Source organism: Heterodontus francisci, chromosome 43 (genome assembly GCF_036365525.1).
Source record: "Heterodontus francisci isolate sHetFra1 chromosome 43, sHetFra1.hap1, whole genome shotgun sequence".
NCBI lineage: Eukaryota > Metazoa > Chordata > Chondrichthyes > Heterodontiformes > Heterodontidae > Heterodontus > Heterodontus francisci.
In genome coordinates, this window is record NC_090413.1 from 20,372,754 (window position 1) to 20,516,932 (window position 144,179).

General features: G+C 42.3%; 2 protein-coding genes across 2 annotated transcripts; both read right to left on the reverse strand.

Moving 5' to 3' along the window:
• Positions 1-20,821: 20,821 nt before the first annotated feature.
• Positions 20,822-80,283, reverse strand: stxbp2 (syntaxin binding protein 2). The gene is made up of 19 exons (XM_068021116.1): positions 80,197-80,283; positions 63,581-63,630; positions 60,653-60,734; positions 59,558-59,634; positions 54,480-54,558; positions 53,165-53,268; positions 52,224-52,372; positions 48,335-48,419; positions 39,157-39,287; positions 38,525-38,632; positions 34,722-34,779; positions 31,747-31,812; positions 31,129-31,209; positions 30,691-30,829; positions 28,915-29,021; positions 27,139-27,237; positions 26,584-26,669; positions 25,773-25,930; positions 20,822-24,773 (listed from the first exon to the last, which is right to left on the reverse strand). Exons 1-19 carry the CDS (start codon positions 80,231-80,233, stop codon positions 24,694-24,696), a joined length of 1,776 nt encoding a protein of 591 aa, XP_067877217.1. The 5' UTR covers positions 80,234-80,283; the 3' UTR covers positions 20,822-24,693.
• Positions 80,284-121,256: 40,973 nt separating this feature from the next.
• On the reverse strand, positions 121,257-134,953 carry pet100 (PET100 cytochrome c oxidase chaperone). Its single transcript, XM_068021117.1, has 4 exons — positions 134,867-134,953; positions 129,647-129,733; positions 126,372-126,404; positions 121,257-121,496 (listed from the first exon to the last, which is right to left on the reverse strand). The coding sequence occupies exons 1-4, from the start codon at positions 134,894-134,896 to the stop codon at positions 121,401-121,403; spliced, it is 246 nt and encodes an 81-aa protein (XP_067877218.1). The 5' UTR covers positions 134,897-134,953; the 3' UTR covers positions 121,257-121,400.
• Between the last annotated feature and the right edge of the window lie 9,226 nt (positions 134,954-144,179).

Sequence of the window (144,179 nt, forward strand, 5' to 3'; positions counted from 1 at the left end):
AATTTGACCTCTTTAGAGTTAGAATTCATTTTTGTTCTCAGAATGTGGGCAGTGCTGACAGGCTGCATTTCTTGCCCCTCCCTAGGTGCCGGTGGGCCTTCTCTTTAAATCACCACAATCCTCATACTGGTGGAGCTCCCACAAAGGCGTTAGGTAGAGAATCTCAGGATCTCTGTAACCTCCTCCAGCCCTGCAAACGATGGTCCCTTCAATTTCTCTGCTGTGTGCGGCTAGCTTTTTGCACTGCGTGGTCCCTTTAAGATCGCTCCGCGGTCGCGCATGCATGCATCTTAAAGGGAATGGTTGGTTGTTCCCTGCACAATATGCCCTGGATTTCTGCGCAGCCGGACACCCGGATAGCTTAGAGGGAACATTGCCTACATCCCTCTGTGATAATCGTTTATCCAATTCAGGCCTTTTGCACATCCCTATGTTTAATAGTTCCACTGTTGATGGCCACACCTTTAGCTGCCAAAGTTTCGAGCTCTGGAGTTCCCTCCCTAAACATCTCCGCCTCTCTATCTCCAATATCATCTTATGTGACTTTGTGTCTAATTTTGTTTGATAGGGGGCATTTTGCTGCGTGAAAGGTGATATGTAAATGCAAGTTGTTGTTGACCCAATGAGGATGAAGGAATGGCGATATACGTCCAAATCAGGATAATGGGAGACCGGGAAGGAAACTCGGAAGTGATGTTGCTCCTGCGATATAGCTGTTCTTGTTCTTCTCAGTAGGGGTGGCTAGGAAGGCAGGAATTACATTGGCTTTAGGGAGCATAGCACCTGTTCATCAGGTAATGGAGAACTGAGACATTCAGTTGGTGTCAGAATAGTCATCACTATGGTAACTATCTTGCTAAACATTCGTGCTTGTTAAAATGTCTACGGCAGCACAACCAAATTTAATTCACAATGTTAGGATCAGAACTTGGAAACTGCAACTATACAACTGGAAAAATCTGCCCTAAATCCGGGTAGTAATGAAATGGAAAAGTATTGAACAAATCTGTAAGGAAATTACAGGCCTTTGGCTGGAAAGGGAACTCAGTTCCAGTAAAACATCTGAAAAATCAAATGAGTCAGACACAAATTGTTTAAATGTCAACATTTTTAAAATACCAGGTTTGAAAATTATTCCCGAACTTTGGAACTTTTCTTCTTTCTGATCTCCTGGATTCTCAACCCCATCCTGACACTAAACACGGAATTCTCTGATACAAAATCAAAATAATGCGGATGCTGGAAATCTGAAATAAAAACAGAAAGTGCTGGAAATAATCTGCAGGTCAGGCAGCGTCTGTGGAGAGAGAAGCAGAGTTAAGGTTTCAGAAAGGTCACAGACATGAAACATTAACTCTATTTCTCTCTACACAGATGCTGCCAGACCTGCTGTGAATTTCCAGCACTTTCTGTTTTTATTTCAGAATTCTCTGACTTTCTCCAAACCCCATTTTTAAAATCGGCCATCTCAGGTGGACAGTTTGTACTTATTTTGCCTTCTTCAGTTTCGTCCACTCCTTCACTGAATCACAGTACAGTGCAGTTCCACAAGCACCGTCCACTCTCAGTACCTGAGCTTAGGTTTCCACAGACACTTCCCACTCTCCAATACCTCACTGTTAGGGGAGGCTGGCGTATGGGGATCATGGGATTCTTGATGTAACTTAGGTCCCTGTAACTTTAGGAAGCTTGCCTGCTAGATACCCGAATTATATGAATATCTAATCAGAAGGTAACAAGCTCAGGAGGGAGACACCCGAATCCTATGAATAGCCTAAGAATCCTATGAATAGGGTAATCAAGATGTTGACCAGGTGAATAATATAACCAAGGCAGGATGAGATCAGGGAAGGCAATAGATGGGAGATGATGTAATTAGGAAACAGTTTATCAAGAAAACCTCCTGTAAAATTGTATAAAATGACTACCGGAACAATGTACTAGCAGAACCCCGACAATCATTCGTGGGAGTAGGACTTCTCCTTGCATGCTCGTAAATAAAGATTGCTTGTTTGTACGAGACATCCGATTCTCGAGGCGTTTTTGGGTACCGGGGCAAGCCCTCACCCTTACACTCACCCTATAGTTAAAAAAAGTTTCATTAATGTGATGTGACTATGACGAGGAATTTTATACTGTAATTTAGGAAATTCTCTTTGATCTTAGAGTAGGTTAAAGGTTCGGCACAACATCGTGGGCTGAAGGGCCTGTACTGTGCTGTACTGTTCTATGTTCTATGTTCTAATTGACTTTCAGTCTGCTTTAGTGCTCTGGATGTTTTCCCCATTCTAAGTCTAAAAAAGTAGGTCACTTACGTTTCACTGAAAATTTATACATTTAGCATCATATTTGCAAGCAGTACCAATAATTAAATCCGTAATGACTAATTCATGAAAATAACCAAACTTCTGTGAAGCAAATAACAAGGGGATTAAAGGCTCAATTCCCTCATGTGCCCCGAGACACTGGAGTTTAGGTTACAGCCTAATGAGTCTATTCCGCCATCTGGGAGGTAATTATTGCAAAGTGCTCCTGAAACATGACATGGTTAGTTAACGGGGAGGATCTCTGGCTTAAAAGGGACATAGGTCATTGAGCTCTTTAACGTTCATTCATAAAATGATTGAAATAACCCAAATTATAGCCGCCACATAATAATGTTTCCATAAATCCAATGGCATTATTTGAAGAAAAGCAGGGAAGCTCTCTCCGGTGTCCTGGCCAATAATCATCCTTCAAGCAACATCACTGAAACCTATGATCTGGTCATTATCATACTGCTGTTTGTGGGATCTTCCTACATCACAGCAGTGCCTACACTTGATATGTACTTCATTAGATGTGATGCACTATGGAATGTTCTGAGGTCGTGAAAGGCACTATATAAATGCAATTTCTTTCTTTCTTCTTTTATAGTATCTTCAGTTTGAAGCATATTGAAACACTGACTATTATGTGGGTCAATCCAGTCCATTCACCACCAGAAGATGGGAAACAAGGCTGCTTGACTGACAGTCACGAATAATCCAATCAGGTAATGACTGGCTTTTTAATTGACGTGGGAAGGCGGGGTGCTATGAGGATGGACAGCCAATGGTGGGAGAGTAGGGGTGGGGCAGTTAGTGGTCATGCGATGAAGTCTCCTGGAATATGTCCAACCAGCTTTGGGAGCCCTAAGGACCTGTCACAACCAGCGAGGGGATAAAAGGCCAGTTAAGATGTTTTCTGTGCTAAAGGTTAAGGGAGGAACCTTAGCCAGTGTTCCGGGAGAACACCCCACCCTGCTTTTTTTTCTTTCCAAGTGGTTCCTTGGGATATTTAGTGCCCGCCTGAACCACGGAAAGGGGCAGACGCGACCTGCACTTTATCGTCTCGTCTGAAGGACTTACTGAAGATGCACAGTTATATTTCTCATTGATAGATTTCCTTAAAATAAATGGAATAAAATAGGAAGGAGGAGATTGTTATGAAGTTGTACTCTGAAGTAAATTTCTCAACAACCATTAAAAAAGTAACTTTTAGCAGTGGGGTTTATGGAATTGCCTTGGACTTGCCATTAAAAAAAATGTTTTCAGGTCATACATAGTTATGCTGAAGCAAACACAACTATTAGAATAAAAACAAAACTACTGTCTGGATTACTGTAATATTAACTCCCTATAACTAAAATAAAGTTATTCAAAAAAAAAAATCATTTTAAACACTTCCCTCAGCTTACTCAGCCTTCCCCTTCTCCATATTTTTAAATTTTGTTATAACCCAATCTATTGTTGACACCTTTTTTCTTATAAAGTACCTTTCTTGTCTGTTTTCATTTTCTTTCTGTTCATTTTTCAGGTGGGGAACAATTTCTGCAGAAATCCGAGCCGATTTTATCAGTTTATGAAATGGCACAAAGGTTGAACAGGATTCTGTCCAACAGATTATCCCACTGTTGTCCCCTGAGATCAGACCATGCCAAACAAGATAACTACTCTATGGTGCAGTCAGGGTACAACCGGCTGCTCCTTCATTTTTACATTCTCTCACTCACAACCTTCCTGACTGTATCGTCAAAGGTATGCTGGCTGTACCTCAGTTAGAAGAGCAGGGAAATTCTCCCCAGTGTCCTGCCCAATATTTCTTCCTCAACCAACATCACAAAAACAGATTAGCTGGTCATTATTGCACTGCTGTTTGTGGGAGCTTGCTGTGCACAAATTGGCTGCTGCATTCCCTACATTACGACTGTGACTACACTTCAAAGCTATTCTATTGGCTGTAAAGTGCTTTAGGACATCCTGAAAGACGCATTATAAATGCAAGTTCTTCCTTTTCTTTCAAGGCAATCCAGGGAGGAAACCCTCCAACTCCCTTTCATTTCTGCATTAGCCATCTTCCTGCCCTCTTTGAACGAGATTGCCTAATTAAAGTCAAATTTTCGGCATTATTCATGCGGTGAATTCAAATCCCTGGGACGTTGAGCTGGGTGGCTGCCCAAATATATTTCACTTGGGACACTTAACAATCATCAAAGACTACACTTCATTTCACTTAGTCTTCTGTAATTATAAACTATTAATGTGCAGTTACATGTTTACTTGTTAACTACAACCTTGATTTATTCCTCAATCATCAAGAATGAGTTTCAAACATATCTTTTTTTCTCCTTGTATAAATCATCCAGAGCACCACATCTTGTGTACTCACATATAGTAATACCTGTACAATCACTTCCCTCCCCAAAGACTCCACTCGAAGATTCTTGACCTCTGTTACCACCAGGTGAGAAGGGGTCTAGGGGTTCCCTCTCAGCCTTTGCCTGGTCTAACCGGAACAGGGTTTAATTTTAAAAACACCGTGTCTTTTGCTCCCCCTCAGTGAATCTTTGTTCACCGCTTTCCAATTGTAAGGCAAAGAAATCAAACAGGTTTTCTTAGATTTAGACAAGAAAGGTGGAAGTTTATTAATCTTAAACTCTAATTCCGTTAACAACTGCGAGTACACGACGCAACCATGCTAGCATGCATACGCGATAAACACGCACGCAGATAGAGACAGAAAAAGTAGAAGGAGTAAAGGGGAAAAGCTTGAGGCAATATCTGGATTTCTATTTACTGTCCTTTGAGTTTGATGTGGAGTTTTTGGTTGCCGGTAAGACTTGCTGTTCGTTGGGGCCCAGTGCATGCTTTAACTTGTTTCGATGTAGGAGTCTTTTCTCTCTTGAGGTTTATGTGTCTTCAGTGGGTCCAAAGGCTTGTGAGAAAGCAAGAGAGAGAGCCAGCCAGGAGAGAGGCTGTCTTGTTCCAGTCTGTGTCTTTAAACTGTCCTGTATCTAATTCAAAAAGCCTGGTTAGTCATGTGACCAGCTGGTTTAACCACTTCTGCATTTGTGGATTCTGTCATCTCAACAGACCCTGAAATGCTGACTTCCTTACACCTTCAATGTCTGGTAATCAAAATCCATTTGGGTTAATTGGACCAGGGAGTAGTTCTTTGTCTCTCCAAGCACTGTCTCTTAGTATGCAAATGTCCTTCCAGCTAAGTGTCTGGTGCTGTCTTGTAAAACAAGTCATTTCTTCACTCCAGCAACAGTTTAAAATTAATGCTCATATGTCAAAATTAATGTGCCTCATTCTTGGCAGGTGGGGGTCTTCATGACACCTTCACACACAGCGGAATGAAATGTGTTTTTTTTTAAGAGAGCACTTCATTAAAAGGGACTAGACAGAAGATAAGTACAGGAAAAACACACATGCATCTCTCTCATTCATTCATAAATCCTAACCAATGTTACAGCCTGTCTTTTCTTAGTAGCAGTGCTGCTTTAAACGGCCCTTTTTGGCATCCCAATAGACATGTGGTTTCTGGGGAAGGTTTTCAGTTTGCACTTTTCCATGACTGCCTAGGGTCTCTTTGTTCTTGCTGTGGTCTGCAGGGGAGAGTTAGATTTAATTAGCCCTTAATGGGAGTTCTGCTCATGGGCATCAGCAGTGGGCGGTTCTACTCTTAACTCTCTTTCAGTGCTTTGATGAGTCATGCAAGGGCTTTTCAGTTTATGGGATAGAGATTCCCTTTTTTCATGACTGTGGGGGGTGGAGGCGGGGGAAGAATTCTTTGTTAATCTTCCCTTTGTCCTCTGGGACACTCCTGCTTGTGGTATTTGTCTAGATTCTACTGCACTCCCCTGCGGCACTTCGACTAGGTGAGGCATCACCCTCACGGTTTCTCTGCCCACGTGAGGACTTTCTTTGTCTCTGCAGGTTCCTGTAAATGCTGTTAGCAACACTGGTGTGGTGCTTCCAGTGTCTGCATTTACATAGGACAATGTGGGGTCTAACTTTGCAAATATTTGGAGTTGGCTGACCGGACAGTAGGGGTTTCCATTTGGGATTCCTCCCAGACTCCCTTTAACCTGTCTTCTTTGTCCATTTTTCCCTCTTTCTTTCTAACCTTTTGCCAGCCTTGTGCCTGCCTGTCCCCTTTAGTTCTCGGCAGGCGTCCCTTACAGTTCACCGGCCCTCTGCTGGAGAGTCCTCCAAACACTGATACTGGACTTAGGGGTGCAGATTTCACTGTAGGTTGGGGTTTCCCCTCAACCTGACACATGTGACAACCCCTGCTGTACTCCACCACATCTTTGTGGAGTTTTGGCCAGTCAAACTGCTGTCTTATGCAGGCTTTGGTTTCTCGTATACCGACATGTACAGCCACTGTAATCTCTTGGGCCATTCTTGATATTTCTCTCCAGTACCTCTGCTGCATCATTAACTGGTGAACCACTGTCCACTCTTTGCTCTCAGGTCTGTGAGGAGAACTCCATTTCCTAATCAGTACCTCACTCTTTAAATAGTAGCAGTCAGAGACTCACCCTGCTTCACTTTCAGACTGGGCAGCCTGTGCTAACTCTCGCAATACTGGGTCGGCTCGCTGAGCCTCAGCTAGGGAAGATTTATTTAATTCATTCCCTGGGTCTTCTAACTTTCCAAAGAAAGTTTCAGACAGGCAGACCTGGTCATCTTCCTGCAGTGTTAATGCAGTCTCCTCTGGGGGAGCTGTTTTGATCATGGCCTGATCCACTACACATTCAGGGAAACTGCAGGGGACCGTCTCCTGCCACTGCCCTGTTTCTCTGACCTCCTGCGGTCTCTCTTTCACTACTGGGGAAGCTCCCACCTTCACCCCTGCCAGATCATTAACCAGGAGCAGGTCAACCCCGTCCACAGGCAAACTAAGGACAATCCCTACAGTCACTGGTCCCGAAACTAGGTCGCACTCCAGTGGACCTGGTGTACAGGTACAGGCATACACTGCCCTCCAATACCATTAGCCACCATTCTGTTGTTTACTGCACTTTCTGGGGGAAAGGTCAGGCCTTTTCCCAGTAGGGATCTTGTGGCCCCTGTGTCCCTGAGAATTACTATGGGCTTGCTTGCTCCACTCAAGGGGTTACTCTCCCTTCAGACACAAAACCCTGATAACCTTCAGGAATCCTATTACATTTTCCTGCACTTGCAGCCATAAGCTTCCTGGGTCTCACTCTTACTGCAGTTATAGCCACAGCTTGTTCTGCTGTACTTTCCATCAGGGTTCCTTCTCCATCACTGAGAGGGTGTACTCTGATTAACCCTACAGATTTTCCCTTTAGTTTCCAGTCAGCTCTTAAATGCCCTGCTCTATTACAATGGAAGCACACAGGTCTGTGGGTCTCATTCCTACTTACAGAACCATCCTTTTTGGCTGGAGGAGGGCCCCCTGTGTCTCCTGCTTTTCTTTCTCTCCCTGGACTGCTTGGGCTCCTATCACCTTCCCACCCTTTGTCCTTTTCAGATTTACGGGGGTGATTTGGAAAGGTTTTCTCCTGGAGAACCGGCTTATAAAATGAGAGCAAACTCATCAGCCACACTGTGGCTTGCCGGGCTCTATGAACCTTCTGTTCCTCTACATGTGTCTTTATGGAGAGTGGGAGAGAGTGTTTAAATTCCTCTAACAGAATTATTTCTCTGAGATTCTCATAGCTGAGCTGTACTTTAAGAGCCTTCAGCCACTGGTCAAAAGCCAGCTGCTTATTTCCCTCGAACTCCAGATAAGTTTGATTAGCTTGCTTCTTGAGGGTTCTAAACTTTTGGCGATTGGCTTCCGGTACTAACTCATATGCCCCTGAGGATAGCATTGTTTGTCAGTTCATAATTGGATGAACTCTCATCTGGCAACACGGAATAAACCTCATGGGCTTTTCTGGTTAGCTTAATTTATGGCAGGAGAGTCCAAGTTTCAACTGGCCACTTTAACTGCTTTGCCAGTTTTTCAAAAGACACAATTTTGGGATCAGTTGAGAGAGTTTGAACAATTCTGTACCCATCCCTGAATACACTCCTCCATATTGGCCATGCTTTCACTGGGGTTACTCTATCGCACCCCAGTTATCTCAAGCCACCTTAGCTCTCTCTCTTCGCATTCTTTCTGGAAGGTTCTTTCTCTTTCTCTCTCCTCCCTCTCTTTGTCTTCACGTTCCTTCTGGAAGGCTCTTTCTTTCTCTCTCTCCTGTCTCTTTCTTTCTCCTGTCTCTCCCTCTCTTTCTGTCTTTCCTCAAATTCAAGTGTCCTCTGTTCCAATTGTATCTTTACTAACAATGCCCTGTCTGGGTCTACTTCTAACCCTGTTTCTGCTTCTTCAGATTCAAGGGATAAATGGTTGGCTTAGGAGTTCAGGCCTCCTAGCCTTGCCACATACAGTGATCCCACACTGCTCAGCCATCCTCAACTCCTCCATAGACAGTGCTTTTAACTTATCCCAAGTTACTTCACCCTGGCTTGGGGAGTTACTGGCTTCAGTCGCAGACATGTTAGTATTCTAGCTCAGACAATCACAAGAAAACCTGTATTGAAATCTTTTCTTTTTTTTGATTGGGATCAATTTTACTTCCCAGTTCCAATTTCCTCATTTGTCTGCGGGTCAAATCCAGGACGCTAGCCCCCAAATTTCTGTTACGGCCAGGTGTAAAGGGGTCTAGGGGTTCCCTCTCAGCCTTTGCCTGGTCTAACCGTAACAGGGTTTAATTTTAAAAACACCGTGTTTTTTGCTCCCCCCTCAGTGAATCTTTGTTCACCGCTTTCCAATTGTAAGGCAAAGAAATTAGACAGGTTTACATAGATTTAAACAAGAAAGGTGGAAGTTTATTAATCTTAAACTCTAATTCGGTTAACGACTACGAGTACGGGACGCGACCACGCTAGCATGCGTACGCGATAAACACAAACGCAGATAGAGACAGAAAAAGTAGAAAGAATAAAAGGGAAAATTTTGAGGCAATATCTGGTAGTTATTTACGGTCCTTTGAGTTCAATGTGGTGTCTTTGGTTGCCGGTAAGTCTTACTGTTCATTGGGGCTCAGTGGATGCTTTCACTTGTTTTGATATAGGATCCTTTTCTCTCTTGAGGTTTACGTGTCTTCAGTGGGTCCAAAGAGAGCAAGAGAGAGCCAGCCAGCCGTGCTGTCTTGTTCCGGGTTTAGTTACACTCTGCAGTCTGTGTCTTTAAACTGTCCTGTGTCTAATTCAAAAAGCCTGGACCAGCCGGTTAGTCATGTGACCAGCTGGTTTAACCACTTCTGCGTTTGTAGATTCTATCACCTCAGCAGACCCTGGAATGTGAGCTTCCTTACACCTTCAATGTCTAGTGATCAAAATCCATTCGGGTTAATTGGGCCAGGGAGTAGTTCTTTGTCTCTCCAAGCACTGTCTCTTAGTACGCAAATGTCCTTCCAGCCACGTGTCTGGTGGTCTCTTGTAAAACAAGTCATTTCTTCACTCCAGTAACAGTTTAAAAGTAATGTTCATATGACGAAATTAATATGCCTCATTCCTGGCAGGTGAGGGTCTTCATGACAACCTCACTTTCAAATGCTTCTACGGTCTCACTCCTCCCAGCCTCAGCTACCTCCTCCAGCCATACGACCCTGCATGCACCCTCCAATCCTGACACTGCCTTGCTCCTTCGGCCCCACAAGTGGAAGGTGTTTTGTTGTGGCTCAATAGCTAACACTCTCACCGCTAAGTCAGAAGGCTGTGGGTTTGAGACTTACTCCAGAGACTTGAGCACATAATCAAGGCCGAAACTTCTACAAATCATGAGATTTATTGAATTCAGTTCAAAACTTGCCATGATGGGATCTGGGCTCAAAACAACTGGACTCTTTGCCCAGTACTATAACAAAATAATTACTCAGTGCAACATTTTAGTGTTCAATAACCTTTGTTTCATTGCAACTTTCAGTTTAGTTTCCTGAGTATCAGCAGTTGTACAAGGCAGATAACCCCATTAAGGGCTTGCCATGGATCCCACTGCGCATTTGATGAGTTGCTTCCAAAAATGACCTTGTGAGGCCGTTTCTTTTTCCATTTCCGTCTTCGTTCCCACTTCCTCGCTGATTTCTTTCTTGAGCTCCTGTCAACCGAATGCCTAATTTTCTGGCAAGATACAGTGGGTTTAGGGGGAAGTCCAATAGGAAAGAACGGCCTCCCTGCCAAGATGGTGTTGCTTTCCACCCAGTTCAGGTAGTGCGAGTACCTGGTGAAAAGGGCAGTATAGTTGCACGACCGTTTGCAGAAGCTCGCAGCCCCAGCTATAATCCAAATTTTTGTGCGCTTGTCTTGACATTCAAGTGGGGGTCCGTAACCGCCCTAGGTAAAAAGAGGAGCTAAAACCAATATTACTGCGAGAGATAACAGAAAAAAAATGGATGTGATTACAGTGGAGACCTCTCCAATGTTGACCCTATTGAGTATGATTCAACAATAACCTTTAATACCCCACACCTAATGGTCATCCGGCACATGAGTCTACACAGCGACACCAGCAAGATATGCAACTGTGTGGGGCAATACAAGTCAAATCTCATCCTTGCCCAACATTCACATGTAGGGATGTGTGAATGCTCTTGAATTATCTTTAGAATCAGGGAATACCTATGTGAAACATCCCCCTCAGAAGATCAATGATAAGACATAGTGCACATGGTGTGTGGAAGGAATGGGCTGAATGACCTTTCTTGTTCTGTGCTTTTTTCTTTTACGTTCTATACCTAAGCTGTTGACAAGTTCCTTTAAACCCAACATTTCTTGATCTGGGCCGTAGTGACAGGATGAGTGCTACAATCAGTCTCAGTGCCTCTGAGGTAGGAAAGAAAATCAGATCAAGAGGCTATTGACTCCTGATGGCTTTCCCCTGCGAGAGGTACATGTGAATATTAAGTACAGACAAGATTAGCCTCAGACATCCCCAATGTCCCCAACCCCCTTTCTCAAATACCCTGCCAAAACTCCCCATCCTAGGTTCACACATTAAAAAAAAAATGTCACTTAGATAAAATGCTGGTCTACTGGGAACTGATAATGATAATGAGGATGAAGATAAGAACATAAGAAACAGGACCATTTGGCCCCTCAAGTCTGCTTCACCATTCAACAAGGCCTTCTACCTCAGCTACACCTTCCCACACTATCCCCATGTCCCTTCGTACCCAAAAATCTATCAATCTCTGACTTCTCAGTGTCTGAGCGTTCACAGCCCTCTGGGGTAGAGAATTCCAAAGATTCACAATTGAGTAAAGAAATGTCTCCTTGTCTTAGTCCGAACTGGATGAACACTTATTGTGAGACTGTGACGCCTAGATCTAGACTCTCAGCCGGGTGAAACATCCTCCCAACATCTACCCTGTCAAGCCCCTCAAGAACCTTATGGGCAGAATTTTGGGAGCCTGCCGGAGGCAGGAATGGAGGTGGACGGGGACATGAATTTCCCACCATCGGTTGGCGTGCTGGTTTGCTGGCAAGGTCCTGCCTCTGGTTTAAAGAGAACGGGTTGGAAGGCGCGATGGCCATTGAAAGGAGGAGGCCTCCCGGAGACAGACTGGGGGGGCCAGCACTCACGAGGCCTACCTTGGGTTCCCCTGCTGCTGATGCAGGAAAATGGTCACAGGCCCCCCTGTGGAGGGGTGGAGGGGAAGGCAGTCTGACAGCTGCCACAGTTATTATTCACAAAGATTATAAAAGTGCTGAGAGGGTGCTTCCATCTTGAGGCTCCCTCTCTCCCGTAGCTGCATTGGCAGGCTCCAGCATTCTCACTGTTGGAAGGCTTCCTATTGGACCTCCGGAGTCTGGAGCCCCCCACCCATCATCCTTTATTGGACAGCAAGCGCACTCTGGCCATTAATTGACCAATCCAAGAAAAAATGTGCGGGGTCGGGAAGTGGAAATGATCCTGATGTTGAGGTCCTGACTCCAAAGGAAAATCCTGCCCTATGTTTCAATGAGATCACCCCTCACTCTTCTAAATGTAGAAAAGCTGCTTATCTTGTCTGAAACAAAACACGGAATGTGCTCAGGGTCATGATTATATGGAGTAGTTCACCTTCAGCTCTCAGTTAATAGAATGACCTGCACTGAAAAAAAAAATTACCATGCAGAGAGACTGTTTCTTGTCCCAGTTGGTCACACAAATCACGCTTTTCCTCAGGTTTTCAGGGTAGAATTTCTCACAAGTCGCAAGCTTCTGATGCCCTACGTTCTGCTTTACCATGTGGTAAATTGGAGGCATGGGACCTCGAGCTGCACACACAAAACAAACAGTGTCAAAATGGCAAGAAAATCAGCTGCATTTAACACCAGAGCCTGACTTTCTGCAACTGATGAGTTCAAACGAGTGAGAAGAAGTCATGTTATAATAAATACATTCTTAAGAACGAAGGATATCCTTGTACAGATTTACACAGATACATGGCTTCCGTTCTCGCTGTTGTTCTCTTTCCATACCCTTTCATAACTTTCTTTTTCAGGTTATTATCTCCTGCCTTTTGAATGCTGTAATCAATTTAGCATCAATTACCACTCATGGCAAAGCATTGCGCATTCTGATAATGAGTTAAAAACTGATTAGCCATGCTGTGTTGGAGCATTAACCTATATCTGCACACGATCAGCTTCAGGTTTGATTCCCCCATTCTACCCAATCTGAGCTGTATTGTAGGCAGGCGGTGTCTCCGTATGTGCTGGGGTGAGGGAAATACAGAAATGGAGGGCGCCTAATCAAATCACTGTTTCACTTGCCTGTCAAAGACAGCACCAATAGTAACACTTGTCTAGAAAGATTCAGCAATGGCATAATGTAGTCAGCGTGACTATAAACCCAACAAAAAAAAAATCAGGAGCCCCATTTGGAGTGTTAGTTGTGGGTCGGTGGTAACCCACTTGCCTGTCAGAAGGTTCAAATCCCACTCCAGAGGCTTGAGCGTGTAATCCAGGCTGACATTCCCGGTGGAATACAGAGGGAGTGCAGCACTGTTGGAGCTGCCACCTTTCGGATGAGAGGTTAAACTGAGGCCCCGTCTTCCTAGTCCAGTAGGTTAAAATGTTGTAATAAGATGCTGGTTTGGTATTCTGGAAGAATGAGATCAAGTGGCCGAAAGGGCATCTTTTATCCAGATCTGCCAGGTTTGAAATTGCTGTCATCATGTTTCAAGTGCACTAAATACTTTCCCCAAAAATATAAGAACAAGAGTAGGCTATTCAGCTCTTCAAGTCAAATAGATCACGGCTGATCTGTATATTAACTCGACCTCTCCAACCAGATTCCATATCCCTCAATGCTTTTGCCTCACAAAAATCTATCAAACGCAGTTTCGAAATTTCCAATTGACTCCCAGCCTCAGCAGCTTTTTGGGGGAGAGAGTTCCAGATCTCCACGACACATTGTGTGACGATGTGCTTCCTGACCACACCCCTGAATGGCCTCGCTCTAATTTTAAGGTTACATCCCATGGTATTAGAGGAAGTATATCCATATCTCCCCATCAAATCCTCTTGCACTGACACCAGCATTAGTATTTCCTATATATGATACAGCCTATCAGGCATGAGGAGACAGGATGTTCGACTGTTATAGGAGGGAGGGATGTTCGGAAGGAACACTATTCCACACCACCATTGTGAATTTCCTAAGATACCAATGATGAATGGGACTAAAGGAGGGAAACAAACACATACATCATTGAAATAAAAGTCAAATTAATTACCTACACTTTTCAGTTGCCATCCAGTAACCCAGCAATTTTCCACAGTGTCCATATCAAAGTATCGGTCATCTGGTAGACAGATTGGTGACACCAGGTTGTTGAACATAAATGGTTCTCTCACCATAACAAGAGCAATATCGTTTTCTGGGATTTTAATCCCTAACAGATCGTACAGAAAATACTTGTGCAAAATGATTTTGTGAACATTATAAATAATTTGTATGTCGTCCAGCTGAAGTGTCCCAGCAATGATGACCAAGTTTGTATAGAGTTCCTCGGAGCTGTTGAATAATGTAAAACGCAAGTAATGAAATAGGATTTCAGTAAAGAATAAAAATGAACAAACTGCAGGTACTGGAAATCTGAAATAAAAAGTAACGTGCTAGAAACCACAGCAGGTCCATCAGTATTTCTCTGTCTGCCTCCCCTATCCATCATCCACTTAATTCCCTACGATTTGGGACAGATTTTACATCTTTTACCTTTCTAATGCATTTTCACTATCCGTCTAAGATGATATTATTTAGCACTTTGAAACCTCTTTAAAAATCCATTAATTGCCTCTTTGTGACAAGGGCTAGTACACATGATTCTTGTCTGTTCTTACCCACTTTTGTTCAGTAGTACAAAGGGACTTTCTTATCTCTGAACCCAGTTCTGAATGTAGGGCCTACACCCAAACCATTAATCTGACCTTTAGATGTAGCTGGTGTATTTTCAATATTTTACATTTTTATCTTTAATAATACGTCCAAAAACCCAACTGTAGTTATTCACTTATGAAGATAGATTGGAGAAATTAGGGCTGTTTTCCTTGGAGAAGAGAAGGCTGAGAGGTGATTTGATTGAGGTATTCAAAATCATGAGGGGTCTGGACAGAGTAGATAGAGAGAAACTGTTCCCACTTGTAAAAGGATCGAGAACGAGAGGGCACAGATTTAAAGTATTTGGTAAGAGAAGCAAAAGTGACATGAGGAAAAACCTTTTCATACAGAGAGTAGTTAAGGTCTGGACTGCACTGCCTGAGAGTGTGGTGGAGGCAGATTCAACTGAAGCATTCAAAAGAGAATTAGACTGTTCTATGAAAAGGAAGAATGTGCAGGGTTACAGGGAGAAGGCGGGGGAATGGAACTGAGTGAATTGCTCTTTCGGAGATCCGGTGCGGACACGATGGGCCGAATGGCCTCCTTCTGCACTGTAACAATTCTGTGATTCTGTGTGATTCCATTACCAAAAAGCATATGGTAGGTGATGCAGTCATCACTGCTTCCTACCCTCCTCTATATAGTTCCTTAAAAGAAAGCATTTTCCCCATTGGAACTTAATGAAACCATCTCCCTCTCGGTCATGTTTTCATTGACCAAAATGAGGAAATAGTTGCTGACTAAAAGTATTGTCAACCAGGCGAAAATTTTAAATAGATTTCTAAAACCAAGATGTCAACTTCTGATGAAAGGTCCGATCTGAAGTGCTGACTCTTGTTTCTTTCTCCGCTGATGCTGCCCGACCTGCTGAGTATTTCCAGCAGTTTCTGTTTTTATGTCAAATTCATGCTAAAATGTAATTCCTTTTAGGGCTGAAACAGCACCTCTTGCCATTTTTTGGGTCCCCCCCCCTTGCTGTGTGTCATTTCCTGACTGTCTGTACAACCCAAGCAACTTCCAGGACTCGGAGCATGCCACTTCTGCACCAGCTGCCAGGAGGTTATTCAAAGAATACATAAGAACATAAGAACTAGGAGCAGGAGTAGGCAATTCAGCCCCTCGAGCCTGCTCCGCCATTCAATATGATCATGGCTGATCTCATCTCGGCCTCAACTCCACTTTCCTGCCCATTCTCCATAACCCTTCAACCCTTTACTAATTAAAAATCTGTCTCCTCCTTAAATTTACTCAATGGCACATATTGACTTCATGGCTGAGGAAATCACTATAATCCCTCTTAATGAACCTCTTCTCTCAGAAGTGGAACTACCTCTAGTGACAATACAGTAATATAATTACATCATAACTTTAATTGTTTTACGTAGGGGTTGCCAAGATATACAGCTCAGGTGATAGCACTCTTTGCCTCTGAACCAGAAGGTTGTACATTCAAGTTTACTTCAGAGATGTGCGCACAACAATCCGGGCTGACACCTCAGTGCAGTACTGAGGGAATGCTGCACTAGCGGAGGCGCTGCCTTTCAGATGTGATGTTAAGCCAAGGCCCTCTCTGGTATCCCTCAAACAATACATGAAAAAACGGATTATCCAGTCATTTATTTAATTGCTATTTTGGGACCTTAACTGTGTGCAAATTGGCTGCCATGTTTCCGTTACAACAGTGACTACACGTCAGTAGTATTGCATTGACTGTGAAATGCTTTGGGACATCTTGAGGTCATGAAAGTCACAATATAATGCAAGTTCTTTCTTTTTAGGTTGAGAGGGACGCTGTCAGGTCCTTAGACATGGCAAGTCAGAATACATGTTAAATGGTGTATTTTACCTGATAACACATTGCATTATTATATAATGAGGGGAATGTTTACACCTTGAGAGCTCTTTCCCAATAAATGCGTGAAGGGACATCCTGGAGGAAAGCAGTCGGCTGTTGAAGTGATATTGTGTTCGAATTACCTGAATTGCTAAGGCCACAACTACAGCAGATCAGAAATATGATCTTCTACCTGCTCGACTACACCCTTTGGGGGTCATCCTACAATCAATTAGAAGCTAGTTGCTCAGGGAGGCTCGCCTCGTAAATCCCCAACTCCTCTCCTTGGGTGTAGAGGAGGTTAGGTCAACACACTCGGCAGAAACCATCAGGAAATTACCACTGGATTGTCTTTTTTATAAAAGAGATTGCCAGTTATGAATATCGAATTTCAATTTTGCAATTGTGACATAGAATTCTCAAGCAGGAACCTTCCGTCAGGTGTGACGTAGACATTGCTAGACGATAAAAGAGCAAGATCCATCTAGTTCGCCTTCTAGCATCCTAGTAGCCACAATGATAATGGAGTTCATGCTAATCAGTCTCTATCAATTAATCTACAACTGATCCATACAGGATCTGAGGAAAACCCTGGTAGTGGACAGCTTTGGGATGCATACAGGAAAACAAGACTTTTCATACGTGACAATTTTTGGAAGCGGAGGCCACGCATCTGGAAAAACATGAAGGTTTCCATTCAAGCTGCAAGAACGTTGACTGCATTGAGTGAAGAGGAGGAGCTTGAAAAGCAACAGAGAGATTGGTATTGTTCCAAGTTACACATTTATAGCAGTCAGTGGGATGTTTCTACCTGAATAGTCATTTGGCAACAAATGAATCATGAGACAAACTATGAAAGTTTCAAAATGCAACTGTACTTACAACATGAAAACACAATGTGCTGTCGTCAAGACCCACCATCTGTCCAGAATAACACCACCACACAAGTACTTCCAGTTGAACTGCAATTGAACTTGCCATGGGAACTCTCCAGGACGCATCTCTCTTGCATAGTTGTTTTCATATTTTATATTTGGCACACCACATCCTGTAAAGTTTAGTAGAGGTTTGATAGGTTCGGGATCCGTGAGGTTGGATCTTGTTAGCTTGTGTCCTCTTTATACGCTTACTTCTCAAGCCTAAACAGTCACAACTACCCCAGCTGAATTATCATGTACACTGCCTAGTGTGCAACTAAGCCATGCAGACTTAAGGCCCCAGTATCACTAGTTAATCTCAGCCAGGATAGGAGGGTTTCCTAAAACCAGCACAAACCCCCGTGCCTCTCGGCAGGGAGGATGGGGCTGGGTTGGGCGGGAACAAGCAACTTGGATGTCTTCTCCTACTTGAAAGTCTCTGTGAACGTTAGTTGGGAATTGAATCGGGCTTGGCTGTGATATCTAGTGTTTGTGATGGAGATATTTGCATCGAAGTACCATAGACCCAAGACTTGGTCATTCTAATGAGGAAACTGTTGTTCATGGGGAAAATATTTTCTTAAAAAAAAATGGGTTGCTTCCCTTTTCCCAGCAAACCTGGCTAATGAGCATATGTGTGCAGCAAGGTAATCTCACCAAAAGTTTGAATCTTGAAACACACTGCAGCCACTTTTATGGATTTTATTCTGTTTTTGGCATGCTTGGGTGGGAGGAGGGGTGGCTGGTTGATAGTGACGGATGACCTGTCTCCCAATATCGAGCTGTATTTTGCTGCAAGTTGTAAAGAAACAGTATACCCGAGGCAATTAATAGGGGAACAGCAAAGGTTCAGGCCATAGACTGCTGCTGCTGTACTGATCTATAGCTCCACTACACATTCTATATGTTAACCTGAAACAATCAGAGCTCGTACGTACCAGGGTAACACCAACAATCCAGTAGGTCCCAAAAAAATATGTAAATATAAGCTAATTTCATTTTTTCACATTAGTAACAAAAATATAGTAACAATCATTTTGAAAAACACTGCATTATCTCCAGTGGTATCTCAATTGCATTCTGATGTAACTGCTTATCCTATTATGACATCAGCACTTTCCTCCACATGGGGGGTGATTAGCTCATTTGGATAGAGTGAGATACGGAAAGACGCGAACAGCACAGGCTCAAAGCCCTTACTGGCTGTGGTAGTTCATGGAGTCCTGCCTCCTTGCCTTACCCCTGCTTGAGGACTAGTGCTCCTCAAGCTATACATTACCAATTGTCTATTCTAAATGGAGAGAGATGCCTTTGGGACTAGATAGAACAGCAACTTTCTTTCATATCATGTAGTCATTGTTTCTAAATTAAATAGTGAGACATTATTATTCTCTGCTGCATTGTGTTTGGACTATTGCTCATTTTTGCACAACAGTTTTATGCAAAAGAAAAGCCAATTAAATGGTGCAGACAATGTGAATCCCAGATGATCAAAGCTCATGATGCTAGCCATGGCTCCGTTGGTAGCACTCCCAACTGTAACTCACAACAGTGTGAGTTGATAGTACACACACACACACACACACCCCATTTCCTAGCCTGTAAACAACCAAATGTAAAAAGTATATTTATTCAATAAAACTGATGATATCACACATCATTGGTCAAATTCTGCGCAATTTTGGGCATCTCATTATATAATGGATATCACTGAAAATGTGAAGTGTTTATTAAATGATGAAATAGCGCTGAAGGAGTTTCTCAGGGCCGTGTCCAAGGCCCAGCCATCTTCAGCTGCCTCATCAATGACCTTCCTTCCATCAAAAGGGTCAGAACTGGAGATGTTTGCTGATGATTAGTGTTGAGTTCCATTCACAATTCCTCAGCCAATGATGCTGTCTATACCCACGTGCAGCAAGACTTGTACAACATCCAGGTTTGGGCAAGTGACATTTGCACTACTTGTCAGCCAATGATCATTTCCCCTTAACAGTAGCTGTCACTAACATTGTCAAATTGCCCACCATCAACATCCTGGGGGTCACCATTGATTAGAAACTTAACTGGACCAGTCATATAAACAGAGTGGCTACAAGAGGTCAGAGGCCGGGTAGTCTGTAGCGAGTGACTCACCTCCTGACCACAAACTTTTCCACCACTGATGAGGCAGAAATCAGGAGTGTAACATCTCCACCTGCCTAGATGAGCAAAGCTCCCAACACATTCAAGACGTTTGTCACAATCCAGAACAAAAGTATGGTACCCCATCCACCACCACAAACATTCACTCCCTGCATCACTGATGCACCATGGTTGCAGCATGCACCAACTACAACATGCACTGCAGCAACTCACCAAGGCTTCAACAGTATCTCCTAAATGAGGGGCCTAGATAAACAGGAAGGACCAGTCTCCCCTAATGGAGAGGTTAATTACTAGGGGGCACAGATTTAAGGTGGTTAGTAGAAAGATTAGAGCAGACAAGAGGAAAAACTTTTTCACCCATTGGGGGGGGGGGGGGGGGGGGGGCGCGGCAGTGGTGGTGTCTGGAATTCACTGCCAGGAATGGTGGTGGAGGCAGAAACTCTCAACTCATTTTAAAAGGTACCTGAACATGCACCGGAGGTGCTGTAACCTGCGAGGCTATGGACCAGGTGCTGGAAGGTGAGATTGGACAGGGTGGCTCGTTTTCTCGGCCAGCACGGACATGATGGGCTGAATGGCCTCCTTCCGTGCCGTGATTTTTCTATGGTTCTAAACCAGTGACTTCCACCACCCAAAAGGATAAGGGCGGCAGGAGGATCAGACACCGCCACCTCCAAGCCACACACCATTCTGACTTCGAACTAGACCACTGTTCCTTCATTGTCAATGGGTGAAAATCATGTAATTCCCCCCCTCACAGGCCTGTGGGAGTACAGACACCACACTGACTGCAGTTCAAGGCAGCTGCTCACCTCTACCTTCACAAGAGCAACTTCCAGCAATGGCCTCAGAGATGTATCTGGTCACTTTACATTATAGTAGCCAACAAATAGACAAAAGACAGCAGAGATAAAGGAAAACAATGAGTGGCAGGAAGATCTTTCAAAGCAGGGGAGGTGGTGCTGAGGAAGGGAGTCACATTATCTCGTCATTTTTCTGAGGTGTGTGTGCAGATTGGGTCCTGCATTTCCACACATTATAACAGTGACTACACTTTAGTTAGATATGAAATGCTTTGGGGTTGTGGAAGCAATACATAAAAGATAAAAGATACAAAAATACATAAATTTAAGAAATTATAAATACATATACAAAAGATAGAATCAAACAAGTAAATACAAAAAAGTACTTATTACTTATACACAGATTACACACATACAACAAACTCAGTTTATAGGACTTTAATTATTAAATGAATATACATACAAAAGTCATTCTGGCTACTACTACTACTAAAGAGGAAATATTTACATCAACTTTTGCCATCTAGATAAATCATGAACACAATGCAATTAAACCCACTGAATGATCATCTATAGACAGATTACATGGTGGGGAACAAGATTAAAATAGGTCAGAGAATAGAGTAAATTAGCCCCCTCCCGAATCAACATGTGATTAACTGCTCCAAGGCAAGAGAGTAAACATGTGATTATATACCCCCACTTCAAAAAGAATAAGAGACCTTAGCCTAATTGGTGAAGATGGTCAGGTCTGACAGAAACCCTGGCTAATATCAAGGTTGTAGTTATACCACGTACACCAGCATTAAGTGGTAGCAGGACCACGAAGAGTGAAGTACTAATTGGATTCGGGGATGTGATGGCCTCCTTGGGGAGGGGGGAGTGGGGAGGGGGGGGGGGAAAAGGAGGGGGGAGTGGGGGGGGGGGGGGGAGGGAGGGGAGGGGGGGTGGCAGGGGTTTGGTGGTTTAAGCACTGCAGGGCATGGCACCATGTGCAATACAGCAGTGCATTGTGAAGCTGGGCTTAAAAAGCTAATAGGAGTCCTGATAAAAACTTATAAACTCGCTGCAGAACTCATTTAATATATGAGAAAGTGGACCTTCCTGTCTATGCTTTAAGCATTCCCCCAGACAAGGGATCTATGTAAGCACAGATGCGGAGGAACTTCCTCCTGGCAGGCAGAGTGTGACTGACAACCAGGCACAGCCCACAATACAAAAAAAAAATCCCTAAAAAAAAAAATTATCCTGCATTTGTCCAGGCATGACAGATCTGTAAGTGTGACTTGAGCTGTAAATGGCATGTAAACCACATAGGGTGCTTACCACTAGCTTCTTAAATACACCAATGTAAAACACATGTTAAAAATCATGTTTCAGAAATTTCCTTTGCTGAAATCTGAACAATCGTTTAAGAGCCCAGAGTGCACGCATCACCAGTGTCCAATATTCCTTTCAAAACTGGTGCTGGGGTGGGTTTGGGGAAGTTTTGTAGTTCAAAAAGTACATTTTAACTATACTAAACACAAATCAAACAAACAGATCAATGCACAAATATTAAATCGTAACACACAAGATAGTCTGTGATACTTGAAACAAAGATTGTATTATATTATCCATGACCAGAAGGATCCATCCATACTATCGCGATATCATTTAAAAAAAAATCGTAATGTAGACTGATGAATTTGCTTATGGCCTTCATTTAAACCAAATTTACAAACATATAATGCATGGAAAAAAATTCCCATATACAGTTTGGTGATAGGAACTTGTGCAGAGTGGCTGCATTTAGTTAGTGCAATAAAGCTTCAAAAAAGTGAACTCATGCAATCTACACCGACACTCTCAGAATTTGGCCTAGCCTTGACCAAAGGGTGTTGACACTCTCCTGAGGAGGCGGAGTTGTTGAAAACACTTTGCCAGATTAATTTTGTGCTGCGACAGTTGCAATATCTCTTTTAGGGAGAAGTTCGGCAATGTGATCTTTGCAACGAATCGTCTTCATGCCAGGCGAAAGAAACAAAATTGTGCAACCCCCGGGACCACTATGGCTGGATTGAGAACATAAGACAGTATATATCTCAGAAAACTGGATTTGACTTTGAGGATAGGGGAGAAGAGAGAATTCTCCTGGCATCATTCTCTGGTGAGATTAACAAATTCAAATTAAAATACTCCTTAAAGGCAAGCCTTCGTTCTAGCAATAGAATTTCCTCTTATTTCTCCACTAATAGTTTGTCTTGAGGTAATAAGTGTTCAGATGTAAATACAAAAGCTATAAAATATCTTTGGATCTACTAGTGAGCTTTACTAGGTTATATGATCTAGAAACTAATTCAACATCTTATATTTTACATTGACGGCATACTGTGCTGTGCCAGCTGATGCAATGCATGGTGCCATCCAGTGGGAGGATGTAGGTTTATGCCATGATTCCACATACAGCAAGCTCCTGAGTTTGGCAGTGCTAATGAGGTGGGGTGGGGGGTGTGAGGAGAAGGACCCTTCCCCATGGGGGAGGGAGAGAAGGAAAAGCTAGAGCGCAAGTCAGTCTGGTCCCCCTCACTTATTTCCTTCAATCAGCCTCAAGAGCAGAAGTAGTAGCAGATGCCTTGCTCACTATAAAATGGTAGGGAAATGGAGAGAACCTGTTCTAAAAGGAGGGGGAAGACAACACACAAAAACTCCTGAATAGGCCAGAGGGACCCCAACACTGTAATGCGCTATCAACACCATCGTAAATCACCATAATCAACAGGCTGTCAATTTAAGGAGGATTACTGGTGATGGAAAATATTACGGATATGAAAAGTGTTACATATAATCTGCAATGTTTTTTGGCCTCAGATTAACATCTGCTTATTGTGATTGTGATGTTCAAACTCAACATCTGTCCCATCAAGGCTTGATCTTAAAACATAATTTTGTCCTAAATTTGATTTTTCATTATTTAATTTTAAAGTATGTCGTTCAGAAAATGTTAAACCGAGGTCACGTGTGCCTATAAAAAGCAATAATGGGAACGCTATAGCGTTGGTATTCTGCAAGGATCAGATCAAATGGATCTGAAGGGCCTTCTTCATCTCAACCTATCAAATCTAAATATTTAAAAGCACAAATTTAATTGTTCAGATTGCAGAACTGCAAGCAAAGAGGTAAAGTGAAAGATTATGCAACACACCACAAATATACAATCCTTTATGATTTGGTCCTTGCTTCCAGTTTACAAACAATGCAAAGTGCATTAAAATGTACAATGTAAAAATAACATGGGGGCTTCCATTGGTCAAGAGGCACGATATGCAACTAAACATCAATAGAAACTTCATTTGTAACAGAAATAAAACAACGAACCAGGAGGCAAGTTGTTTACCTGCTTTGGTTGAGCTTGAAATCAAAGCAATTCACAAGCAAGGTAGCATCACTGCACCTTATCTTTCCACCTTCAATTGTTTACTGCAATCTGGCTATTTGCAACCATTATAACTTACCCCCTGCCCAATGAACCAGGTCCTCGTCTATACCAGAGGTGCACTTCTGAGGACTAATTTCTGCTGGTTAAAGGTTTTACTGACAATGGGAGGAGTTAACTTCAATGGGTTTGTTCTGATATGAAGGGTACACAGACCAGGAAAAGATGAGGTACAATCCCTAGTGTGTGCTGAATCTGCTGACCTCAGCTTGAGAAGGAGGAAACAACAAGGCTGGGTCCTCGCTCCTAGCCCACATGTTAAGGTCAATTGTAGCACCTCCCATGTGTTACCCAGGATGAAGTCAGCAAATTCGATATAGGCAGGGAACTGAACTGAGGACCTCCCTAACCTGTTTGCCTCAGTATGACAACCATCTTGTCAAAGTTAACTTGTCACTTGTTTAGAAAGAAATGAAATGATCTTTATTGGAAAGTTGTGTGTAGACATAAACACACACATTAGATGAGGGCAGGATTGAAGTACCGGGGGGAGGGCGGGAGGCTGACAGCATTTTATGAACCTTGGCCAAGAAATAGTATGCATTTTCAAGAGGGAAAAAATGGGTTGGGAGTGCAGAAGAGAAAGAGATCAAATGTCCAACCTACTAAGTGGCAAGTAAATTAGCAAAGATGGTACACCCACTCGGCAATTAAAAAAGGGATACAACTGTAAACAATTTAAAGATAAATAAATAATTACATCTAATTCTGTGAGCTTAACATAAAACCAGTTGATTGAGAATCACTATTTCACTTTTCTGTGGGTTTAATCACAGTTGGAAAGTTACAGGTTGTCGGCAGGGTTGGGAACATCCAACAGTGGTTTCAGCTTTGCGTTTCCAGAGGCTTGTCTAAATTCTTCAAACTATCCAGGAATCTTTCAGGAGTCAGGACATGAGTAGAGCCTATGGAGGAGACAAAAGGCAGAACTGTTGCTCTGGTATTGATCAAATATAGAATGTCTTGCCCTTCTGTCGAAGAGTTCCCCTACAGAAAATTTTTTAGGCAAAGGGAAAAGCCATTAGCTCCACAAACCAGACCCTTTTCACAGATCAGTATCCCCTAACAAGGTTTGCATTGTATCCCTCAATCCCTTCTCTCCTAAATGAATCCAATTTTTGTTGCCCATTTCTAGCACCAACTACAGTGGGGTTCCCAAGTCATTTACTTCACAACTCAATTACCACTTGGTGAATAAGCTCTGCCCAACTTCCTTTCTTGCTCCCAATGTCTTAAGTGTTAAGATTGTCAGTTAGGAATGCTGCTTTCAAATTCTAAAATGATCCAGGTTATTCCAAGTTCTCTCTAGATAAAATTAACACCGTCTAGAATCTACACCAGTTATTCTACACACTTAGCCCTGCCAATGTTAAACCTTTCATGGTCATACTTCATACTTACAAGTAAAATCAAGTGTTAAATGAACCAAAGCAGTAATATAATTAGAAGAGAAACATTGGGCGGGCTTGCGGGGCGGGGGGGGGGGGGGGAGGTTACCATTCTAAACAGGCCACAGATTCCAGCCGCAATGGAGTCAATCAAGCCTGGAGCAATCACTGCTGTAGGTCACAAGAATTGATATTAAGCATGTAATTTGTGTTGTTTAACTATCCTCTACTCACTGCATTTTGCTGGAGAAATAATCCTGCTATCCTCAGGGAGGTTCTGTTTGCTATAGTTTTGGTCACGAGTTCGAAGACCATTTGCTGTAGTTTATAATTAAAACCATAACTCCCACCCTGCCTCCAATTCATTGGCTAATAATGCCACTCGGTTTTAAACATGGCCTGATAGATTAGTTCAGAAGTCAAAAAAGATTTTGCAGAGAGGATTAATGCATTTCCAATGGGGCCCCATGATAGTTGGAACTTGGTACAGAAAAGCAACAGAGCTGCCAGACTTACCAATCAACACCTCCCATTTGTTGTCGGTGGCCTTTGTTACTTCATACGCACAGCGCATCTCAGACATGGAGACACCTCCAATAACAAAAACAATCAGCCGGGGCCCAGTGCGGTACTCTGTTGGAGTCTTGTTTTTGTGCCAATGACCAAAGCGGGCGCTTGAGAAAATAACAAAAGTTCACTTTATTAAAGTTTTCCATGTGCTAACAAAAGGGCTCTCTCAGGGTTTAGCAACTCAGCACTGGGATAACAACTTGCAAACAATCTAATCTTCATAAATGCATGAATAAACTTTGGACTGTTGGCGATGCTGGCAAGGTCACCATTTATTGATCATCCTTAGCTACCCAGACTAATGGTTTGATACAGCTGTAGCTTGCTAGGCTACTTCAGAAAGTAGTTAAAAAATAAAAAATCAACCACATTGGTGTGGTACCGGAGTTACATAGGCCAGGTCAGGTAAGGACAGCAGGTTACCTCCCTCTAAAGGACATTAGCAAACCAACTGGATTTTTATGCCAATCCCACAGCTTCATGTTCACTTTGTGGTATCAGCTTTTTAATTTACAGATTTTTAATATTTCAAATTAAATTCTCAGATTGCCAGGGTGGGATTTGAACTCGTGGTCTGAATTAAGAGTCCAGTAACAATCTCTACACTATCCGTACCCTTTAATATGTACAATGACTTTACTGGCATCACTGCAGAAAGAAAGTGACCCACTTTCTTGCCTTCAAACAATATAAGAAATCCCACAATTGACTCTAGAGTTTTCAGTCCCAGCAGACTCGGAGCTAGTCACTCACATACCTCACCGCAGTCTGAGCAGTTGTACTTGGGGCAGGGTCCGACACAAATGGCCACTGCTTTTTGCAAAGCTTTTCTTCTGTAGCTTCCTATAAGAATTACAAGTTGTTGGATGAAAAATACATGTTATTGCTAAACATAGGTCAGAATGGATGCAAATTTGCAACACGGAATAATTCATCTTTCAGATGCAATGTTAAATATGTAAACTACATACAGTAACGTGCAATATCCAACATGCAGTGACATTATGAACTGTCGTATCACTTTTTCCATCACGCATACCAATTGAGAGTTTTACAGCTGCAACATTCCCAAGAATTGTTTATTCTCTATTCCAGATTACACACAAGTTCACTCTGTATTCTCTACTTTTAATCTTGCTAGTCAAAAGAAATATATCCCATGCTTATGAAACTCTTGAGCTATCAGCAAGGAATAAGATGGAGAAACACTGCTCACTTGCTATGATCCGCGAATTTGCAGCAGACATAATGCAGCAAACAGCTGCCCGTGTAGGCTGGAGGCCCACATTTATTCACACTACAACCATCATACCTCCATAATATCTTTGATGACTGGAGTCCACCTAGAGAGCTGGTAAGTTGATTCTGTTCGTAATTTTCTTTCTGGTTTAGACTTTGAAGATGATCCGCTCTTAAAATGAAGCCCAAAAAAAAAGTACATGTTAACTTCTCTAATTGCAGATATCCAACAGTAGCTGCCTTACTCCATTTTCAAAATCTACCATCTTGGTGATTGAATTTGTCATCTGCACTTCAAAAGGGAAACATCAAAAATGCTGTCACACTTGCATTCCCCCAGTCTAACTTTCTTTGCCACTTCCAAATCAATTCTGGTCATGATCATCTTTTCTAGTCTTCTACTAGACCGTACTAATCCTTGGTGCCCCAAGACCAGAGTTCCAAATCCCATATAGAGTCATAGAGACAGTTATACAGCACAGAAACAGGCCCTTCAGCCCATTGTGTCTGTGCCAGCCATCAAGCACCTAATTATTCTAGTCCCATTTTCCAGCACTTGGCCTGTAGCCTTGTATGCTATGGTGTTTCAAGTGCTCATCTAAACACTTCTTAAATGTTGAGGGTTCCTGCCTCTACCACCCCTTCGGGCAGTGCGTTCTAGATTCCAACCACCCTCTGGGTGAAATTTTTTTTCCTCAAATCCCCTCTAAAACCTCCTGCCTCTTACCTTAAGTCTATGCCTCCTGGTTATTGACCCCTCCACTAAGGCAAAAAGTTTCTTCCTATCTAACCGGTCAATGCCCCTCATAATTTTGCATACCTCAATCAAGTCCCCCCTCAGCCTTCTCTGCTCTAAGGAAAACAACCCTACCCTCTTCAGTCTCTCTTCATAGCTGAAACGCTCCAGCCCAGGCAATATCCTGGTGAATCTCCTCTGCAACCTCTCCAGTGCAATCACATCCTTCCTATAGTGTGGTGCCCAGAAGTGTACACAGTGCTCCAGGAATGACCTAACTAGCGTTTTATACAGCTATTATCCCATTATCCATCACCAAATGCGACGCTCGCCTTTGTAACATCCTCCATTTGTACCTCAAACTCAAGTCAACAGGGGATCTTATTCGTGTTTTTGTCACCTCCAAACATCAAACTTTCCAATGCCTCACTCACTGATTTGCCAACTTTCACATTAACTGATGCACTGCAAGTTAACACTGCCTCAGTGAAGTAACAATAGAAATGTTCCTGAACGATAGCACAAGTTAATCACATTTTAAAATATCTACAATGTGGCTGAACTTTGGGACGGAGACAAGTAGGAAAATCAAACCTATTGTTACCAATTTAACATATTTCTAGACCCATCTTTTGTTTGTTTACTTGTCTAATTACCATTCCCTTTCACCTTGCAGCATCATCCCTTTTGTCATTTAATCGCTTTGCTTTCCACCCTTCACAGATCTTCCCTTCTGTTATCCCACCATCCCCCATCCTCCCTTCTTGCTTAAAACCTGTTATATCTCTGAACATTTCCCAGTTCTGATGGAAGGTCATTGACCTGAAACATTAACTCGTTTCTCTCTCCACAGATGTTGCCTGATCTGCTGAGTATTCACAGTATTTTCCGTTTTTCAGATAATCTTAGTAAGAAGGCTCACCATACAATTTGGGAACTCACTTGTTACAGCTAGACCTGGACAGTAATTATTTACAGTGCATTACAGTCAGACATATGTTAAACTAAATTCTTGTTTTTGTTCAAGAAAATTGAATATTACTCACTAGGTTGCTATACACATTTAAAGTGAAAACTGAAAACAAAATTTAGTTAATTCAGGTGATGGAATACCCCAGGTATGATAGTCACGCCCAAGTTCTGATAGTTTCGGATGATATTGCTGTCTTCCTGGATGTTTGCATGCTGTATAAGCTTGGTGAGGTTCTCCTCTGTGATCCCTGAAATAACCAAGCACAGCAGGTTCAACTATAAGGAATGAGACAATATAAATATCTTATAATAAAGAGAATATTTCTTCTAACTTTCTCCCTTCTTAGCTTGCAAAAGGATTCCACAAGAACCAATAGCCTTATATGTTGCTCAACTAGCCATTCTTTACATTGGTCCCACGACAGTAGATCTGAACATAAGAAATGGGAGGAGTATGGTCCCTTGAGCCTGATCTGCCATTCACTAAGGTCATGGCTGATCGTCTACCTCAACTCCACTTTCCCACCCTATCCCCAAATCCCTTGATTTCCATACAGCCCAAAAATCTAATCCATCGCAGCCTTGAATATACTCATCAACAGAGCATTCACAGCTATCCAGGGTAGAGAATTCCAAAGATTCACAACCCTGAGTGAAAAAATGTCTCCCATCTCAGTCCGAAATGGCCGACCCCTTATCCTGAGACTATGCCCCCTAGTTCTAGATTCTCCAGCCCGGGGAAGCAGCTTCTCAGCAACAACCCTGTCAAGCCCTCTCAGAATCTCATATGTTTCAATGAGAAACATCTACAGGCTGTTTGCATGGGGAAAACACCCCAGCTGAGCCTGCACTTGTCCTTATCCAACACCCACACAATGACACTATCCAGAAGAGCTAATTGGATAGTGATCAGCAGCTAATGTTGCTGTTTTCTCAAGTCTAAAGGCTCCAAGTCTGACTGCAACCCTGGCTGAGGCAGTTAACTCAGAACAGAGAACGAACTTGATAACTCTTCTTTGTATGTGGCTTAGCTCAAGTTTAAAAGAGATTTCAAGTAGTCAGATTTTTACCGAGACTTTCTATTCAAAGCTCCAAGAACCACTTTAATCAAGGTACCAAAAATTTGTCAAATCGCATCAGTTCATCTTTTATTTAAAAATGCTATAATAATAAAGACACATTTTTTGTGCTCAAGGCAAAGGGATGTGCATACTATGGAAAGGAATGCATTCCCTTTCAGGCAGCCAGTGTCAACAGCAAGTACTCCCAGATTAGGCATGACTCAGTAGATTACAGTTCCAACTATTTTGCCCCAATGTGCCTCACCCCCAACCTCAAAAGAGCACCCATAATATATCAATATAGCCCTTTTTCCCATTTCCTACATAAACATTCCACTGGAAAGAAACTGACAATTAGCAGAGAATTGGGGCCAAGTTTTAGTGCAGGCTCGTGTCCACCACAGAATTTCAGCTGCCCAAAGCCATTTCACACTGGACCAGTGCAATCATAAAAGATTTTTACCCAGTCAATTTGGCTGGATTTAAGCTCATGTTGCAGAGCTAAGAGGCCAATTCTAAGCTACCCAGTCACCCAGTTCCCCGCCCCACTTCTTAAATAGTGTTGCGATTACACAGCAATTGGCAAAAAGCCAAACTACCTCACTGAGGTGGTCTCAACCTTTGCCAAAATGCTGCATGTTGTCAACTCAATTACTTCAAAATTATTGTGCAGTTTTACACTGAGGCAACATGAAAAGTTTGTCACGTCAATCCTAGAGCTATTGTGTGACTGGACCACATGTCCTGGTCTGTTGTGTGCAAGGGGTGGAAACTGGTGACCAAAGCTCCAAGGTGAGCACTGGGCAATTGTTTGAATTGAATATGAAAATAGCGTTTTCCGCAAGTTATACTGCACCGTGTTTGAGGAAGATGTACAGAAGGATAATCCTGATCTTGTCATAGGATTTGATATTAGTATCCAGTAAGATCGGCACAATTATTTTCATGGGATCTTTGACCTTCTCGCCCTCCGAATCAGTCCCCATGGCAAGGTCCTGTTTATAGACCAGAAGTTTATTTTATTAATCTGATCTACAAATATTAGAGTCGTTACAGCACAGGAGGAGGCCATTCAGCCTATATTCCACATAATCACAGGTTTCTACACAAAGATTTCAAATTTTATAGCAGTTTGTCATATATCCCAGAAATGTCATAATAAAATGAGACACACTCTGAATGGCACTGACTAAAAAGACTTGATATCAGTTATTGTCACGGTGAATCAGTGACCAAAGCTATTGCCTGCCACTAAAATTGATCTCAGACAGGCACAAACTCTCAATGCACTGACCTGCTCCACTTTACACATCTTTTCAACGGAGCCCTTGAAGTGCTTCATACAGTCTTCAACCAAATGCAAATGTGTGGAGTACTGGATGGAAAAACAAAGGAAGGATTATTACCGCAAGGAAAACTGCACTTGTGTCACAGGGGTGCAAATAACTGAGAAATCAGAATAGCAGGACGATTGTGCACAAAACAGGGATACATCAATCTGCACCCTTAATTTAAGGTCAAGTGATTTAGAGGGAAGTAGCTCTTGAAGTTAAACAGTAAAGAATTATAAGCTCTCAAGTTGCATTATGTTCCTTCCTCCCCATCCACTGTTGGTTTCACTCAGATTCTATAACATAGCCCCTAATCATAACTTATTTATGCTGCCTCTTGGAGAGTCTGGTGTACCTTTATCAAATTTAAATAGGGCTGTTTGCGTGATTCAGAACTTGTCCTTTTAACTATCAAAAATGCCAAGCTAGCTGGTACAGTTTATTCAGTAGGGTACAGCTTATTAAGTATTTTGAACTTTTCATCTAATACTTTAGCTCTGCATTGACATGTTGCACTAAAATACATGTGCCCATTTGTTCTCCACCCCACCATAGAGAAAGTAAACTATAGTGGTACTCACTTTGCTGAGCTCCTTCTGATACTGAGGCATTTTCTTCAGTATTTGAGAAAGATCCCGCAGATTCGCCTGAAAGAAAAAGACAAGTTTTTTTGACATTATTTTTACTTCAATTCTCAAGACACTTGACAACTCTTTCTGGGATGCACCAATATCTTATGGGTTAAGTAGCAATTATTCATGGGATCGTAAGTACTTGACCATTTGTCAGTCATAAGGTTAGGTGGGTTTCCCGTCCACATCTGGCAACCACCTTCCAGCTGGGATCATGCAATAGTGGTCAAGAGTTGCAGCTGTGGGCAATTTCTCTCCCTTCCCCGAGCCCCATGGGTCCTGAGGCCAATGGAACCCCCCCCGGCTGCCCCAGCTGAAGTCAGCTAGCTAAGTAGAGATTGGGATACTGAAACCATGACTTTCTGCTTTGACTATCACACTGGGTGGTGTGTACTCACTCAGTGATCCATCATCTTACTATAATTATACACAAATGTTCAAGGTCAGCAGAAGGAAATATGCATCGATACTCAAGTGACTCAACTCAAGCCCAATGCAATTACTCCAGTAACTGCCCCACTATTGAAAGAAATCTAAAATGTTTTTCATTGTAATGCTGGAATTTACAGTCTGATATCCATAAAACAATTGGGCATGAAAGCAAATTCAATAATTAAAATGCAAAAATAGTTAGAAGTACAATTGCAATTTCAAAATTAATTTTGTGACGTAAAAGTATTTGCATGTCTGATTGCATGCATGCCCACATGCTGCAGAGGTTTATACTGGACACAAGTGCATTTAGCATTCATTTACAACCAAGTCCAAGTCCCACAGAGGGGCATATTCAGACTCTGCACAGTCCGTTCTCAGCTCCTCAAATGGGAAATCCTAACGACCATAGACAGAAGCGGCTGAGCAATGAAGAGTCATCGCCCTTTATGCTTGCTTATTGATTTTCCCCAATTTCAATGTTGAAAAGCCTGAGTGAATGGCCAAGACTAACCGAGTAAGATATCAGCAAGTGAGAAGAGGAAGAAGTAAATAGTGTGTGTTTAGGTGATGCCAAGCTTGACCTAAAGCCTGCGTATTGTAGGAGGCAGGGAACAAATTCCATAATTTTGAGGTCTCGGTAGAGAATGTTAGAGAATGAGATAAAAACAGAAAGTGCTAGAAATACTCAGCAGCAGGCCTGGCAGCATCTGTGGAGAGAAAAACAGAGTTAACGTTTCAGGTCTGCGATCATTCATCAGATCTGAAATGTTAACTTTGTTTCTCTCTCCACAGATGCTGCCAGACTTGATTATTTCCAGCACTTGCTCTTTTTATTTCAGTTTTTTTGCAGCATCCACAGTATTTTGCTTTTAGTTAGCGCAATGATCTTGATTTCAACATAAAGATGAAAGGTCCCAGTTATGTGGAAAATCAGGAGAAATTTGGATTTCCATTTGGAAAGGAAGCCTCAGGGATGACTCTGTAGCTATACAAGATAATTATGAAAATGGAAGAGGTCACTCCCCCCAGAATATTGTTTTAAAACAACTACAAGAGCAAGAGAAGCAGACACTGGTTAAAATTAATGCACGGTAGGTGTACAATATTTGCAACGGACTGGAGGATAAAGTTTAGTTTAGTTTAGAGATACAGCACTGAAACAGGCCCTTCGGCCCACCGAGTCTGTGCCGACCATCAACCACCCATTTATACTAATCCTACACTAATCCCATATTCCTACCACATCCCCACCTATCCCTATATTTCCCCACCACCCACCTATACTAGGGGCAATTTACAATGGCCAATTTACCTACCAACCTGCAAGTCTTTTGGCTTGTGGGAGGAAACTGGAGCACCCGGAGGAAACCCATGCAGACACAGGGAGAACTTGCAAACTCCACACAGGCAGTACCCAGAATTGAACCCGGGTTGCTGGAGCGGTGAGGCTGCAGTGCTAACCACTGCGCCACTGTGCCACACTAAAGTAGTGGAAGCAAAAAAAAAAACCCTGAATAACTTAAGAAACTAACAGATGCTGCAATGGGGGTGGGGGAGGCAGAGTAAATGTAGGATCTGAGTAAATGAAAAATGGGCTGAATGGCCTTCCACTTCAATAATTAGCTTATGATCTTCTGTAACGAGGAGGAATTTTATAACTTAATACTAAATCTGCAAATACTATAACTTTCCATCTAGTGACGTTGTGTTGATCAAGCAGAGAAATGCACACAGGTCTGGCAGCAGTGTCACTTTGGCGGTGGGTAGAATGTCACAGGACAAATTTCCTGGGACGTGCTGTCAGAACACTGAAGTTTCAGCACCTGTTGGCCAGCACTGCTGCCTCCAATATGCTGGTAACAAACAAACATCAAACCACGTTATGTTTTTTTTGAATGGTGAAAACAAGAAACCCAAAGGCATTTTGATGTGGCTGACTGTTTCATGGCATCACTACATTCAGTAACGTATTGACTGCATGTCAGCAGGTTCAATACTGCAGTGTGAATAATCTGTCTTTACAAAAATGTAGAGTCATATTGAGACAGTAAAGAATCAAGTTTAAAATGAGATACTCTTCTGCACGGCTTACATAAGAAACATTAAGGGTTTGAGATACACAAAAAGAAATCCAGTCTAAAAAGGAACTGTAGCTTATATTCTATCAGCCCAACTCGTCAGTGTTGCTGTTCACACCCCACACGATTCTCCTCCCTTCTATCCACCTCATCTCAGCCTTTCAGCATATCTTTCTATTCCCTCTACTTTCACGTACAGATTCAACTGTTTTCACTTAACAGGTTGCTCCTTTCCTTCGCTGGCTGCTGTTCCCTACTTTGTATGTTGTACCTTAAAACCTAAATGCCCTGACCCGCCCGACCAGTCCTCTCAATAAAAAAGGGGGGGGATTTTAAAATTGCATTATATTTATGAAAATGTTTGTAGAGGTATGGGAACTTGCATGAACATTCAAGAAAATGGCTTCTCACCTTATCAGTTGTCATCCTTTTGCTTTCACAGAATGTCTTCAATAACTCTGTTACTTTCCTGTACGTTATGAGGAAAAAAAAAATACAAGGCAGATATAAGTGTGCAGGCTCTTGCTCAGAAATAGGCAATCTACTTAACAGGCCAACAGACTATGGATAAATGCTAATGGCCCAGGCTTGCAGAACCTGGCTACAAATCAAACTCTCAGGAGAGGGGTTTGCACATGTCCATTTATATGATGCATTGAGCTGAAACATTTTTAATTTAATCAGCGTATCAGAGTAGCGACACTCAGAACAGTATAAATTTCCGCAGTTTCAGGAGTGCAGAGTGGATGCAGTTTACGCAGTCTGTAATGAGAAGCTGTACCAAATTGTATACAAAGTCTTTTAGTCCTCTAACTGAACCTTCTGAACCTTCCATCTTGCTCTTTCCCTCAGCACCAGTGGCAGAGCCTATTCTCTGAGTGTTCTTCTCGAAATCCGTGTGGCTCTCTACTTCAATCCCTGCCTTTCAAAGCCTTCTTGCAGCCTAGCTATCACCTAATTCTCCCATTATGGATTTGAAAAAGAAAAAATAGCTCTGGAATAAAAACAAAAAGTGGTGGAAATGTCATGCTAGGTTTCTCTACATTAGAGGTGCTTTACAAGTATAAGTTGTTGTCGTTGAGGTTAATTTATGCACAATTGGCACCACCTCAGAATAATCAGGAGTCCTCAAATTTTAACCTTTCAAATATTAGGGGCTGAATTTTACGCCGTCCCAGAGGGTCGGATGGTGGTGTGGGGGCCGCGTAAAATTGAACGGGAGGCTCCGGGAGGCCTACCCACCCCGCTTCCACCTCTGGCGGAGTTTAAGGCGTCGGGCGGTGGTAGGTAATGGGTCGCCCGCCCAAGTCCAATCAAGGGCCTTAAGTGGCCACTTAAGGGCCCTCGCCTGTGTCCACGGGTATTTTACTTGTGGCAAGCAGGCGTGCTGGGGACGTGAAAGGCCGCCCAGCGATAGCTGCCGGCCTTTCCGCGCCCCGGGCCGGGGAGGGGGGGGCGGTCATGGCAATCAGGCACAGGGTGCCCGATTGAGGGCTGCCCCTGCCTCCCAACCCACCCATGGGACCCAACACACATCCCCCCCTCCTCCCCCCAAACGACCACTCCAGCCTCACCAAGGAAGGACCGATCCCCCTGGTGAGGCAATCCCTACTTACCTTCCCTCCAGGGTTCCTGGAGTTGGCTGGGCTGCAGTCCCAGCAGTGGCCACCGCTCCAGGTGGCGCTGCTGGGGCTAAGAGCTGGCAGCCCGATGATTGGCCGGCAACTCACCGAGGCGGGACCTCCTCCCTCAAGTGGGTGGAAGTCCCGCCTCGGGGCAATTAAAGCCCGGGGACTCGTATAATACGGGACAGATCCCCAGGCTAGGTGGAAGCAGGTTCGCCACCAACTTTCACGTCGGTGGCGAATTCGCATCCACCCAAGGTACAATCCAGCCCTAGATATGGGGAATACAACAAGTGCAATACAAATTGGAAAAGAAACATTTTGTAGTTATATTCACCAAAGGTGATGATATACAAACAAAAGTAGTTGTACAACAAAATGTCCTGCACAAGGCTTTATCCTGGAAAAACTCTACTGATCAAAATAAGGGATAAACTGTGGTTACACTGCAATTGTAGACTGAACGTTCCATGGAACAATGTGAATTTTTGCATGACCGATCTACTCAGATTAAAAAAATGTTAAGTTATACAAACTGGAATGGTATTTGAAGCAGACTTGAGAATCTGAATTAAGGATTCAATGACAACCTTTTGTACTTCCCAACTTAATAAACTATTCCTCCCCCATCCCTGAATTCCTCCATGTCAGATAATGATGTGAGTGTTTCAGTGAACACCAGGGGGCACATGAAGGAGACCTGGCTTTCAGTGTATTCATGTGTAAAATTAATTAATTGTATGCTAATTCTTTTGCCATTGGAATATTGCAACCTCTACAGGGAAAGCAACTCAAAACGGGGGCATAGGAGGGTCTGTTAGAATTAGGCTCCAGTTTTACTGTTAGCGGTATGAGCCTACACATGTAGAATTACTACAGTACAACAGTGACTGTATTTCAAAAGGCCTTCATTGGCTGTAAAATGCTTTGAGATGTTTGGTGGTTGTGAAAGGTATAAACTCAAGTCTTTGTTCTTTTTTAAAAAAAAACCTCTATTATACTGACTTCTTACACTGTAGATGTTGAGAGGAAAACCACACTTGCCAAGAATGAGGCATATTAATTTTAAACTCTTACTGGACTATAAACATGGCTGCACCTGCATTCTAAAAGGACATGGGCTGGAAACATTTGCATTCTAAAAGACAGTTGCCTGGAGAGGACAATGGAACTGCTCCCTGATTCAATTAACCAAATAGATTTTGATCAAAAGACATTGAAGGTCTGAAAGTCAGCATTCTAGCCCCCCACTGAGGATGTCTGCTAAGATTGAAAGAATCCACAAAACCTCGCAGGGCAGGTTGTTCCAAAAAAGCAGCTAATCACATGACTGGCCTGTTGGCCCAGATTTGGTTTCAATTGTGTTCACAGAACAGTTTGAAGACAGACTGCAACTGAACTTGAAGACAGCGCATCTCTCTCTGTCTCTCTCTCGGACACGAAAAGAGACCGCAACTGGATTTCAAGATGATGCCATCTCCTAGTCTCTCTCTCACCCTCTCACGCAAAGGGACCGAAGGAAGAGATTAAGCCTCAAGACAGAAAACCATTGAAACAAATTTGAAAGTATGCACTTGGCAAGATTTAACTGCAACCAAAGACTTTACATCGAACTCAAAAGACAGTAAATGAACTCCAGCTACTGCTTCAACCCTTTCTCCTTGATTCTTTCTCCTTTTCTGTCTCTATCTGCATGAGTGTTTAGCGTGGTCGCGTCATGTATTTTTTAGTAGTTTTAAGGTTAATAAACTTGCACCTTTCTTGTTTAAATCTAAGAAAACCTGTCAGGTTGATTTCTTTGCCATTACAATTGGAGGGCAGTGATCAAGGATTCACTGAGGGGTAGCTAAAAACAGTGTTTTAAAAATTAAACCCGGTTACGGGCCAAACCAGAAAAAGGCTGAGAGGGAACCTTTAGACACTTTTCTCACCTGTTCGTAACACTGTGTGCTAATTATGTGGGTATAATTACTACTTGTTGCTCAGGGTTACATTCTTTAGAGCCTAAAAGAGATGGTTGCTGTGTATTGAAAATATGATTGGTAGAAGTCAAAGTCAAATATTGACAGGACTAGGCTGGAAACAATGATACTGCTTCCAAATCTGCTCATACTTTGTTTCAAACTGGTATTTAAGTAGCATCTTTCATGACCTCAATGTCTCAAAGCGATTTACAGCAAACAAAGTACTTTTGAAGTATAGTCACGGTTGCAATACATGGAACACGGCAGCCAATTTGTGCACAGCAAAGTTCCACAAACAGCAACACAATAATGACCAGATAATCTGTTTTAGTGATATGGCCACAACAATGGGGAGAACTCCCCTCCTCTTCTTCAAAATAATGGCATGGGATCTTTAAAGTCCATCCAAGAGGACAGACAGGGCCTCAGTTTAAGAAAAACAGCGCCTACAGCAGTGCAAAGCTCCCTCAGTATTGCACTGGACTGCCAGCCTGGATTTTGTGCTGGGAGTATCTTGAGTGGACCTCGAACTGACAACTTTCTAACTCAGAGGCGAGGGAGACATCACTGAGCCATGTCTAACACCAAGAAATAAATGTTAAATTGCTAATTAATACACACATACTTGGAGACGTCAGCAATGTGCATGTGACGCAGCTGCAGCCAGAGCTCATCATCCTCATCAAGAAGAGTATCTTTTACCCGTGACTCTGCAACTCCTGCAGTTTCATACCTGAAAAGCAAAGCAACAAGGTCTCCAAAAGGGTCTCCTTGAATATGCATTTCGTTCTCCCGTTTTCCCTCCTCACACATAACAAAATCTCTCCATTGACATTTACATTACTCTCATGGATATCAAAGCACCCTAGAAAATTTTACAATGAAATACCAAAATCAGTAACTAAAACCAAAAGAAACTTATAATTTTAGTTTACTATGGAGCCCTGAAAAACTAATCAACACCACTGACAAAAGCAATGCCCTCTGAAACACAATGAATTGGGAACAAATTGTCTCCAAGATCTTGAGTGGAATTCCTGAATACTGTGGAAAGATTTCACTTTTAGTTGCCTAGTTTTATAAGTTTTAAACGTTCTGTTCAAATTGGCTGTTACTGTACATACCATTACCCTCAATTTTAACAAAACCCCTTTATACCACCAACTCTTAACATAACGTACCACAGACTAATGGAAAGTATTTGACGAAACATCAATACAACTTTTTCTTGGAGTGGTTTTTAAAAAAAAAACTTACGAGTAAATATCTTGATCAATTGGTAGCAAATCATAGGCCATTGCCTGGAGGGTCAGCTCATGCAGGATTGGTGACACAGGGTCATAGCCCCGCTCGACTATCAGCAATTGAGAACGTGACTTTTCAGGACCCTAGGCAGAAAATCAGAGGTTTGAGTAAAAAGATATAACAGATACAAGATTAAGGCCATTCGGCCCATCTTGATTCATCTATCCAAAACAGGATTCCATTCTATACAATGAAATGAGGCCACAATATATTACATAAATCCTACTTACTGTCCTTATGGCTTAGAGACGTGGCATTAGGCTCAGAGTTATTGGTGTCAGTGTGGTAAAGGAAGAATGGCATGCAAATCTGCAACTTAATTTAGGATTTCAAATATTTCCCCCCACCATAAACCACTAGTACTCCATCCTTGTGCTAGAGAGCTCCAGACGCTGACCAAATTTGGATGCAGGAAGTTTTGGCTTTTATAATTGAAGTGCTGGGAGTTTTGAAAGTTTGAGCGAGCTCAGTTTCGTTGTTATACCAGATTAAAACCCTGTTGGCAGCATTATTTATGAGGGCAACTGGGACTCATAATTCCTATAAACCAAGGCTCTACTTCAAATAGAACTGAATACACAAGAATTGCTTTGAACTAGGGAACGCCATTATATGAAACGGAAAAACAAAGGAAAATGAAGTCACTTTACAAAGAGAGCTGTATAGAATATAAATAGACATTCAAGCATTGATCAAGATGTGTATCAGTTTTTAAAAAACTCAGTCCAGATTATATTTTTTTGCAGAGTCAATATTACTACAGCAGAGGGACATTTGTGCTAGAATACTGCCCTTATAGGTTGGAGAAGCGACTGTGTTTTGTAATGCTCAAAACTTGCAGGTGGAGGGTGCTATTGCACAGTAAGTCATCTTTGTAATCGTAGATGGAAAACTTCGATCACTAGCTAATACTTGGCATATTTATTTACTCACCTTTACTCCCGTTTAAGCTAAACAGAACATTGCTTTGGTCAGTGCTCCTATAGGTTATGAATTGTGCTTTGTGACCTCAGCAGGCAGTAGCCTGCTTTACTGAAATCCAAAAGTATTTTCTTTTAAAACAGAAGCATAGGAAAATAGAAAGGACCAAATACAATGATATTAGTCACAGTTCCCGAAAGCACCAAAGCGTGACTTTTATCCTATGGTAGAGTGGCAATAAATGTAAAGCAGTGTTTGAAAATGTTTCATGAACATTTCTACCATAAATGTTTTTACTAGATTTCAAACACCAAATTGAAGGAATATTTTTTTGGAAATACCAGAATCTGAAAAAGGAGACAATATCAGAATTTACAGTGTGCATAAATTGGATGTTAAATTTAGCAGAGACTGGGCTGTGGAAGCAACTTAAACAGGATGATAGCTGGTTTAGAAAATACTTTAAAAATGTGTAAACAGAAACAGAAGCAATCTCCTATAATGCTGCACCCTTATATATTAATGAGAGTTCTGCATAGGTATACAAGTATTTTTTTTTTTTTTGGCAAGATCAGGTCAGGGTGATTTGAGCTTAACATGTGTGCAGCCTGCCCCATGGCCTATTCCAGTTAGGAACATTATATTTCCAGCCTAGGCGTCACATACGCAAATTGAAGATTTAAGTCAGCCATCTCCCCTAGTCTGAACTGACTTCTGCTTAATATTGCAACTCAAATCCGCCTCCCTCGGGTGGAATCCTACGCTCTGAACCAAGATCGATGTGAAATTCTCGGTACTAGTCAGATTTAGAAATTTTCAGTAAAACCAAAAACTGGAATCAGTTTTGTGGGTATTGCCTTCTCTTATAGAGGAACTGTAGTTCCCTGCTATGGCCAAGCTGCAATTTGTTGTGTAGACAATCTCACATTAAAGCCCAAGTCCTGTCCAGCTACATCAGAATGGGTGGGAGCAGCAGGGAGCTGGAGAGGAGAGTATAGGCCAGTAATAAAAAGCCAAACAGCTGGCCTGTATGGTTGAATGCAGCCATAGTCAGAATGAAGTGGCACTCATAACTGCCGTTTAAATTTGCTTTCAGCATTTGCCTCCAGAAGGCTGCTGAAGCCCTTGGTAATGGAATATAGACTTAATTAGGTAGAATTTAGATATAGTTAATATATTATACCTTTAGAATTAAAGACTGATTAAATGGTCAGTTTTCAAGACTCACTGACATTCCCCTTTAAGAAGTTAGAATTAAAAAATTTCAAGAACTTTCAAGGTCCCTGTTAACAATAGAATATGAACCAAAATTATTTAAATGCATACAAAAAAATTCCCTCCATTCCAGCTGCTATTTGAGGGATTTGTTAGAACACCAGATGGTGCTAAGTGCACTTTATCGTTTTACACATACAACTGTACAAGTTTTAATAAAGAGCTTTGTAAAGCTGGGGGCTTCCTCGATAAATGTTTCTTTTAAACAAAGTACAACTACATTAACAATATGCACTTGTAATTAAACTAATATGGGAATACTCACCCCTCCCCCACCATTTTACTCTACTCTCCTGAAGATGTTGATTTCCTCACTGGGAATAGTCTACAAACATTCTCCTGTACCACAATCATGACATCATTATTCGTTTGGGAGCCTCAAACAGTAAATGCCACCAGGCATTTAAGAAAGTAACATTTGCACTGATAAAGTGCCTTCACAACCTTAGGATGCTCCAAAGCGCTTTGTAGTCATTAATGTATTTTTGAAGTGTGGTCATTGTTCTACTACTGAAAACATTTTAGCCTATTTGCACATAGCAAGCTCCCACAAACAGCTATGAGTTACTAGATAACCTGGTTGGTTTTGGAAATGTTGGCTGAGGGATAAATTTCAGCCAGGACACCAAGGGGATCTCCCCTGCTCAGCTGCATATAGTGACAACACTATTCCTGGCCAGGCTGGAGATGATTGGGTAATACCACCACCTCCCCCAACCCCAATAATCTCACCTTGCTGTTTAAACAGACTGAACAGACAGACAGTTTGCTGCATATTACTGTACATAGTTAGCCGTGCATGCTGCCTCAGGTCCCGCCTCCTATCCACTGGCTGACATCATGGTTTACCCCCTTACAGCTTCTCACTATACTTGCATGGTACCTTCATTCACATTAACAGAGGTACCTGGTTTCAAAAGCACTCAAGAGTTTCAGGCACTTATTATTCTGTAATGATACCAAACCTGAACAGCATTTTGAGCAGTTTGATGGACAGTGCTAAGAATCAGAGCAAGAGAACAAAACAGAAACAACTCACCAGGCCAAGTGAGCTATATTTTGTCAACCATTACTGACTAGACACTCAAAATATATGTTTCAATTCTTTAGAAAATGGCAATGGAAATAAATAAAAAGGGTCTGATGTAGGTGGACAGGACTTGGGCTTTAATGGGAGATTGTCTACACAACAAATTGCAGCTTGGCCACAGCGGGGAACTACAGTTCCTCTATAAGAGAAGGCAATACGCCGCAAAACTGATGCCAGCATGAGGGTTAATTCAGAACACTGACAGCAACATACAGACTTAAAAGTCACACTGATGACTAAGTTTCTGTCTGTATCTTTCTGAATAGGTGGGAGCAGCAGGGAGCTGGAGAGGAGAGTATAGGCCAGCAATACAAAGCCAAACAGCTGGCCTGTATGGTTGTATGCAGCCATAGTCAGAATGAAGTGGCACTCAGATAACAGCTGTTTAAATTTGCTTTCAGCATTTACCTCCAGAAGGCTGCTGAAGCCCTTGGTAATGGGATGTAGGTATAATAGGCATAATTAGGTAGAATTTAGATATAGTTAATATATTATACCTTTAGAATTAAAGACTGAATAAATGGTCAGTTTTCAAGACTCACTGACATTCCCCTTTAAGAAGTTAGAATTAAAACATTTCAAGGTCTTTCAGGGTCCCTGTTAACAATAAAATATGAACCAGAAACAAGTTGGAAAATTCATTTCAGCATCTCTGTTGCCAGGGACCTGGAGGATAAACACACACATTGAAATATCCTGTGTGTCTTCAGTAAAAGGTAGCAATAAATTTAATTAATTGATGGTGTTGGTAAATGTAGGTAGATTGAGGGTTCAACTTACCATAAAAACACAATTATAGATAATAAACCAATAACATGGAATAGTACTTACAGGAAGAGGTCAAGTAAACACCATTATAAATATTTTGACCAGATAAATGCTCAACTTCAAAAGCAGGGGGAATTCCAGTAAAACATTAAGTGGAGATGTTAGTTAATGATGCTTTCAAGATCCATATTTGGTAGTAAGAAAAACACAGACAGGTAACACCTATATGCCAGAAGGTCATATGACACCTTAGAATCAGTATAAACATGAGAGTATTTTAAGCAAAAATCAGAAGTGTTGAATTCCTCAAACAAAACTTCTCACCCCATGGTTTACTCAGGGAATTTAAGGTAAAAGTTTACTTTAAATTTTGATGGATATTCTAAAGATATTTTGCTGTAACATTAGCAAGGTTAAACTTTTGGATTCTATGTTAGAAATAAGGTTATGTGTTACATCTCTTAGTAATATATGATATTGTGATATACTTATCCACTTAAAAGTGTATTGCATGTTAAATTCTTTAATAAATACATAAAAGTCAATAAATCTCATGTAGCATTCTCAGGTGGCAGGACCGTATCTCCAACACAGAAGTCTTCGAGGCGGCCAACATCCCCAGCATATACACCCTACTGAGCCAGCGGTGCTTGAGATGGCTTGGCCATGTGAGCCACATGGAAGATGGCAGCATCCCCAAGGACACATTGTACAGCAAGCTCATCACTGGTATCAGACCCACCGGCCATCCATGTCTCCGCTTTAAAGACGTCTGCAAACGCGACATGAAGTCCTGTGACATTGATCACAAGTTGTGGGAGTCAGCTGCCAGTGATCGCCAGAGCTGGTGGACAGCCATAAAGGCGGGGCTTTATGTGGTGAGTCCAAGAGACTTAGCAGTTGGCAAGAAAAAAAGACAGAAGCGTAAGGGGAGAGCCAACTGTGTAACAGCCCTGACAACCAATTTTATCTGCAGCACCTGTGTAAGAGTCTGTCACTCTAGAATTGGCCTTTATAGCCACTCCAGGCGCTGCTTCACAAACCACTGACCACCTCTAGGCGCTTATCCATTGTCTCTCGAGACAAGGAGGCCAAAGACGAGAAGCATTCTGTATACAACTACAAGAATCCCCCCTCTGTCTCTTTGGGTGGAGAGATACATATTGAAAAGAGTTTCCCAGACCCTTATAATATCTGGGATATTTACGACTTAGACATAATTATTAAGAATAGGCTATCCGAAGGATGGTAATATTGTAGGTAGGTCTTGCTTTTTGTTGAGGTCCAGTATTCTTCTTAAACCTGGTTTGATGTAGGAGACTTTTCTCCCGAAGTTCATGTGTCCTCAGTGGGTCTGGAGGCTTGAGAGAAAGATGGGAGCATAGAGGAGAGGTCTTTTCACTCCAGGAGCAAACAGTTTGAACTGGAGGAAAGACTCTTTGTATAATTCAGAAAAACCCAGGTTGCCAAGTAGGTTAGTCATGTGACTAGCTGGTCTGACCACGTCTGTTTGTGGATTCTCTTGTCTTAGCCAGCCCTGGAATCTCTCTTCTTACACATAAAACCTGGTGCTCAAAGTCCATTGTGGGTTAAATTGGAGCAGGGAATAGCCCCTTTGTCCCTCCAAGCACTGTCCGTTAGTATGCAAAATATTTTTTCCAGTCATGGCTGATCCATTTAACAAGTCATTTCCTTGCTCCAGCAACAGTTTAAAATCAATGTTCATGACAAAATTAATATGCCTCATTCTTGGCAGGTGGGGGCCTGCATGACAACACTATCAGCTAGGAGTACAGACTGTAATAAAGTAATGAACCCAGTTAATTAACTAGCCACACCTTCTCCAACTCTTCCATTTACCCAATACATTGAACTAAATACATAAACATTCAAGCAACAGCCCCATACATGGCAATTTATTAGGCACTCTCTTGGTAGGCTTGGGTATGGAATAAATTACAACCAACCAGTGTTGTGAAGGCACTCAGCGGCTGGTTCTGGTCCGAGTTGCTCAATAGTGTGTTCTGACCTGGGGAGCAGTTTTAGTTGAGCCCAGTCTTCGCTTCAGGTGCTTTCGATCTCTGAACCCTGCATGCTTCAGAATGATTTAGTGTCTTTAAATCTCATTTAACTGTCATCACACAAGCGTGCACTTGGCTCAGTCAGAAGCTTCAATCTAAGACTTGAGCACATAGCCTAGGGTGGCAGTTCAGTGTATTGATGAGGGGAGTACTACATTGTTAGAGGTACTGTCTTTCAGATGAGATGTTAAACAGAGGTCTCTTTTGCCTACGTAGGTGGATGTAATATATCCAATGTCACTACTTGACAAAGAGCAAGAAGCTCTCCTGGGTCCTGGCCGACATTTATCCCTAAACTATCAGCAATGCAGATTAACTGGTCATTTATTTCATTGTGGCTTATGGGACCAAATGGCCCGCGAAACAGCTGTGACTATTCTTCAGTAATAGTTCATTGGCCTTGAAACTCTTTGGGATATTGTAAGGATTCAAAAGGCGGCATATAAATTCTGATTCATATCCCAATTCCATATTGACTCCAATAATAAAAATGTGCAATGTCCCCTGTTAGGACGGTCATCTTGTCACTGTTCTCACCCCTCCCATTTATTGATCCCTCTCTCTACGTCTTAACTTTTACTTTGAATCTTTCAAATAAGTTGAAAAAATAAATTACATTCAAGCCTCCAGAAATATTTAAATGGCACAGTACATTTAAATAAATGCTTTTCTCCTATTCTGCCGACACTTCACAATTTCATGCATAGAGTGCACAATTTGAAAGTCCTGAAGGAGTACAGTGCACACCTGTCAGTTTTACAATAGAGAGGAGGCTTTGCAAAATGTATAAGTCAATGCCACTTTCATTTAAAATACCACCGAATGTAGAAAGCTATTACTAAGAACTGGCCCTGTATCTGCTGGAAGAGAGACACAGAGTAACATCCAGAAATAAACGCATGGTTATTTACCCTTGGCTGAAATGTAATGATTGCTCGTACATATTCTGGAAGAAAAGAACAGGAAACTGGAGGTGGACAAGGAAGGGACAGAAGGAAAGAGAAAAGAAAACAGTTTAAAAAGAGAGTTAGGAAGTAAGAAACACTGTAATGCAGACCGATAAATTGAGACCCAACCCCATCATGTTCACTTCATACAATCTTTCCAGAGAGCTCTGATCTTCACACACATTTATACATAACTTTTAACACAGTCGACAAGATGAAGTCTATTTTTTTTTAAATTACTAGTTGATCTCCTGTGGTGTTGTTCACAGGTAGGCTGCAGCATGCTTGCAGCATTTAGATGTTAACATGCACTGTCATTGCTTAAGCACTCTCTCTGGGGAAACCTGGGTAATTGAGACAGACCTGTAATCATAATCGCTTGCACCTTTCAGGTCAATGCCCTGGTTTTATTTTGAGAAAAGATTATTGTCTAGCTGAAAAGCAGCTCTTAATGTTCACCTTTCCTTATCATTTCAGTTTATGTAAAAGAAAATACTTAAGTGTTCTCAGAAAGATGGGGGTCAAGTCTAACTGGTTCATTATCAAAATGGCCATTATTTGTCACATTAAGATTTTGCAGCAACAGTTGGAAATGGAAGAAAACCCAGAATCAGAAGTCAACTAAATTTTCAGGAAGAGGGGAAGAGTACAAAAAGAATTACTCGCGCCTACTTGAGGGTACGGACTCCTGTTGGGGTTACATTTCCCAGGTGATAGACCTCTGCTAAGTGGGCATTCTTCATCTGGGAGCCAAGGCAAGTGAGTACTGACAGACTATTCAACTTCAGAGGGCATCATGTCAGAATCCAGTACTGTTGGCACCTAATGTCCATAAATTTCGAACAGGTATTTCTGGAAAGCAGTCATTAGCGGGAGCCCTGACTGATTTTCCTCCTCCTTAGTCTTTACCCACTAGGCCACATGGTAGCGACCTGTGTTGGGAGAGCAGCAGAAGGTAAGGAGGAGGAGGTATACACTTTGAGGTACGAGATATTTCAATTTTTATTCTGCTTCACCCTTCTTTATCTAAATATTTAATTTCATGGAATTGTTTGACTGAAACCTTCACAGTGCCTGCAGGTCAAATCTCACTGGCACTGTCCATGGCGACAAACAAAGAGCCAGCCGAGCCAGCAAAATGCAGCACTACTAATGCAGCCAAAGGCTGTAGAACTTAACGCTACAGAACGTTACAAAGCTAAATAGTAATTCCAACCAGAGCTCATTTAAAAAATGTTTATAAAAACATTGAAAGCTGCAGTCTCAGGGAATCAAGGGATATGGCGAGCAGGCAGGAAAGTGGAGTTGAATCCCAAGATCAGCCATGATTGTTTTGAATGGCGGAGCAGGCTCGATGGGCCATATGGTCCACTCCTGCTCCTATTTCTTGTGGCCTTGTATTCTAGTAACACGAGGGCAAAAACTCTGACTCAGAGCAGCTGCTAAATCCGTGTAGGTGACAAGAGTATTGAGTTTAGAAACAGAGCTAAAAGCAGAAAATATAATTGCCGTGACATTCTGAGTCAGTGGCTTTATACTACTAGTTCAGCGTCTGTACACTTCAGGCAGTGTAATGCCCTGTCAGCAAGCTGTTCCATGAGGTTATTGAGAATACCCTCGAGAGGTGACTCTTCAATGCCTCTTTGTCCCTTAACACCACCCTGGCTACTCAATGGCAGTAATGAGGCACCTCCCAACCACAGAGACATGCTTCAACATGCACAGATTTTAAAGCAGTTTTAAAAAATACTTCAAAAAGAAAATTATACCAAAATATTCCAAGAGGATTTAATTTATAACCAATGATTTTATAAGTGATTACGTTTGACATTTTAGCATAAGGACTACCAAGTATAAAGCCATGCTTTTAAAGACCAATTTTAATGTATTCCTTTAAACCCGACATTCTCACTGCTGTCTGTCAGCGGGAATTACACTTGCCCCCAGTGTTGTTGACTTTATACATACTTTCAGCAAAAGGCAGAAAGTGAAAATTAAAACGACAGAGTGGATAATCAGTTGAATAAATCAGTGATGACATTACTCACCTCCCCCATGCTGGGATTATCAGCTTTGTATGCATTCAGTTTGTCGTGAATTAGATTTGCAAGTGTTGAATTGATTTCTGGGCCCCTAGAAACAAGACAAAAAGGTAAAATTCACACCTCAAGCAACGTGCTTTATCACGTTTTAGAAGTCACTGGCTGTGTGGCAAGGGGTAGGCAAAGGGGCTAACATTAGGCTCAAGCCCTTCATTCAGCCAGTTAAAGATCAAGAGTAAACTGGAGTAGAATTGAGTAGGCTACAGTACTTTGGTCACACAAAATTGTTAAGATGTCAATATTCCATCCCCAGAATTTAATTTGTCAAGCAACTGTTCCAATTTCTGGCACACACCAAAGGAATACCATTCCTGAGAAATAGCTTTAGCTGGCTATATCAGCAAACACACCCAAGCCAAAAAATGCAAGATTCAACTGTAAAGTTTCCACTCCTCTTCCAATCTTTAGACAGCAACCCTTCCCCATTTACTGCATCAGTGCACATTTTCAATTTCCTACACAGGGCATCTTCCTGTGCATGATATATTACCAACATATAAGGAAAGCTTTTGCGCTGTGGGCATGCAGCCACTAGAAGCTAGCTAATGACTATCCAAGCTCAATTCACAACAGACTTTTGAGGAGACTTTTACTGCATCGGTCTGCTGAATGGCCTTTTTCTGTGCTGTACGATTTCATGATTCTACAAAGGGACGTTGTATAATCCACTGAACTGAGAAGTCCCTCAAATTGCAGTTTTTAAAATATAGGAACATAGGAAAATAGGACAGGAGTAGGCTATTCAGCCCCTCAAGCCTGTCCCACCATTCAATGAAATCATGGCTGATCCGCGGCCTAACTCCATATCCCTGCCTTTGGCCCATATCCCTTAATATCTTTGCTTAACAAAAATCACACACTCTCAGATTTAAAATTAACAACTGTTCTAGCTTCAACTGCTGGTTGTGGGAGAGTGTTCCAAACCTCTACCACCCTTTGCATGAAGAAGTGCTTCCTAACATCTCTCCTGAATGGTCTGACTAATTTTTGGGCTATACCCCCTAGTTTTAGAATCTCCAACCAGTGGAAATAGTTTATCTTTATCTAGCCTGTCTTTTCCTGTTAATATCTTGAAGACTTCAAATCAGATCACCCCTTAACCTTCTAAATTCTAGCGAAAACAGGCCTAATTTGTGTAATCTCTCCTCGTAACTTAACCTCTGTAGTCCAGGTATCATTCCTGTAAACCTATGTTGCATTCCCTCCAAGGCTAATATATCCTTCCTAAGGTGTGGTGCCCAGAACTGCTCACAGTACTCCAAGTGGGGTCTAACCAGGGTTTTGTACACCTGCAGCATAACCTCTGTCTTTATACTCCATTCCATTAGCCTTTTTGATTATTTTCTGCACTTGCTCGTGGCATTTTAAAGATTTATGCACCTGAACCCACAAGTCTCTTTGGACATCCACTGTACTTAACCTCTTCCCATTTAGAAAGTACCCTGCTCTATCCTTTTTTGGTCCAAAATGGATAATCTCTCACTTGCCCGCATTGAAATCCATCTGCCACAGTTTTGCCCATTCACCTAGTCTGTCAATATCTCTTTGCAATTTTATGCTATCTAGACTGTCTACAATGCCGCCTGACTTTGTATCAGCAAATTTGGATATATGACTTACTATGGCATCATCTAAGTCGTTAATGAATAAGTGAATAATTGAGGCCCCAACACAAATCCCTGTGGGACACCACTAGTCACATTCTGCCAATCAGGGTACTTATCCATTATCCCCACTCTCTGTCGCCTACCACTCAACCAACTTCCTAACCATGTCAATAATTTGCCCTCAACTCCATGGGCTTCTACCTTCGTTAACAGTCTCTTATGCGAGACTTTATCAAATGCCTTCTGGAAGTCCATATAAATAACATCCATGGACACTCCCCAGTCACCTCTTCAGAAAATTCAATGAGATTTGTCAGGCATGACCTTCCAGTCATGAATCCATGCTGGCTGTCCCTGATTAACTGAAATTTTTCTAGGTGTTCAGTCATCCTATCCTTGATTATAAGACTCCAGCAACTTGCCAACCACAGATGTCAGGCTAACTGGTCTGTAATTTCCTTGGTTCCCCCTTTCACCCTTCTTAAAAAGTGCAGTGACATGTGCAACTTTCCAATCCAGAGCGACCACTCCTGAATCTAGGGAACTCTGAAAGACTATAGTTAGGGCATTTACAATGTGCTCCCCTACTTCCTTTAACATCCTCAGATGGAAACAGTCAGGTTCTGGGAATTTCTCACTCTTTAGTTCCATTAATTTCCTTGTTACTGATGATTTACTTAGGTTAATTGTATTAAGTCCCTGTCCCCTATCAGCTATTAATTTTTTTGGGACTTCCAGCAAGTTATCCTCCTTTTCAACTGTAAATACTGAGGCAAAGTAATTGTTCAACATGTCTGCCATTTCCCCATTATCAATGACAATATCTCCATTTTCAGCTTTTAGTGGGCCTACATTGCTCTTGACCACCCACTTTCTCTTTATGTAACTATAAAATTTCTTCTTATTGATTTTGATGTCCCTTGCAAGTTTCCTTTCATAATCCCTTTTAGTAGCTCTTATAAGCTGCTTTGTGACCCTTGGCTGGTCTTTGTATTGATCCCATTCGGCCGGATCTGTGCTGCGTTTCGCATTTTTGTAAGGCTTTTCTTTTTGTTTTATGCTATCCCTAATCTCTTTAGTTGTCCATGGCTGTTTTTTCTCTCAGGGGTTTCTTTAAATATTCTCCACTGTTCTTCAGTCGTTTGACCCATTAACAGATCTACCCAGTTTACCGTGGACAGTCTCTGTCTCATCCCAGTAGTCAGCTTTACCCAAGTCTAAAATTCTAGTAGCTGATTCGTGCTTTTCACTTTCAAATGCTACCTTGAATTCGATCATGTTGTGATCATTATTTGATAAATGTTCACGCACAGTTAGGCTACTCATTAAATTTGGCTCATTGCTCATAACTAAATCTAATATTGCCTGTCCTCTTGTTACATCTAGGGCCTATTGCTGTAGGAAACTATCCTGGGCACATTCCAGAAATTCACTACCTTTCTGACAGGTGCTAGTCTGCCTCTCCCAATCTATGTGCAAGTTAAAATCCCCATTAATACCACCCTGCCTTTGTTACACACTTGCCTAATTTGTGCATTTATACAATCTAACACCTCAGAACTGCTACCAGGGGGTCTATACACAACACCTATTAGTTTTAGATTGAAAAAATACATTTTGAATTAATTGTAGGGAGAAAATGGAAACCCGCTATATTTGTATTCCATGTCACCTGCTTTTTTAGGTTGGGAAGCTTGACAGGAGAGCGACTACAAGTACTAAAATGCTATTTTGCATTTATGTACCAGCTATAACCTAGAAAAATATTCCAAAGTGCTTCAAAGAAGCATGAAGAAAATGGATAGAGCCAAAAGGAGGAAAGATTAGGTGGGGTGACCAAAGGCATGATCAAAGTACCGGGTTTTAAGGAGCAATTTAAAAGGAGGAAGGTAGTGGAGGGTAGTGGAGAGGCTGAGGGAATTTCAGAGTGGCTGAAAGCATAGTCACCAATTGTGGGGCAAGGGAGTGGGGGTTGAATGGTTAGAGGCAGGAAGGCCAAGGCTATTAGAGGATTTAAAGACAAGAAGAATTTTTAATTGGAAGACCAGAAGCCAATATAGGTCAGCAAGAATGGTGTGGGCGAAGTTATATTGAGGGGGAAAGGGAGGGTGAAGGGGAAAGTAGATTCAGATTTCCAAATCCTTTTGATGTCCAGAACTATGGACCTTAGGTATGTCAATAAGGAGAAACTGTACATTGACCTTAAAGTGACTTGTGAACAGACTTACTTTCTATATCTCACAGCTGGATATTCCTTCAGTGTTTCGCATAACGTTGCTATCTGTTCAGCCAGATCCTCCAGCAAGGTACTATTGCCATTTGTTGTGTGAGAGCTGAAGAAGTGATGGAATGAAGGCGTAGAATCCAGCGAGAACACCTTATGGAAATCACACAGGGAACAAGGACCCATCACTGCATGTTAGCAACGAACACAAACACACTAAACTGCAGGCAAGTATGCTCCAATGAAGTTTTATTCAAGAAAAATGTGAAATACGAAGATGTACTTTTGACTGAACACAAGTTAAAACTTCTTTCAAGTTGAAACTAAAACAAAAAACCCTGTATTTATGCAGAACTTTGCAAAAACAGATTAATTTTCATAGTTTATTTTAATAATGTATTATTACAGTAGTAAAGGCATTCAATGAAGGAGATTTATTCTGTCAAAGGGCACATTAACAACTTTAATAAGTGGGTTGTTCGAGAAGGCAGCAATATCAGTGGAGCTGCCACGAATCTATAAACTATTCAATCAGGAAACACTGGAGTTTTAGTTTAGTTTATATGTATTTGAAAGTGTTGTATTTTGGACAAGAACAAAGGCAAAACAAATAAAGTTAAATGTAAAGTCAAGAAACAAGTCAAAAATCAAAATTTTTTGCATTAAAAAAGGTTTATATTTTAAATATGCCATCTCCCAAATGGATTTTACAATTTTTTTTTTTTAATAAAGTTAATTAGCACAATTTTGACTGTTGTTTTTAAACTGTGTTACAGAAGAAACTGTAAAGACATGCTAGTTTTTTTTTTATTTACCATGAATTGAAAGGGCATTATTAGTCTGGTAGAATGTGAGTGCCACTCATCCAAATTTACTGCAGCATCAGAAATGTTGTACAAGATTAAAACGATGCATTATTAAAGCAGGCATCCTGCAATTACTCACCTGGGATTCAAGAGGAAGGAAAGATGCGTGGATTTCTTTGAGGGTTTTGACAACTTTTGTGCACCGTGATCTTCCAAGCTCTGTAAACAGTGACTCTGGGCAGGCTGAGGAGAGCAAGAATTGGGATTGAAACCAAATCAAATATAATGATCAATGCCCAGCATAATTTTTTTTTTAGATAAATTATTTGTCTTTGCAATAGCTAATTTACAAGCAAGGATAATGGCCAGTTATGGAGAGTTCACAAAGATGGTACACCCTCTACTGAGCTATTAAAAATATTAAAAGTAAAATGCCCATTTTTGTTTTTAGTTTTTTTTTTAAAAAAAGATTACATTTTGTTACACTTTGAAATAAATTCGGCTTTCTTTAGGTTTTTATCCTATCTTCTCTCTGCAACCCACTCCACCCCACAGACAGAGCCTCTTTGGGCTATGTATAAACACAGGATAAAACTTTAAGTAGCAGTCTAAGTCTAGGTCATTGCCTGTTCCACCTTTATGTCAGGAGTTAAGAAAATGTTTCGACAAATCAGTCCTGGATTTTTCCTCGCGTGGGTGAAAATCTGTAGGAAAAGTAGCACCTTAAATACCGTGCAGTATAGCCTAGAGAGCCAAAATGTGCTAGCACCTCAATTTTTTCCAATTTCCAATCTCCCAATGCAAAATATTCAAGCAGGATGAAGATTGTATTTGCAATCTTTGGCAAGGGCGGAAAACAAAGGACAGCGTGAAATTTTCACAGTGTGCACAGATGTAACACAAGTTAATCTAACTGGAGAATTTTATACCTTAATAAAGTCCTGGAGAGGGGCAAGCTGGCCCAAACAGGTACTATATAATGGGAAAATATCAAAGCGACATCACACTGAATACTATACATGAAGCTGACTATATCTCAATTACAAGGGGTACAAAGGATATATTTTCTCTCAGAAGTCAGTGCAGAAAGAGGTTGTCAAGCTAACCCCAACTTGACAGGTAGCATTTCAACTGTAGCCATCTACTTTAATCCCATATCCCTACCTTGGCCCCCATATCTTTTTCAAATACGGCCACTTGCGGCAAGCATCCCAATTTCTAATAACCCGATAACAAATTAAACCATACAGCATACGTTTCCTGGATCTCATGCTGAAATATGGAAAATATACATATTCTTCTGACTGCTCCGTGAAAAAGGATCCAATGGTGTAAAATAAAAAAGGGGCATTTGGAATGGCGCAGGTTGTTGCAGTACTCCAGCATCAATTTCTAGGTTGCTACATGCTCATGTTGAGATTAGGAAAGGAGCAAAACTGGAAATTAACACTTACTATCAATGAAGAATATGTGGGCTGCTTTGTACATAAATGTTGGTGTGTCTTTGAAGTCGTTAATCAGGGCTCGCACAGACTGGGGAAAAAAAGCACAGAAAAAATAGCACCCAGGACAAACAAAAACAGAAATACACATGTTTTGTTCACATTGTAACTATATTTTAATGGTTATTGTACTAGACCAGCAACCCAGAGGTTGAGAGTTCAAATCCCATTAGGTCATGAAATTGAATTCAATAACTCTGGTAATCTGTGGGTTAGGGGCTAATATGAAGACGGTTAAATTGTCAAAATCCAACAGATTTACTAGATTACAACATTTGGGCAAGTATTTTTCATCAGAACTATTCTGAACACCTGAAGTGTCATAATTCATCCTCTTCTTACAGATGCTGACTGACGTTACTTCCAAAATTTTATGTTTTAGTTCCAATTATCTTTCAGTGCTTAACTCAAAATATCAAACTTATCTTTTCCCTAAACAGATGTAGACTGACCTGCAGCATATTTCCAATATTTTTGGATTTTATTTCAAATTGCCACCATTTGCAGTTTGCTTTTTTAAAAAAAAAATCTGTATTGTAAGATAGATAATTTGCTAAATGGTACCGAAATAAAATGAAGCAGGCGGTTGGGGGAGGGGTGGAAAGGAAAGGGAACAACAGGATCACGAATCAGGAATGCCAACTCCTCAGAGAGCAAACGGGCTCGCAACAACCCCAAACCCAAAGCTGGAAGCAGCCATGAATCACCAGTAAATCTGCCTATACCTCGAACTCCATACAATTGGCTGAGACGTCATCCTCTCATTAAAACAAAATCTGTTGTAGGGCTTGCTGTAGAAGTGTGGAGGCTTCCAGTCAGGCGATCATGAATTAAACCCAGTCAGGTTAATCATTTACATGGTTTTTTTACATTGTGCCCTGGTAGGGATGGGTCCTAGGAGCACAATGCCACCCCACCCCCATTTATACATTTCATCTGAGAACTGGGCTCCTTCATTCCAACTAGATCAATGGATGAGACAGCTCTACTGGAGGCAAATCCAGAGACAAGGGAAAGGTGGACCTCCACTGCAACCAGAACAAGGTAGGAGGAGTAATTTACACTGGGAATTGCAAATGAAGGCGCAAGACCCACCACCAGAAGTTGACAACACCATAGTGCAAAATAAACTCACTCGCCAGGTTTTGTCAGTTCCCAGTTAGGATCACAAAGCAAGGTTACAGGGTACACAGTGCAAAAATGAAAAGTTAGCAGAAAGGGTACATTCCCAGCAAAACTGTACCTTTGGTCAGTTAATCTGGATTGTACCATTAAAGGGAGTGTAAAATGAATAAAGACCACCCAGGCTTTCAATCTTGGCCCCTCCAGAAAAATGTGTACAATTTGCATTGTGATTTGTTCCACCCCAATTTATTTAAACACTTGCGGGTATTGAAGAACTCATAACAACACTATTTTTTGCTGCCGATGGCAATCACGAACAAAAAGCAGGAGACATCTGGAGACCAGATGATGTTGAAGACCCACATTTGAGGACCCCACAAGTTGCAGGGAGACAGATTTTTATTGCCTTCTACCTATGAATAGCAAGTTTCAAAGACTTGGAGCTGAAACAAAGGAGAATATGGGAACACATAGCACAGGCTTACTGCTGAACACCATTTACAGGCGAGATGCAACCAAAATGTAGAAACTTCTGAAAACTTTCAAGAATGCAAGCCATCAAGTTCCTTTGAGACCTATCAAGTGAAATCTCCAAGATATCAAATATTGCAACCTACATTATTCAGCCATGACTAGCTGCATTCCTAAAATCCCAACTGGTCTGTAAACCATGCAGCTCCGTTCAGTATTTGATCCTGTACAACTACACTTAACCTTCAAGCTGCTCATAACCAGATATTTGACCATTGCTTTTTTTGAGAAATAAAGCTGACATTTCATTAACTACTTTTGATACACGCTTGTATATGGATGTTTAAAAATTCTTTCACAGGATGAAGGCGTCGCTGTTAGACCAGCATTCGGTGCCCATTCCCAACTGTCCTTGAACTGAATGGCCATTTTAGAGGGAAGTTCAGAGTCAACCACATTGCTGTGGGTCTGGAGTCACATGTAGGCTAGACCAGGTAAGGACAGCAGACTTCCTTCCCTATAGAACACTAATGAACTAGATGGGTTTTTACAACAACCTATGATAGTTTCATGGCACTACTACTGAGACTAGGGGCTGGATATTACCTTAGACAGACAGGAATTCGCCACAGACGTAAAAGTCAGTGGCGAACCCGCTTCCGCCTAGCCTGGGGATCCGCCCCGTACTTTACGGGTCCCGGGCTTTAATTGTCCTGAGGTGGGACTTCCACCCACTTGAGGGAGGAGGTCCCGCCTCAGTGAGTTGCCGGCCAGTGGGCCAGGAGCGGTGGCCACTGCTGTGACAGCAGCCCAGTCAACGCCATGGAGCCTGGAGACAAGGTAAGTTGAGTTTTCCTCACCAGGGGGATCGGTCCTTCCCTGGTGAGGCGGGAGTCTTAGGAGGCCATGGTGGGATTTGAACCCATGTCCCCAGGCTATTAGCCTGGGCCCTTGGATTACTAGTCCAGTGGCATTACCACTATGCCACCATCTCCCCCCCCCCTAAATTTGCAAAATGACAAATTTTTAAGCCAGTTACAGTGCACTAAAGACCCGTGATAATGGAGTTGGCTCCTCAGATGCAGGTCCTACAAAGCCAGCGGCAACCCAAGAGCAAACATGCTAGAATTTGCTATTAAAAAACTAGACACCTATCTTTATGGGTTTCTCCAAAAATGTTAAAGCAGATTTACTACTACATTAAATAAATACATTTATATAGTGCCTTTAATATAGGAAAACATAATGCTCTTTGCAGAAGCATAATCAGACAAAAACGGACATCAAACCATAGGAAATATGAGGAGGGATGACTAAAAGATTGGTCAAAGAGGATCTTAAAAAGGAGAGAGGGTTAGAGAGGGATGAGATATAGGGAGGGAATTTCATCGCATGGGACAAGTGTCGCTTGTAGAGTGCCAAATTTCTAATCCTGGGATTACCAGTTTAATAACCTGGTTACAGCTACCAACTGCAGTCCAGGTGGTCTGTCCTCTGCTTGTAACAGAAGTTACTCACATGCAACACATCATTTATAACCTGGACTAGCATTTTATAGTGTCAAGTTTATAATTACATAAAATTCAGACAGAGTCTCTGGCATTCTGCGACTGCATTTGAAGATTCTGTCTACTTTCCAATATGCTGTGCCTTGTTTATAAGACAGCCAGAATTTGATGCGACAATGCCAAGTTTTTAAAAGAAAAGAATACCAGAGGGGTTGGATTACTCTGGATGTTTGAATGCTATCCTTTTACTTCTGAAACTTGGGTTTAAGTCCAACACAGAAAAAAGGGGTTTAAGGGATGATGTTCTTATAGACACTGCATGTTTATATAGTTGGGCAGCAACGCAAAATAAACTTCTGTCCTTTATTTTCCTACACTTGTAGTGCCATTTACTTCCATTTTTTATAGTTTTACTTTGAGATCCGATGTAAAGTTTTGATGGTGGTGATTTCATTCTAAGCATTGGAGGGGTGAGTGTAACAACCCAAAAGAACACAAAAAAGTAAGAGTCATAGAGTTACACAGCACAGAAACAGGCCCATCGTTTGAATATGCTGAATGTGGTTATGAAGGCAGGCTGTGATATAGTCTTCTCAAACCATATCCTTGAGCACATGCATGTTCTGTGCAGACAATTGTCAGAATCAATGACACACCCAGAGGGCTGGGAATTGACAGTGAACTGGTTAAATGGACCAACATGCTTATATTATTGTGCCGCTTTGCACTGCAATATTGAAGTGGGTTTCCCAATTAGTGGAAGAGAAAAAATGGCAATTTAACGGAAAATGGCAAGACTTGCGAAAATCTCAGATTTGCACCAACATCAGTTCAATAGATACCAGGTTTTTTAAGTTTGGGACTGCTGCAGAAGGGGACAGAACTGGATTTTAATAGTTCTTCATCAAATCTGTCAGTCTGCCTGCCCATGACCAACAATAGTGTCACAATGCTATCTTTTAGAGCTATATCCCTCCTTCTCATGGCTCATTTTATCCACTGCTGGAACATTCATTCATGCCTTCGTTACTTCTAAACTTGACTATTCCAATGCTGTCTTGGTCAGCTTCCCACCTTGCATCCTCTGTAAACGAGCTCATCCAACTCAGCTCCCCGTATCCTAACTCCTGGTTCAACCATCACCCCTGTGCTCGCTGACCTACACTGGCTCCTGGTCCAACATCTAGATTTAAAAATTCTCTCATTTTCAGATCGTTACAAGGCCTTGCCCCTCCCAATATCTAACCTCCTCCAGTCCCACAACCCTCCGAGGTTGCTGTGCTCCAATTCTTGCCTTTTACACTTCCTTGATTTTCTTCATTCCACCACTGGTGGCAGTGGCTTCAGCTGCCTAGGCCTCAAACTCTTAACTCTCTCCCTAAATCTCGTCTCTCCACATCTTTAAGAGGCTCCTTAAAATCAACCTATCTTTTTCACTAAACTGTCCCAATATCTCCTTATGTGGCTATGTCGAATTTTGTTTGATAGTCACTCCTGTGGAATGCCTTGGGACGTTTTACGACTTTAAAGGCGTTATGTAAATGCAAGTTGTAGTTGTGCATGCATAGTTAGTTACCAGCGTTGCTGGTGGCGATATGGAATTCTCCCCACATTGTAAATGGGGTAGGCTCCACAACAGCAGCCGCCAATACAAACAGAACCTCTTGTATTTGAATAGTTGCGATACAAATTGAATCTAGTATTAGATACCCTCAAAATCTGGTTATGAGGAGACCAGGGTAGTTTTTCTTCAATTGGGGTGGAGATGCATTCCTTGACACTGTAGGAGGTATGCACTGCAATAGATCTGTGTCACACCCAGTATCAAAATGGAAGATTACCCAACACATTGACAAGCGCACAACCATAATGGGCTCCGTGGTGATCTGAACAGCGTTTATACTTGCAGCTTTAGTCAGCACATGCCTTTTCTGATGGTGTAATCAAATAGATGGCTTCCAAACTAGGAATTGGCTCCCGCCGCTTGTTGATATCTTCAACAACTGGAACAAAAAAAAAAAATCAATGTCGTAACAGGGTTTCGAGTATCACCGTATGCTAATTAGCACTGCAGTTCACAGGAGAGAAATATTAATCTGCTATACAAAAATTTCAAGTTGTGAATGCACTGTACAACCTAGACCCTAGGCAAGGGGGGGGGGGGGAAAGTGGGGTGTGAAATCACTATCACTCTCTCCAACTAGTGATAGAATTTTAAAATCTATCACTAGATTTACAGCAACATAATTTCACAGCAACATAAATTATTTTTTGCAAGAGCGTATCCTGATGTTTTTCTCTGCACACTGGCTTTAATAAATACACTTGCAGCTTTGTTTAAAAAAAAAATGCAGAGGAAGATATCAGAATTACACCTTCCCAAAGTTTTTGATCCTCATACAAGATCCTAAATTGAAAACTGCAGTCACCTAAATTGATATTTTCATCAAACTTAACAAAATTCTACTCTTTTTAAACACAAGCTCTTACATTGCACTCTTAAAACTGCAGAAACCCTGCTTTCACTCTCCAATTTTATTTCCCACCCCAATTGCTTTCTCACTACAATTATTGCCAGTACCACTGGGACTGTCTCTATAAAATGAGATTTTAAAAATATATTTTTCAGGTTTGCAGAAAACAGTGGCCTTGTATACAACACACAAAGGAGTTCCTTTCCCTATACTCAGGACCACTGGCTTATGGTGACTGAGTAAGCAACTAGATTATTATATGGGATTCTAATTTTTACTAGTGTTTGAGACCATGCTCCATGATTCCTTGACACGGTGGCTTTACTACTTATCACATTGTGTAGTGAAGCACATTATTAGCAACAAAAATATTCTGCAGAAGGAGAGATTAGCTTTGGATTGATAGTAGAAGCATCCCAAGCAGGCTGCTTTATTTACTTCAACTATGTCTTAATGTTTACCTTGCAATGTAAGAGATGAATAATGAAATGCATGAGTTTCCCTTGCTGGTTAATGCTACCCCCACCCTAATCTCCGCTCTACTTACTGGTTATGCCTTCTGCCATTATGTCCGACATCTTGCAGCAGGAAGACAAGATTTTCATGCTCAGGTGATCCACAAGCAGCACCTAGTAAAGGTTTCAACAAAGTTACAGCTAAATGAATTTTTATACTGTTTGAAAAATCTGAGCGAAAGACTAAGACTGATATAGTGTGGAGTTGGAGAAATAAAAAGTCAAACAGTGCCAAAATTGAGTGTTAAAACGCAAGGGCTGGGCAATGGGATATGGGTACAAACTGCCAAAGGATAGAACATATATCATGAAGCAGTTTATACAGTGGTTAATAATGGAAATGGTCTTCTGTGTGGGGTAATAATGGAAAATCCCCAACGTTTCCAGGATGCTGCCTTAGTCCAAACATTTATTATTCTCAGTAAAGCAGTTCTTCCTAAAATCAGTATTAAAAATACTTGCAACTAATTTTTTTTATTTGTTTGTGGGATGTGTCGCTGGCTAGGCCAGCATTTAGTCCCCATCCTTAATTGCCCTTGAACTGAGTGGCTTGTTCGGCTATTTCAGAGAGCATTTTAAGAGTCAAAAACATTGCTGTGGGTCTGGAGACACATGTAGACCAGACCAGGTAAGGATGGCAGATTTCCTTCCCTAAAGGACATTAATGAACCAGATGCGTTTTTACGACAATCGACAATGGTTTCATGGTCATCATTAGACTAATTTTTTTAATTCCAGATTTATTACTTGAATTCAAATTTCACCATCTGCCGTGGTGGGATTTGAACCCATGTCCCCAGAGCAATAAATTACAAGTCCAATGACATTACCACAATGCCACCTTGTCCCCGAGTTTGACATTCTTTATCCTGCTAGCCCAACTCAACTTTGAAGTGATATCCAATGGTTACCTTGCCTAAATCATTTAATATTTTACATGTTTCAGTAATTTCCCTCCTCCCCCAATAACTCTTTCGCCTCTCTGGAATACAGAGCTTCAACTTCTCTAATTTTTCCAAACAAGTTACGGATCACTTTCAAAAACTGCAACATCACCAGCTTGCACGTGAGGAATCGCCAGAGTTAACTCTAAATACCAAGATTGAGAATAAGGCAGGTCATTTGGTCCATCTACTTTATTCTTTCTGCAGTTCTTATCACATCAGGGTTTTTCCCTTTCCACGCTATACAGAAATTAATCATAGTATAAACTGCTTTACAATACTTACTTTGTTCTTTATCAGTTTGCCCCCATGTTCCATTTTTCTGCACTTAAAAGTTCAATGGATTTATCTTTTCTTTTCTAATTGGTATTTAATGAATCTTTACAGTCACTTCTCATTTAGCTCCTTGTAAGATTGACAGTCTGAGGTTTTCTTGCCTATTTTCATTATTTAGTCTGTTGGCAGTCAGGTTTTGGGTGGGTGGGTACGTAGGTGGATCTTCGGTGCAAGTCCTCCTGAACTTGACAGCTTCCTTTGTAGCATGCTGATCAGAACACCCTACAATTTCAGCAGCACTGCCTCAGACATAGAATACCAGTGACCTAGCAATATAACTCAGCATGTATTGCCTTGCTGAGTACTGTCTGCATTGATTGAGCAAGCTAAGTGCACACTCATTTGCAGATCTTTCAGCTCACCTGCCTAGTTCAAAACAATTCAGTGAAAGAGAATGGGTAACGCACATTGAATGCGTAATTCATAGATTCATAGAATGGTTACAACACAGAGGGAGGCCATTCAGCCCATCATGCCCATGCTGTCTCTCTGCAAGAACTCACTGAATCCCACGCCCTGCCTTTTCCCCATGTACCTGCAAGTTTTTTCCCCTTCTGTTAATTCTACAATTCCCTTTTGAAGGCGTCAATTGAATCTGCCTCCACCACACTCTCAGGCAGTGCATTCCAGATCCTAACCATTCGCTACATTAAAAACTTTTTCCTCATGTCGCCGTTGCTTCTTTTGTCAATCACCTTAAATCAGCACACTCTGGTTCTTGACCCTTCCATCAGTGGGATGAGTTTCTCCTATCTACTGTGTCCAGACCCCTCATGATTTTGAATACCTCTTTCAAATCTTCTCTTAATCTTCTATTCTCTAAGGAAAACAGCCCCAGCTTCTCTATCCATGTAACTGATGTTCCCCACCCTGGAACCATTCTCAAATCTTTTCTGCACCAACTCTAATGCTGTCACATCCTTCCTAAAGTGTAACCTAGCACTTGCCCATATTGAATTTTATCTACTTCAATTCAGCCTGCCTGCAACTTTGCCTGGTCCCTCTGGGGTTCCAGGGCTCCCTAATTGGACCTGATCCCCTCTCTCTTCTAAGAGATGACTTCTACATCCATTTTTAAGTCACAGATGCCTTAAGCTTATGTAGAGCATGATCATAAGCTTTTTGGAAGTGTAAGTACCATAAATCATTAAGGTTCACCACTCTGCCTACTCATTAATTATTGTAAAAGATTTATCACTGTCCTGCCACCTGTATATGCAAGCCAAGGGTGCATACATTTTATTTAACTTCAAACACTAGCATTTATCAGATTAGAAAGTCATCTTCTGAGATTAACTCAAACTTGGTCTCCAGAAGAAAAATAGAGGGACTAGCCACAGCTTGCACTCTGGCCAGTTTGGCCACCAAGAATCACTTGGAAGTTCTGCATTTAAAAAAAAAAAACAGTTCTGTTTCATGTAATCCCAGTAGAAATGTTACTGTAACTCAAGGACCTAATTTCCCAAAGGATGGCACTGCAGGGCTGCTACAGGAAAGGGTAAGTGCCTGGCTTCACCCGCAAGGTTCAAACCATTACTGCACCAGCTCCAAAATCTGACATTTGATCCACTGGAGAAGCCCAAGTACACAACAAAAGCTGCTGCTTGAGAATAACCATTTCTCCTTCCTTTTCTATGCTGAACTATTCACATTATTCAGATCCAAACGGCTGTCACGTGCCTTCCATTCTCCGTCCTTCTTCAGATTCTTGATTACTCCAGTTAAAATTTCTATGAGAGAAGAAAAACTCCAGTTAAGGTTTTGAAAAATTGAAGTTTATTTTGCTGTCTTTACATTGCAACGCAACAAGGACATGTGTGATATAAAACAGAAGGAAACAAGGCAGGGCCCTAGACCAATTAAATTCTTCAATCAAAATATAAATAAGTTACACAAACAGATGAAACAAGAGAGGACCAGACAAGAACTACTGACCCAAAGAAACTAATGGACAAAAAAAAATTGTAAACCAGGTGCTCTTAAATTTATCTTAAAAACTAAAAATTTCTCTATAAGTCACTATTTAAAACTCAATAATTGGTAAGAATGTATTGCCGGACTCGTGTAGCATTTGTGCGCACTAGAATCCATATTACACATATGGCGAAACCTCTGAAAGTTTTTGCTAGCTTCAGTACATTGATCTGTCATTTACTTATAACTGGAATGCTACTTAAAATCATAGAAACTGTCCCATTTTGTTCGCATTTGTAAGATTATGTAAAGGTTCATTTAATTTCCAGCATTTTATCAACTAAAAAGGGTAATGGAGGAAGAAGCATTTCAACTACATGGTCAACTGGAGGGGAATTTTCAAATGTTATTTTCAATACTCAGGCCACATTTGTCTCCCTTTTCAATATGATGAGATACACTGACCTAACATGCCCCCTGAAATAATCTATGACTACTACTCCCATTCAGCATTTCCACTTTCCATATCAGTTTTTTTGGTAATTTGAATTCAGGCTAATTTTACGCAAATTGTGAATTATACTGGTTTGCCAACTGTTTGGGAGACTGTCTAAGCCTATTATGCTTTTGTGGTTTTATTCCAAGTATTTTTCTTGTGTTCAGTATCACTGACTGCTTTCACAAATGGGTTTTCCATCCCTTATGACTCCAAGTGCACCTTTACCTGCCCAATGCCTAAAGTAAGTGTAGTGGAGTAGAGAAGCTTGCACACTGCATCTGGCTCACTGCAATATCTCATGTGCCATGTGGTCTTTTTTGGTCATTAGGATATATACACCACCAGAACAACTTATTGAACGTTAACAAAAAAACAAACCAAATAGTTACATTTACAAACTTTAATAATCCTCTTGAAAAACAAACGCACACTGTTCCTGTGCTAACCCATAATATTAAAGTGACTCTTCAAATTTAATGATTTACTTCTTATGTGGCAATTGCCACCATGGAGACTTCTGAATTGCCATGTAGCTCTGTCTTCTTTCTTTGAGCAATACTGCCCAAAACAAAGCTCCAAGTTCTTTCAAAGATATCCCAGAAGAGAAAGGACACTAAAATTGTACTGACATTTTTTTTTTTGACGGCCAGATATCGGCAAGATTCAAAACTGTATTTGTCCACTCAAAAACCAGCGTCAAACACCTATGTTATACAAGCATCTTGAGGTTGTATTTGAATTAAACAGCTTGACCCATTAGTGCCAAGCACTTTGGGTTAAAATAAGTTGCCAGGCACAGAAACATATGACTATCAAAACCTTGCTAAACTAGGCCACGCCTCTGCCTTCTCCAGAGACGTGTAGTCAGTCTGGGTTGTGTATTCTATGTCGCCTACAGAAACAGCTAGCAGTAACCAATTGCACCTCGATGCACCGTGCCCCATAACATAATCAAATAAATAATCTACCATAGATAATCACACACAAAGAACACTGTCAAGGGCAATCGCAAATGACTCCATGCTAATTGAAGGTAGCAAAACCCTGTTTAGGAGGTCGGCTCCTCAGCGGATGCCTCCAACTGGAAATAAGCAATGGCAGAAAAACTAATGGACTGCCATCAGCAGCACTTGCACAGTGTCTGCCATTTTGATTCAGGCCACGAGCAGGCAGAGCTTTAGCAATTTCATACAAGCCATCAATGGCCTATAGGGACCTTCCTCTCCCCAAATCAGGATAGGGGTAGGGCTAGAGTTCCACTTACAGTTGTTCCACACTTCAGTATAAATGTAAGAATTGACTTGCATTTCTATAGTGCCTTTCACGACCGTAGGACATCCCAAAGCGATTTCCAGCCAAATGAAGTACTTTTGAAGCGTAATCATTGTTGTAATATAGGAAGCGCGGCAGCAAATTTGCATCCACGAGGTCCCACTAACAGCAATGTGATAATCACCAGATAATATGTTTTAGTGATGTTGACTGAGGTATGAATATTGGTCAGGATATCGCCAGTGAAAAAAAAACGCAAATGCTCTTTTCGTGTTTCAAGTTCTCAATCCTGGTATTATTTTGGTAATAGAGGGGAAGCTAGATAAGTACATGAATGTGAAAGGAATAGGACATGTAGAGAGGGTTAGATAAAAGTAGGGTAGGAAGACATTTATGTGGGTTAGAAACCTGTGGAGACCAGCTGAGCTGAATGGCCTGTTTCACTGCTGTAAAATTCCATGTAATTTTAGGAGTTTTCACCATATCCATTCCAAGGATCTGCTATATCCTTCTTGTAACAGGGATAGCTTTTGCAATATTGACAACAACCTGTCTCCTCTGGGGTAGCTCAATATTTCAACAGTTCCATTAAAAGCTGATGCTGTCACACTGTTTTAAATACAGTCAGATTATAAGTAATAAGATGCCATTACCCACATGCATACTGAAAATGGCTCTGACATTTTAAAGCTGGTGTTCATACATGAGCAATCTTCAGCAATCAAAGAAACATTTAGAAGCGATTCAGATAATTGTGCCAGTTGCAACAGAAATGGAACCATAGTATACAGCAGCAACACTGAACTGACGATATCTCACACTATCAGTAGAGCGAGAACTATAAATTCCATTGGAAGCCTGGAGAGCTCAATTTATACACCCAACTATTTCAGTTTCGTACCACATTAGGAACTTGCTAAGTGCCGATCAGAGGAAAATGATTTGGCTGAGCATAAATTAGGGAAGCATATTGGCGGCACAGTGGTTAGCACCACAGCCTCACAGCTCCAGCGACCTGGGTTCGGTTCTGGGTACTGCCTGTACGGAGTTTGCAAGTTCTCCCTGTGACCGCATGGGTTTCCGTCGGGTGCTCCGGTTTCCTCCCACAGCCAAAGACTTGCAGGTTGAAGGGTTAAATTGGACATTGTAAATTACCCCTAGCGTAGGTAGGTGGTAGGAGAATTGCGGGAAGGTGGGGATATGGTAGGGAATATGGGATTAATGTAGGATTAGTATAAATGGGTGGTTGATGGTTGGCACAGACTCGGTGGGCCGAAGGGCCTGTTTCAGTGCTGTATCTCTCTATGACTCTATTCCTTGAGCTGCCTTTCTACTGTCTGACCGGTGCTAGTGGCACTGACTTCCAAAGCACAGATCTCTCGCAGCTAGCTAAATCACAAAAGTAAACTTGCTGGGATTTGCTGAGCAGAAACATCCAGTTAAAAAATTCCAATTCATCAAGGCTGGTGGCTGGGAAGTTTCTCAGGTTGCAGAGGGCTGCACAAGACCCATATGTTGTGAACCAGCACCACAAGCACAGGTCCTGGCAGCAGGCCATAGAGTTTATAGAGTTTTACAGCACAGAAACAGGCTCTGTGGCCCAACGCGCCTGCGCCAACCATCAAGCACCCATCCAATCTAATCCCACTTTCCCGCACTTGGCCCGTAGCCTTGTATTCTATGGCGTTTCAAGTGCTCATCAGGCAAGAACAACTTTTTGGTGAGGCTACGTCTCACTTTGTGTTGAGTTAGTCAACTTCAGCAGGGAGTGCAGTTTGAGCACTACAATTGGCTTCAACACCCAAGTGGGGAATTAAGTCAGTTTGGGTTCCAAATCCTGACAGCTATCCAATGTTCCTGGTTGAAAAACGCAAGCACATATGTATTGTTTCCAAGGAAATGAAGAATCGCAGTTGCAACACCTTCCAAATAGCCTACTAATGGCAGATACCTCAACCTTTAGCGTTTTCAAAGACTGCTCAGGTAAATAACCATGTACATGCAGGCCACATTTAAAAGTTAAATCAAATCAATGCACCCATTAATTTTCACATTTATTAACTATAGGTATCTACAAATCTAGGTATTCTGATTTAGAACTTGTCCACAAATGAAGCAATAGTGCTAAGACCAACTTTTTCAGACATCCAGGCCCACAAAATTCAATCTAGCTGGACAAACAGGCTGGGAAGAAACTGAAGACCAGAGTTGCTTGGGTTTCATGGGTTGGACAGGCCTGGCCTACTGAAGCTCACTTGCTAGGTCCATATAGGATGAATGGCCAATTGGAGGGGTACTAGCAAGTGAGGGGGGGGGGGAGGGGGGTGGTGTTGTGTTCTCCTGGTGTCCATGGAATTTCACCTTCCAGGATCAACATATTCAGAACAGGGGAAACAGGAAAACAAAAGGTTGTCCACTCTGCAATATAGGTTTGCTTACTACCTTTGGTTAGTATGCTGTGCTGCAGGTTTTTTTTTATTCTTTCACGGGATGTGTGCATTATTGCCCAAGAGGAGGTGGTGGTGGTGCGCTGCCTTCTTGAACTGCCGCAGTCCTTGTGGTGTAGGTAGATCAACAGTGCTGTTAGGAGGGGACTTCCAGGATTTTGACCCAAAGACGGTGAATGAACGGCCATATAGTTCCAAGTCAGGATGGTGTGTGACTTGGAGGGGAACTTTCAGGTGATGGTGTTCCCATGCATCTGCTGTCCTTGTCCTTCCAGATGGTGGAGGTCACAGGTTTGGAAGGTGCTATCCAAGGAGCTTCGGTGAGTTGCCGCAGTGCATCTTGTAGGTGGTACACACTGCTGCCACTATACATTAGTGGTGGAGGGAGTGAAATTTGAAGGTGGTGAATGGGGTGCCAATCAGATAGACTGCTTTGGCCTGAATGGTGTTGAGCTTCTGGTGTGCTGTTGCAGCTGCGCTCATCCAGGCAAGTGGAGAGTATTCCATCACACTCCTGACTTGTGCCTTGTAGATGGTGGACAGGCTTTGGGGAGTCAGGAGGTGAGTTACTCGCTGCAGAATTCCCAGCCTCTGACCTGCTCTTGTAGCCAAAGTATTTATACGGCTGGTCCAGTTCAGTTTCTGGTAAACGGTAACCTCCAGGATGCTAGTGGGGATTCAGCGATGGCAATGCCATTGAATGTCAAGGGGAGATGGTTAGATTCTCTCTTGTTGGAGATGGTCATTGCCTGGTACAAATGTATGTTTCCATATCAGGCCATTTTATTTAGTTTAGCTTTAGTTTAGAGATACAGCACTGAAACAGGCCCTTCGGCCCACCGAGTCTGTGCTGACCATCAACCACCCATTTATACTAATCCTACACTAATCCCATATTCCTACCACATCCCCACCTGTCCCTATATTTCCCTACCACCTACCTACACTAGGGACAATTGCTAATGGCCAATTTACCTATCAACCTGCAAGTCTTTGGCATGTGGGAGGAAACCGGAGCACCCGGAGGAAACTCACTCAAACATGGAGAACTTGCAAACTCCACACAGGCAGTAGCCAGAATTGAACCCGAGTCACTGGAGCTGTGAGGCTGCGGTGCTAACCACTGCACCACTGTGCCGCCAACATGAAAACAAAAGCCTTGCCAAAATGGAAAAAAATTGCTTTGGAAATTAACATGGATATATCCAGGAAGTATTACAATCCAGATTTTTAAAAAGGGATTGAAAGCCGTCCTCAATGGCTTTCCAATCTGTACCCTACATAAACTCCAATAATCATCTGTAGCCAATCCTGCACAAAATGACAGTTACCTATCACTGTTTCTTGCTAACCTGTGGCTGCCTCAACCACACATATTGCAAAAACCTCACCCCCATCTCCATGGCATTGCTCCTCACTACCTTTGCAACTACCTCCAGCCCCAATTCCCTGCCTCTCTTCAAATTCTAGTCTTTTGCCTATTGCCCTCCTTTCCAGTACAACTGGTGGTTGAGCCCCACACTCTTACCCTCACATTTTGAAACTCTGCCCCTCAATCCCTTCATCTTGCTACCTCTCCAACCACCTTCAAAAGTATCCTTGAAAGACTATATTTCTGACAGTGACTAACTACCTGCCCTACTTTCCCTTCTACTTGAGCTCTGACCTCCAACAGGGAAGCATCTCAGGATGTTCAACTGCTAATATAAATGCAAGCTGTTGCAAAATGCTTCAACTAATGTGCTGCTACGCACAATGTTCCTGTTCAAATGCTGCAAAATAAAAAATCTTGGTTTAGTAAATAAGATGTCACTGCATAAGACCATGTTTTTGTAGCTTTTGTTGGTACAAAAAAAGTTTTGGGAAAAAAGAACACATTAAAATAGTTTCAACCATATAAACTTACTACAGCTACTAATATGGCAGTGGCTATTGTGCTGCGTGCTTTAATACAACATTCTTATTAAGTTTTAACATCCTCTTGAAGGTTCTGGATACTGATCTAAACCCACCAGCCCAAAAATGTTTAAAAAATTATTTTTCTCCCAAAACTGTAACCCCACTACTTCAGAAATGAAAACTATATATCTTTCAGTGATCTCCTGTCCTTAAAAACACATTAGTAGATTAATTAGTAAGGCAGAGAAATAAGGAAAACAATCAGCAGGACAGTAGTATTAAGCCCCGAATACTAGCAAAAGGCTTTAAAAATGCCAGATCATTAGTGTTACAAAAACAGCTTTAGCAGCACACACCCTAGATACGTGGCACGTAGCCACTTTAGAACCTGCTGATGCAGACTCATCTTTACTCTTGCAATTTTCTGTGTCATGTGACCACAGTCCAAGAGGTTACAATACTCAAGACATTAACTGCAGACCCGTGGAAGCATACAATTCCTTTCATTTAGGCTAAACTATTTTTAATTATCAGTATCCTACGGAGTCCAACTGACCCTTGGTTTCTCAATTAAGTCAAGAGTCCTGCGTATCCCAGGTACTGTATGTCATTAGCAATCCCAAATAAACCTTACACATTTAGACACATGGGCTACAGTCCTGTTTCTTTCACATCTATGTTCCTGAACACATTTCAGATCACCTGGATTCAACTGTTTGTGAACTTGTTTCCCCCCCCCCCCAAGGCTTATTGTTTAAAAAAAAACCTAATTACACTGCCTGGCCTAGCTCCAAGGTGTACAGACCAAAAGATACCAGGTTTATTTTCAGAGCAGCATTAGTGGATCACAGCTGGGCAGCAGAGAGGCAACTATAATTGGTCATAGCACACTTGGGTAGAATCAGTAGAGGAAATAAAGCCTGCCACTGTCCCCATTCTTCAGTGCAGAAGTGACCACTGAGTAGCAACGTGTATGACACTTGTCAGATGAGAATAGGATAAGATTTGGTTAAAATGTCCTCTAAGGGCGAGTAACACATTGACACCCATCGTTTGGGCTCACAAATGAAGATTAATTGATTGGACAAGGCACTGAAGGGTGGCTAGCTAACTAGCACTCAAGGAACTGGACTCCACTTTTTCAGGGGGAATCAGGAGGGACCAAAGTTCAATGTAAGGGGTACAGTCAGAAAGTGTAACAATGTAATACCAAAGATGCAGTGTTACTTGAAAACCTGTGGTCTGACATTAAAGGGGCATCCAAATTTAATATTTAATTAAATGCAACAGTCAATAGATTAAAATAAAGTCTCACCATGCAAAATATAAAACAAAGCCCACAGCAGAAATCAAAATTGATGTCAAAATTGGAGGCCAGATTGCAAGGGGGGTGGGGTAAGTGGTAACAACGTGGTTTAGATGAGCACTACAGAGAGAGCCGAGTTCGGTATCAGTAGACACACTGGTCACTAAGATGCTTCAATTACTTTCAATTATATCAAGGGCATTAACTGGGTTCTGCAATATTCCTAAGCCAGTATCCTTAATAAAATGAAGAACAATAACCAAGCAAACAGAAAAATAGCTGTAAACCACATTAGATTCATTGCTCCTGTTATAACAGTTGCATGGCTTGAAACGCAGGACATTCCAACAGTTCCAGAGAATGGATTGCAGAAGCCAATTGTTTTTAATGGGAAGCCAGGGTGGCAACTCTTTTTGTATCCCATCTGCATTTAATCTGGTGAACAGCAACTCCTCAATTGAAAGAATAGGTAGGATAAGGTTTAACAGTGATATGAGGGGTATAGAAGCACACCCCCTCCCTGCAGAAACTGACCAACCCACTCATACAATTCCACTCATACCCTGTTATACTATATCCTTCAGTCTCATTCAAGTTGACATGAATAGAGTGCGATCTCCTGCCCAGATACGAGCAGGAATTAGACCATCTGGTTTCAATAGAAATGACAGGAAATTATACCAGCTCAATTCAAACCTCCTGAACTCCTGTTCATCAGCAAAATAATTTTTGACTTTGAATTACAACCATCCGTAACAGTAACCCTAATGACAGAATCCAGTTTTTGCAAACTCCAATGGGGTATGAGTGTGGGAAAAACAACACAAAAGCAACTACTCAGCAAGCATTCTTCATTTGCAAGCCCAGACAAGATATGTAGGTGGGCTATTCAGTCACAGGGTCATCACAGCAAAGCATAACCCTGTCCTCACCTGATATCCAGGGGCCAATTTTCCTGACCTTGCCCCCGCACCCCCATTCTGCAGCTGCAAAGGCCAGGGGGAGGGAGAACAGAGATTGCTTTTAATGCCGCCTTTATGCTTCTACTTCTGGGCTTCCCTGGTGGAGGCGGAGCTGGGTCTGTAGGTCTGAAGTTTGAGGGGGAATTCTCCTGGTCTCCTACCTCTTCCTGATGCTGTTGTGACAATGGGGTCCCCCCACAAAACTATTGTTGAGCTATTCCTGGAACACCCAGTAAGCTCTCGTGACAGGTTTTTGCAAAAAATTAGATTCTATGGGGTGGGTATGGAAAGCACAAAAGCAACCATTTTGGATATGCAAGCCATACTGGAGGATGTAAAGAGCAGCCCAAAAGTAAGTTTTACAATTTTTATCTATTCACCAAACAAATCTTCAGGCATTGGGGCTGTCTTGCTGCTGCTCCCTACCGAGGAGTATCAAGGCCAACTGCAGCCCCTCGGCCAAGTCAAACTTACACCAGTTAACTCAGGTCAGATTAGGAGCCTTCTGATTTGTACAATGTAGTCACACACTTTCTATTATTATATAAGCTACAATCAGTAGCTTTAGTGCTGGTGCACAGAAATAAACATTATGCTGGTAAAACACCCTGTAACATACTCAGTTATTTTTAGGCCCTTTTTTTAAAAAACAAAATCCTCACCCAGATTCTGTAATACTTTTCAAAAGGAAAGCTTCATAAAAAGGAAAGCAAAGGGAAATCACAACAGATTGAGGACCTGTTGATGATTTATATTTTTTTATATTTAGAGATGCAGCACTGAAACAGGCCCTTCGGCCCACCGAGTCTGTGCCAACCAACCACCCATTTATACTAATCCTACATTAACCCCATATTCTCTACCACATCCCCACCATTCTCCTACCACCTACCTACACTAGGGGCAATTTACAATGGCCAATTTACCTATTAACCTGCAAGTCTTTGGCTGTGGGAGGAAACCGGAGCACCCGGCGAAAACCCACGCAGACACAGAGAGAACTTGCAAACTCCACACAGGCAGTACCCAGAACTGAACCCGGGTCGCTGGAGCTGTGAGGCTGCGGTGCTAACCACTGCGCCACTGTGATAGTATATATCTGAAAACAATATTCCTCTATTTTTACATGCTTGTGCACACCTAGTCCAACTCTAAGCTCTAAAATTAGGAGTGACTTATAATATAAAGCTTCATGTCCATCATGGTTGTGGTCCTGGAGACATAGGGAGAGGCAAACAAGTGGCAGGAATGCACACAATGCAGATCATCCACATTCAAGAATGCAGGTCTTGGCAAGGTAGGAGATTGTGTCAAAAAAAATTTCAACCAGCAAAAATGTCAATTAAAGCACAGTAGTCTTCAAAAGTACTTTACCACCAAAAGTTGGACTTGAGTGCTTTAAGCATACCCTCTTTACGCCGAGTGCTCTGAGCACACCCCTCTCCATGGGAAAGATAATCAAATTGGGGGGAAAAAAGTTACCAAGTGCAAGGAGGCATTAAAATTCCCCACTAAATAAGGACTTATGGTACTCAACACAAGAATGTTTCCAGCTATAAGGCAAAGGTATTGTGTTGTAGAGCAGTTGAATACAGATACCAATGCCCTTGTGAAATGCAAAACAGTTGGCATTGATTAATATGTAGATTGCAAAATGCTTACTTCAGTAATACCCTGTACTGCTTTACTGCACATTTTAAGATAACTTATCAAAGCTGGCAATCGTTAACCAATAGATAATGTAATAGTAACGCTGTAACAATGTTGTAATTATGCCGGAGAGAAAAGCTGATGATTACTCCTGCTCAACTTCTAGACCCCATAAACCACTGCAGCCACTCAATCCACCTGCTGACAGTTTGAATTGTTTTATGTTGTACTCATCAGATGAAGGAGTGAAACATTTCAGGTGAGATGAAAAGTAGAATTTCCTCTATTCAGCCCAACTGCAGAAGGACATATTAAGTTTGTGCTCTCTCTTAACTTGTGTTTACTGCAAAAATTTGTAGGCAAATACATGCTTCCCATGAACCAAAACTTGTGCACAAGGTATCTAGAGTAGCAGGCCTCACCGTGCATAATAAATCCTTTTTATTACTCAGCTTTGAACTGGAAATATTCTGGAGCATAACCAGTCTTGACCACTTTAACTGATGATAAACACTATACTGCCAGGTTCAAAATTACCAATTCATTTTACAAGCTTATTAAGAGCAGCAAAAACAGTAGATTTGGTCAAACTGTAAAACTTCACTTTGGGCCAGTTTCAAAAACAATAAAACGATCAAGACCTTCACAGTTCTCTTCAGTGACTTTGGATGAAAATGTTTGCACTAGAGATGAACTCTATGATATTTTCTTTTTCACTGTTATTTGACTCAGATGCGTGAACTGGAGCAAGCAGCACAAGTCCACCCTGCAATACCCTTGGAGACCGAATTGTCTTCCAAAAAACAAAATAAGCACAATATTTGAAGGTTGCTTGCATACCACTTTGACTGCTAGAAGCACTCATTGTCTGCTTTGACCAGGAGATGTTAATTCTGATAGAATGTGAGCCAGTCAGACTTTTGAGATATGAAGCTAATCCCACACTTCCTGCAAAAATCAAATACTCACAAACACGCCAAACCAAATCCAGACAACATAAAAACATTTGAGGAAAAAAAAAATCACACACTCAATGCTTCAATATTGCGCAGTTCTCTTAATTCAATCACTTCAAATTTCTTCCATAATCAGTAACAAACCTGTAACAGTCAGCTACATAAACAAACTCTTTCTTTCCTTCACCCTTGATTTACTTAAAACTCCAAATTCTCTCACTGTAAAACTCACGTAGGAAAGAACCATCTTCAGCTGTTTCATACATGACCTCCACCCCCCCCCCCCGCACCCCCCATCATAAGGTCAGAAGTGGGGATGTTGGGCGGCACAGTGGTTAGCACCGCAGCCTCACAGCTCCAGGGACCCGGGTTCGATTCCGGGTACTGCCTGTGTGGAGTTTGCAAGTTCTCCCTGTGTCTGCGTGGGTTTTCTCCGGGTGCTCCGGTTTCCTCCCACAAGCCAAAAGACTTGCAGGTTGATAGGTAAATTGGCCATTATAAATTGTCACTAGTATAGGTAGGTGGTAGGGAAATATAGGGACAGGTGGGGATGTTTGGTAGGAATATGGGATTAGTGTAGGATTAGTATAAATGGGTGGTTGATGTTCGGCACAGACTCGGTGGGCCGAAGGGCCTGTTTCAGTGCTGTATCTCTAATCTAAAAAAATGTTCACAGATGATTGCACAATATTCAGCACCATTTGCAACTCCTCAGATATTGAAGCAGCCCATGTCCATGTGTAGTAAGACCTGGACAACATCCAGGCTTGAGCTGATACATGGCAAGTAACATTCATGCCACACAAGTGCCAGCAATGACCATCTCAAACAAGAGAGATACTAACCATCTCCCCATGACATTCAATGGCATTACCATCACTGAATCCCCCATTATCAACATCCAGGGGGTCATCATTGAGCAGAAACTGAACTGGACCAGCCACATAAATGCTGTGGCTACAAGAGCAGGTCAGAGGCTGGGAATTCTGTGGCGAGTAACTCACCTCCTGTCTCCCCAGTATGCCTGTCCACCATCTACAAGGCACAAGCCAGGAATGTGACGGAATACTCTCCACTTGCCTGGATGGGTGCAGCTCCAACAACACTCAAGAAGCTTGACATCATCCAGCACAAAGAGGTCCACAATTGGCACCCTATCCACCACCACCAACATTCACTCCCTCCACCACCAACACACAGTGGCAGCAGTGTGCACTATATAAAAGATGCACTGCAGCAACTCACCAAGGCTCCTTCAACAGCACCTTCCAAACCTGCAACCTCTACCAACTAGAAGGACAAGGGCAGCAGATGCATGGGAACACCACCACCTGCAAGTTCCCCTCCAAGCCACATACCATCCTGACTTGGAATTATATCACCGTTCTTTCACTGTCGCTGGGTCAAAATCCTGGAAGTCCCTTCCTAACAACACTGTTGGTGTATCTACACCCAAAGGACTGCTGTGGTTCAAGAAGACAGCTCACCACCACCTTCTCAAAAGCAATTAGGGATGGGCAATAAATGCTGGCCTAGCCAGCGATGCCCACATTCCCCAAATGAATAAATAAATGAAAAAAATTTCTTGCACAGGTGAATGGCATTGGAATACTTCCAGAATTATAAGAATCTCACAAATGTGTTTCAGGGACTTAATTTACTCGCTTGCCACTCGCAGTTCTCAGAAGTGACGAAATAGGAAACAGATTTTGTGACAAAATTTTAACGTAAAAACACCTCTCAACTTCCTGAAAATATCATTTCTTAGCTCTCCTGCAGTTTACATCAATGCTATCACTAAGATTTTAGCAATGATGGTGAAATGTTAATTTAACATCCACTTGAACTGCAATAAAACATCAAGTAGATCATTGCTAAGACTATGTCTGGAACTCTGAGCTCCAGAGAACATTAGTGAAATACTGGTGGCGATAGGTCTATCACTGGTACTGGTGAAAACAATGGGAATAATCTGAAGTGAGAAATTGAGCAACACACCAACAGCCAAACCACAAAACATTAAAGCACATTAGTTTAAGTGGAATTTTTCCTAGAACACATCACTATATCAAAATGGTAAAGATACCAAAGTGGAATTTGTAGAGACAAACCTCAGAATACAGAAGGTGATAGACAAAGACTACACGCCAAGCAGAAAGGAAAAAGAAAAACAGGGAGGGGTTCAAGAGGAAAAAACCCGGACAAGCAGCAGGATGAAAGGCGACTTTAGAAGGCAGCAAAAAGGAGGCCATGTCAACAAAGGTCCTGGGGGAGGGAGTTCCAAATGGCAGGGGAAAATAACTAAAGGAAGCTCGCCATTGCCACAGTAGAAAGCACATCAATTTTTTTTTGTCATTTCTTATGCATAAGATATATATTCCAAGAATACACTATAATTCTTCAAAATTTGACTTGCTTTACAATTAAATCATTTATTTTGTAAGCAAATGTATCACCTGTACAGTGCTTTGGAATGTCCAGAAGGTGCGATATAAATGTAAATCTTTCTTCTATTCCTCTTTCCCATGCTTACAGCTTCTTTCCATCTTTATGGAACTACTGAATTTCCCACCAAAATGTTCTGGTTAAAACAATGTTCTTTGCTGCATCTGAATGGCATCAGCTCCCCTTTGGAACTGGTTAGATTCCCAGGGGTTTATGATGATTGTAAGTCATAGGAATCACACAATTGCAATGCAAATGTAGAGGATGTTTAAAAAATAGCCACATGCCTAGAAATTTTATGTCACACACTGATCATGCAATATATTGGTGGTCAAAGTTACACATGGAAAAAAACAAGTTCTTGTACTGGACCACAAAACTTCAAAACTAAGTCGATAACTTCACAATCAGAGTTTGAGAACTAGATAGCAGTGCAAAACCCTTAATCCTAACTGAACAGCATCATCAATTTTAGGACTCATGTTTACAACTAACTACAGTAGCTTTACCACTCGCATCTACTCGCAAATAAACTTATCTGAAGCCATCCTGATTGTCAGCTTGTGGACTTGAACACATCCGAAGGAACAACCAATTCACAAACAAAATACAAATGTCAGGAGAGTACCAAGCTGCTCCACTGCTAATACCTCAAACGATGCTATGAAACAACAGATCTGGTGACATGTCAAAGACGGTGTCAAAATGACAGGGTAATGAGCAAGCAACTTTTACAGCAAAACAGGGCACAAGAATAATTCAAGCCCTAAAGTGCTACTAATTTTAACCACACAGCAAAAAAATGTCACCAACATTGATTACGGGAAACCATTTCAAAAGACTTCACATGAAAGTATTACAGCTTTTGTGTAATTAATACTATTACAAAACTTCCATTATTAGTTTAAAACTGTGCTGCATCAAAAGTATTATGCTTTCTTTATAAATATAGAGGATATGTTGTTGGGCTCATTGATGTTTAACCCTTGAATGCTTGAGTTTACTGCCACTGACTTCATTTCCCAGATATTTGGATCCTTTGAGATGCTGAACAGCAGTTCACTTTTCCCAACATAGATCTGGTTGCCCCAACTAGGCGAAACTACACTTGTCAGTCTCCCGGCTTTTTTTTTTAAACAAGATGTCCTTTTGAATAGATATTTGATCCATTTAAAAAAATCTAAGATCTCAAGCAAGCACATTCACATCCTATGTAGCTATTATACATAAAGACACACATTCATATAAATGATTAAAAATCAGCTCCTTTCTAAATTGAAGACTAAATGCAACTTACATACACCTAGATTTATGTGAAACACACAGGATGAGAGTCATGGTTAATTAAACACAAATAGAATAGTTATAGCACAGGAGGCCATTTGGCCCATCACGTCCATGCTGGGCCTTTGCAAGTGCAACTCAGCTATTCCCAGTCCCCTGCCCTTTCCCCATAGTGCTGCAAATTTTTCCTCTTCAAATAATTATCCAATTCCCTTTTGAAAGCCGCGACTAACTCAGCCTCCGATATTCTTATCCCAGATCGCAACCACTGTCTGCGTAAAAAAGCTTTTCCTCATGTCACCATTGGTTCTTTTGCCATACGCTTTATATTGGTGTCCTCTAGTTTTCGACCCTTCTGCCTACTCTGTCTAGATCCATGATTTTGAACACTTCTATCAAATACCCTCCAAACCTTCGCTTCTCTAAGGCGAGCAGCCCCAGCAATAAATTAAAGGAAAAACGTTACATTGTATTTGCAGCATCGGAGCAGGCCATTCGGCCCAAAAAATCCATTCTGATGTTTATGCTCCACATGAGCCTCCACTCACTCCACCAAAGCCTTCAAATCCTTCTATTCCTTGCTCCCTTGTGTGTTTATCTAGCTTTCCCTTAAATGCATATATGCCTGTCATTCCAAAGGGAATTAAACCGTTACCTGAAAAGGAAGAACGTGTTAAAGGGAGAATGGAACTGAGTAAATTGCTGTCAGGGAGCCAGTGCAGACATGATGGGCCGAATGGCCTCCATCTGCACTGTATAATTCTGTGATTGTCATCTCAACTAGTCCATTTGGTAGCACATTCCACATTCTCTTTACCATTTATCTTTTAAATGGTTAAGCTTTATTAGTATAGAGAATTTTTTCTTGACGAAACTTGTTTCAGCCCCCACAAAAATGCCAACCCACAAAAACAGAATCCTTTGGCTCTGTCAGCTGCGTACAGCTAGAGAAACCAAAGAGCCACACACACTTTGGGTGTTGTTCTTACAGGTTTACATCGAGAGGACTCCCTTATTCTTCCACTGAGGCACCCCACCCCTATCCAAAAAGACCAATGCCTCCTTGTGAGCCAGAGTACTATTCAAAAAAAACTTTGTTGCATTTCACAAGTTCCGCAAAACAGGAAACTTCTTGAGTGACGTTGGGTCAAAAGCTTTGACAGATGAGTAATCAAATAATTTATCAGGAACTACTGTAGAATAGCTCCACCACCTTCCTCTTTTTTTAATTAAAAAAATTCTTAAGCCTCAATTCGTGTTATATTTAAAACTACAGAATTCCAGCTCCACACGCCACACCCTGCAGCTTATTTTTAAAGCCCACTGCTTATTTCCTGCAGCCAGTCCCAACCTTCAACAAGTAACAGGAAAGCGAGCACTATGCTTGACCGGCAGCGCCGGCAGCCAATCATGAGAGGGCGGTGGAGGGCGTTGCAGGCTGGCGAACCAATCAGCAGCGAGGAGAGGAGGGGGGTGGGACCTTGCCGCCTCCCAAGTCAGCATCGGCCCGCAAACAACCCGGTGTCCCGAAAGAAGCTCGAAGGGTCGATGTCATTTTTTAATTCTTTGCACTTTATCTCCAGAGCTGGAAGAAAATATTCGAACTTCTAATTTCCTGAATAAGGGGAAAAGGAGGATAAACGCCAACGAAAAGAAACTTACTTTCCCCGACGACCGCTTTCAACCCCATCGGCGCCATCTTGGTCTTTCCGCCTCTCGCGAAAAAACACACGTCACTTCCCTTTATGACGTTACTGGTCCTGGAGAATGATGTCATCAACCAGTAATGGATGACGTCATCTATTCGTTTTGGGATTATTGTGACATGTCACTGCCAGTCTCACCTGTTCCTCAATTGGAATAAACAATCTAGTTAATACCTTAAACATGCATTGCTGGGGAGGGGGTAGCTGGCGGAATAATTAGACCGTTCACGGCCAATGATATTGTCAAGTGCGGTCACTGGTGCTTAGTAGGTAAATGTGGCAGCCAATTTAAGCACAGCAAGGTTCCACAAACATGGCGTCATCCCTGTCATTTTATTCATTTATGGGATGTGGGCGTCGCTGGCTAGGCTAGGATTTTTTGCCCATTCGCTAATTGCCCTTGAGAAGGTGATACGCGTGAGAAGGTATCATTTCAATTAACAGCTTTTTTGTGAAAACCTTTAAAATGTGTTTGAAATGCGTCTCTGTCTAGTTTTCAGTATTGTTGCTATTTGAGTTTGGCACTTTACACATTGCATTTTTGACTACATTTTTTAAAATTGCTCTTCACGTAGTTAAAGTTGCTGACTCTTGATCTACATCACTGCACTCTGCCAATTCTGGCCTCTTGAACATTCTCGATTTTAATCACTTACCATTGGCTACCGTGCCTTCAGCTGCCTGGGCCCAAAGCTGTGGATTTCCTGCTCTAATCCCCTCTACCTCTCTACCATTCCTCATTTCAGGTGTTCCTAAAACCTACCTCTTTGACTAAGCTTTTGGCCAACTGCCCTAATATCGCCACATATGGCTTGGTGTCTAATTTTGCTTTATAACGCCCCTGTGACACGCCTTCAGATTTTCTCTTCCTTTAAAGACGCTATATAAATATAAGTTGTTGTTGTCATTTCTCCCATTATCGATCTTGCTGATCTTCCCACAGAGTTGGCTGTTGGCTAAGAAACATTCCTAAAGTTTCGGTTCCGGCCAATTGAATGTCGGAAAAGAGAAGGCTCACATGATAGATGTAGCCAAGTCGGTCTGCTAGTTCTTCATGTCTTCATGCACAAGGACAAATCAGACCCAAGCAAGAATATGTGTACAACAACAACATACATTTATATAGCACAGTTAGCGTGTCCTTGACAACAAGTCAGTAGCACCACCTGCTGGGATCTTGGAGAATGCTTAAACTTAAAAGACAATAGTCCTCAGAACAGGATAGGTTTTGAGTTCAAAAGAATTAGAGGAGAGACGAGGAGAAATTGTTCAGCTTGGTGACTTGCTGTGATCTGGAATGCACTGCCTGAAAGGGTGGTGATAGCAGATTCATCAATAATTTTCAAAAGGCAATTGGATATAGATTTAAGAAAAATGCGCAATGCTTTTGGGAAAGAAGAGGGAAGTGGGACTAATCAAAGAGACGGCACAGGCACAATGGGCTGAATGGCCTGCTTCTATGCTGTACAATTCTGTTCCTCCAAGATAGCACCGCAGCGTATAATTCAGCATTTCAAGTCCAGCAGTTGGGATGACGTTTCATTTTATTCTTGTGGAGAGTGTGCACTGCGGCCCCATGAGGCAACACAACTGGAATTTTAAGACAATATATTTGAATTTCGTATTTTTAAAGCCTCCACAAATTTCAATTTATGTCACCTCCAACAAGAGGTTACACTCCGTAGTCCAGCAGCTGTGAGCTCCTATGACGTGACTGTCCAAAATATCGTCGTGTGTGAAAGAAGAGGAGGGGGGCGGGGGGTTAAGTCTGCTTGGCTGACTCCCATAGTTAATATCATAGATACAGCTTCCTGCATTTAAACATATAGCTTGTGACCATAAATCGCATGTCTGTGCTTTGTAAAACACAAGCAGCTCTGCTGGACATAACATTATTTTGTGGTGGGTATGGTAAAGTAGTGGCTATGTTACTGGGCCAGAGAACGTGAGTTCAGATTCCACCATCACAGTTTGGTGCAAAGAAGGACTGCAGTGGTTCTAGAAGAAGGACTGCTATCACCCTCTCGGGGCACCTAGGGATGGGCAATAAATGCCAGCCTTGCCAGTGACGTCCACATCCCGAGAATGAATAATATATTCTGGAGCTTGGGGCCGAGGCAACTGAAGGCGCAGCCACCAATGGTGGAGCGGTGCACAGGAGGCCAGAATTAGAGGAGCACGGACATCTCGGAGGGTTGTGGTGCTGGAGGAGATTACAGAGATGGGGAGGAGCGAGGCCATGGAGGGATTTGAAAACAAGGATGAGCATTTTAAAATCAAGATGTTGCTTGACCAGGAGCCAATGTAGGTCAGTGAGTACAGGGGTGATAGATGAATGGGACTTGGTGTGAATTAAGACATGGGCAGTGGAGGTTTGGATGACCTCGAGTAACCCTAACAACAGTTCTGAGGCATCCTGGAGGCAAAGCAAAACGTTAGATTCCTTTTGAGTGAGTGAGCACCCACCCGCCCCCACCCCCCGCTCCCCCCCTCCCCCGCTCTCAGTGGACCCACATTCCTGTTTTATGCCCATTATGCAATATCAGGCTGGTGGGGAGAAGATCTGCAGTCATAAACTTGAAGTCATGAATGGAAATCCTGAGGGCAAGTAGATTTGGGCAATAAATGTCAGTCTTGCCAGCGATGTTCACATTCCAAAAATGCATAATAAAAGAATAATAATGCAATATTAAGGATGTGATTGCCCTGGAGAGGGTGCAGAGGAGATTCACTGTTGCCTGGGCTGGAGCATTTCAGCTATGAGGAGAGACTGAAAAGGCTGGGGTTGTTTTCCTTAGAGCAGAGAAGGCTGAGGGGGCACATGATTGAGGTGTACAAAATTGATAGGATAGATAGGAAGAAACTTTTTCCCTTAGCGGAGGGGTCAATAACCAGGGGGCATAGATTTAAGGTCAGGGGCAGGAGGTTTAGAGGGGATTTGAGGAAACATTTTTTCACCCAGAGGATGGTTGGAATCTGGAATGCACTGCCTGAAAAGGTGGTTGAGGCAGGAACCCTCACAACATTTAAGAACTATTTAGATGAGCACTTGAAACACCATAGCATACAAGGCTACGGGCCAAGTGCTGGAAAATGGGATTAGAATAGTTAGGTGCTTGATGGCCCGCACGGACATGATGGGCCGAAGGGCCCTGTTTTTATGCTGTATAACTCTATGACTCTATTCCCTGAGAGCACCTTCTAAAATTCAGTGTTTTGTACTTATTTGCTTAGAACACCTTTGTTCATGGTTTTAATAATATTGGAGATGGAAAAACAGCTGTTTGACTGGCCAGGGGGTGATTGGAGCAAGAGGGTCATGTGATGAAACCTCCAGGAGTACATCCAAGCAGAGTTGGCAACCCTATCTGTGGTGTTCTGTGGTGTCTGTGTGTGTTGTATACACAACAGGACTGGAGTAATATTTCAGTAAAATCACTCCTACAAGATCAATGTGCGTGGATCTTTAATCATAGGCGTGTTTCGACTTGTTGGCTCTTTCTTTTCCCAACCAGAATGTTACCCAATGATTTTAACTTAGCATTCCCTCCATGAGTCAGCCCCCTTGTATGTACGATGGCCTACATGTGAAGTTGATGCTTTAATCTGCCCTGTGATACAACTGGGGTGAACCACAGCCCCAAAACATTGTGGAACATCTTCCGCTGTGACTGACATTGATGCAGTGCCTTTAACACTGTAAAACATCCCAAAATAAACAGTGAAAATTTCTCCCTGCACCAAGTACAAGGCGAATTCTTTCCCAGCATCCAAGAGCCCACTGGAAGCACAATGAAACGACTGAATGTTCATCTAAATGCCAGCAAGAAAGGTTCTTTAGTGCCAAGTAGCAGAGGTTTCCAAACCACAAAGCACAACATTACCCAAAACGTCAATGTCGACATGCAGTAGAGATCAGAACTTACAAACAGATCTAAATATATTATCATCAGGACAGCTTTAGTGGGAAAGGTGATAATTTTCAAATGTGCATTCGCCAAGATCCCAGCAGGTGGTGCTACTGACTCAGCTTGTTGTCAAGGATATCCATTAGCGGAAGGTCAGGAACAGCCAATCAAAGGCGTCGGTAACTTTTGCTGATGAAAGGACAGTAGTATACTTAACAATCAATTAGTTTCGCCACAAGGCACACACACAAGCCTGTGATGTTTTCTCACCATGAATAATGATGTATCACTTGAAATAAAAGAGAATTGACAGGTATGAGGGCAACAGTCACTAATACCCAATTATATTGCAAAACTACGTGAGGGGGTTCTGAAATATGTATTGCTTTTTCTTCATCCCATTTACGCAGCAGGGCTTTGAAGAAGGACTGAATAAGCTAGAGTCCTTCAGCTTGGAAAGGAGGAGTCACTGAGGGAACCTTCTAGAATATTACAGATGCTAATCAGGATGTAGAAAGGATACTTTCAGACCTACCAAGGCAACAGGACAAGAGGACACAGGTCCAAGGTTGTGAAGGGGAGGTTTGGGCAGAGGATCATTTGAGGATGATCAATAGCTTGGAAAGAGCTTCCAAGACAGGTGCCAGAGGTCAGGACATTTAACTCATTTAAGACAGAGGCAATGATGAGACGACAGTAGGGTTGCCATTCTGGAATGAAGAAACCAAACAGAAGAGAAGATCTTCTTGGACCAAACCTATCTGGTGGACTGAGATATGATTCAGGATCCCTAGCTGCTTCCAAGCTACAGTCGTGACACTGCCGAAAGTTCCTCCACCACTGTTTTGGCTTTGTTGGTCTGTAATACGTTGTGTGCAGCCAGAAGAAATATGGCAGTCGATGGTAACTTGCCCAGCTGGAGGTGGGCGTCAAGTGAAATCACATCACAAAGTGCCTCTGGAGTCACGTACCCCATCATGTGCACACTCGTGGTGATTTGCCAGCGAGTAAGATGAATGGGGCATCAGTAAGACAATTTGCAGTTAATAATCTGGATGTATTAAACTTGTGCTTGTTGTGTTCTGTTTGCATGGGCTCTAAGAATCAGACAGCGCAGAAGGAGGCCATTTTGCCCATTGTGTCTGTGTCGGCTATTTGAAAGAACATAAGAACTAGGAGCAGGAGTAGGCAATTCAGCCCCTCGAGCCTGCTCCGCCATTCAATACGATCATGACTGATCTCATTTCGGCCTCAACTCCACTTTCCTGCCCGTTCTCCATAACCCTTCAACCCATTTCTAATTCAAAATCTGTCTATCTCCTCCTTAAATTTACCCAATGTCCCAGCATCCACTGCACTCTGGGGTAGTGAATTCCACAGACTCATGACCCTTTGAGAGAAGTAACTTCTCCTCATCTCTGTTATAAATCTGCTACCCCTTATCCTAAAACTACGACCTCTCATTCCAGATTGCCCCACAAGAGGACACATCCTCTCTATGTCTACCCCGTCAATCCTCTTAATCATCTTATATACCTCAATTAGATCTCCTCTCATTCTTCTAAACTCTAGAGAGTAAAGGTCTAAACTGCTCAATCTCTCTTCATAAGCCAAACCCCTCATCTCTGGAATCAATTTAGTGAAAGAGCTATCCAATTAATCCCACTTTCCCCATAGCCTTGCAATTTCTTTTGAGGGAAAAGTATGAACGTCAGGAGATTTAACTTAACAAAGATCACTCTGATTCAAATTGAAAGTGATCTCTTAAGGGACTAGAATACAGATGGCTAATTTGAAGCCAATTCTTCAGAATGGGAGACCCCGCTTAGCTGCCCAGATGAGAATAAACAGAATATAGCCCACATTATCTCTGGATATTTCTTCAAAATGACTCCCAGCATTGGAGAAACTCAGAATAAAGACAACGCATAACGGGCAGAGAGGAAGTCAGACAGCTTGTGAGCGATGGGACTATCCAGAGAACAGGGTCATTCATGAACAGGGCCTCCCAGATTAATTGGTTCTTGCCATTAACCATGTTAGTGCGTGACTGGAGTCACAAATAGGCCAAATGGGTAAGGAGGGAAGGAATTTACGACAATCCAATAGCTCAATAGTCACTTTTACTGAAAGCAGCTTTTATTAATTTATGGAGTCATAGTCAATATTGCACGGAAGGAGGCCCATTCGGCCCATCGAATCCGTGCCGGCTCTCTCTAGAGCAATCCAGTCAATCCCATTCCCCCTGCATCTCTTGTCCAAAACCTTAAATCTGTGTCCCCTTGTCTTCAGACCATCAGGTAATGGAATCAGCTTTTCTTTGTCTATCTTATCTAAACCTGTTATAATTTTGTACACCTCTGTTAGATCCCCCCTCAGCCTCCTTTGCTCCAAGGAGAACAAACCCCAGCTTCTCCAACCTAACCCTGTCGCTAAATTAAAACAGAAAATGATAGAAATACTCGTCAGGTCTGGCAGCATCTGTGGAGAGAGAAACAGTTAATGTTTCAGCTCTGAGAAAAGTTAGAAATGTAATAGGTTTTGAGCAAGTAAAAGGGGGGAAGGGTGAGAAGAAGAACAGAAGGGAAAGTCTGCGATCGGGTGGAGGATAGGAGAGATTAAATGACAAAGTTTTCATGGTACGAAGCCAAAGGTAATGGGACAAGTGAAGAAACAAAAGATGTGTGTAGATGAGGTGTGAATGACAGAATAGCAGCTGTCTCAATGCAAAGAAGGAAACAAGAGAGAAAAAAACGAACCAGCAAGAAAACACGAAACAAAATGGGGCAGAGGTTATGGTCTAAAATTGTTGAACCTAATGTTGAGTCCTGAAGGCTGTAAAGTCCCTAGGCGAATGATGAGGTGCTGTTCCTCGAGCTTGCATTGAGCTTCATTGGAACGCTGTAGAAGCTGAGGACAGAAAGGTCAGAGTGGGAGCAAGGTAGAGAATTGAATTGATAGGCGACAGGAAGCTCGGGGCCGCGCTTATGGACTGAACGGAGGAGTTCCACAAAGCGATCCCCAGTCTGCATTTAGTCTCCCAATGTAGAGCAGCGAATGCGGTATAGTAAATTGAAAGGAATACAAGTAAATTGCTGTTTCACTTGAAAGGAGTGTTTGGGGCCTTGGACAGTAGCGAGGTAAAAGGGCAGGTGTTGCATGACCTGTGCTTGCATAGAAAAGTGCTGTAGGAAAGGGAGGGGGTACTGGGGGTGATTGAGGAGCGGATCAGGGTGTCGCAGAGGGAATGGTGTCTTTGGAATGCTGGCAGGTGAGGAGATGCGACGATGCATTGTTGCTAAAATCCTTCATCCCTGGAACCATTCTGTTAAATCTCCTCTGTACCCACTCAAGGACATTCACATCCTTCCGAGGTGGTACCTTTTTAGATTTTTTTTTGGAAAAAGAAACAGTGGGATTTGAACTCACACCCACATGGATTATTAGTCTAGGCCTCTAGATTGCTGGGCCAGAAACATAACCACTACACCCTGCTTTAATATTACAGTGTACAAATGAACCTCTTTGGAGATGACATCCTTGGATAGGCCATTTAAAATACTGCCGCTGGGACATAATGAAGAGCTCCCGAATCCGCCAGAAGAATTAACACTCCTTGCTTCAACTAATTGGTGTAAATTATCCATATGGCCCAAGCTTGAAATTCTGACGAAACCTTTTGATTGCTTCAGCAGCCAATTAATTTTGCAGCAATTAAGCAGGTGGTGTAGCACCTTGTCCAAATTGTCTGTCAGATTGTCTTCCCATGGCGCGATTCAATTTTGAAGAACAATGATCGATTCACACAAATAACACCTTTTGACAGCTGGCAATGATTTATTGGCATCAGTCATTGAGAAAGAAAAATGACAAAAAAAAATCAACATGTAAACTGCACCAGTTCCATCGCTCCTTTTGCATGAATCCAGTTGGTGTTCACTGCAATCAAAATTGAAAGAAAGGATATTGATTCAATCACATCTACAGGGAACGCTGGCTAACAGGGACACAAGGAATGCTTAGGTCACAAGCCAAGGGTTAGTCTCCACAAATTGGAATATTTTTTGCAAAATGTGCCCCAGTCACTTTATTCTCCACTTCCTTCCCTCTCCAGAACTGCTTCCGATTGTCTCTTGTTATGCTGCCAGCCATGGTTTGGTGGGTAGCACTTCTGGCTTCGTATCAAAAGGTCAGATCCCACTGTAGAGACGAGCACAAAATCTAGGCTGACTCACCAGTGCAGACTGAGGGAGTGCTGCACTGTCAGAGGTGTTGCCTTTTGGATGAGATGTTAAACCGATGCCCTGTTTTGCTCTCTCAGGTTGATGTAAAAGATCCCATGGAACTATTTTGAAGCAGATGATCTGGTCATTATCTCATCGCTGCTTGTGGGAGCTTGCTGTGCGCAAACTGGCCTTCGTGTTACCAACATTACAACAGTGACTACACTTCAAAAGTACTTCATTGGCTGTAAAGTGTTTTGAAGTTGTGAAAGACACTATTCTAATGCAAGTTCTTTCTCACTGTCAACTGGAACTCCCTTCCTAACAGCACTGTGGGTGTACCTACCCCACATGGACTGCAGCGGTTCAAGAAGGCAGCTCACCACCACCTTCTCAAGGGCAATTAGGGATGGGCAATAAACGCTGTCCTAGCCAGCGATGCCCACATCCCATGAATGAATAAAAAAAACTTCAATGGCATTCTCTGATAGCGTATTCTGTATCTCTGTAACCATTTTGGCAAAAAAAGTACTTGACAATGAGAATAAGAATTCCTTTCTTACTCTTAACGTTCTCTTTTTGTAACCAATGCCCCTTGGTATTTGAACACCTTCAGTGAACAATTTGCTCAATTCCTTCATAACCTTGAAAACATTAATTCAATTGAAGAAAGTACTTGTATTTGTATAGCACCTGTTCCATCCTCAGGTCTTCCCACAGCACTTTGAAGTGGCATTAGGACTGTGTAACCCCTGCAATTACATGGGACCTGGAGCCAGCCAGGGGTGCCAGAGCGGATCCAGTGAAAGGACCATTATCTAAGGGGGTCAGTTAGCTCAGTTGGGTAGAGTGTGAGGCAGAGAAGACACCAACAGAATGGGCTCAATCCCTATACTGGCTGTGGTGGTTCATAGAGGCCTGCCTCCTTGCCTATCCCCATTCTTGAGGAGTGGTGCCCCTCAAGCTACACATTACCAACTGTCTTTCTCTCTAATGGGGAGAGATTCCTTTGAACATAAGAACTAGGAGCAGGAGTAGGCAATTCAGCCCCTCGAGCCTGCTCCGCCATTCAATACGATCATGGCTGATCTCATCTCGGCCTCAACTCCACTTTCCTGCCCATTCTCCATAACCTTTCAACCCATTACTAATTAAAAATCTGACTATCTCCTCCTTAAATTTACTCAATATCCCAGCATCCACCACACTCTGGGGTAGTGAATTCCACAGACTCATGACCCTTTGAGAGAAGTAATTTCTCCTCATCTCTGTTTTAAATCTGCTACCCCTTATCCTAAAACTATGACCTCTTGTTCTAGATTGCTCCACCAGAGGAAACATCCTCTCTATGTCTACTTTGTTAATCCCCTTAATCATCTTATATACCTCAATTAGATCTCCTCTCATTCTTCTAAACTCTAGAGAGTAAAGGCCTAAACTGCTCAATCTCTCTTCATAAGACAAACCCCTCATCTCTGGAATCAATCTAGTGAACTTTGGAACTATGGTTAAGAACATAAGAAATAGGAGTAGGCCATTCAGCCCTTCAAGCCTGCTCTGCCATTTAATGAGATCATGGCTGATCTTCTACTTCAACACCATTGTCCTGCATCCCTTGATGTTTTTAATATGTAGAAACCTATCGATCTCAGTCTTGAACATACTCAACGTGAAATTCCCCCTCATCTCAGTCCTAAATGGCCTGCCCCTCATTCTGAGACTGTGTCCCTTGGTTCTAGACTCCCCAGCCAAGGGAAACATCCCTCCTGCATCTACCCTGTCGAGCCCTGTAAGAATGTTGTATGTTTGAATGAGATCACCTCTCATTCTTCTGAGGGGGTCGGTTAGCTCAGTTGGCTAGACAGCTAGAGTGTGATCCAGAAAAGACACCAACAGCACAGGTTCACTCTCCATACTGGCTGTGAAGAATAAAGGCCCAGTTTATTTAATCTTCTGTCATAGGACAATCCCTCCATCCCAAGAATTTGGTGAACCTTCGTTGCACTCCCTCTATGGCAGTATATCGTTCCTTAGATAAGGAGACTAAAACTGCACACAATGCTCCAGGTGCAGTCTCTCAACAAGGCTCTATATAATTGCAGCAAGACTAGAACAACAGTACCATTGTCTAGTAAAATGCAGGGCTCCAAGCCAATCCTTTGCATGAGGCTCTGACAAGGCAAACACCACTTCCCGAATAGAGATAATGTTGGGCCTGTAGGAATAGTCTCCGGTTTTGTAATAAAGGATCATCATTCACTGTATGAGTTGGAAAGATGAACATCATCCAGAGCTCTTTTAAAATTATTTTCCTTTGTCATTTCCTGTGACCCTGAGATCCTCTCACAGGCCCTTACCCTGTGAAGACCTATGTCAAAGGCCGATATTTTATAATGTCCTACAACACAGATCCATACCCTTTGAGTTCCAACTTCACAGGTCCACATCCTGGGTGCTCCTATGTTACAAACTGATAGTCTGTTAAACCCTATGTTGCAACCTGATAGTCTCCACACTCTTCTGGCCTCTTCTGGTGAAAGTGAATGGTGTAGATAACAGAAAGGGTGAAACACACCGAATCAGAAAATATCAACGAGGTGAGGATTTCCCAATCATTTAAAGAATGGAACTCACATTTTTATAGTGCTTTACAACATCGCTCAGAATATCATAAAATGCTTCAAATATAATGGATGACTGTGAAGTATAGTTATTTATTGCACAATTAGGCACAAAATGAATGACCAATTAATCTATAATTGGTGTTCATTGAGGACATATTAGTCAGGTGACCTCTCCGCTCTTCTTCAAGTAGTGCCACGGGATCTTCAACATCCACCTGAACTGGCGGATGGGCATGTCCATTTGACATTTATATCACAGTTTTATCGAAAGGATTTTCTATGGTCTTATTTGCAGGACATCCGACAATGTTGTCTCACTCAGGACTGCACTGGCATGTCAACCTGGATCATATGCTCAATTCCTTGATCGTCTAAGAACGTATAACCTTCTGACTTGGAAAGTGTGAGTTCTACCAACTGAGCCAAGCTGGATCTTTTTATCGCCCTGCAATTGGTAAAGTGTGCTTCAAACACTTAATCTGATTCTGACATCAAATAGGTGGAATGCACAACTTTCCAAGGCTAGAAGTGTAAAACATGACAAACAGCAGTTGATGTGACAGCTCGCAAAGCAAAATGTATAAAATATCAGTTGATCTTTGATGCATTGCACCCAGAAAACTAAAACCAAGAGCAGTTTTCAGGTGAAGCAGCTTCTTTTGTGCATGGGATCATTAGACTATGATGTTGTAGTTAGACATTCTGACCTTATTTTGTACAATTCTTTGATTACCATGACTGTATACCCATCCGTCAGCCCAGCAGCGACACTGGGGCTGAATATCAGTTCTGAACCAGCCTGGCCGCTTCAGTCATCTGTGTCCCTTTCTATGACAAGTCTCCCTTGACATTGTCTATACAGATTGCTTGGTCTTTGTTGGCTTTTTGTTCTGTGTGCAGAGCTATGAAAGGTATTCCAGCTGTGTCCAACTTTGAAATGTGCCCAATTGGTCCATGCTGGTGTTGGTGCTCCACAAGAGCCTCCTCCCACCCTACTTCATTTCACCCTATCAGCATAATCTTCTCTTCCTTTCTCCCTCATGTGTTTAACTAGCTTCCTCTTAAATGCAGCTATGCTATTCGCCTCAACTACTTCTTGTTAGCAAGTTCCACATTCTCATCACTCTCTGGGTAAAGAAGCCTCTCCTGAATGCCCTGTTGGATTTATTAGTGACTATCTTATATTTTTGGCTTCTAGTTTTGGTCTCCTCCACAAGTGTAAGCATCCTTTCTACCTCTACCCTAACAAACCTTTTCATAATCTTACAGGTCACCCCCTCAGTCTTCTCTTTGCCAGAGTGAAGAGCTGCAAGTCTGTTCTATCTTTCATGATAGTTATAACCTCTTGGTTCTGATATTTATTTATTTATTTAGAGATACAGCACTGAAACAGGCCCTTCGGCCCACCGAGTCTGTGCCGACCAACAACCACCCATTTATACTAACCCGGCAATAACCCCATATTCCCTACCACCTACCTACACGAGGGGCAATTTACAATGGCCAATTTACCTATCACCTGCAAGTCTTTGGCTGTGGGAGGAAACCGGAGCACCCGGCGGAAACCCACGCGGTCACAGGGAGAACTTGCAAACTCCACACAGGCAGTACCCAGAATCGAACCCGGGTCGCTGGAGCTGTGAGGCTGCGGTGCTAACCACTGCGCCACTGTGTCGCCCAATTAGATATCATTCTAGTAATTTTTTTTGACCTTTCCAATTCCTCTATTTCCTTTTGGAAATCCAGTGCTTTGTTTGCTTTTTTAATGCCCTTATTATCCTCTGTTGCTACTTTTAGTGCTTAGTCAATTGTACCCCCACATCCTCCTTCTCTAATCCATTTAGGCTATTATTTTCCACATGTTTCTGTCAGTGTTGTTAACATGTCCAATCTTTGGCTCCAATTAGAGCTTTTGTTTAAATTGTGAATTTAAGTTGTTAAATTATGTGAAGCTCCCTATTATATCTGGCGTCATTGGGGACAACTCTCAGCCAAAATGAAGAGCAATGTTAGTGATCTACTTTATTTCTTAAAGAATTGAGGAGCAGAATGGCCTCAGTAATTAATACGTCTCCACTGCACTGTTCAAGAGAATGTCCTAAAGTGGAGAAACTGTATTTAAAACTAAAAACAAAAGATTAGATTCAAACATCACACAACACATCTTTCTTTCATCTGTCTTTTAGGTGACATGTTAAACCCAGGCCCCATCTTCCCTCTCAGGTAGACATAAAAGATCCCATGGCACTATTGTGCTGGCTAATATTTATCCCTCAGTTAACATCACTGGGTTACCATTGACCAGAAACTGAACTGGACCAGCCACATGAATAATGTGGCTACAAGAGCAAGTCAGAGTCTGGGAATTCTGTGCGAGTAACTCACCTCCTGTCTCCCCAAAGCCTGCCCACCATCTACAAGGCACAAGTCAGGAGTGTGATGGAATACTCTCCACTTGCCTGGATGGGTGTGGCTCCAACAACACTCGACACCATCCAGCACAAAGCAGCCCACTTGATTGGCACCCCATCCACCATCTTCAACATTCACTTCCACCACCACCGACGCACAGTGGCAGCAGTGTGTACCATCTACATGATGCACTGCAGCAACTCACCAAGGTTTCTTGGACAGCATCTTCCAAACCTGCAACCCCTACCACTTATAAGGACAAGGGCAGCAGCTGCATGGGAACACCAGCACCTGCAAGTTCCCCTCCAAGCCACATACCATCCTAACTTGGAACTATATTGCCATTCCTTCACTGTCGCTGGGTCAAAATCCTGGAACTCCCTCCCTAACAGCACTGCTGGTGTACCTACCCCACATGGACTGCAGCGGTTCAACGAGGCAGCTCACCATCACCTTCTCAAGGGCAATTAGGGATGAGCAATAAATGTGGCTTAGCCAGTGGTGCTCACATCCCATGAAAGAATCAAATAAAGCATCCCTGTTTAGTACACAGTCAGGAGCTGTTACACCACAGAGTCTTTTCTTCCCCTGTGTTTAATTACATGAAAGCTTAATCAAGTGTTGTTGCTGTTTGACTTTTGACCTGTTTCTGCTCTGACTTAAAGGGTTTCGTCTTGATAGATGCTGATAATTGTATAATCCTGATGAATTCTTTTTTCCCTCTGGCAATTTAATTAATATGCAACACCTGGTTCATCCCAGAGGCTTTATTTGCATGAATCATATTAAATAATGACACTTTCCAATCGAGTGGATGTTTAAATTAAACTCAATTAAAGTTTGAACTTCAAACAGTTTTTAGACAGCCAAACATTTTCCTCATTTACAATGAACAATTCAAGGCTTGGTTCCTGATATATCAATTTGCACAGTATTAAAGAAGTCTTTTTTAATATTAGCAGGCAATATTAAAACACAATAACCCAGAATTTTCCACTAAAATGATAGTGCATTTAATGGTGCTAGCCGTTATTGATGTGCTAATCGGCCAGCAGCTTGTGGCAAGGAGGAGATATGTCCCTTTATTCTGAGATTAGGGCTAAGGCATATTAATAAGGGTGAAACTGCTCAGTTCTGTATCATTAACAACTACCTTCACAATTGCAGGAATGCACATTTTCTAAGAAAGTTGATGGTCGTAAGAAAAAAAATCTCCCTTCCCCCTACTCCCCCATGACTTATGAGGCCAAGCAAAGAGAACCTTACTTGATATCTTGGCTCGAACTGATTGCTGAGCTGGAGTGTACTTTGTGTTGACACTGGTTAAGAAAGTGAGAACGTTTTCAGTCCTTCATCTTAATGAATGCAACTGACTGATTTCTGATCAGTAGAACCTTTGACTCCCACCCCTCTTTTGGACACATCAGTAATCATTCTCATAGAGGAGACTCAACATCCTTCTCCGTGTTGGTTTAGCTCCACCTAACGGTGTGTTGGCATCTTTTCATCTACGAAAGATAATGGACACGCAGCAAACAATTCATTTAGGCAGAGTGTCTTCTCTTGGTGCACCTTTGCTGATGGCTGTGAAGGTCAATCCTTGAGAAGCAGGTTCTGCCACCAGTGCAACATGTGAAGCTGCCAGGTGACGCTGTGAGATGTTGTTTTCAGCATTGACGCTAGTTGCCAATCTGCTGTAGCGACTATGGTCATCATAGTAATGCACACCAGTCCACAGGATGTGTCGCCATTTCCCTCTTTCACCAGCTAGTGACTCACAAGTGCAATTGTTGATGTTTAGGGCCTCATGTAATGCTTGCAATCACTCTTGAGGCAGAGCTTTGGACCCCCATTGGTCGTCTGGCCCCTGTTACCTTACTATACAGAAGGTCCTTGGGTATGCAACAATCTTCCAGTCTGCAGACGTGTCCGATCCACCGAAGCTACCTCTGTTTGATTAGTGCCAACACACTTGGGAGCTCTGCCTTGGAGAGGACTGCTGCATTTGTGATTTTGTCCTGCCAGATATACCCATAATGTGCTGCAGACAGTAAAGATGGAAATTATTGATATTCTTTGCCTGGTAGCTATAGGTCACCCATGTTTCACAGCCATACAGCAAGGTGCACCTCAGCATCATTGACGGCCCGGCTTATATGCTTGAACTAAATCTCTAACTTGGTCAATTCCACTCTCTCTAAATCCTGTTTAACCTCATTTTTAGTTCTTCCATCCCTCAGCTTGTGACTGCCAAACAAACCAATACTAAGTAATGGCCTTTGGTGAACCCAAAGCATAATTGGAATTGCAGAAAGTGGTCTGGCTGCTACATCCACAATGAATCATTCAGTAAACAGCAAATTAATTTAATGCAGTTGACAGTAGTGCTGTAAAATTATTGACGCATTAGATATAAGTCATGTTCCTATTCCAAGTCTGTTAAACATAGATGGCAGGTAGTGAATGATTAGGCTGTAACACCTAGTTGACCTGAAATATTAACTTAACAAAAAACCTGCAGATGTCGCTGTGGAGAATATCAAAGTCATTGCTTGACTTGACCGAACTAATGAGGAGTAATTTGAGAAAGCTGAAACTCTCCTGCTACCTCTCCCCTCCCCTCCCAATATTCTTTGGATCAGAGAATGTTTGATTTAGCCTTTCAGTCAATGAGAAGAATGCCACTAAGTCAAGTTTGGTGCCAACCAATTACTGCCACATCGTCCCGGAATCCAATTCATGAAACTACCAGACAATAGCAGAATACAGAATGATATTCCATAGGATTTACAGCACAGAAACAGACCATTCAGCCCAACCATTCCATGCTGGTGTTTATGCTTTACACGAGCCTCCTCCCACCACTCTTCATCTCACCCTGTCAGCATAACCTTCTATTTTTTTTCTCCTTCGTTACTTCCCTAGCTTTTCCTTAAATGTATCTTTACTATTCACCTCAACCACTCATTGTGGTAGCAAGTTCCACATTCTCACTACTCTCTGGGTAAAGAAGTTTCTCTGGAATTCCCTATAGGATTTATTAGTGACTATCTTATATTTATGGCTCCTACTTCTGGTCTTGCCCACAAGTGGAAACATCTTCTCTACATCTATCCAGCTTTTTGGTGTCAGGGAAGATCTCAAAAAAGTTGCAAATATAATTTAACTATGCAATTTGTTCCTTTATATTTTCTCCATTATTGCTTTGCACCTACTGTATATTCCTGAATCTTGGTAGTTTGGATTGATCTAAATAATGAAATTACCTACCACAGATACCTTTATTTTTCAATCAAATGTCAATCTGCTTAAATACAGTAGATTTTCCATAAAATAATTAATAAAATGGAATTTTAAGAAAAGTTATTCACTTAGCTTTGTTGATGGCGTAGATGGAGAAAATTAAATGCTGTATGTGTTGGGATGCGGCAACATTTACTGCCCATTCGTACTTGCCCTGAAAAGGTGAGGATGGGTCTTGAACAGCTTAAGAACATAAGAAATAGGAGTCAAGAGTAGACCATGTAACCCCTTGGGCCTGCTCCATCATTCAATAAGATATAAGCATAGAATCATAGAATGGTTACAGCACAGAAGGAGGCCATTCAGCCTGTCGTGTCTGTGTCAGCTCTTTGTGAGAGAAACTCACGGAGTCTCCCGCCTTTTCCCTGCAGTTGTGCAAATTCCTTCTCTTCAATTATCCAATTCTCTCTTGAAGGCCTCAGTTGAACCTGCCTCCACTACACATCTCGCTGCGTAAAAAAGTTTTTCCTCATGTCGCTGTTGCTTCTTTTGCCAATCATCTTAAATCGGTGACATCTGGTTCTGGATCCAACGGGAACAACTTCTCCCTATCGACTCTATCCAGACCCCTTATGATTTTGAACACCTCATTCAAATCTCCTCTTAATCTTTTCTTCTCCAAGGAGAACAACCCCAGGTTCTCCAATCTATCCACGTAACTGAAGTTCCTCATCCCTGGAACCGTTCTCGTGAATCTTTTCGGCAACCTCTCTACTGCTTTCACATCCTTCCTAATGTGTGGTGCCCAGAATTGCACACAATACTCCAGTTGAGGCCAAACCAGTTTTTTTTTTAATGGTTCATCATAACTTCCTTGTTGTTGTACTCTATGCCCCTATTGATAAAGCCCAAAATCCCGTATGCTTTATTAAGTGCTTTCTCAATCTGCCCTGCCACCTTCAATGATTTGTGCACATATACCCCCACGTCTCTCTGTTCCTGCACCCCTTTTAGAATTGTATCCTTTAATTTATATTGCCTATCCTCAGTCTTCCTGCCAAAATGAATTACTTCACACTTCTCTTCATTAAATTTCATCTGCCACATCTGCCCATTCCACCAGCCTGTCTATGACCTCTTGACGTTTATCACTATCCTCCTCACCGTTCACAATATTCTAAGTTTTGTGTCATCCACAAATGTTGAAATTGTGCCCTGTACATCCAAGTTTAGGTCATTAATATACATCAAGAAAACCAGTGGTCCCAGCACTAACCCTGGGGAACCCCACTATATACCTTCCTCCAGACCATTCATAACTACTCACTGTTTCCTTTCACTCAGCCAACTTTGTATCCATGCTGCTACTGTCTCTTTTATGTCATAAGCTTTAACTTTGCTGGCAAGCCTGTATGTGGCACTTTATCGAACACCATTTGGAAGTCTATGTTCCCTATATCAACTGCATTACCCTTATCAACCCTCTCTGTTATCTCATCAAAAAACTCAATCAAGTTAGTTAAACATAATTTTTCCTTAACAGATCCATGCTGGCTTTCCTTAATTAATCAACATTTGTCCAAATGACTGTTAATTTTGTACTATCATTTCTAAAAGCTCTCCCACCACTGGGGTTAAACTGACAGGCTTGTAGTTGCTGGGTCTATCCTTACACCCTTTGAAACTTCCAAGCTTCGAAACACGGAGCTCGAGCTGCTGCAACTGGTAACACCTCCAACACATGTGCTTGTCCAGGACACAAGAAGTGTCCTGGAGTTCCCACATGGAACAGGATACGCTCTCCACGGGACTGAGGTGCCCTGCCATGACTCTATTTATTAAACTATTAAAAGTACTGCTTAAATAAAGACACACCAGCTACTCACAATGAAGTATGGACTCAGAGCACTGCAAGTTATGTCATGCTTGTAACCCAATACATTTATCAGATGGCTTTAAGTCTATAGTATTGGAGTGAATGTTTCAGAAAACAATGAATATTAGCCAAAGTACACAATAACACCTTCAGATATATTGAAACATACAAAATTCTGACAGGGCTTGATAGGGTAGATGCTGGGAGTCTGTTTCCTCTGGCTGGAGAGTCTACAATTAGGGGTAGTCTCAAGACTGGGGGTCAGCTATTTAGGAATGAGATGAGGAGTAATGCCTTCAGTCAGAGTGTTGCAAATCTTTGGAATTATCTACCCCAGAGGGGTGAGGATGTTCAAACATTGAGTATATTCAAACTGAGATCGTTGGATTGTTGGACACTAAAAGAATCAAAGGATAGTGTGGGAAAGTGGACTTGAAGTCGAAGACCAGCCATCATATTGAATGGCAGATCAAACTTGAGGGACTCATATATAGAGCTCTCTAGTTACTGGGGGTAACTTGCTCTAGTCAGGACACAAACATGAACAAGTTCAGCAAGGTTTTCACTGGTGAGTATTTCCAGGAATTCAGCAAAAGTTTCTTTGCACCAAAGGGCTGTGACAATGTGGGATGTACTGGCCAAGAAAGAAATTAAAGGGAAATCAATTGAGATGCTTAAAAGGAAGATCAATGTTTATTTGGAGAGGGTATTAAGTAAGGTATATAGAGAAACAGCAAGGAATCGGGGCGGCACAGTGGCGCAGTGGTTAGCACCGCAGCCTCACAGCTCCAGGGACCTGGGTTCGATTCTGGGTACTGCCTGTGTGGAATTTGCAAGTTCTCCCTGTGTCTGCGTGGGTTTTCCCCAGGTGCTCCGGTTTCCTCCCAAAGACTTGCAGGTGATAGGTAAATTGGCCATTGTAAATTGCCCCTAGTGTAGGTAGGTGATAGGGAATAAGGGATTACTGTAGGGTTAGTATAAATGGGTGGTTGTTGGTCGGCACAGACTCGGTGGGCCGAAGGGCCTGTTTCAGTGCTGTATCTCTAAATAAATAAATTAAGAATAAACAGATTAGGGGCTGCCACAATTAACAAATCAGTGCAGGTTCAACAGGTCAAAAGGTTTAATGGGATAGTGGGGTACCGCAGGGATCGGTGCTCGGTCCCCAGCTAGTCACAATATATATTAATGATTTAGATGAGGGAACTAAATGTAATATCTTCAAATTTGCAGATGACTTAAAACTGGGTGGGAGGGGTGAGTTGTGAGGAGGATGCAGAGAGGCTTCAGGGTGATTTGGACAAGTTGAGTGAGTGGGCTAATGCATGGCAGATGCAGTATAATGTGGATAAATGTCAGGTTATCCACTTTGGTAGCAAAAACAGGAAGGCAGATTATTATCTGAACGGCTATAAACTGAGAGAGGGGAATATGCAGCGAGACCTGGGTGTTCTCGTACACCAGTCACTGAAGGTAAGCATGCAGGTGCAAAAGGCAGTAAAAAAGGCAAATTGGCCTTCATAGCGAGAGGATTTGAGTACGGGAGCAGGGATGTCTTGCTGCAATTATCCAGGGCCTTGGTGAGGCCACACCTGGAATACTGTGTGCAGTTTTGGTCTCCTTATCTGAGGAAGGATGTTCTTGCTATAGAGGAAGTGCAGCGAAGGTTTACCAGACTGATTCCTGGGATGGCAGGACTGACGTATGAGGAGAGATTGAGTCGGTTAGGATTATATTTGCTGGAGTTCAAAAGAGTGAGGGGGGATCTCATAGAAACCTATAAAATTCTAACAGGACTTGACAGGGTAAATGCAAGAAGGATGTTCCCGATGGTGGGGGAGTCCAGAACCAGGGGTCATAGTCTAAGGATACGGGGTAAACCTTTCAGGACTGAGATGAGGAGAAATTTCTTCACCCGGAGAGTGGTGAGCCTGTGGAATTCGCTACCACAGAAAGCAGTTGAAGCCAAAACATTGTATGTTTTCAAGAAGGAGTTAGATATAGCTCTTGGGTCTAAAGGGATCAAAGGGTATGGGGCGAAAGTGGGAGCAGGTTACTGAGTTGGATGATCAGCCATGATCATAATGAATGGCGGAGCAGGCTCGAAGAGTCGAATGGCCTACTCCTGCTCCTATTTTCTATGTTTCTATGTAATGGTGTCGCTGTGTTCCTATATTCTGGTGAAATTGAGAAAGTGTAAACATGCGGTAATTCTTGAGACTTTTTTCCTAATATGTAGCCTCATTAGGTGAGACTGGAAGTCAGAGACAGGGCTATAATTCCACAGAGCCAATTCTTTGGCCTGCACTCCCATCTCTGCATAGAAACACAGAAAATAGGAGTGGGAGTAGGCCATTCGGCCCTTTGGGCCTGCTCCACCATTCATTATGATCATGGCTGATCTAGTGAGATTCCACACTGGGATCCTTGCCTTGACCGAATTATCGACATTAGCAAAAATGGGGGGAAAAAATTCCAGCTTTGAGGAACTGGAATCGAAATTCTGAAATTCAAGTGCTCACCTTGTTAGTGTTCAGAATGGGCACAAGGACCTTTCAAGGTGAGTCATTTCATTCTTAACACATATAATATGAAAAATTATTTTTTTTCTTTTGTAAACTTGACTTGTCTTCACTTGCATTTGTGTTAGATGGCAGTAGCATTGCATTAAAGATTAGTTCCTGCCTGATTTATTTTTTGCAGGTGAGGGATACTGTATGTCTGCTCGTCTAATTTACAAATGGCCCGGGGCATCTTAGCACTTTGATGTCAGCTGGAGAAGAAACAAGGACTGGGTGCTACATCTTGTCAAAACACTGGCCTCTGACTTCTGCTAGCAGCTTTCAAATAAAACTTAAGAGAGATGGATTAAAACTCCACACTCTTTGATGTCCATTGAGAGGGCTGAGTGAAATGAGCTAGGCAAACCTGTCTGGGTTTTAGTACATTTCAGCAAAGTTTAATTAAAGGGAAGAAAGAAAGACTTGCATTTATATAGCACCTTTCATAGCCTCAGGGCATCCTACATCACTTTATAGCCAATGAAATACTTTTGAAGTGAAGTCATTGTTGTAATGTAGGGAATACAGCCACTAATTTGCACACACATAGCTCCCACAACAGCAATGTGATAATGACCATATTACCTGTTTTAGTGATCCTGGTTGAGGGATAAATATTAGCCAGGACACTGGGGAGAACTCTCCTGCACTTCTTCGAAATAGTGTCATGCAATTATTTACATCCATCTGGGGCCTTGGTTTAACACCTCTTAGGAAAATACGTTAGGATGTTGGAACTTAAAGAGGGAAGAAACTACTGTGATATTTAACACTGCCATTGTAGCCCCACTTTGCAAGTATAACCGAGCAAAGCCATTACATATGTCACAATGTATGCTCTACATTGCTCATTTGATTGCACCCTCTGAGACAAAGATGTCCGAAAGTGTATCCTGAGATGAACTATGCTACCAGATGTCACTACAGTATGTCACTACAGTATGTCACTACACAACAGTATGTACACTACAGTACAGCTGTAAAGTGATGTAGAATGCCCTGAGGCTATGAAAGGTGCTATATAAATGCAAGTCTTTCTTTCTTCCCTTTAATTAAACTTTGCAGTAATGTACTAAAATCCAGACAGGTTTGCCTAGCTCATTTCACTCAGCCCTCTCAATGGACATCAAAAAGTCTTAATGGAGTTTTAATCCATCTCTCTAGAGTTTTATTTGAAAGCTGCTAGCAGAAGTCAGAAGTACACCACACTGATGTACAAATGCTTCGCGCATTTACATCAAATTCCTCTGTCTGCTATTTCAATAAAGGGAGTGAACCCACTTATTTAGCAAATAAAATAGGAATTAAAAATAACTTGGCATTAAGTATTGATGTGATAATATGGGCATGATTGAATTTTACTGGCTTATACGTGCAAAGTGGGTGTACAATGATTGTTAAGTCTAGACTCTCTGCAAAATCGAAAGAAAACATTTTAACCAGTGTCATGAAAACCACACCTGCCAAAGTGAGACATGTTGGTTTCGTCATATGGAACATTAATTTTGAGCTGTTGCTGGACTGAAAACAAATGGCTTGGTTTAAAAGACCACTGAAACATGGCTGCACATTTGCATTCTAAAAGACAGCTGAAAAAAGGAGACAATGGGACCTGCTCACTGATTCAATTAACAAAGATTGGTCTGGGCAACCGTGATCCACATCTTGTTTGTGTAAGAGACAGCAATACCACCACCCCCCCCCCCCCCCCCCCCCCACCCACCGAGAGCTTTGAAATCCACACCGCAGGAGAGGTTGTCCCAAATAAGGGGTTAGCCACATGACTAACCTGCTGGCCAACTTGAAGTTTTGAATTGTGCTCACAGAACAGTTGGAAAAGAGACTGCAATTTGAAGACAACAGAGAAGGAAGGTCAACATTAACGCAAGCTCGAGGAACAGCATCTCATTTACCAATTAGGACTGGAGAATAGCCAATGTTGTTCCTTTGTAGAGGACTGGAGAATAGCCAATGTTGTTCCTTTGTTTAAGAAGGGTGGTAAGGATAATCCAGGAAATTATAGGCCGGTGAGCCTTATGTCAGTGGTAGGGAAACTATTAGAGAGGGTTCTTTGGGAAAGGATTTACTCCCATTTGGAAACAAACAAACTTATTAGCAAGAGACAGCATGGTTTTGTGAAGGGGAGGCCGTGTCTTACTAATTTGATTGAGTTTTTTGAGGAAGTGACGAAGATGATTGATGAGGGAAGGGCGGTGGATGTTGTCGATATGGACTTTAGTAAAGCCTTTGACAAGGTCCCGCATGGCAGACTGGTGCAAAAGGTGAAGTCACATGGGATCAGAGGTGAGCTGGCTAGATGGATACAGAACTGGCTCAGTCACAGAAGACAGAGGGTAACAGTGGATGGGTGTTTTTCTGAATGGAGGGATGTGACTAGTGGGGTTCCGCAGGGATCAGTGCTGGGACCTTTGCTGTTTGTAGTATATATAAATGATTTGGAGGAAAATGTAGCTGGTCTGATTAGTAAGTTTGCGGACGACACAAAGGTTGGTGGAGTTACGGATAATGATGAGGATTGTCAGAGGATACAGCAGGATATAGATCGGTTGGAGACTTGGGAGGAGAAATGGCAGATGGAGTTTAATCTGGACAAATGTGAGGTAATGCATTTTGTAAGGTCTAATGCAGGTGGGAGGTATACAGTAAATGGCAGAACCCTTAGGAGTATTGACAGGCAAAGAGATCTGGGCGTACAGGTCCACAGGTCACTGAAAGTGGCAACGCAGGTGGATAAGGTAGTCAAGAAGGCATATGGCATGCTTGCCTTCATCGGTCGGGGCATAGAGTATAAAAATTGGCAAGTCATGTTACAGCTGTACAGAACCTTAGTTAGGCCACACTTAGAATACTGCGTGCAATTCTGGTTGCCACACTACCAGAAGGACGTGGAGGCTTTGGAGAGGGTACAGAGGCGGTTTACCAGGATGTTGCCTGGTCTGGAGGGCATTTGCTATGAGGAGAGGTTGGAAAAACTCGGATTGTTTTCACTGGAACGACGGAGGTGGAGGGGCGACATGATAGAGGTTTACAAAGTTATGAGCAGCATGGACAGAGTGGATAGTCAGAAGCTTTTTCCCAGGGTGGAAGAGTCAGTTACTAGGGGACATAGGTTTAAGGTGAGAGGGGCAAAGTTTAGAGGGGATGTGCGAGGAAAGTTTTTTACACAGAGGGTGGTGCGTGCCTGGAACTTGCTGCCAGGGGAGGTGGTGGAAGCAGATACGATAGCGAAGTTTAAGAGACATCTTGACAAATATATGAATAGGAAGGGAATAGAGGGATATGGGCCCCGGAAGTGCAGAAGATGTTAGTTTCGGCAGGCATCAAGATCGGCGCAGGCTTGGAGGGCCGAATGGCCTGTTCCTGTGCTGTACTGTTCTTTGTTCTTTTGTTCTTTGTATAGCCTGTGGGACTGAACACTGAGTTCAATAATTTCAGAGCATGACGGGCCCCCCATTTTACTTTTATTTTTAGTTTTTTTTCTTTTTTGTGTTTTTAATTTGTTCAGTTTGTTTCTACTGTGCCTACCCAGTGTTTTTTTTTTCATGTTTATGTTTGTGGCTGTTCAGTTTTCAGTCCATTAACACCCTATCTGTACTAATGCTTTGTCTTTCAGCACACCATTAATATATTGTTTGCCTTTACTCCATGACCTTCTGGTCAGTTATTCTGTGACCTTGTCCTATCAACACCTTCCCTTTTGTTATCTCTTGCCCCACCCTCGCTTTACTTGCTTAAAATCTTTGACCTTTCTTATATCTACCAGTTCTGAAGAAGGGTCACTGACCTGAAACGTTAACTCTGCTTCTCTCTCCACAGATGCTGCCAGACCTGCTGAGTATTTCCAGCGTTTCTTATTTTTATTTCAGATTTCCAGCATCCATGGTATTTTGCTTTTATATTAGAGAAGGAAGGTCTCTCCCTCTCTCGCTCTCTTTCACGAATTTCCAGGCACCCATGAAAGCCACTAAAAACCTCAAGAGAGAAGACTCCTGCAGTTAAACAAGTGAAAGTGTGCACTGGGCCCCAATGAGAACTGAAAGATTTAACTGCAATCAAAAGCTGTACATCTAATCCACAAACAGTAAATGAACTCCAGCTGTTGCTTCAAACCGTTCCCCATGCTTCTTTCTCCTCCTCTGTCTCTATTTGCACGTGTGTTTATTGCGTATGCATGCTAGCATGGTTGCGTCGCGTTTTTCTGATAGTTTTAATCGAATTAGAGTTTGAAGGTTAATAACCTTATACCTTTCTTGTTTAAATGTAAGAAAACCTGTCTGGCTGATTTCTTTGCCAGTACAATTAGAGAGCAGTGAATAAGGATTAATTGAGGGGAAGCTAAAAAAAAACACGGTGTTTTAAAAATTAAACCCTGTTGCGGCCAAACCAGGCAAAGGCTGAGAGGGGAACCCTACACCCTTGCCTCACCAGAGGCATAACACCAGATATCATTCAGATCCTGAAGTTGAACAACGTGAGATTATAATTAAAAAGGACATCAGTTGTACCAGTATTGGTGTTACAGTAACATTTCTTTAGAGCATTGGTAAACCTTTGCTTGACATCCTATATAACAGACAATCTCTTCGAGTATGCTGTTTTTTGAGCTTCTATTTGAAGTAGTGAATTCAAGGAGAAGTTTTACCCTGAAAAGGTCTAAATTGGGCCAATATTTGTATGACCGTGAATTGAGATTGCATGAAATGTCTGACCATCCTGTACTATAGCTGGTGACTTAATATCTTAATGGGTTTCTAATTCAGTTGATTACAACCTAAGCAAAATATAACATAGTCTCAATGTGAATTTTGTTTCATACCAAAAGAAGTGAGCAATTATCAGTTCTCTCCAAACAATTTGCTGTTCATGTTCTGCCTAAATGGTTCTTGCATCTCATATGTCCTTTTTTTAAAAATTGCTTCACTTCTGTTCCTGTTGGCTCTTTACCTGTGGCACCAACTAATATAGAAATACAGTTCCAAGGAAACCTGTATTACTTAAGTTTCCTACCAACAATTACTATGTTCCCATGATTGCAGGATTTCCTGTATTTTACAGGAAGCATTGGCTGCATACAGATACAGCCAGAGAAATAAATTGGTAAAATGAAAGAAAACTGCTTTCATATGCTAGAATGGTCTTGTCCAATTCCATAAATCTATTATGCTCATATATGTCTTGGTGTCCTATTGATAGGCTGTATTAAGTGATTAATGATTAGAGAATCAGGGTGTGAAATAGAACAAGGGATATAGGTATACTTTCCATGGGATGTTACAAGGGATCACCAAATTCTTCAAAGCACAAGGCCTATAATCAAGAAGCAATGCAGCTTAATGAGATAACCAACTTTCATATCCACCCAAATATTACTTTCAGACTTCTCTTCACATGGTTTCCTTTTATTGTGGGAGCAGGAAGAAATATGTAGTCTATGTTGTTACGACCAAGATGGGAGAAATGCACTGTTAATTCAGTCCCACTTCTCCACGATTCACAGCATACCAATGAATTTTCCCACCTACCGAAGAATAGCCAATTAAAACTCTATTTGTCCCCCAGAATAAAGCACATCAGCCAGATTTCTTTAAACAATAACAACATTAACTATTTATTAGAAAAAAAGGTCTTAATCACTAATGAGATAAATCTATGTAAAGAAAAGCTCCTTAGTTTCCTAGCCCTCATGCACACACACCCATTCAAAAATACCAGTTAACCAGGGAAAAAAAGGATTCTGTTTTACAGCTGTTTCATATGAATAAAAGGAATAATAAAATAATTCAGTTTATCGCATTCTGGTAGGAAATTCTTCGTTGGGTGAGGTGTCCCAGAGTCGAATAGTCGGATGCCATTCGAAGTCTCTCCAGGTGAGGTTGATGAACAGTCTGTGATGGGTAGGCATTCAAGGCAATTGGGCTACAGCAGGCATCACATTGGTCTTTCAGCAGCGGGGCAGCAACAGGTCTGCTTAGGACTCACAGCAGCCGTATAGCAGTAGAAGCTTTCTTCAGGTTCCAGGATTTCCCAAAGCACAGGAGGAAACAGGAACCACACTGGATGCAGGAATTCTTCAGAGACAGGGGCAATAGGAATCTGCCATCTTTCAATACAGGGTTTCTTTTCAAGAGATGCAAGTTTCCTTTACAGAGAGAGGTCATTTCTGGGTTTTCCACTTTTATCTCCAGGCAGGTCAGAAACCGAATTTCAAATGCCTGCTGTTTGTCCAACTCACTGGTGTTTTAAAGGGTCCAAAGTGAAAGTAAACCTTCCTGAACCAATCACATGATCAGACACAATGTCTCTCTGATCATTCAAAGTGTTGCTCTGTGGAGGTCAAAACCCCCCGGGTTGGCTGCCTTGAAACTGCTTGCTTTTCCTATTCTTATATACAAAGGCAACATCCAAAAATTTCAGTTACTTACAGGTGTCCATGTTCACTGAAAATCCTTTATTCAGTTTTTTAAAACACACAGATTTCTAAGATTTTAATACAAAAATAAAAGCGCTGTAACAATGGAATGTATCTAATCACAGTGTGGGGAGGCTGAAAATATAATGTGTATCCCTAGGACTAAGTATTGCTTGTCAATTTCTTTTGACTTAAGATGTTACATCTTGGATTCTTCAAGTCCAAAGGGGAGGCCCATGGCTGTAACATTCAATCCTCAGTGCAGCTGGTTTTCCTTTCATTGGATTTCAGGCACTGGAACTGTAAGCATGCTACTGATCAGCAGAGACTAAGGTGCATTGATACTCCACTGAATTCTACAGATTCAGTGAGTGCTTGTCCAGAGGCCCATGAAAGCCCATACACCCTCCATATCTGCTATTCTCTTTCTTTTCTCTTTTGGGCCTCCTTATCTCGAGAGACAATGGATACGCGCCTGGAGGTGGTCAGTGGTTTGTGAAGCAGCGCCTGGAGTGGCTATAAAGGCCAATTCTGGAGTGACAGGCTCTTCCACAGGTGCTGCAGAGAAATTTGTTTGTTGGGGCTGTTGCACAGTTGGCTCTCCCCTTGCGCCTCTGTCTTTTTTCCTGCCAACTACTAAGTCTCTTCGACTCGCCACAATTTAGCCCTGTCTTTATGGCTGCCCGCCAGCTCTGGCGAATGCTGGCAACTGACTCCCACGACTTGTGATCAATGTCACACGATTTCATGTCACGTTTGCAGACGTCTTTATAACGGAGACATGGACGGCCGGTGGGTCTGATACCAGTGGCGAGCTCGCTGTACAATGTGTCTTTGGGGATCCTGCCATCTTCCATGCGGCTCACATGGCCAAGCCATCTCAAGCGCCGCTGACTCAGTAGTGTGTATAAGCTGGGGGTGTTGGCCGCTTCAAGGACTTCTGTGTTGGAGATATAGTCCTGCCACCTGATGCCAAGTATTCTCCGAAGGCAGCGAAGATGGAATGAATTGAGACGTCGCTCTTGGCTGGCATACGTTGTCCAGGCCTCGCTGCCGTAGAGCAAGGTACTGAGGACACAGGCCTGATACACTCGGACTTTTGTGTTCCGTGTCAGTGCGCCATTTTCCCACACTCTCTTGGCCAGTCTGGACATAGCAGTGGAAGCCTTACCCATGCGCTTGTTGATTTCTGCATCTAGAGACAGGTTACTGGTGATAGTTGAGCCTAGGTAGGTGAACTCTTGAACCACTTCCAGAGCGTGGTCGCCAATATTGATGGATGGAGCATTTCTGACATCCTGCCCCATGATGTTCGTTTTCTTGAGGCTGATGGTTAGGCCAAATTCATTGCAGGCAGACTCTGCAGGCATTCTTCAGTGTGAGATGTTAAAGCAGCATCGTCAGCAAAGAGGAGTTCTCTGATGAGGACTTTCCGTACTTTGGACTTCGCTCTTAGACGGGCAAGGTTGAACAACCTGCCCCCTGATCTTGTGTGGAGGAAAATTCCTTCTTCAGAGGATTTGAACGCATGTGAAAGCAGCAGGGAGAAGAAAATCCCAAAAAGTGTGGGTGCGAGAACACAGCCCTGTTTCACACCACTCAGGATAGGAAAGGGCTCTGATGAGGAGCCACCATGTTGAATTGTGCCTTTCATATTGTCATGGAATGAGGTGATGATACTTAGTAGCTTTGGTGGACATCCGATCTTTTCTAGTAGTCTGAAGAGACCACGTCTGCTGACGAGGTCAAAGGCTTTGGTGAGATCAATGAAAGCAATGTAGAGGGGCATCTGTTGTTCACGGCATTTCTCCTGTATCTGACGAAGGGAGAACAGCATGTCAATAGTCGATCTCTCTGCACGAAAGCCACACTGTGCCTCAGGGTAGACGCGCTCGGCCAGCTTCTGGAGCCTGTTCAGAGCGACTCGAGCAAAGACTTTCCCCACTATGCTGAGCAGGGAGATTCCACGGTAGTTGTTGCAGTCACCGCGGTCACCTTTGTTTTTATAGAGGGTGATGATGTTGGCATCGCGCATGTCCTGGGGTACTGCTCCCTCGTCCCAGCACAGGCATAGCAGTTCATGTAGTGCTGAGAGTATAGCAGGCTTGGCACTCTTGATTATTTCAGGGGTAATGCTGTCCTTCCCAGGGGCTTTTCCGCTGGCTAGGGAATCAATGGCATCACTGAGTTCCGATTTGGTTGGCTGTATGTCCAGCTCATCCATGACTGGTAGAGGCTGGACTGCATTGAGGGCAGTCTCAGTGACAGCATTCTCCCTGGAGTACAGTTCTAGGTAGTGCTCAACCCAGCGGTCCATCTGTTTGCGTTGGTCAGTGATTATGTCCCCCGATTTAGATTTGAGGGGGGTGATCTTCTTGATGGTTGGCCCAAGAGCTCTCTTCATGCCATCATACATTCCTCTGATGTTTCCGGTGTCTGAGGCCAGCTGAATATGACTGCATAGGTGTTGCCAGTAGTCGTTTGCGCAACGCCTAGCTGTTCTTTGTGCAGTACTTCTGGCTGCTTTAAGTGCTGCGGATGTTAAATCGCTGGGGGCTTTCTTGTAGTTCAAAAGTGCAGTGCGCTTAGCGGCTATGACAGGTTCCAGCTCTTCATTATGAGATTGAAACCAGTCTGCATTTCTCTTCGCACTTTTGCCGTAGGTGGTCAAAGCTGACTCATAGATGGCGTCTCTGATGTGGGCCCACTTGGTCTCAGCATCCCCTGTGGGAGTGTTTTGAAGGGCTGTTACAAGTGAATTTAGAAATTTTTGTAACAGCTGTGGGTGAGAAATTCTGCTCGTGTTGATGCGCGGGTGGCCCTTCTGCTTGGAATGATGCAACTTCTTTGGTCTGAGTCTAACCTTGCTGCACACCAGGGAGTGGTCGGTGTCGCAGTCCGCACTGAGGAAGCTGCGTGTGATTTGAACACTGTTTAAGGCGGCTCGCCTTGTGACAATGAGGTCTAGCTGGTGCCAACGACGTGATCTTGGGTGCCTCCATGAAACCTGGTGACAGGGTTTAGTGTGAAAGAACGAGTTGGTGATGCAGAGGTTATGATAGGTACACAACTCAAGCAGTCTCTACCCGTTCTCATTCATCCTTCCAACGCCATAGCGCCCAAGGCAGGAGGGCCATGAGTCATGGTCGGCCCCAACCCTGGCATTAAAGTCCCCCAGCAGGAATAGGTGTTCGGTGTTGGGGATGCTGCTAATGATGTTATGGCTGCTATTACAGGCAGTATATATCTCAGAGACCAAAGCAAACTACTTATTGCGGACTTGCGCACTATATATTTAACTAAGACTTCAGTTATACTTCAGTCAGAACGGTATGGTTCATGACCCACTCCAGGACTTGAACACAAAAATTAAGACTGACACTCCAGTGTGTATTGAGGGAGTGTTACACTGCTGGAGGTGCTGTATTTTGGATGAGAATTTAAACTGAGGCCCCATCTGCCCTCTAAGGTGGACACAATAGACCCCTATTTTGAAGAAAAGCAGGGGGTTATCCCTAGTGTCCTGGCCCATATTTATCCCTCAATCAACATCACAAAAACAGATTACCTGGTCATTATCACATTACTGTTTGTGGGAGCTTGCTGTGTGCAAATTGGCTGCTGCGTTTCCTACACAACAGTGACTACACTTCAGTAGTACTTCATTGGCTGTAAAGCACTTTGGGGCGTGCTGTGGTCATGAAAGGTGCTAAATAAATGCATATCTTTCTTTCTTTCTTTACTCCATTTGCATCTAAGCTGTGCAAAGTGCAGCTGGCAACCCCAAACGCACTTTCAGGAAAACTTACAGAACCCTGTGTAAGTATAGGTGTACCAGGTAAAATAGCCACAATAAGTATATCGGCAATGGCTATGCAAGATAAGGCCTGGATTTGGAACCATAAAAAAGTTACGGCACACAAAGAGGCCATGCAGCCTATTGTGTCTGCGCCGGCTGAAAATAACTAGCCACCCAATCTAATTCCACCTTCCAGCACCTGGTAAGTAGCCTTGCAGGTTACAGCACTTCAGGTGCATGTCCAGGTACCTTTTAAATGAGTTGAGGGTTTCTGCCTCCACCACTGGTCCGGGCAGTGAATTCCAGCCACCCACCACCCCCTGGGTGAAAAAGTTTTTCCTCCTATCCCCTCTAATCCTTCTACCAATCACCTTAAACTGTGCCCCTTGGTAATTGACCTCTCCGCTTGGGGAAACAGATCCTTCCTGTCTACTCTATCAAGTGTGAAGACATTATCTCATTAACCATCCATGAGAAGAGATTAAGAAATATAATAGGTATATAGTAAATCAATCAAGCAGACTGTAGGGAGGTAACAATATGTTTTAAAAAACATTAAGAATTAGACCACACAGCCCCCTGAGCCTGCTCCGCCATTCAATAAGATCAGGGCTGAATTTCTACATCAACTTCACTTCCCCGCCCTGTCCCCATATCCCTTGATTCCCTTAGCAACCAAAAATCAATCAATCTCTACCCAACGTTGAGCATCTCCAGCCCTCTGGGGTACAGAAGTCCAAAATTCACAACCCTTTGAGTGAAGTAATTTCTCCTCATCTCACTAGTGGACACCCACTACCCCTCCCCCACCCCATCTTGAAACTGTGACCCCTAGTTCCAGGTTGTCCAGCCAGGGGAAACCGCCTCTGAGCACCTACCCTGTCAAGCTGTAATATGTTATGAATAGGCTTGTGTTATGGATGTACTGTGAAGAGATAAGAGGGAGACCATAACTGATACCCACGGTTTCTGATTAGTTAGTAAAGGGTTGTCATTATGTAGACTCCTTGAAGGGAAATTAACCCTTTGCCGCTGGAATGTGTTGACATAATGGTATTAGAAAGTAATTAAACAGATAAAAAGATACAGATGGTGGCACTCCTTACGGCTCTTTAATCTAGTCTTGCTAATGCTAGCATAAGCAGTCAAAACAGACACACTTTGATCACCTGAAGGAGTTTCTGGTATGTGATTTATAATGCTATAATTGGCACCTATATCATATACACTGTATGCAAGGGGTTGTGTTTTGTGATCTCATTTGCTTTAATAAAAGTATTAATGAGACAGTTCAAAGTTTTCCTTCTATTACAGGTAAAGTGAATGGCGAAACAAGCTCCAGGGGCTGAATTGCCTTCTATATTACAACAGTGACTACACTTCAAAACTATTTGCTGTAAAGAGCTTTGTGAATTTCTGAGGTCGTGAAAGGCATATATATAAAGGCTAACTCTACTTTTTCTTTACATATGGTGATAATGCAATACTCGGGTGAGTCCTCAGTGTTTCTTGAGGGTAATGGGCTTGGAGGAGCTAATGTCTCACAAAGTGGGAAAGAGCTTAATTGCTGCAGTCAATTAAAATGAGAGTTAGAACACGCTGCATTAACAATTGTCTACTGATGTTGAACCGGCTCCATCACACTACAAGTTTTAATAACCTCTCCTACAGATATCGCTTTCAATGTCACCAGTAATTGCACAAACAAAATTTTCTCTGAAAAATGACTAAAAATAGGAATGCATTAGGCACATAATTATTGTTCTTTTTGAAGTTGAATTTTGCGTTAAAAGTACCAGTGGCGAAATTCTCTCAACATTATTAGTTGGCATGCAGGCAGAGAGAAAAGCTCGATAAAGACTTTTGTTCAAATGTTAGGGATATGGCTGGTCTTCGTAATGCGTCTAGACAGTGTATGATACTGGGGCTTCACTAATGCAGTCCTTACTGTCATAAAATGGTACAGCACAGAAGGAGGCCATTCAGCCCATTGTGACCACGCCGGTCAAGGGCTTTCTCTAAATTATTTAATCTGCATAAATCTTTGCATCAGTTGTGAACTTCAGACAGTTCCCTGATACTTTATCCAGATTATTGCTGGTAATGAAGAGCAATAGTCCTAACGCCGATCCCCGAGGGGCTCCACAAGTAACTGGTGGCCACAGAGAACCACTGCAATTAATAAGAACTTTCTGCCTCTGACAATGCAACCAATTACTTATTCAATCCAAAAGTTGCATGCCATTCTTATCTTATTAAGGACTCTATCTTATTAAGTAGCCATTTGTGCAGCACCTTATCAAAAAAATTGTTGAAACTCCAGGTGCACAATGCCAATTAAACTATCTACATCCACCTACTTAGTAACTTGCTCAAATAATTCAACGTGTTTGGTGAGACGTGGCCTTTTTCTTCAGAAGCTATAGTAAGAGTCTGTAATAACTCCTCTGTCCAGATGAACGTACAGAGGATCTCTAATGATCCCTTCTCGCAACTTGCCTATAACCAATGCCAAGTTAATGGGCCTGTAATTACCCTGACGAATTGCCCTTGTTGAATATTACACTGCCTGAGCCTTCCTCCAGTCTATATGAACAACTTGTATTTATATGGCACCTTTAACATAATAAACGTCCCAAGGCACTTCACAGAGGCATTATAAAACAAAATGTGATGAGCCAAATAAGGAAATATTAGGGCAGATGACCAAAAGCTTGGTCAAAGAGATAGGTTTTAATGAGTGTCTTAAAGAAGGAAAGTGAGCTAGAGAGGTTTTGGGAAGGAATTTAGAGCTTAGGGCCTAGGCAGCTGAAAGCTTGGCCATCAGTGGTGGAGTGAGGGCTGTAGGGCAGCAGAAGATTACAGAGATAGGGAGGGGCCAGGCTAAGCTGTTAAATATATGAGCAAGGGGTTTGTAGGGCTTAACTTCCATTTATTTGAGGACCCTCAAGCGAATGGCATCATGATCAGCAGCCTGAACTGGTTTCAGAATCCTTATTCTATCCGGATTGGATTACTGTGTCAAGTTCAAAGACAATCCGTTATACATTGCTTGTGATGTTACTCACAATTGTTGTTGAACAAGCTTCTTTTTAAAGTATTAAAGCTGGTGATGGAGTTGAGAAGGAAATTCAGAAGCCTGTGCCACCGAGCCACTTTGTGGCCAGAGCTTGCAACAGGTCAACAAAGAAAAATTGAATGAGGTGGCCTGATGTAGCAATTTAAAATGGGGGCAAGTGTGACAAGAGGTGAGGTTTATGGAGAGTAAGTGCATGGTCTACACAAGATTCTGAACCTTTGGATACTTAGAGGATGGCGAATTGTGCAGAATGAAACAAGAATGTATTTCCCAGGAGTTTCCTTAAGGGATGAGCGGGTAAAGAAACTGACTGTTGTGGTGTGAAACAATACAGATCAGAAGGTTAAGGTTTGACCCCGAGTCTCTGCTTAATGAGCTCCTCTCAATGGGAATAGCAGTTGGATACTTCAATTGACATCAGTGTCCCTTGACTGGGGAGAAGAAAAATCAGCCAAGAGTCCTGTTCCTGATTGCAATCTAGCTCTCCTTTCCTGGAATGGTGAGAGTGCTACCACTGAGCCAAGGCTGACATATGCAAAAAGAAAGACTTACAATTACATAGCGCCTTTCACAACCGCAGGATGTTCCAAAGTGCTTTACAGCCAATGAAGTCAGTGTAGTCATTATTGTAGTGTAGGAAACGCGGCAGCCAATTTGCACACAGCAAGCTCCCACAAACAGCAATGTCATCATGACCAGACAATTATTTTTTGTGATGTTGATTGAGGGATAACTATTGGTTAGGACACCGGGGACTAATTCCCCTGCTCTTCTTCAAAATAATGGCATGGTATTTTTAATTAATGTCCACCATGAGGGGGCAGACAGGCCTTGGTTTAATGTCTCATTTAAAGGAGGGCACCTCTGACAGTGCTTTGTGCTCAGGTCTAGGAGAGGGACTTGAACCCACAACCTTCTCATTTAGAAGCAAGTGTGCTACCCACTGAACCACAGTCAACACTACTATGTCAGGATGTATGGCAGCTTACACACAGCAAATGAACAAACAGGTAATCTATTTTCTTATGCTGTTGTTTGGGGGTGGGGGAGGAATGTTGGCTGGGACAGCTTTTGCTTAGCTCCAATACTCACCACAGTCAAATCATCTACTTGTGTGGGATGGCTGGAAGTGGGAGGAAAGAATACATTGAAGATTCAAGAACTACAATGCATAAACAGCCCTTTGCTTCTTCAGACACAAAATTTGCCCCATTTGCTTTAGATTAAGAGCTGTTCTACTGACAGACAAGTATTGATGGTCATGTGAAAAATCATTTATGAATTTTAACTGTTTTCAGAACTGCTATTTTCAGATATCCAACATGCCTAACAGCTGCAGGGCTCAATGCTGATGAAGCTCACTGTGGCACACTCCACCAACCAAAGGTCTTCTCTGAGTCCTTCCAACAGTAATTGTTTTGTACAGAGTCCCATTCACCTTCCAACAGCCATAGACCACATGGTAAACAGTAACAATGCACAGCCCAAACCAAATACTGCTGAACCTTTTGTTGCATGGATTTAATGAGCATCAAAAATAACAATTAAACAATGCCACTGAAGCAGCGTTGTGAATGTGTTTTGTGTGACAATAATTCTGATTGAAAGAATCATTAAATACAATCTAGGCTTGCAGCAATTTAAAGTGTTTGTATTCACAGGTGCAATTTTTCAGAAGCACAAAATTATTCAATTAACCCAATCTTCAGCCACCTGAAAATATTTTAAATCTGAAATCTTACATCTGTGATATGTACATATTCAACACAAGACAGTAATTTCCTAGTCTAGTATCTATAATCGAGAATGTAACCATACTGTAGCACCGAGGGAGTGCCGCATTTTTGGAGGTACGGCCTTTCAGATGAGACATTAAAGCGAGGCCCGTCTGCCCCCTCAGGTGGACATAAGACATCCCATGGTACTATTTTGAAGAAGAGCAGGAGAGTTCTCTCTTGTGTCCTGACCAATATTTATCCCTTGATCAAAATCACTTAAACAGACCATCTGGTCGTGTATCTCATTGTTGCATGTGGGAGTTTTCTGTGCGCAATTTTGGCTGTCACGTTTCCTACACTACAGCCACTGAAGTAGTCACTGTTGTAAAGTGCTTTGGGACATCCCGAGGTTGTGAAAGGTGCAACATAAAGGCAATTTCTGTTAATATTTTTATTTCTCTCTTTACATGATGATAGCGAGTACACTTCAAAAATTACCTACTCATTGTAAAGGCACTTCTGGGGATATGAAAGGCACTTTTATAAATGCAAGATCTTTTATTCTAATTTATCCTCTTTCCCTTCCTCCTCCAGCAATCCACAAGCTTTTAAAACTCATGACTGGTATCAATAATTATACTTCATTTCTTAATCTTTTCTCTTTGGGAAGGATGGGGGTTAACATTCCTTTTAGTAAGAGCAGACTGCCTGTATTTTGCCCCCTGTAACTAGCTCACCAGCAAAATTGCTTTGAAACTTGTGATTTGAGTGTGCAATTTTATTCTTATGTCCTTAACTATACAGCAAAATAGGTGACCTCCAATTTCTCATTTTTTAAAAATCACCCTCTTACTCTATTAGTGTCATCCAGTATGAACCTTGGGACTTTTATGGAATCCTAGAATCTTACAGCACAGAAGGAGACATTTGGCCCATTGTACCTGTGCTGGCGCTTTGAAAGATCTTTTCCTGGTGCTCAAAAATGAACTCAAGGCGCTGACGTCAGGTCCAGGATGGAAGCACAGTTGCATATGCCTTACATTTGTGTGTTACGTACCCTTTTTTAAAAATTTTAAAGGTGACTGTGATTAGCTGTATTCCTAAAATAATTTTTGGTCTGCATCCAGGTGGCTATTGGTTTTGGATTACCCTTTTCTGAAGTGCTGCTTTACTATTTCTCTGGATCTGATACTAATAGTGTGGTCCATTTTATCATAAATCCTAGATTTTTAAAAACGGGGGTCTTCATATCACAGGGATGCTAGCATACCATGAGCGACGTCAAAAATTCTATAGTCTATATGCATTTGACTTACTAGCACGTTACTTCTGTCCCTGTAATTCTAACAAATGTTTGTTTAGATAGTGCACTCCTCCTGCCTTGGTTATAAAACTGTTTATTCTAGTTCCACTTCTCCACGGGTCACAACATATATTTAAATTTTTTCCCACTTACCGATACTGTCAATCATAGACTCTATTTTTATCCCAGAATAAAACACACCAAACAGGTTTCTTTAATAAACAAAATTAGTTTATTATAAAACAAGTCTTAACCAGAAATGAAGTAAAGCATAAACACACAGATTGAAATATTAAAGTTCCCTTTTTACCTTAGCCCCTCACACTCTCACGTACGCTGGTTAACTGGAAAAATGAAGGGATTTTTGTCTTTAGAGCGCTAGAACAGACAAAAAAAAAAATTCTGGGTTGAATACTTGTTAATTCCTGAAGAAACAGCAGATATGTTGTGTTCCAAAACTGGCAAACAGTCTGGCCTCCTAGTACATGTCGACGGGTCACTGGGATCTTTTAGAACAGTTCTTTTCAGGAGGCATTGAGAATTAATTTAGCAGGCTTTTCTTCAAAGACGGGAGATGAGAGGAGTGGACACAGTGGACTTCTCAGGGTCTTTTAGAGGGGTTCTGGAAAGCTGAGCTGGGTGGTGGTCTTCTCTCCTTCCTTGAGAATTTTCTTCTCTCCTTGGAGTTCCTCTCTTGAAAATTCTCTCCCTTTTTATATAGTTCAACCCCAATTCAAAACAATTCAAAAGCAAAATCGTCAACAGGTGGTCAACCTTTTGACCTCCATCAATCTAGACCTGTCACTTTGTTGTAAACAACTTCTCAGGTGTACAAAGTTCTCTGTTGCTTATTGAGCTGGAAGTCAGGTGGTTTCCTGGAAAGGCTTGTTTTCCTCACAAGAGCTCTCAGTGCCCCTTTTAAAAAACATTTCCAGGGACTGTTTTTCAAAATCAAATGGCCTTTACATGACCCCCTTTGAAAACCCCAAAGTTTAACCTTCCTTCAATCTTTCAAAAATGAATCCTCAAAAAATATGTTTAAAACACAGAGACACTTTCATAACAATAGCTCACATAGAATAATAGAAAATAGTAGGCCATTCGGCCCTTCTCCGCCATTCAAAAAAGATCATGGCTGATCGTCTAATTCAGTACCCTGTTCCCGCTTTCTCCCCATATCCCTTGATCCCTTTGGCATTAAGAAATATATCTATCTCCTTCTGGAATCTATTTAATGACTTGGCCTCCACTGCTTTCTGCGGTAGAGAATTCCACCACTCTCAGTGAATACATTTCTCATCTCGGTTCTAAATGACATACCCCATATCCTGAGACTGCAACCCCTGGTTCTGGACTCCCCAGCCATCGGGAACATCCTCCCTGCATCCAGCCTGTCTAGTCCTGTTAGAATTTTATAGGTTTCTATGAGATCCCCGCTCATTCTTCTAAACTCGAGTGAATGTAGGCCTAGTCGACCCAATCTCTCCTCATACGTCAGTCCTGCCATCCCAGGAATCAGCCTAGTAAATTTTCTTTGCACTCCCTCCAAGCCAAGAACATCCTTCCTCAGATAAGGAGACCAAAACTGCACACAATACTCCAGATGTGGTCTCACCAAGACTTTGTATAACTGCAGTAAGACATCCTTGCTCCTGTACTCACAATGTAGTTATGATGGCAATCCTTGGGAGCGTCACGATCTGTAGGAGAGAGAGGCCTCTACATAGAAGTTTGAAAACCACTATTGTAGATAGATCTCAAGCAGTGATGCTCGTGCCTGAAGATTAACCAGGTAATTGTTGCAAAATTTATTGTGACAATCAGCCAGGAAATATGCAGTTCAGTCCAGCCTCCTCTAAAAACCAGTAAGTGTCACTTCCATATATGGGAAATCTTTCACAGAGAGGACATGCTAATAACTAACGCAATGTTTTATTCACTGTTTTAAATGAAACATTGGCACAAAATGTCAATACTCTTGTCTAAGTGTATCATAATAAAGGGCAATACAGTGTCAATTACCAGACTGTGGAAAACACTGCTCAGCAGAGGCAATGGTCACTAATTTGATATTCTAGCCACCTCCATAGATGGTAGAAATTAGTATTACTGTAAAGGCCTTTTGTGCCATTTAATTCAGAAAGTGTCAATCAGCACCTTTAACAGAAAGAATAAAAACAGCAGTTACACCTCCTTAAAATGCAAACCCCTTTTAGCAAAACTAAAATGTTTTATTTTCAGCTAAAAAAACTGCTTTCTGCTGTCTTGTCATTTCTTATGACCTAGCTTCCAGTTCAGAGTGTAAGTGAAATTAATAGTAACACAATTTGTGTTTAAACTATAAAGATTTCTCTTTGTTTCCCTGAATCCAAGTCTACATTTCCCTGATTGATTATGGTCATTAACGCCATGCATATACTAGAAAAAATGCAATTGTCATTATACAGATCACAGTTCTTTCCCTTCTGCATGCCCTTCTTAATGACTTATAGTTACAAAAAAATGCTATTAGCCATTGTTCACTTGTAGTTCATTCTGTTCCATGATTTCCTGGAATTGAATGTGTCTATATATAATATATAGGGACTTTTCTTTTCGATTTATGACTGCTATATTTATCTTGCTGTTTACTCTGAGATTGGTTGTGTTTTCTATCCTTTCTTGTGCCTTCAGCTGCCTTGGCCACAAGCTTTGGAATCCCCTCCCTAAAATTCTCCACCTCTCGCTCCTTTAAGCCTACCTCTTTGACCAAGCTTTTGCTCACCTGTCTTAATATCTCCTTATGTGGCTCATTTGAAGCATCTTGGGTCGTTTTACTATGTTAAAGGCGCTGCATAAATGCAAGCAGTTGTTGCGCCAATGTTCTCTCTCCTAGTTTGCCTAAAGGCTTTTGACTCCAAGCCAGGACGTTTTCTGTCCCATGGCTCATCCTTTGGACACAGATAGTTTATGCAGATAGTGAGTGCTGGCAAGATATTCAATTATGATTTTTCTTCCTCTCTCGTGTCATCCAAGCTGAGATCAAACTAACTCAGTGCAGCCCCCAGTGTCAAAACCCTTCAGTCTGTATAGCTCAGCTATATGTAGCTTTTATCAAACAGACCATCTGGGACAACTTTCTATTTCAGTGGGACAGTTCCATGTTATTTCTTTGATCCTTTTCTTTCTCTCACTGAAATAAGATTTTGTGGACTCCAGTAATTTTGTGCAGTGAGGTGAATCACAATCACTATGAACCAGCAACTGACTGCCCATCACAAAAGGGCTGCCCTTGAAATAGTCATGAAACCTCTGTCTGTATTCAGAAAATCTTACTGTTATACATTTCAGAAACTCTGCCACAACTGGCAGATGCCACAAGGTATGTCACTCTCACTGAGGTAAAGGGATCCTACCCCATAGCAAGAATATGGGACACATGCCAATCAGCCTTGACTCAGAACTAGAGGAGCAGCAGGTAACCTGGAGGTCTAAATGATGCATTACCAAACTGTTATAGCAGGCAAATGCAGATCAATACCAGAGGCAGAACCAAGTTAAAAACCAATCTCAGCAAAGCACAATGGCCTAAGTCGAGACAACCACCAGTCAACATATACTTTTCCATCCCAAATAACTCCTGGCTACCACAAACAACTTCCTCAACCCATAAATGCACAATAACCTCAATTGGCATGCCAATGTGGCTAATATACCAATGCAAACTCCAAAAAAGCACCAAGTGGCCAAAAGCAAAATTGCTTCAAGATGGGCAGGTTATATGTAAAATTCTATAAACCACAGTTATAACTGCTCATTAAATTTTACTGTGTAAAAAAATAACTTATGCAGTTCAGGGCATCACATAAAAATGATTTTTATATAATAATCAATGGCTGATAAAGCTTCTCAGAGAAGAGAGAAAAACAGTTTTGTAAAGTTCCAACACTTGGATTAATTGAAGATCTGGGATAAGTGCAGACAGCTTGTGCAGTATTGACTTTATTACTGTTCCTGCGTTTTCTGGGTATTGAGGTGATGCAGCAGTTTCTGTTCTCGTTTTTCCCTCATTCGTTCCTTGAAGTCTTCCAGTTCTTTCCGCTGTGATCAGGAAAAAAAAGCGCATCAGAATCAGCTCTGAGGCTGAGCAGCAACTTAGAGGTGTCTTTGCGTCTATATATTAAAAAAAAGACCGGGTATTGTGCAACGAGATAGGATTAATTAATGACCTCATAGTTAAGGCGCCCCTAGGTAGCAGCGATCATAATATGATTGAATTTTACATTCAGTTTGAGGGAGAGAAGAGTGGGTCCAAGATTAACATTTTAAACTTAAATAAAGGCAATTATGAGGGCATGAAAGCAGAGCTAGCTAAAGTGAACCGGCAAATCGGGTTAAGGGATAGGTCAATAGAGATGCAGTGGCAGACATTTAAGGGGATATTTCAGAATACACACATTTCAACGAGAAAGAAAAATTCCAAAGGTGGGACCCGCCATCCGTACTTAACCAGAACAGTCAAAGATAGTATCAAATTAAAGAAAAAGCCTATAATTGTGCAAAGATGGAAGGCAAGTCAGAACATTGGACAGAATATAAAAAACAGCAAAGAATGACTAAAAGATTGATAAGGAAGGTAAAATTAGGTGTATGCGAGAAAGCTAGCTAGAAATATGAAGACAATTTGTAAGAGTTTCTATTGATATTTTAAAAAAGAAAAGAGTTAAAAAAGTGAGTGTTGGTCGTATAGAAAGTGAGTCTGGGGAATTAGTAATAGATAATAAGATGGCAGATGAATTGAACAGATACTTTGAATCAGTCTTCACTATTGAGGATACAAGTCACATCCCAGAATTAAATGTAAGTCAGGAAATGGAAGGGAGGGAGGAACTCAAGAAAATTACAATCACCAGGGAAGTGGTACTGAACAAACTGTTGGAGCTGCAGGCTGACAGGTCCCCGGATCCTAATGGACTTCGTCCTAGGGTGTTAAAAGAAGTGGCTAGTGAGATAGTTGTGGTACCGTTATTCAGGAAGGGGAGTAGGGATAAACCAGGTAATTACAGGCCAGTGAGTCGAACATCTGTGGTAGGGAAATTACTGGAAAACATTCTTTTTTTAAAAATTCATTCATGGGATGTGGGCGACGCTGGCCAGGCCAGCATTTATTGCCCATCCCTAACTGCCCTTGAGAAGGTAGTGGTGAGCTGCCTTCTTGAACCGCTGCAGTCCATTTGGGGTAGGTATACCCACAGTGCTGTTCGGAAGGGAGTTCCAGGATTTTGACCCAGCGACAGTGAAGGAACGGCGATATAGTTCCAAATCAGGATGGTGTGTGACTTGGAGGGGAACTTGCAGGTGGTGGTGTTCCCATGTATTTGCTGCCCTTGTCCTTCGAGTTGGTAGAGGTCGCGGGTTTGGAAGGTGCTGTCTAAGGAGCCTTGGTGCATTGCTGCAGTGCATCTTGTAGATGGTACACACTGCTGCCACTGTGCGTCGGTGGTGGAGGGAGTGAATGTTTGTAGATGGGGTGCCAATCAAGCGGGCTGCTTTGTCCTGGATGGTGTCGAGCTTCTTGAGTGTTGTTGGAGCTGCACCCATCCAGGCAAGTGGAGAGTATTCCATCACACTCCTGACTTGTGCCTTGTAGATGGTGGACAGGCTTTCGGGAGTCAGGAGGGGAGTTACTCGCCTCAGGATTCCTAGCCTCTGACCTGCTCTTGTAGCCACGGTATTTATATGGCTACTCCAGTTCAGTTTCTGGTCAATGGTAACCCCTAGGATGTTGATAGTGGGGGATTCAGCGATGGTAATGCCGTTGAATGTCAAGGGGAGATGGTTAGATTCTCTCTTGTTGGAGATAGTCATTGGCTGGCACTTGTGTGGCACGAATGTTACTTGCCACTTATCAGCCCAGGCCTGGATATTGTCCAGGTCTTGTTGCATTTCTGAGGGACAGGCATTGGTTAGACCACATCTGAAGTACTGTGTACAGTACTGGTCTCCTTATTTAAGGAAGGATGTAAATGCTTTGGAGGCAGTACAGAGAAGGTTTACTAGACTAATAGCTGGACTGAGCAGGCTGTCTTACGAGGAAAGATTGGACAAGCTAGGCTTATATCGGCTGGAATTTAGAAGAGCACGAGGTGACTTGATTGAAACAGATAAGATCCTGAGGAGTCTTGGCAGTTTGATTGTGGAAAGGATGTTCCCCCTTGTGGGAGAATCTAGAACTAGGGGTCACTGTTAAAATAAGGGGTCACCCATTTAATACAGAGATGAGGAGAAATTTTTTTCTCTGAGGGTTGAGAGTCTTTGGAATTCTCCTCCTCAAAAGGCGGTGGAAACAGAGTCTTTGAATATTTTTAAGGCAGAGGTGGATAGATTCTTGATAAGCAAGGAGAAGGTTATCGGGGGTAGGTGGAAATGTGGAGTAATCAGTTCAGCCATGAACTTATTGAATGGCGGAGCAGACACGAAGGGCCAAGTGGCCTACTCCTACTCCTAATTCGTATATAAAAAATGTGGATCAAATGACTCATACAAGTTATTGTATTATGAAATATTGTTGAGGCACTGAAGATCATTGCATCTCTCAAAGCAATAACACAATATCTCAGCAAGAAAGAATCTAATTTACTTATGAAAGGCCAAAACTATCAATCGAAGGATGATAAGGCTATCCTTTCTACAGTGATAATGAAAATAAATGAATGCCAAGGGACATTAGACAGGAAATTACTTTTGTAATATGTGGAGCATTCTTAAATTTTTTTTTGAAAAATCCAGCTCTCTTCCCACGGACTATTTGATATATAATCATTTTTCAGTCACTGGAACATAAGAAAGAGGAGCTGGAGTAGGCCATGTGGTCCATCGAGCCTGATCCGCCATTCAATACAATCAGGCCTGATCATCTATCTTCCCACACTAGTCCATACCCCTCAATTCCTTTAGTCCCCAAAAACCTATCACACTCTGTCTTGAATATATTCAACAACTGAACATCCGCAGCTCTCTGGGGTAGGGAATTTTAAAGATTCACAACTCTTTGAGTGAAGGAATTTCTCCTTATCTCAGTTCTAAATGGCCAACCCCTTATTCTGAGACTGTGACCCCAGTTCTAGTTTTCCCAGCCAGGGGAAACATCCTCCCAACATCTATCCTATCAAGTCCCTTGAGAATTTTATATGTTTCAATGAGATCACCTCTCATTCTTCGAAATTCTAGGGAATATAGGCCTAGTCTACTCAATCTTTCTGCCGAGGACAATCCTCTCATCCCAGGAATAATCATGAACCTTTGTTGCACTCCCTCCAAGGCAAATATATCCTTCCTGAGGTAAGACGACCAAAATTGTACACTCCAGGTGTGTTCTCACCAAGGCCTGATAAAACTGCCGTAAGACCTCTTCATTCTTATACTCCAATCTCTATGTAAGGGGGAACATACCATTTGCTTTCCCAATTGCCTGCTGTACCTGCATGTTAACTTTCTGTGATTTGTGTACAGTGACACCTAGGTCCCTCTAAATAATAAAATTTCAGTTTCTTCCGATTTAAAAACTATTCTGCCTTTATAGTTTTCCTTCCAAAGTGGATAACTTCTCACTTCCCCACATTATATTCCATCTGCCACGATCTTGTCCCCTCGTGTAACCTGTCTATATCCTTTTGCAGCCCTTGAAAAAGTCAAATTTGCTGCTGTTAGGAAAGCTATGGACAAATTTTCACTTTATACATTTTTTAAGATAATAATGTTAAGATATTTAATTTCTACCCAATACTCTTATCCCTTTGAAGTCCCACTCCGGTAAAAACTTGACTATTGCTCCCTTGTCTGAGGAAGCTCCTCTCGGATCATTCTGAAGCAATATGAGCTTGATATCTGGGACTACCTTTCCTTATATGAACCTCCAATTTGTCTCACCGTCCCAATCTTTCTTGTCTGTTTTATTGATACTAGTATGATTATTTCACCTTTGAATTTCTACTCATCATCCTAAGCCCCAAATATGCTCTTCATCTTCATGGTTCTGAAATCAAGATTCATTTCACTATTCTGATTATTTACCAGAACCTCAAATCTCCTCATATCCATCAGTTTCCCTTTTCTCTTACAGTTCACAAGCACTTACAAAGTTCCCAAGTATCTACACACAGTAACAGGCTATTTGGCCCAACAGATCCATGCTGGTGTTTATGCTCCTCAAGAGTCTCCTCCCACCCCCATCAATATATCCTTCTATTCCTTCCTCCCTCATGTGTTTATCCAGCTTCCCCTTAAATGCTTCTATGCTGTTCGCCTCAACTACTCCATGTGGTAGCGAGTTCCACATTCACACCACTCTCTGGGTAAATAGGTTTTCCTTTAACTGAGGGGGTTATACCCATCAGGAAAGATTGAATAAGCTGGGGCTCTTTTATCTCGAAAAGTAAAGATTGAGGGGTGACTTAATAGTAAGATTATGACAGCGTTTAATAGGGTAGGGTAGACGTGGTGTTTCCACTTGCGAGGGAGACTAGAACAAAAGGCCATAAATACAAGATAGTCACTAATAAATCCAATAGGGAATTCAGGAGAAACGTCTTTACCCAGAGTAAGTAGGTGGAAAAAAATAAAGCTGACTCTCAATTCAGCTGGTATATTGATGGAGGTATCTGCATTGCTGATTTTGCCCTCTTATTTTCTATTTGTAGGGCAAAATGAACTATGAGCACTGAAAGGAATTAATCTGTAACCACTCCACGACAAAACAGCAACTGTTTTGCAGCTGTTAAAGGTGAATGCCAAGCATCAACGTGGGATTTTCATTCAAAATGCCAAATATAATCAAAAAGTTCAACTGCTATTGTAAATGCAAGAAGTACCTTATGAGAAAAGTGGACTGAAATGTTCACTGTTCATTTATAGCCAGGCAATTGTATGACCCATGACATTTATGTAACAGACTGGTTCAGGAGTTCAGATACTTACACGCATCTTCTCTTCTGGTGGATAGATCTCTCTCTGAAAAATACAAAGTGGAATGGTGCTCAACAATACAGAGGACATATTACAAACTTATAGTAATAGAAACCCTCACACGAAAGGAATTTCCAATTGTTTTACAAGGCAAAGAGTACAAAGTCCAGCAGGAGGTTGGAGTGGAGAGGCAGGGAATAATTACAAGAAGTGAAAATTAGTGAACTTATGATTTGAGCCACTTCCTTTTTTGTGGAAAAATGGACTTTAGAACCCAAGCTCTGGAATTCCCTCTCCACACCTCTTTAATTCTCACTCCTCCTTTAAGATGCCGCTTAAAACCTCTCCCATTGATCAAGCTTTTGGTCATCTGTCCTGATGTCACCTTCTTTGATGGTGTCAACATTTGTCTAATTACAAAGTGAAGCACTCTGAGATGAAGACGACACTATATAAATGCGAGTTGTTGTTGCTGTTATATATCACCAAAATACACCAGGAAAGACCAAACACGACTGGCTGATTTCTTTGCCGAGCACCTCCTTTCAGTCCTTCAGCGTGGCCAGAGCTTTCGGTCACCTGCCACTTTAATTCTCCATTCCACTCGTCCAGCATAGCTCAGTGCAAGCTCAAGGAACAGCCCCGCATCTTTGGGTTAGGTTACAGCCTTTTGGCTTCACCATTGAATTCAACAACTTTAGATCATAACCACTCCCCCCATTTTCTTGGGCAGCAGGTTTTGGTAGTGGTTCTGCTGTAACCAGTTACATCTCCTCTGGACTCCTGTTTCGTTTCTTTACTTGTACCTTGGGAACAACAACTTGCATTTCTATAGTGACTCTAAATCTGGTAAAATGCCTCAAGGTGCTTCACAGTAGCATTATCAAACAAAGTTTGATACTGAGCCACATAAGGAGATGTTAGGACAGATGACCCAAAACTTGGTCAAAGAGGTAGATTTTAAAGAGTGTCTAAAAGGAGAGAAAGGTAGAGGTGGAAAGGTTTAGGAAGGAAATTGCAGAGCTCAGGGCCTTGGCAGCTAAAGGCATGGCCGCCAAAGGCAGAGTGATTAAAATCGGGGATGCGCAAGAGGCCAGAGTTGGAGAAGCGTGGAAACTTAGAGGATTGTAGAACTGAGGGGGTTACAGAGATATGGAGGGGTGAGCCATGGAGGGATTTAAAAGCAAGGATGAGAATTTTAAAATTACCATCCCCGTTTGCCATGCATCATCATCCCTTTTGTCATTTAATCGCTCTTGACCTCCACCCTATATCACAGCTTCACCTTTGTTATTTATTGCCTTGCCTTCCCCTCCCCCACCAAATACCCGCTCTGCACTGCTTAAAATCTGTTAAATCTATCATCTTCCAGTTCTGACGAAATGTCATTGACCTGAAATGTTAACTTAGTTTCTCTCTCCATAGATGCTGCCTGACCTGCTGAGTGCAGACAGTGCTTTCAGATTTCCCACAACTGCAGTATTTTGCATTCTTTTTGTTAAACTGTCATTTGCTTTTGTCCAATGTGCTTAATGGTATTTTCAGTCATAATTAAGGGAAAGTAAAACTAGTTTCTCCAATTATGTCAGCAGAGCAACTATTCAATGTCAGAAAAGGCTAATCATAGTCAAAGAAAATTAACCTGAAAGGGATAAATGGTGAGATTCCCTGTTTAAAGGAATCTGCTGCTTTCCTTGTGTCTTGTACGTGCTTTCATTTGTGGTATAATATGGTTTACTGTTCCTTCCTACCTTTGTAGGAATAAAAAGCCTTGCCTTACTACCTCAAATTAGACCAGAAACTGGGATCCATGGTTGTAAACATGCATCTGACCATTTTGCAGTGCCTCATTGTGGGGACAGAATAATATGGGGACATTTAAGGTGAAATAATTAATCAATCATGTACTACTAACAAACTAACCTCGGAGCTGCAGAGACAGCTTATCAGAATTGACTTCATAGTTTCAGGGCTGCACAGACAGCTTATCAGCAGAAGTAGACTAACAAGCAAAAACTAACAGGACAGCTGCAAGCTGCTTCATAGTAGCCCATTGTATAGCAATCAGCCTCATGGTCCAAGGAGATAGGGGGGATGAGAAACTGCTAGAGGGGAAGGTGACAAGGCAGTACCCCAATCAGGCCATGACACCAAGAAACTGCAAAGTTTATAAACCAATTGGGAACATAAAGGGGGTGTCACTGATTTGTATGAAGAACTATAAGAAAGGCTTGATTTCCCTGCTCAGGCAGGAGAGGAGAGAAGAGCCCAGGTGTTGTTGTTGTTTGCTGATGATGTAACCAAGAAGTACTGCAATAAAGTTTCTTAAAGCTACAGTTGGACTTCGTCTCTCTTTGTGTAACTAATGGGATCCAACACTCATGATCAAACACCAGGGGCAGGATTTTGGGCCCCCGCTGGGGCTGGGAATAGAGACGGGATGGGGGGTGGCGGGGGGAAGCTAAAAATAGTCCCACTGGCCGGCGTGCTGGTTTCCTGGCTCCATCCCGCCTCTGGAACATTGTTGTGGAGGTGGGAAGGAGGGATGGCACGGCAGGGCTACCACATGCACGTGGCTTATTGAGCCTACTGAGGCCATATGAAGGAAGTCAACTGGGATTTTCTAGTCAGTCTCCAGGTTCCCGCTGGCAGCAGGGGCCAGCTTAAGTGCTTGATGGCAGCCTCCCAGTGGCAGGCCAGGGGGCTAGGACTCCAGGCAGGCCTAGAGACCCTCTCTGCCTGCCTGGGTGCAGGAGCAGCCACAGGTTGTCCTGTAGAAGTGTTCTCCAAAAACACAGTGGTGGCTTGGCTGCAAGATCCATTTTTTACTTTAAGATTTCAATATTTTGGAGATAGGGTGCCTCCATTTTGTAGCGCTCTCTCCCTCTACTGCAGCCTGGTGCTCATTTCAAGCTGGAAAGCCTCTGATTTTGGCCTTTCATCTTCGAGAGCCCACCTGCCAATGTTAATTGGATGGTGAGCCCATCTCTGAGCCAAATAAGGGAAAACCCCCATGAAAATCACAATGAGTGACTGTTTCTCCCCAGGGGCAGGTTCAGGACCCAGAAACAGCCCTGACCTCTGTTTGCAGCCCCAGGAGTCCTTTTCACCCAATGTACTCAATCACCAGGAAATGCACAATGTCCTGGGTGTCTCAACCTTTGACCTTTCTCGAGAGGGATTACTGACACAAAGCTGGATGTGTGGCATAGCACTTCAAATGCCAATATTTGAACATGTTTCAATGTCATCTTCTGAACAATTGCAAAAGCCTGTCACTCACTCACCTTTCTTTTGATGACATATTCCTCAAAGTACTCTGCTTGATTGGAGATCCAAAACACTGTCACAGGGAATGACAGGTAAATGAACATCTGATGAAAATAAAAAAATCTCAAAATGAGAGATAATCTGCTGCACAATCTGAATTAAACACATTGACTGCTTTGTCTCCAAACGATTGCCCAGATTTGTATAAACATATAAGTTTCACATTGGTGCTTAAGAAATCAAGTATGGATGTATGTAACATTTTATCAGTCAATCGACTCAAGTAATAGATTAGATTAGAGATACAGCACTGAAACAGGCCCTTCGGCCCACCGAGTCTGTGCCGACCATCAACCACCCATTTATACTAATCCTACACTAATCCCACATTCCTACCAAACATCCCCACCTGTCCCTATATTTCCCTACCACCTACCTATACTAGTGACAATTTATAATGGCCAATTTACCTATCAACCTGCAAGTCTTTTGGCTTGAATGAGATACTTTGAATGCAGTCATTTACATATAGACAGAAAATGCAACTAATTAGCACCAGCCATGTTTCACGAGCACCAGAAAGGAAGCTTTTGTTCTTGGACAACGTTAACCTGAACATTGAATAATGCTGTGGTTTCTTCAATGTCACTTGCACTGGCAGGTGGGGGCATGAATTGCCATCCTCATCCAAGGAGGACAATTCCAACTATGTCATAGTCATAGAGTTTTACAGCACCGAAACAGGCCCTTCGGCCCAACGCACCTGTGCCAACCATCAAGCACCCGTCCAAACTAATCCCATTTTCCAGCACTTGGCCCATAGCCTTGTATGCTATGGCGTTTCAAGTGCTCATCTAAATACTTCTTAAATGTTGTGAGGGTTCCTGCCTCTACCACCCCTTCAGGCAGGGTGTTCCAGATTCCAACCACCCTTTAGGTGAAAAATGTTTCCTCAACTTCCCTCTAAACCTCCTGCCCCTTACCTTAAACCTATGTCCCCTGGTTATTGACCCCTCCGCTAAGGGAAAAATTTTCTTCCTATCTATCCTATCAATGCCCCTCATAATTTTGTATACCTCAATCAGATCACCCCTCAGCCTTCTCTGCTCCAAGGAAAACAACCCCAGCCTATCTCGTCTCTCTTCATAACTGAAATGCTCCAGCCCAGGCAACATCCTGGTGAATCTCCTCTTCACCCTCTCCAGTGCAATCACATCCTCCAGCGTGGTGACCAGAACTGTATACAGTACTCCAGCTGTGGCCTAACCAGTGTTCTATACAGCTCCATCATAACCTCCCTGCTCTTATATTCTATGGGCTCGGCTAATAAAGGCATGTATCCCGTATGCCTTCCTAGCCACCTTATCTACCTGTGCCTTCAGTGATCTGTGGACAAGCACCCCAACGTGCCTCCGTACTCCCTAGGGTCCTACCATCCACTGTATATTCCACTGCCTTGTTACTCTTCCCAAAGTGCATCACCTCACACTTCTCAAGATTAAACTCCATCTGTCACAGCTCCACCCATCTTACCAGCCCATCTATATTGTCCTATAATCTAAGGCTTTCCTCCTCACTATTTACGACACCAATTTCCGTGTCATCTGCGAACTTGATCATACCTCCTATATTCACGTCTAAATCATTAATGTACATTACAAACAGTAAGGGTCCCAGCACCGATCCCTGCGGTACCCCACTGATCACAGGCCTTCATTCGCAAAAACAACCCTCGTCCATCACCCTCTGCTTCCTGCCACTAAGCCAATTTTGAATCCAATTTGCCAAATTATCCTGGATCCTACGGGCTCTTATCTTAACTAATCTCCCATGCGAGACCTTATCAAAAGCCTTACTGAAGTCCATGTAGACTACATCAACTGCTTTACCCTCATCTACACATTTAGTCCATCTCCTCGAAAAATTCAATCAAATTTGTTAGACACGATTTCCCCCTGACAAAGCCATGCTGACTATCCCCGATTAATCCCTGCCTCTCCAAGTGGAGATTAATCCTGTCCCTCAGAATTTTTTCCAATAATTTCCCTACCACTGACGTTAGACTGACCAGCCTATAATTACCTGGTTTATCCCTGTTACCCTTCTTGAATAATGGTACCACATTCACTTCATCAATAATGAACTGGAGTGCCAACCTAGATTATGCATTCAAGCTTCGGATGTGTGACTCAAACCTTCATGCTTCTGAGCCAGATGCAAAAAGGCTCATCAGTTTAATCAAGCTGATGGAAATCAGACCGATGTACCAGATTTTAAAGCTAACTCTAATGCTGACAGTTACACAGTTATATCACAATTATGAGGAACGCATTCTTTTTTCTGTTATAGAAAGTGTTGTTTTTATAAACAATTTATTTTGATGCCAGATATTAAGAAATTATTTAAAATAGCTGGCGTGGACTCGATGGGGCGAATGGCCTCCTTCTGTGTTATAAACGACTCTGGCTTTACGATATCAAACCACATATCCGCAAGTTGGAACTAAGTTCATCACAGAACAAGTAATAGATTAGGAATTGCAAAAGGTCTCGCCTAACAATGCAAGTTGCTAATGGCTGCTAAAATAATCCTTTCTATCTGCTATTAATTGTATGTATCTCAACATGACTCAAAGTACCTCTAGCAGGGGTTATATGTAGTGGGGACATGAAAAACCAGGACATATCATTCGAGAACAACAAATGGAAAAATCACACGAGATATTTATGTTTCACCCCTCTTCATCTGACCCCATTAGCATAACCTTCTACTGGTTTCTTCCTCATGTGTTTATCTAGCTTTCCCTTAAATGCAGCTATGCTATTCACTTCAACAACTTCCCAGTGGTAACCAATTCCACATGCTCACCACTCTCTGGGTAAACAAGTTTCTTCTGAATTCCATCCTGATTTATTCATGACTGTCTTATATTTACAGGTCCTAGTTGTGGACTTGCCCATAAGTGGAAACATCTTCTCTATGGTTACTCTATCAAACCCTTCCACAATCTTAAAGAACTCTATCTTAAAGTCATCCTTCAGCATTCTCTTTTGTACAGAAAAGAGCCCCAGCCTGTTCAATCTTTCTTCATAGATATAACCTCTCAGTTCTGGTATCATCCTATTAAGTCTTTTTTCCACCTTCTCCAGTGTCTCTATATCCTTTTTATAATATAGAGACCAGAACTGTGATGCACAGTACTCCAAGTATGGTCTGAAAAAGGTTCTGTACAAATTTAACAGAACTTCTCTGCTTTTCAATTCTATTCCTCTTGAAATGAATTCCAGTGCTTTGTTTTATGTAAAAAGGACTTAGCAATCTGCATCATTACTTTTAGTGATTTGCGTATCTGTACCCTTAGATCCATTTGCTACTCTTCCATTTCACAAGGAATTATAGAATTATGACTCATTTTCCAAGCAGTATGCAGCCTCCTTATTCTTCCTACTTAAGTGCAACATCTCACACTTACCTATATTGAAATTAATTTACCATTTACATGCCCGTTCTACATGTCTTCTTGTATTCTGGCACAATCTTTCTCAGTATTAAACCGCATCCTACAATTTGGTGTCATCCACAAAGTTTGAAATCGTACTTTCAATTCTCCAAGTCGAAATTGTTTATGTAAATGGTAAACAGTAGTCCCAGCATCAATACTTATGGAGCATCATGTCCCACCTTTTGCCAGTCCGAATAACTACGCTTGAGCCCTACTCTCCGTTTTCTGTCTTGTAGACAGTTGCTACCCATTCTGCTACTTGCCCCTTGACTCCACATGCTCTGACCTTAGTCACGAGTCTACTCTGAGGTACCTGATCAAAGGCCTTTTGAAAATCCAGATATATTGCATCTGATGCATTACCCTTGTCTAAGTTTCAAAGAATAAGGTTGCTCAAGAATGACCTTGACTTTTGAAATCTGTGCTGACCGCTAGTATATTTTCAGTTTGTAAATGTTTTTCCATGACATCTTTCAATAAAGATTCCATTATCTTTCCTGATGCCAATGTTCAGCTAACTAGAATTGTTTATCTCCCTTTTAAAATATAGGAATCATATTAAATTAGGGGGGAGGCAGTGGCGTAGTGGTAATGTCACTGGACTAGTAATCCAGAGGCTATGGCAGATGGTGAAATTTGAATTCAATTAATAAATCTGGAATTAAAAGCTAGTCTAATGGTGACCATTGTCGATTGTTGTAAAAATGCATCTAGCACTAATGTCCTTGAGAAAAGGAAGGCTGCTGTCCTTACCTTACCCGGCATGCCCTACATGTGACTCCAGACCCACAGCAATGTGGTTAAAATGCCCTCTGAAATGCCCCAGAAAGCCACTCAGTTCAAGGGCAATTAGGGATGGGCAATAAGCCGATGACGCCAACATCCCACAAACAAATAAAAAAAGTTAAATATCTACCAGTTCTCTGGCATTGCATATATATATATATAAAGATTTGTTAGAAAATGGTGTAACAATGCCTCTTCTATATTTTCCCTAACTATTTTTAATATGCACAGATGCAATCCACCCAGAACAGGACAGGGGTTCTATCCTCCCTATGCTTGATCGGCTTATCAATTATCTTCCCCCTTTCCATCTTAAAATGTTTTTATGGCTTTTTTTTTGGATCACTTCCTCTAATATCACATCCACCTCACTCGTGTCCCTGGGAATACCGAGGCAAAGTAACTATTCAATATTTCTGCCATCACACCACCATTTTACTTCAGCCCTTATTCGGTCAGACTGGCTCGTACCATGCCACGAAACAACAAGAAAACAAAATGACACAGCAACGGATAAAAGGTTTCATTTCAGTCATATCAGAGATCAGAAACACACCGACGAAAGCACACTGAAACATTAACTCTGTTTTTCCTCTCTCTCAGATTCTGCTATTTTCCAGCAATTTGTTTAAGAAACACACTGCAACAGTGCTTTGAAGACTTTAAAAATGCAGCCAAAACTGGAGTCTGGCTTTATTTATGCATGTATGTCTTGTCTTTATTTTCTTCCCTGGCCCAGAATTATTTCTGCTGCCTTGGGAACAGTTTAATGATTTTTTTTTGTCTCTTGCCACTTTCCAGCATTACACTTCCTCTCCCTGGCCTGGGGTTACTGCTCCCTCCACCTCCTCCATGGCTTCTTAATTTTTAAAAAAAAATATTACTTTTATTTCCCCATGACCTGACATTATAGCCCTCCCTCCATCTTCCTCTCCTCCTGAATATTTACCCGGAATATCTCCAGCTTCACTCCACCCATCTTCAATCCTCTTCACCGTCACTGAGCAGCTCCGCAACAACTGCTCCCATTGGCTGCAAGGCTCGGCCAATCAAACCACACCTCCGCACTCGCCTGTAACGCGGCGTCTGATAGGCTTTGCGCTGGCACGGGTAACCATGGAGACGAGCTCCTTGCCTCCAACCCCCCACCTCACCTGGACAGGTAAAGGGAGGAAGCATTAATTAAATAGAGAATAAGAGGGATGGGGTTATGCTGCTGGATTAGCAACCCAGTGACTGATTTAAAAAAAAAATTCAAACATTGTTTCCAAAGGGAATTGGATAAGCAGCTGAAGGGAAAAATATTTGAAAGGGTGCAGAGAAAGGGCCGGGGAGTGGGACTAGCTGAGTTGTTCTTGCAGAGAGCCAGCATGGATATGACAGGCCGAATGGTCTCCTTCGGTGCTGCAACCATTCTATGGTTCATCCGCTTCCCCAATTGCAAGTTGTGCAATTAAATCTTTAAGGTAATTAGCAAAAGAAAGACTTGCATTTATATAGTGCCTTTCACAAACTCAAGAGCTCCCAAAGCACTTTACAGCCAATGAAGTGGTCATTGTTGTAATGTAGGAAACACATTTCCTTTGAATTGTTCCTTTGAATTTTAAAGGTTAAGGGTGATTTGATCGATGCTTTCATGATATTATGGGGAACAGATAGGTTTGATAGAGAGAAACTATTTCCACTAGGGGCATAATTTAAACATTAGAACTAGACCTTTCAGGAGTGAAATTAGGTAAGGTTGGTAGAAGTTTGGAACTCTCTTCCACAAACATCAATTGATGCTAGATCAATTGTAAATTTTAAGTATATTGATAAATTTTTGTTATCCAAAGGTATTATAAGGGATATGAGGCAAAAGTGGGTATATGGAGTTAGGTTGCAGATCAGTCACAATATTGAATGGTGAAACAGGCTCGAGAGACTAAATGGCTTCCTCCTGTTTCTATGTCCTTGAACAGATTATTTGATCATTATCACATTGTAGTTTGTGGGAGCTTGCTGTGCACAAATTGGCTGCTGCATTTCCTACATTACAACAGTGACTACACTTCAAAAGTACTTCATTGGCTGTAAAGTGCTTTGGGAGGTCCTAATGTTGTGAAAGGCTCTCTATAAATATGCCTTTCTTTCTTTTTATGCTTTTACTCTCACTATGTTGATGATATTAAAATGAGGAAACTCCATGCTGCCTGATCAAGATGGTGAAGGCTCTCCACAAAATTATCTATTCCTTAGTACATACAGTATTAGTTATCAATACTTGTTCATATTGCAGAAGCACTTCTAGTGAACGTTTATTCACAATATATTGCCACTACATGCTATGTTTATGCCGCAGGGTGGACTCTGAGACCAGATGGCCTGTCGTGCGCCTGCTCTAAAGTCGTATTTGTTGCTTTACTATTCTAGTTCAGGACATTCCTCAATGGTTTTCACAGACCAGGAATGTACAATAAATTGATGGGGTATGGGTAGAATATGATGGTTTCTCTGACAGCAAGCAGTGTTAGTGGTGGAGAATGAAACCATCTTCTGAGTTTTGGTCCCAGCCTCCAGATGCAGGTACCCAATCTTGTTTTATAGTCCCCTGAAAAAAGTGTCATAATATAAATGGACTGTTAGAGACATTTCAAACAAGCAAGGTTATGGCCTAATGAAAGATGCTTCATGTGGGGATGGAGAGTAGCTTTTCTAACTCTATATTACCCTCTCTCTTTGAAGCTGCTAACTTGTTTAAATTATGTGCAACAGCTGGGAACTAGTAGCTTGCCTAAGCAACCATTATGTACATGTGTGAGGTGGGGGTGATCGGAGGGATGTGTTCTCATCCCAGCTTTGTTTCGTTTTAGTTAATTCCCCATCTTTGCGATGCAGTGAATAGCTATTCTTCATATCTGATCCTTGATGGAGAGTGTTAATGGGCTATTCAACTACACATACTTCACAATTCTGTCCTCACTCAGTGTCCACAGATGACCTTTTCCAATTGGTGACTGGATATTGATGAGGAGTGAAATTTACCTGCCGCAGACCTTAGGCTGAAGCCCATTGTAGTATCATATTTACTCAGGGCTGATTGAGAGCAGCTACCTGAACATAGTCTTGTAATTGAACTTGGGACCCTCTGCTCCATTTGTCTCAATATCACCTCAGACACAACGTTTAGCCATCAGGGGAGCTAGAACTGGAAGAGCAAAGCATTATTTATTGCTACCTTGTCACATGCATCCAACGTGCATTTTCACAATGCAGGGATGTACTTCCACAATGATTGCAGGCATAAGTGGGTGGCACAGTGGTGCAGTGGTTAGCACTGCAGCCTCACAGCTCCAGGGACCTGGGTTCGATTCTGGGTACTGCCTGCGTGGAGTTTGCAAGTTTTCCCTGTGTCTGCGTGGGTTTTCGCTGGGTGCTCTGGTTTCCTCCCACAGCCAAGAGACTTGCAGGTGATAGGTAAATTGGCCATTATATATTGCCCCTAGTGTAGGTAGGGAATATGGGATTATTGTAGGGTTAGTATAAAATGGGTGGTTGTTGGTCGGCACAGACTCGGTGGGCCGAAGGGCCTGTTTCAGTGCTGTATCTCTAAATAAAATAAATAAATAAGTTCAAGCTAGCTGAAAGCAAGCTTTGGACTGTGAGCAGGAAGCTCTTCCAGACACTGAGTGATCAAGGTGTTGAATGGTGAGGCAATGGAGGTAAAAACACTGAAATTATATGAGAGGTTTTTGTATCCGGAAGTCTCTTAAGTTCTTTGTTGAGTTAAAATGGAAGGCATGGGCTTTCTAGTCTAAATTAGTCTTAATATCTTGTCGAATATCTGCAGTTTTTTTCAAAAAAAATATACTTTATGCATAAAATTTGTAAAAGTACAGTACATAACAGTTCAAATTTGACATTATATAAAGTGCAATATAGTGCAATTTCAGTCAATACAGTGTGTGGCACTCACAAGTGCCTCACTACACTTAATAATTACAGGTTATACTTACACTCTGCATTTACATTTCATGTTAAACATTCTGTGGTGCATACAGCCCAAGGGGTTTTACAGGGGTTCCACCCTCTCAGTGTACCATGGCAGGAGGGCCTTATACTGTGGCGGCTGTCCCAAGCTTTAGTGCATCCCTCAGCACGTAGTCCCGGAGCTTGGAATGTGCCAGTCTGCAACACTAGGTCGTGGACAGCTCTTTGTAGTGGAAGACCAATATGTGTAATTGGTAAACATGAATGCACTCTCTGATCAGACAAGTGGTCAAAACAGGAGGGAAAAAAGCCTCTTATTTACCTTTTCAAAATACCAGACACATTGATAAACACAAACATGAATAATTCATTGGCATCGTTGAATGGGGGAAGGTTCTTAACAATGGCGAAGCAGGCTGTTGATGACAATAACAGGCGATCTTGGGACATTAAGGTTTATTTTAAGATATATGGACATCTTTCCAGAGGTTTATTTTCCTTGCAGCTACAAGGCATCTCACGCAATGCAGGCAGGCTGCTGTTTGTTTGTGCATTTGTGTAGTGTCATGCTAATTTAAATAACATTTCTGAATCCTCCCAGTACTGAATGTTCTGTAACTGCTGATGTGTTTTCTATTCTCTGACACCTCTGTGATTTGAATCCTTTATCTAAAATGTAATACACAATTTTAATTTGCATTATAGCTTCCAAAGTACAATCAACTGTGTTAATGAAGGAAGCTACAGCCTGCAAACCCCAAATGTCTCAGTTTTAAACTGACCTAGTGGTTTCCATGTTAGCTGTATTGCAGTTTGTGCATAATGCTTTGTGTGGTGCAGGGGCCAGTGGCTCTCAATGTGTTGGTCTCGCACAGTCTGTAGCAATCACAGCTTAAATTGATCAGAGATAAAAACAGAAAATACTGGAAATGCTCAGCAGGTCTGGGAGTATCTTTGGAGAGGAAAACAGAGTTAACATGTTGAAACTGCATGTTCCAGCATTTTCCGTTTTTATTTCAGATTTCCAGCATCTGCAGTATTTTGGTTTTAAATTGATCAGGTTCACTAAGTTCAGCTGCCTAGCAGACTCTGTGTCCTAGTAATTTGTTGGTGCCGCGCCTGTTTGCGCAAAATGGGCGCCTTAGTGTCCAACATGGTGGGCAGCATTCGCACCCTCATTTCGCGCCGGTAATGCACTGCTTGCCATGTTGGATTGAGTTGCGTCGTAGGCGTCCAGGGCTGCAGGGAAGTCTGCAGCATCCTATCTGAATGAAAAGCTGCAAGTGGTGAGGGAGAGAGGCATTGTCCTAACAGCATCTTTCTTCAATTTGCAGGCCATAAAGGAGAACAACACTAGGGAGGGCACACTTGGATGATGGGATTGCCCAGCTTGCGTCACTAATGCATTTCAAGGAGCAGACCCTTGATCTGGCCAGAGTGGCAAGCCACCAGGACGTTGGGGATGGAGAAATGGGAGTCCAAGATAGACAGGGTGAAAAGATCTCAACATCTCCATGTTCAGGGAATGCATGGCAATTCTCCCTGTGCAAAAAGCTGTCAATGCATTAGCTGTCATCTCACTATTACCAGCAGTAAAAGCATTTGTTGATTGTGCCGATTTCTCATGACCACCTTCTTTTATGTCTCTCACAGCTGCAGAGGAGGAGGAGTTAAGACACCATCAACTTGTTCTGGAGAAGTCAGAGGAGGAAGACACCTCGGAGCCTACACCATCACATCTTTCTTGCGCACCTTCCACCAGTGCAGATACTCACATCTCGGTGAGTCATCGCGTGTTATTTGGATGGTGGCATAGGGTGAAGAGCACATCACTTCATAGCAGGAGGAGAAGGGGGAAGCAGGCTCGGCTGTGCCCAGTCCTTCTTCAAGGATGGAGGACAGGCACAGCCCTGCTCAGCAGAGCGGAGATGCAGAGCTTAGGGAGTCATGAAACAGGCAGCTCTATCTGGAGAACCGACATGGCACTGAGGAGTCATGGGATGAGAATGGAGGAGTCCATTTATCTCATGTGCTCCACAATGTCTCAGTGCTTTGAGCACATGAGCTCCTCCATTGAGTGAGTGGCCAATCTCACGGAGAGCCATATGCGGCATCACTCAGAGTGGCTGCAGGAACAGCGCACTGACATGCACAGAATGCATGATGCAGTCTGTATCATTGGCCATCAAAATGGGAGTAGTTTCTAGGGTTGGCCACACCATCCTCAGACAATAGAAACTGCAGCAATGCCCCTGGAGTCAGTCCCATTATTTCACAATGCAGCTTCTTTTCCTTAATCTGATTTCTTCTGACCTTAGTTTTCACAATTTTCCACACTTCAAAATTGCCCCATGGTTTACAGAACTAAAGGTTTCAGATTCTTATCTAGTGCCTTTCAAAATCAAATTAGGAGTAGATTGGTTTCATGGTCTCAGCGTTATTAGTTCAAGAGATAGAGACGGTATCATCAAGAACAGCACAGCTTCCTCCAAATGCAAATCAATTCACAGGGCATGCAGCAATGTATCTCCTCTGTTAATACCATTCAGCACATCTTTTATACAATATTCCATTTACCCAGATAAAGCTAAAACTGCTACATAAAGCTATGGAAGAGAGAGCACAAGTAGGAGATAGCAAACTTGCAAAGCTGTAACCAAATAATATAAACCAGGAATATCCCTGGATATCATGCAGGACAATGATGGGTACTTTAGACTTGCTTGAATAACCCCCAAGTAAGAGGGTGCAAAATTAACCAGGCTTCCTCCTTCTAACTGCTATTCAGTGTCCCAAAATGGAAGCGTGGATGTCAGTTGACAATTGAATCTGCCTTAGTTGCGGTGCCTCCGCAGTCAAATAGTCTTCCAACACTCACTGACTGGATTCACCAACGACCATCTTATCTTCAACAGTGCCTCCAGGGGAGGAACATGAGTGGGGAGGAAAATTATGGACATAGGAGAAAGAGAGAAAGGTAGATCACAGCCGTTTCAGATGATTGCAAGGAGGCTGAAGACATTTGCGGACAGTCTAGATTCCATTGAACATTATCTTGTCTCTCTGGCTGAGAGCAGCTGGCAAATGGCGGAAAGCTCATTCTCAATTGTTCAAGAAGTTAGCCATATTAAGGCAGAGCAGCTGGTCAATTTGTGAAATGATCCAGACAGATCTGCAGAATCCCTGCTCCCTCCCCCACCCCTCAGGAAACTGTCATTCATCAGAGATACAGGATGTCCTGACACTATGGGGAGGCGGTGGCGTAGTGGTATTGTCACTAGACTAGTAAACCAGGACCTAGGGTATTACTCTGGGGACATGGGTTTGAACCCCGCCACAGCAGAAGGTGGATTTTAAATTCAATTAATTAAAAATCTGGAATTAAAAAGCTAGTCTAATGATGGCCTTGAAACCATTGTCGATTGTTGTAAAAACCCATCTGGTTTACTAATGTCCTTTAGGGAAGGAAATCTGCTGTCCTTACCTGGTCTGGCCTACACGTGACTCCAGACCCAAGCAATGTGGTTGACTCTTACATGCCCTCTGAAATGGCCTAGCAAGCCACTCAGTTGTATCTAACTGCTACGAAGTCAGTAAAAAGGAATGAAACCGGACAGACCACCTGGCATCGACCTAGGCACCAGAAAGGACTATGGCAAACCCAGCCCTATCGACCCTGCAAAGTCCTCCTTACTAGCATCTGGGGGCTTGTGCCAAAGTTGGGAGAGCTGTCCCACAGACTAGTCAAGCAACAGCCTGACATAATCATACTCACGGAATCATACCTTACAGACAATGTCCCAGACACTGCCATCACTATCCCCGGGTATGTCCTGTCCCACCGGCAGGACAGACCCACCAAAGGTGGCGACACAGTGGTATACAGTAGGGAGGGAGTTGCCCTGGGAGTCCTCAATATTGACTCGGGACCCCATGAAGTTTCATGGCATCAGGTCAAACATTGGCAAGGAAACCTCCTGCTGATTACCACCTACTGCCCTCCCTCAGCTGATGAGTCAGTACTCCTCCATGTTGACACGACTTGGAGGAAGCACTGAGAGTGGCAAGGGTGCAGAATGTACTCTGCATGGTGGACTTCAATGTCCATCACCAAGAGTGGCTCGGTAGCACCACTACTGACTGAGCTGGCTGAGTCCTAAAGGACATAGCTGCTAGACTGGGTCTGCGGCAGGTAGTGAGGGAAAAACATACTTGACCTCGTCCTCACCATCTGCCTGCCGCAGATGCATCTGTCCATGACAGTATTGGTATGAGTGACCACTGCACAGACCTTGTGGAGACGAAGTCCCGCCTTCACATTGAAGATACCGTCCATCATGTTGTGTGGCACCACCATCATGCTAAATGGGATAGATTTTGAACAGAGCTAGCAATGCAAAGCTGGGCATCCATGAAGCGCTGTGGACCATCAGCAGCAGCAGAATTGTACTCAACCACAATCTGTGACCTCATGGCCTGGCATGCCCCCCACTCTACCATTACCATCAAGCCAGGAGACCAACCCTGGTTCAATGAAGAGTGCAGGAGGGCATGCCAGAAGCAGCACCAGGCATACCTCAAAATGAGGTCTCAACCTGGTGAAGCTACAACAGAGGACTAATTGCGTGCCAAACTGCATAAGTAGCATGCGATAGACAGAGCTAAGTGATCCCATAACCAATGGATCAGATCTAAGCTCTGTAGTCCTGCCACATCCAGCCATGAATGGTGGTGGACAATTAAACAACTAACTGGAGGAGGTGTTTCCACAAATATATTCATCCTCAATGATGGGGGAGCCCAGCACATCAGTGCAAAAGATAAGGCTGAAGCATTTGCAACAATCTTCAGCCAAAAGTGCTGTGTTGATGATCCATCTCGGCCTCCTCCTGAAGTCCCCAACATCGCAGATGCCAGACTTCAGCCAATTCGATTCACTCCGCGTGATATCAAGAAACGACTGAAGGCACTGGATACTGCAAAGGCTATGGGCCCTGACAAAATTACGGCAATAGTTCTGAAGACCTGTGCTCCAGAACGTGCCGCGCCCCTAGCCAAGCTGTTCCAGTACAGCTACAACACTGGCATCTACCCTGCAATGTGGAAAATTGCCCAGGTATGTCCTGTACACTAAAAGCAGGACAAGTCCAACCCAGCCATTTACTGCCCCATCAGCCTACTCTCAATAATCAGTAAAGTGATGGAAGGTGTCATCAACAGTGCTTAGTCAATGGGAATTGGGGGAAAACTCTCCGCTGGTTAGAGTCATACCTAGCACAAAGGAAGATGGTTGCGGTTGTTGGAGGTCAATCTTCTGAGCTCCAGGACATCACTGCAGGAGTTCCTCAGGGTAGTGGCCTAGGCCCAACCATCTTCAGCTGCTTCATCAATGACATTCCTTCAGTCATAAGGTCAGAAGTGGGGATGTTCGCTGATGATTGCGCAATTTTCAGCGCCATTCATGACTCCTCAGATGCTGAAGCAGTCCATGTAGAAATGCAGCAAGACCTGGACAATATCCAGGCTTGGGCTGAGAAGTGGCAAGTAACATTCATGCCACACAAGTGCCAGACAATGACCATCTCCAACAAGAGAGAATCTAACCATTTCCCCTTAACATTCAATGGCATTACCATCGCTGAATCCTCCTCTATCAACATCCTAGGGGCCACCATTGACCAGAAACTGAACTGGAGTAGCCATACAAATACCGTGGCTACAAGAGCAGATCAGAGGTTAGGAATCCTGCAGCGAGTAACTCATCTCCTAACTCCCCAAAGCCTGTCCTCCATCTACAAGGCACAAGTCAGGAGTGTGATGGAATACTCTCCACTTGCCTGGATGGGTGCAGCTCCAACAACACTCAAGAAGCTCGACACCATCCAGGACAAAGCAGCCCGCTTGATTGGCACCCCATCCACCACCTTCAACATTCACTCCCTTTACCACTGACGCACAGTGGCAGCGGTGTGTACCATCGACAAGATGCACTGCAGCAACGCACCAAAGCTCCTTAGACAGCACCTTCCAAACCTGCGACCTCTACTAACTAGAAGGACAAGGGCAACAAATGCATGGGAACACCACCACCTGCAAGTTCCCCTCCAAGTCACACACCATCCTGACTTGGAATTATATCGCCGTTCCTTCACTGTCGCTGGGTCAAAATCCTGGAACTCCCTTCCTAACAGCACTGTGGGTGTACCTACCTCACATGGACTGCAGCGGTTCAAGAAGGCATCTCAGCACCACCTTCTCATGGGCAATTAGGGATGGGCAGTAAATGGTCACCT

Coding starts and splice junctions, on each gene's coding strand:
- stxbp2 (XM_068021116.1), bottom strand. CDS start 80,233: ATGGCGCCGATGGGGTTGAAAGCGGTCGTCGGGGAAA. Junction 54,559..59,557: donor TGATTACACCATCAGAAAAG/GCATGTGCTGAC, acceptor TTTTTTCCCCAG/TCTGTGCGAGCCCTGATTAA. Junction 34,780..38,524: donor CACATTGCTGACGTCTCCAA/GTATGTGTGTAT, acceptor CATAACGTACAG/GAAAGTAACAGAGTTATTGA.
- pet100 (XM_068021117.1), bottom strand. CDS start 134,896: ATGGGTGGAGTGAAGCTGGAGATATTCCGG. Junction 129,734..134,866: donor TGAAGCTGGAGATATTCCGG/GTAAATATTCAG, acceptor TATTTTCATCAG/ATGTTCATTTACCTGTCATT. Junction 126,405..129,646: donor AATATGTCATCAAAAGAAAG/GTGAGTGAGTGA, acceptor TGTATTTTTCAG/AGAGAGATCTATCCACCAGA.